A 144,179-nucleotide genomic window follows, 5' to 3' on the forward strand; every position below is an offset into this window, starting at 1 on the left:
GTGATCAAAATGTTGGATTAACATAATGAACATTAATGGTTAATGAGATTCATAAATGGAAATTGTACTAAAGAAAATTAACCAAACTGATGAAATCACAATGCTGTCCGCAATATTCCTTTTCCTGTAGCCTACTGGTGCTATATTACTACTCAAAACTACACCAAAGTCAAAGCACAATGAGGAAGTACTAAGTTAGACCATTTATGAATGTCAATGAGCAGTGTAAATTAGTGTAAATTGTTACCGGTTTGCATCCCAAATGGCACCCTATTCCTTAGATAGTGAACTAATTTTATCCAGCACCCACAGGGCTCTGGTCAAAATTAATGCACTGTATAGGGAATAGGGTGCATTTCAGGAAGCACACATGAATTGGAAATATGAAATGTTCAATAGTGAATATGTAGTCTGTCAGGAAATAATCTCACTTGGACTTTACCCTCCTCTTTCTCCCAGGGGAAGCCATGTGTGTGTGTGGCATCATGCCATCCTGAAGTGTAGACAGTGGGTGAGGTAATTTAGATGTGTGTGAGTGTACACCTGTGCTGTTGTGTGTGTGGGTGTGTTTGTGTGTGTCATCAAGCGTGTGCATGTACCTGTGCGTCATGTAACTTTATGAATGAAACCTCTTCCGGAGTTCCTGGCTTGTAGACAGTGGGTGAGGTCATACATGAAAATGGAGAATCCCCTTCATTGGTTGGAGATTTCATTCATTACAATGATCACCCCCACCACACACACCCACACACACACAAACACCAGACAAAATGGATGAAATGGACAATGGACAATGGACATCACATCAGCTTCCTCTCCAAGAGATCTCTAGGGTTTAAATGATTCCCTTTCATAAATTACATTAAATAATTACTATTTATTGCCTCTGCTATTTCAAAGGTCTCCTTTAACTTTTTACAAGGGAAACAAATAAATTATGTAAATAATAATATATTTTCCCCATTGTACGATGGATTTCACTAGGTAGAATACAGAATAAATGCACTTCATTCAAAGGTGTGAATAGATATGAACAATGGTGTCATGACGTTGCCCTCTTTGGGTATAGCAAGCCCCATCCCCCTCTCCCTGCCTCTCCCTTTCTTCCTTCAACTAGACTGCTGTGGTCAGAGAGACGTCGTAAATTCCTGAGGATCTCCACATGGACACACAGTAAAGAGAGAGTAAATTTTCATAGAGAACAAAGGAATTTCTCCCACCTCACAGAACTTGAGGTACGAACAAATTTCATGTTCGTACCTCAAAAAGTAAAAAAGTATAAAAGATCGGTGAAGAATCCAGCTACGAACTGGTCCGTTTGTTACAACTTGGGGAAGCTCATGGGAGACGGTGTGGCCACATTACCATAACGCTGTTTATATAATAGCCTCAGATATATGAGGTTTACATTTAATTGTTGTATAAGATGAATGAGTGAGTATGATACTATTTAATATATATATTATTTGTAAATATATGTATTGATTGCATTTGTTCCCGAATGAGTGAGTGTTCATCTGCAAAGGATTAGCATTTCAATTGTTATAATAACAACTTTGTAGTGTCTCATCTCAGTTGACCCCCACTTCCCCTTTTGTCTAACAAGCCGCGATGTCGGTTTAGCCCACTAGGGCACATTCCCCTATCATTTCTTGTAACCACATTTACATTTTCTGTGAATGACTTAGTTAGTAATAAATAAAGTATTTAAGACAATTGATGTATGGAGGACTCATAGTGAAGACTGGGTTCGTGCAGATAACCAACAATTTAAGACTTTTGGAATGAGACTAACGTGAGGTAAAGTAAATAATTAATTAATTCTAAGACTAATTGATCAGATAAAATATGTGAAAAGTTATTTTAGGAAATGATCACTTTGTAATCTGAATATTTTTCCTTGGTGCCCTGACTTCCTAGTTAATTACAGTTACATGACTAATCAGTCTAATCGCGTAATACTAATTACAGAGAATCTTTAATAAAAACTATACGTCTTCAATTTAATGATAGTAAAGGCACGACAATGGCATTAAGATCTCTTCTCTTCATTATCCAAGAGACATTTTCAATGTTCAACTCTCCAGGGGGGCTGTGGTACAGCCAGCCAGAATGACTCCCTACCCTACACCCCTACCCCAATCACCCATCCCTCACACTACCCCAAAATTATATTTATAATTTGGGGCCCTTTCACACCAACTCCGCCTTCCTCCCTCCTCCCCTTCCCTAAGCATACGACGGCATGCCACTACCATCCACCATCCCTGAAATCACAAACATACTGTAATTCCCTTGTACTAAATGTAATGTGAGGCATGTTGGTGTAACTGTTGGGATTTGAACCAAGGACCTCTCACACACCAAAGCCACTGTCTTACTGGTTTACAAGTCTCAGACAGGGCTACCTCATCACAAAAGTGTGATTTCAAATCAACTCCGCTACATTGGCAAACAATACAAGTTATTTAGTGTACATCAGCCATTTGTTGGATGTCCTGCAGAAAAACGGGGACATAATCTACTGTACTGGAATCTCCTAGCAGTTAGAGAGGAGAAGAGCAGAGTCAGTTATGTAGAGAAGTAAGTGAATTTACGGACACCAGAAGCACTGCAGAGGCTGTGGATTGGGATTTCCTTGTACCCTGTCTACCCTAGCTGGAACCAAGCAAGGCGCAATAAATAAATGATGCTGAAAGTCAGAGCCGTCTGGAAATAGACCAGGTGAGGACTATGGCCTTTAAAAACACTGTGTGAGAGTGAGAGAGAGAATCTTATCTGAGGAGGGGGTGATTGAAAGCAGTTCAAATTCATTACCACAATATTATTTACTACTACGCCTTTAGTCTTGTTGAACCTGTTATGGCTGCAATCCCCCTATCGGGATAAGTGTCATCAACAACCGCTGAATAGCATAGCGCTACATACAATACATATTACTATAAATATTTATAGTCATGAAATCACAAGTGCAATATAGGGAAACACAGTTTAGAAATTATGCTTTACAGCGAAAGCAATCCAAGCGTTTGTGTAAGTTTATTGATCGCACAATAAAACATTAGCATCAGGTAGCTTGGTCACGAAAATTAGAAAAGCAATCAAATTAATCGTTTAACTTTGATGATCTTCGGATGTTTTCACTCACGAGACTCCCAGTTACACAACAAATGTTCCGTTTGTTCCATAAAGATAATTTTTATAGCCAAAATAACGACAACGCAGAAGAAAATTCCAAATAGTTTCCATGACACCTTGAAGAAGCGATAGGAAAAGGAATCTGGCTCATATCCCTTTAAATAGAGCAAAGGGAGGCTATGGAACATGGAGTTTTCAAAATAGAAGCCACTTCCTGCTTTGATTTTCCTCAGGGTTTCACCTGCAATATCAGTTCTGTTATACTCAGACAATATTTTGACAGTTTTGGAAACTTTAGTGTTTTCTATCCAATACTAATAATAATATGCATATATTAGCAACTGAGACCGAGGAGCTGGCTGTTTACAATGGGCACCTTTTCATCCAAGCTACTCTATACTGCCCCTGCAGAAGTTAACTGTTTATCAGTCAGGTTCTCATCCGAATCAAATGTGCATTGAATACTGTTCTGAGACCTGGCTGTTCCTGTTTGAAATCTAGCTGGTTCTGAGAAATGATTACGCTCTTCTCTTTAATTAAGCATCTTGACTCCTTGCTGGCATGATGACTCCTTGCTGTCCCCAGTCCACCTGGCCATGCTGCTGCTCCAGTTTCAACTGTTCTGCCTGCGGCTATGGAACCCTGACCTGTTCACCGGATGTGCTACTTGTCTCAGACCTGCTGTTTTCAACTCTCTAGAGACAGCAGGAGCGGTAGAGATACTCTTAATGAAAAGCCAATTGACATTTACTCGTGAGGTGCTGACTGAGGTGCTGCACCTGAGGTGCTGCACCCTCGACAACTGTGATTAGTCTTATTTGACCGGATTTATGAGAGAATTGAATTAACGTAGATCTCATGACTGATATGCAGGTAGCAGGCCTTTGAGCTACATGGTAGGCCTATATCATTCTTTTTGTTGTGGAAGTCCACGAGGCATGGGATTTAAGCCAATGGTCTGTACAAAATAAAAATGTTGGTGTAAAATTTGATGTTTTCTGATTTGAAGTGTCAGGTAAATTAGTCATTGTACCCGCTACACTCTGTTCTTGACCAAGGAAAAATACCATACCACTGCTATTCACTTCTCCATTACCATAGAAGTGGGTCACAAAAACAGAAACACCCCCCTCAGATACACTACTGTTCAAAAGTTTGGGGTCACCTAGAAATGTCCACATTTTATGTCCATTAAAATAACAACAAATTGATCAGAAATACAGTGTAGACACTGTTAATGTTGTAAATGACTATTGGAGCTGGAAACGGCTGTTTTTTAAATAAAATATCTACATTGGAGTACATAGGCCCATTATCAGCAACCACCACTCCTGTGTTCAAATGGCACGTTGTGTTAGCTAATCCAAGTTTATAATTTTAAAAGGCTAATTGATCATTAGAAAACCCTTTTGCATTATGTTAGCACAGCTGAAAACTGTTGTTCTGATTAAAGAAGCAATAAAACTGGCCTTCCTTAGACTAGTTGAGTATCTGGAGCATCAGCATTTGTGGGTTCGATTATAGGCTCAAAATGGCCAGAAACAAAGACCTTGCTTCTGAAACTCGTCAGTCTATTCTTGTTCTGAGACATTAAGGCTATCCCATGCGAGAAATTGCCAAGAAACTGAAGATCTCGTACAACGCTGTGTATTACTCCCTTCACAGAACAGAGCAAATGGCTCTAACCAGAATAGAAAGAGGAGTGGGAAGCCCTGGTGCACAACTGAGCAAGAGGACAAGTACATTCGAGTGTCTAGTTTGAGAAAGACGCCTCACAAGTCCTCAACTGGCAGCTTCATTAAATAGTACCTGCAAACCACCAGTCTCAACTCAACAGTTCACTACTCTGGGAAACTCCGGGATGCTGGCCTTCTAGGCAGAGTTCCTCTGTCCAGTGTCTGTGTTCTTTTGCCCTTCTTAATCTTTTATTTTTCTTGGCCAGTCAGATGTCTTTTTCTTTGCAACTCTGCCTAGAAGTTCAGCAGTTCAGTCGCCTCTTTGTTGAGACTGGTGTTTTGGTACTATTTAATGAAGCTGCCAGTCGAGGACTTGTGAGGCATCCGTTTTTACTTTTACTTCACTACATTCTGAAAGAAAATAATGTACCTTTTACTCTATACACTAGTGCTCATTACATTTTGGATGTAACGTTTTATATATATATCACAACTAAAGTGGCCAAATAACTTCTTAAAATTAAGCACATTCATCTGCTTTACAAGGGGTGTGGAGCCTAACTGGCATACATAAGCAGCGCGTGACTTTCAAGTTTGGGAAAGATAATTTTCACCATACAAATGCACCTTTATAATAAAAGCATTACATGCATAAATGCATTTGAGGTCACTTTTGATAATGGTGTTTTCCACTAATGGAACATTTGCGCTTATAGCCTACTACCATGTGCGCATTGCTGCGCTTATAATGTGAAGAAATAGCCTAATAGCTTATCAACATTTGAAGCTAAACATTCTGTTGCATAAAAACGTTTTTGGGATGCTAGTGGTTGTATTCATTTGGGATCTATCGCATCCCACCACTGTCCCAGACTATTTGTAATATTTATGTATCACACAGAATTGAACTTTTGTACTATGGGGGATAGTAGACTGACATAGGATAGTGCTTGTGTTCTTCGTCAGATTACTCATCTTGTTGGCTGATGAAAAGTAAATGCGGACAGTTCATCCAATATCTTCAATATGCACCTTCGAATTGGATAATGACGCTATGTGTCTGTCTTAACTTGTAGCCTGTGAGAAAGACTCGATCATGTGGGAGAGCCTGTGAGTGAGAGATGCTTCTGATTGCACAGAACACTCAGGGAGAAGGGCACAATGCAGCACTCCGAAGAAAAACACAAAAGGCATGGAGTTTTTTCAAGTGCTTTACGGACACAAAAGGGATGCCGCTGTGAAATTCGAGGCATTATGAAGTACTTGTCAAATTGTGACTACTGGAGTGTTTTTGGCAGAAATGCCTTCTCAGACATGTGAACTTTCATATGCCTTAATAACAAACGTGTATGCCATCTGTGAATACGAATGAAATTGTTAAATTAAAAGCCTTGTTGGTTAAGCCACAGTAAAAGACAGCAACCTTCCCACTAGCCATAATTGGCTGAGACAATGAGTGGGCTGGACATGTCGAGAGATGAGTTCGGATTGATTTGCCATATAGAAGGCATCTGTCTATTTGAGCTCGTCAGTTTGTGTTGGTAATCCTGCCGAACGCAGGATTTTTCAAATGTAATTGTGTAGTGGGGCTGCGTAAGTGTTGCTCTCCACTTTCTGGATGATCAAGTTTTGAAATCAGTGGAATTAGAGTATGATAGCTAAAGAGATGTAGAAAACCCCTGTCGCTGGATTATATATTCAAACTAAGGGCAACCGTGGATAATAATGTATAATAATGTATACAGGTAAGATAGCTATGCTAGACTAACTACATTTTCAGATATTACACATTTCTAATTTTGACAGAAAGTGGTTTCATTTCAAGCTAACGTGTACTGTTAGCTAGCTAACTAGTGGTATTCATGCAGGGTATAAACAACATGATTTGACACTGTGTTGATTGTGGTTTAACTAGCTAACGTTAGCTGGCTGGCTCTTTAGCTAATGTTACTAATGTGTGTGATCTTAAATGTTGTTTACCTAGCTAGGTTCATTGTTTACCTAGATATCTAGCTAGCTAGCTATATGTCTCAAGCTAAAGTGTACTGTTGGCTAGCTAGCTAATGTTAGCTGGCTGGCTCCCTAGCTGACGTTATTATTTGTATTCTGGAGCCATTTGCTTTTCCACTTAGAGTCTAATGTTAGCTAGCTAACATTGAACCTGGTTGGTTAGCTCCCAGCACTGTGTCATTCTTAGCATTAATGGTCAATTACAGTGAGACCAACGGTTATTTGCTTGACAATCACCGGCTGACGAAATTTTGTGACTGCCACAGCCCTAGACTATAATAAAGTATATAAATATGAAATCAGTAAAACAGTATGTAAACATGATTAAAGTTACCAGTGTTCCATTATTGAAGTGACCAGTGTTCCATGTCTATATGGACACAGGGCAGCAGTCGCTAAAGTGCATTGTATAGTAACTGCGTGGTAGTTAGCTGGTGACAGTGACAAAGTTCAGGGCAGGGTACTGGGTGGAGGCCGGCTAGTGATGGCTATTTAACAATATGATGACCTTGAGAAACAAGCTATTTTTTCAGTCTCTCGGTCCCCAGCTTTGATGCACCTGTAGTGACCTCGCCTTCTGGATGACACTGAACGCATTATTAAGAATGCTATCTTACCTTTGAAGTTGCTACAGTTTTTATTGAATGTATGAACAATACACCATCACCTATTTTGCCTTCCTCTTGTGATGATTTAGTTGATAACTTTAATGGAAAATGAAGGACAAGCATTGATGCCATAGGTCCAGTAAGGTCGAAAAAGGCTGCATCCAAATGGAGAGCCTTTTGGATGAGTGAGGAAACAACTCAATTAAAGAGAAATTGCAGAAATGCAGAGCGGAAGTAGAGAAAGTCAAAGTTGCAGGTCTATTATGATATTCTGAGAGTGCAACTTGGCAAATATAACAAGGCAATTAGAAATGCCAGACGGTCACTATATTATCAAAATAATTTGAGAGTGCTCTTAACGACCATTGATGGCCTGATAAATCCTTCACCCTCAAACCTATGTGAACTTTCCTTCACATCTAATTTTTATGAGTTTGGAGCATGTTTCAGAGATAAGATACCCAGCCTAATGTCAGTCAAACAAGACCTGATGAGAAGTTTGATGATATGTGCAAAGGCACTTCGGAGTTATTTTCCCTGGTTGACACAGACATGCTCAGGAAAGGGATATTACAACTTAAGCCTTCTACCTGCCTTCTCAATCCTATCCCCACCACCACCTTCAATACATATTCTAATTGCATACAGTAGCAACAAAAAGTATGTGAACCCTTTGGAAATACCTGGATTTCTGCATAAATTGGTCATAAAATTTGATCTGATCTTCAAAACTTTTTAAGTTATGGTTATTGTTTGATATGTTATATCATGACAAACAGTATGGCTAAGGTTAACGTTAACAAGGAACTGTCATGTGTCAATAAGTCAATAATGCCTTCAGGGTTAACGTTAGGGACTTCAGGTTAGTTGACAGACGCTAACATTAGACTAGCTAACGTTAGCTAAGTTGGCAGACAACTTTAGGTTTGGCCAACTAACGTTACATGGACAATAAAAGTGCCCTAACTGTTGTCCGGTAACACAAACAATTATAGGGAGCCAGAAAGTTAACATTGTCAAGTTACAAACAGTAACCAGCTAAAAGTTTTAAAAATAGTAAAGATAATTGCTTAGTTAGCTAGCTATGCTGGCTAGTCAACGGTCTTTCGGGGTTGTGAGATGTTCTTCAGAACAAACTAGCAAGCGCAGGGGTCACGTGAGTAGCCATTGGAACTGCCTTGTTGTAACGTTAGCTTGGCTAAATTGTAAAGAGCAACCTTAAATCTAGGTTACTTAAAATTATTGCTACAATTAACTTACTAGCCCTGTTCGCTCACCAAATATACCTTAATTTATCTAACTTATCTCTAAGCTAGCTGTAGCTCTCATCCAGCTGCACAGAGGTGTCCTCATCACGTTGATACAATTCTAGCATAGCTCTTCAGTGTCGCTTTAACTTAGAGCTGAGACACGCATATTTAAATACTGAGTTAAAGGTCATGTGGTCAACAAAAATGTGCACCAATCATAATCACCATTTCACCGGTTTACGCACCAATAGAATTAACTGTAAATATGTTTAACGCTGTTCTGCGATTCCACGAAATCAGCTAATTTGTTTACAATTGACAAGTTTACACAACAAAAGTGAATATACTGACTAAAGCAATTATAATGTCATTTTTTTGGGGGGGGTAATACTCAGCCCTCGTTTCTTCAATTATATATTTAGTTATTAATTAGGACTACATCAGTCTAGTATTGGTGCTATATACGTTCAGTGAAGTATTATCTGCATGCACAGAGTAGAAATTGTCCACCATCCTTAGACACACACAAAGAAAGATACCATAGAGATGGGTGTAAACTACATTCATTGACATTTAATTTTCCTGTTGTTGCCCTTAGATAACCAGTGACCAATCTTGCATTGTTTTGTTGTTGACTTAAAGTAATGTTGAACATTCCAGTGTTGATTGTATCATTTGATTTTCTTTGCAGATATCCAGTCTATATACTGAAAGTGTCCAGGTAAAATGTCTAGTTACAGGAGTGAACATAGAAAAATTCAGAGGGGAGTCAGGATCTGTGGAAAGTCAGGATCTGTGGAAAGGGAAGAGAGGCATGGTTGTTATGTCATAAGCAATTTTGTGCAAGTGGCTCTTCCAATGCAGGAGTTAAATAGTAGGGTTGACACAGCTGATGTTTGCACACTAAGTGGTAGTGAGGGTGGGGTTAACGAGAGCTTCACTGAGAGCACAGAGGAGAGCATTGATGAAAGTACAGATGAGGAGGATGATATCAGAAAGTTCCTTTCAGATTAGGTTCTTAGGATACAAATTCCACATTCGTCATTAGCTGAACTACTCAAGATTCTATTCACGAAAATACCCAAATTAGGTCTACCAAAAGATTTACAGACTTTGTTGAAAACAAAACCAGTGGTGGAAACTAAAGATGTCTCTGGGGGAACTTATTTCCTTGCTGGCATTTAACATGGTGCGCTTACAACATCTGTTCATACAAGGTTGTCTGAGTGTACCTCCAAATCAATATTGATGGCCTTCCTCTATACAAGAGCTCAAATGCTCAATTCTGACCTATCTTAGGGCTAGTAGAAAAATACAAAGGTGTGGTCCAGACAAACAAGTCACCATTTGTCATTGGGATGTCCTTTTAGGAGAAGAAACCAACCAGTCTTGATTTTTTTTCATGACTTTGTTGAGGAAATGCAGCGGCTGGAAACTGAAGGTGTTTCTTTTGGAGACAGAAATTTTAAAGTCCAAATCTCTGGCTTTATTTTTAACGCACCAGCAAGGGTTTTTGTCAGAAATGCAAAAGATCACAATGGCTACTATGGCTGTGACAAATTCCTTCCCAAACCTGAATCGTATGACCTTCCCAGAAACAACAGCCCCTCGGAGGTCCAACCACAACACTTTTGATGATTTGACTGATGACTCTTATTACAGTGGGGCAACACATTTAGGTTCATTGTCAATTGCCTCCATTTCCTCTTGACTACATGCACCTGGTATGTTTGGGAGTTACATGGAAACTATGGCAGAAAGGGCCACTGAAAACACGTTTGGGTCCAGCTGTTGTCAGAAATGTATGTTCACAGCTGACTGACCTAAGACCTCACACTCCATCAGAAATGAACAGAAGATCCAGATCATTGAATGAGTCTGACAGTTGGAAGGCAACTGAGTTCTGACTGTGGTCGACTAGTTTTCCAAGACAGCTCACTTCCTTCCTCTCGCCAAACTACCCTCAGCCAAGGAGATGGCTCAGCTCATGGTGCAGCACGTCTTCCGGATCCATGGACCACCCATGGACATGGTCTCTGACCGGGGGTCTCAGCTCTCGTTCCGGTCGAGTACGCCCGCAACACCCTTCCCTGCTCCACCCGGGCCTATCTCCGTTTGAGTATTCCCTGGGGTATCAGCCACACTATTCCCCGAGCAGGGGGAAGAGGTCGGCGTACTTTCTGCCCAGATGTTTATCCGCCGCTGTCGTCGTACCTAGGGGAGAGCCCGGTCGGCCGTCCTCAAGACCACCTCCAAGTATCATCAACAAGCGGATCGCCATCGGACCCCAGCTCCCCGGTATTGTCTCGGGCAGAAGGTATGGCTATCCACCCAGGATCTGCCCCTCCGGGTGGAGTCCCGCAAACTCCCCCCCTCCGGTTTATTGGCCAATTTCCCATCTCCAAGATTATTAACCCCTCGGTTGTTCGTCTTCTGTTGCCCCGTACCCTCCATATCCATCCCAGAGTCAAACCTATGTCTCACAGCCCGTTGTCTCCTGTTTCCAGGCCCACCCCTCTCCTCAGTCTCATCGATGGTCAACCAGCTTACACGGTGAGGTGTCTCCTGAAGGTTCGACCTCGGGGCAGGGGGTTGACTGGGAGGGTTATGGCCTGGAGGAGAGGTGCTGGGTCCCCTGCCTATGTTCTCTGTTTGTCCGTTGCCAGTTTGTCAAGTCAACCAGCGTTTTGTTATAAGCTCCTGCTTTTCCCAGTCTCTTTTTTTCCCCTCCTGGTTTTGACCCTTGCCTGTCCTGACTCTGAGCCCGCCTGCGTGACCACTCAGCCTGCCCCTGAGCCTGCCTGCCGAACTGTACCTTTGCCCCACCTCTGGATTGTTGACCTCTGCCTACCCTGAGCCTGCCTGCCGACCTTTGCCTTTGCCCCAATTCTGGTTTACTGACCCCTGCCTGCCTTGACCTGTCTATTGCCTGCCCCTGTTGGAATATTAAACCATTGTCAATTAGACGTGTCTGCATCTGGGTCTTACCTTGATTCCTGATACTGGTTTTGTTTGTGGACCACTGTAGCTGCCTGTATGGGAAGGAAAACATAACATGCATTGCCTAACCCATCTCAGTCATGAAGCACAAGCATTTGGTGTTCTTGACTATCTCTTGCTTCCCCTTAGAGAATTTTCTTGGCCAGTTAAAAAGGATAAGAAAACCAAACAAGCCTTGAGCAGGATATATACGGAGGCTGTCAGAAGAAAGATGCCATGAGAGCAACAGTCAGATGCAGAGAAAGCAGCATGACAATTGCCTAGTCCCAAATGGTCTAACATTGAAAGAGCAGTATAAAAAATGCAGTTCATTCACTTCTCCGTGCAGATGTCCACTGGGAATAATTGTGTCCAGTTGAGGAACAAGGAGGTTGTCCTATTACAAAACTTGCTGATGGAGGAACATGGAAACACTTTGCGTACAAAACATTTAGGAACAAGAACTTTTCACATATCCCCTGCCATCCCTGCTTGATATTTTCCATCTCTCTGGATTGAAGGATGAACTTCTTTTCACTCGAGCCACAAATGTTCTACGGAAGTTTGTTCTAACCCCCATACAAAGAGACTAACGGCATCCTAGCAAAGCCCTATCTGTAGGATGCAAAGCACCAATATCTTTTCTGTTTTCATTACAGAAAATGAAATTTACTTGAAGGGATTTTCTTAAACTCCTACAATTAGATGTTACTATTGTGAAATGTTTGTGTAAACTAATCTAATTGAGTGCCCTTATTTGCTTTTTTATTCATAGTACCATATTTGTCGTGGTTCATTTCCCAAATGAAGATGACAGTTTAGCTGTCATCCCAGAAACCTGGTGCATCAAGGACAAATGTTATTTTGGCCTCTATACAAGAGAGGTTAAGGAAAGCAGTTATCTTGCACAAACAGCCGAACATTGACACTTGGGAGGTGTATTCAATTCAATTACTGAAGACAAAGTGTGAGTACTTTAACTGAATATAAATTGTACTAAATGTCTTGTTTGCAGACATTTACAGATGAACTGATAAGCTCCTGTTTCCTGATGTTTTCAGATTCATATGAGAATGCCCATGAGTGCCTTGTTTCGGCCAGAAAAAGGCTCAAGCCTGGGAACGGTGCCAGAGTCTCACCAGATTTAGTGTTTGAAATAAAATAAATCTACACTACTACTCTGAAAGCGTCATGCTTGCTGTCATTCCCAGGCAAAATCCTACATTTTATCAGATCGACTCTGAGTCTGATGCTGATCATAACCAGTATCCATCAATGCCAAAGACCCCCAAATTCACCCCAAAAAGGGTTGATTCCACACATAAAAAAAGTATATGCAAGATTTCAGTTCCTAGCAATGAATAGTTCATACAAAGTCTAATTTTCACAACCTGCATTTAATTTGCAACAGTATCTTCTAGACCCTCTTTGTCACTCTCTGCTGGGGGTAAGTGCATCTTATGTACTGAATGTATATCACATAACATTATGCTTAAAAACTAATGTTATGTGTTTTTTGAAGGAATGCTGAAATAGTTTGGCTGTGAACTCAGATGTATAGGACAAATAACAATGCTCAACTTTGATCTGAACAGGTCCTCAGTCCTCTTCATCACAGGGGCCAGCCGCTCACCAGTCTGAAGGTACCTGATATTGCCCATCATTATCTGAGGGAGAAATTATCAAGGGAGAAATTATCTACAATGTTAATATTTTCAAAAAAGCAAACACACATCTTCTATCAGCAAGTTACTATGGGAGTGTTCCACTATAATTATTGCTTTAATGCAACGGATTATCAACACAATCCATTTGCTAGATAAAAAAATAAAAAAAATCAACTCAGCAAAAAAAGAAACGTCCCTTTTTCAGGACCTTGTCTTTCAAAGATAATTGACAAGAATCAAAATAACTTCACAGATCTTCATTGTAAAGGGTTTAAACACTGTTTCCTATGATTGTTCAATGAACCATAAACAATTCATGGGCATGCACCTGTGGAAAGGTCGTTAAGACACTTACAGCTTACAGACGGTAGGCAATTAAGGTCACAGTTATGAAAACTTAGTACACTAAAGAGGCCTTTCTACTGACTCTGAAAAACACCAAAATAAAGATGCCCAGAGTGCCTGCTCATCTGCGTGAACGTGCCTTAGGCATGCTGCAAGGAGGCATGAGGACTGCAGATGTGGCCAAGGCAATAAATTGCAATGCCTAAGACAGCGCTGCCGAGAGACAGGATGGACAGCTGATCGTCCTCACAGTGGCAGACCACATGTAACACCTGCACAGGATCAGTACATCCGAAGATCACACCTGCGGGACAGGTAGAGCTGCCCGAGTTACACCAGGAACGCACAATCCCTTCATCAGTGCTCAGACTGTCCTCAATAGGCTGACAGAGGCTGGACTGAGGGCTTGTAGGCCTTTTGTAGGCAGGTGCTCACCAGACATCACCGGCAACAACGTCGCATATGGGCACAAACCCACCGTCTCTGGACCAGACAAGACTGGCAAAAAGTGCTCTTCACTGACAGTCGCGGTTTTGTCTCAGCAAGGGTGATGGTCGGATTTGCGTTTATCATTGAAGGAATGAGGCTGCAAAAGGGTTTTCTAATGATCAATTAGTCTTTTAAAAGTATAAACTTGGATAAGCTAACACAACGTGCCATTGGAACATAGGAGTGATGGTTGCTGATAATGGACCTCTGTACGCCTAAGTAGATATTCAATAAAAATATCTGGTGATTTGCATAAAGTTGGGAAATGCTGAACTTTTTCACCGCCTCCCACGCCACGTTCGCGCCGCCCAATGGTCCCCTGCCCACTCCGCTTCTCACCGGTTTCCTTCCATTGACAATGAATGGGAAGCGGTGTTTCACTGCGCATGCAACCAGTAATGTACACCGGCCGCTAGTGTAGGTGCACGAGCAGTGACACATGCCCGGCGCCTCTCTCTCTCTCTTGCAGGTGAGAGAGACACTCCCGCAATATAAAACCTACAGGGGCTTTGAAGAGGAGGACATGCAGCTCCTCCAAACATAACATCTCATCACCTTTACAGGCGAGAAGAAAGGGAAATCATGTCTATGACCGCATCACCGGCGGGACCGGGATAGAGATTTTAGCTTCAAGTCTACATGGATCGGGTTGATCGCTTCCATTGCTCGAGAGCCCATTCTAGAATAATCTGTGCAGTAATAGTGGATGCGAGTCGCGCGCGGTGACACTGATTATATAACCAAAACGAGGAAAGCAGAATGATTGCACTGTTTTAGACGACTGAGTCTGACACAAATTAAATAAAAAGCAGCCTATATGAACGATATGAACGAATTAACAACAATGGAGTTTGACTTGAGCTTGCTGCATTTGCTAAAGGTAGGCCTTCTTTATGAGAAACAAATGCATGATGATATTTGTAAATCTGCCAGGCTATGCTCAATTTATGTAGTGTACAGATAGCAAATTACGCACTATTTAAGCACAAGACATGGTATGTCATTTGTGTAAATCACATTTCCATGTAAATAAATCAGTAGTAGCCTAATTTATATAGATAGACATATAGGCTATTCAATGGTGATGCACTTAGCGCATGGGTCCCGTAGATGGTGTGGTGCCGTATAGGCTATGTAGGCTATGCACCGGTGCCATTAAGGAGGTCGATACAATGCACCGCCCAGCCTATAAGGCATGGGGACTTTTTCCGCTTGTCTACTAGCAGTTGCTGTTACGAGGGGAACAGGGTCTCTGAGAGAAAAATCAGTGGCATGAAATGATTTAGTGATTACTCTGAGATTTGACAGTTTACAGACAATGAACAGGTTTCTCCCTCCAATTCAGCAAATCTGAATTTGAAGCATCCAAAAATTGTTCATTTGAATGTCTGGCTGAGACTGTTGTGGTGTGTCTCTTCTGTTGTGTATCTCCTGTTGTAAACAGAACACATAAAAACAGGAACATGGTTAGACCTATACATAATATGCTGGACATGTTTGTGCCTGAACATTTTTATTTTTGTGTTCCTGCCTCTGATCTTTTTGGTTTTGCGTGCAGGGTAGAGGTCCCATGAATTATCAGTTAGTTTTACAAACATGGGATATACCAAGAGAATGGGAAGCACTGCATGTAACTTTAGATAGTCAACTGGTAAATAATGTTTGCAACAACGTGCGCTATCAATGGCCCTGAAGTTAACTTGGACAAATCTGTTTCCAGTTAGATTTTAGGCTGGGTTTCTGTACAGCACTTTGAGACATCAGCTGATGTACGAAGGGCTATATAAATACATCTGATTTGATTTGTATGAAGCAGCTTCCCTTTGAGCGCAGACAGCAATTCAACATCTAGTTTTGCCTTACATTTGGTTGAGTTGTCAACATGAATTCAACGTGAAATCAACAAAACATTTCACAATTTCATTGGATTTAAGTTAACAGTTGGGTGGGGAGGAAAAAATATGTAATTCTCTTACCATGATTACTTTTTAAAATCCAATCAGTTTCAACGCGTTTTTGTCCAGTGAGTTGTGTCCAGGTAATGGGGCGATCCAGGCCTACAGAAATGAGTGAGTGAGTAGGCCTATTATTTGAGACACTGGCCTTCAGATTCCAAGGGTCTCAGAACAGAGGAGGGTAGGTAAAATGCCAGTGAAAAGGAGCTTCATTTACAAGATTCATCCAAATCATAATTCTGTCCTTTAGTCATGTGATTCTCAAATCAAATTTGATTTGTTACATGCTTCGTAAACAAAAGGTGTAGACTGACTAAAATGCGTATTTACTGGCCCTTCCCAACAATGCAGAACCTCCCTCCCTCCCCCAAATAAAAACTAATAAGAAAAGAATTGTAATAAATACACAATGAGCAATGATAGTTTGGTTATCTAATGAGTATTATGGGAGACAGAGTGCTAGTTTCAAGCGCAGGGTGCAGCCGGTGTTCATTAGTAAAGGTCCATAGGAGGCAGGTAGCTGGATCCAGGGGCAGGCAGAAGGTCACACACAGGGACTCCAAAAAGATAACAGTACAGGCAGGGAAAAGGCTAATAACGTAGTCCGGGAGACTATGGTTGATGACAGGATGGCCAAAAACTACGATACACGGCAAGACTAATATGGAAATAAACAGAGCTCTGAATAGAATGTCGTATCAAAACAAACAATACCTTACGATTGGGTGCAAAGAACTGAACTAAATAGTGTGTGTAAATGAATCAGAATTCAGGTGATTGGGATCTGGAGAGTGAGCTGCGTTCAGGGATCTGTGTGTTTGAGAGTGTGAGTTGGAAGCAGATGTTACAAGAACCCCCCTCCACGGGTGGCTTTTGACGGTCTAGGAAGACGTAGAGACGTCCCACGGGGACGTAGAGCTGGGCGGTCAGGAAGGTTACGGTGGAAAGCCAGGATCATGGTTGGGTCGAGGATGTCCTGGGACCGTTCTTTGGGTCCGTACCCCTCCCAATCCACCAGGTAGTGGATGCGACCACCCAGGCGCTTGGAGTCAAGGAGGGCTTGGATGGAATAAGCGGGTACACCGCCAACGTCAAACGGAGGGGGTGCACCAAGGTGTGCAACTGGAGGATGGAGAGTGCTGTACCTCACAGGCTTGAGAAGGGACACATGGCAGAATGAGGAGATCCAGTAATGGCGGGGCAACTGGAGGTAGGTGACAGGATTGATGCAGTGTGTTATTTTGAAGGGACCAATGAACCAGGGACTGAACGTTTTGCAGGGGTCACGATGCAGGATGTCCCGGGTAGAGAGCCACACACAGCTGCCCAGGGTGGAAGAGTGGAGTCGATCGGCTACGCCGGTCAGCGAACTGTTTCTGGGAGTAGGAAGGTCGATGTAGGTGGCGATGTGTGGTTTCCCAAACCTGCTCACTCCGTCGAAACCACTAGTCGACGGCAGGCAAAGTTCCGGGCTCTGTCTTCCATGGGAACACGGGGGGGTTGGTATCCCCACACTGAAATGGAGTGAGAAATGCACCGGGGTGTTCTGTACGTATTCGGCCCAGGCTAGATAACAACTCCACTCGTGTGGTTGGTGGGTGCAGTGTTGGCAAAGGTACTTCCCTATTTCCTGATTCAGGCGTTCCATCTGCCCGTTGGTTTGGGATGGTATCCGGTGGATAGGCCGACCCCCAGTCGGTCACAGAAGGCTTGCCACACCCTGGAGACGAACTGGCGTCTCCAATTAGAAACGATGTCTTCCGGGATCCCATACAGATGGAACACCTGTTGGAACATGCCATTTCCATGGCATTAGGTAGATGCGGAAGGGGGGACTCATCCCCCTTCTGCATCTAAATAGTAGTGAAGCCCGAAGAGTCTGGCAGATCAGTGAAGAAATCCATGGCAATGTGGACCATGGTCTGTGTGGTGTATGTAAATGCTTAAGTTTACCGGTAGGTAGTTGGACAGGGCTCTTTGCCCATGCACAGACGGGACAGGAAAGAACGTAATCTTGTACGTGTGCTGTTAGGGATGACCACCAGAGCTTGCTTCTCAGTAGCTCTGTGGTCCGGGTTATCCCGGGATGGCCAGAACTCAGTGAGGTATGGCACCACTGCATTAGTTGGGGTCTGATGAAGGCCAGAACGTAGGTCTTGTCGGCAGGGGTGTCGGGAGGTGCTGGGTCGGAGCATAGGGCCTCTTGGACGGCTGATTCGATTTTCCACTGTATGGGTCCCATGACACAAGATGGAGGCAGGATGGGCTCAGGAGCTGGGTTAGAGGAAGGGGAATCAAATAGACGGGATAAGGAATCAGCCTTCAAATTTCTCTTGAGCCACTTAGCACAATTACGGTGGTATGTGAGGACCAGGAATGGGTGATGAGCTCTCTTTATCCAGTGACGTCACTCTTCGATAGCCAGCTTAATAACCTCTTGAAGCTAGGGGACACAGTAAACGGCCTATTTCTCAGGAGCAGATGCTAGAATATGCATATAATAGAAAACACTAAAGTTTCCAAAACTGTCAAAATATTGTCTGTGAGTATAACAGAACTGATATTGCAGGCGAAACCCTGAGGAAAATCCAATCAGGAAGTGCCTCTCATTTTGAAACCCTTCTGTTCCTATGCCTGTCTATCCTCCATTGAAAAGGGATACCAACCATATTCCTTTTTCTCTGGTTTCCCTAAGGTGTCAGTCTTTAGACATAGTTTCAGGCTTTTATTTTGAAAAATTAGCGTGAAAGATCACATTGTGTAAGTGGATAGGTGGGGGCTCAGAGTGAGTTTTTGCGCTACAGAGTAAAGCCTCCATTGTTCCTCCCATTGTTATTGAAAAACCTACACACTCGGTTGATATATTATCGAATAGTGGAGCAAAAAAGTATTTAGTCAGCCACCAATTGTGCAAGTTCTCCCACTTAAAAATATGAGAGAGGCCTGTAATTTTCATCATAGGTACACTTCAACTATGACAGACAAAATGAGGGAAAAAAAATCACGTTGTAGGATTTTAATGAATTTATTTGCAAATTATGGTGGAAAATAAGTATTTGGTCACCTACAAACAAGCAAGATTTCTGGCTCTCACAGACCTGTAACTTCTTCTTTGAGAGGCTCCTCTGTCCTCCACTCGTTACTACGATATAACGATACGTAGATTTTTTTCTCATTTTGTCTGTCATAGTTGAAGTGTACCTATGATGAAAATTACAGGCCTCTCTCATATTTTTAAGTGGGAGAACTTGCACAATTGGTGGCTGACTAAATACTTCCCCCCCCACTGTATATATTTTAAAAACTACCTGAGGAATGATTCTAAAAAACGTTTGACATGTTACTGTGGACATTATGGAGACTATTTAGAATTTCCGTCTGCGTTGTCGTGACCGATCTTTCCTGTGGATTTCTGAACAGAACGCGACAAACAAACGGAGGTATTTTGGGTATAAAAATAATCTTTATGGAACAAAAGGAACATTTGTTGTGTAACTGGGCGTCTCGTGAGTGAAAACATCCGAAGATCAAAGGTAAACGGTTCATTTGATTGCTTTTCTGATTTTCGTGACCAAGCTTCCTGATGCTAAGTGTACATAATGCTAACCTAGGCTATCGATAAACTTACAAACGCTTGGATTGCTTTCGCTGTAAAGCATAATTTCAAAATCTGAGACGACAGGTGGATTAACAAAAGGATAAACTGTGTTTTGAAATATTGCACTTGTGATTTCATGAATATGAATCTTTTTTAGTAATATTATTTGACTGTTGCACTATGCTATTCAGCGGTTGCTGGCGAAAATGATCCCGTGACAGGGATGGGTATCGACAGGGATGGGTATCGTCAAGAAGTTAATGGCGAGGAGCTCTCGGCTCCTGACATCATATTTCCTCTCAGCGGGTGACAGTTTCTTGGAAAAGAAGAAGGTGCACGGTTGTAATTTGCGAGGTGTCCCTACCCACTGAGAGAGAACCGCTCCTATGCCGACCTCGGATGCATCAACCTCCAGAACAAAGGAAAGGTAGGATCTGGCTGCCTAAGGATGGGTGCAGAGGTGAAGAGGCGTTTCAAGGTTTCAAAAGCTGTTAGGGCGGTGTCGGTCCATTGGAGGGCACAGGTTTTTTGACTGGTGAGAGCTGAGAGAAGCGGTTGTGATGGTGCAGTTTTGGATGAACCGGTGGTAGTAAACTCAGCAAAAAAAAGAAACGTCCTCTCACTGTCAACTGCGTTTATTTTCAGCAAACGTAACTTGTGTAAATATTTGTATGAACATAAGTTTTAAAAACTGAGACATAAACTGAACAAGTTCCACAAACATGTGACTAACAGAAATGGACTAATGTGTCCCCGAACAAAGGTGGGGGTAAAAATCAAAAGTAACAGTCAGGTGAGGCCACCAGCTGGGTTAAGTACTGCAGTGCATCTCCTCCTCATGGACTGCATCAGATTTGTCAGTTCTTGGTGTGAGATGTTACCCCACGCTTCCACCAAGGCACTTGCAAGTTCCTGGGGGGAATGGCCTTAGCACTCACCCTCCGATCCAACAGGTCCAGACGTGCTCAATGCGATTGAGATCCGGGTTCTTCACTGGCCATGGCAGAACACTGAAATTTATCTTGCAGTAAATCACACACAGAACGAGCAGTAGGCTGGTGTCATGCCTGAGGGTAATGTCAGGATGAGCCTGCAGGAAGGGTACCACATGAGGGAGGAGGATGTCTTCTCAGCATAGCGCTGAGATTGCCTGCAGTGACAACAAGCTCAGTCAGATGATGCTGTGACACACCGCCCCAGACCATGACGGACCCTCCACCTCGATCCCACTCCAGAGTACAGGCCTCGGTGTAAAGCTCATTCCTTCGACGATAAACACAAATCCGACCATCACCCCTGGTGAGACAAAACCTCGACTCATCAGTGAAGAGCACTTTTTGCCAGTCTTGTCTGGTCCAGCGACGGTGGGTTTGTGCCCATAGGCAATGTTGTTGCTGGTGAGGACCTGCCTTACAACAGGATTACAAGCCCTCAGTCCAGCTTTTCTCATCCTATTGTGGACAGTCTGAGCACTGATGGAGGGATTGTGCGTTCCTGGTGGAACTCAGGCAGTTGTTGTTGCTATCCTGTACCTGTAGTAGGTGTGATGTTCGTATGTACAGATCCTGTGCAGGTGTTGCCACACATGGTCTGCCACTGCGAGGAGGATCAGCTGCCGATCCTGTCTTAGGCATCTCACAGTATGGACATTGCAATGTATTGCCCTGGTCACATCTGTGGTCCTCATGCCTCCTTGCAGCATGCCTAAGGCACGTTCAAGCAGATGAGCAGGGACCCTGGGTATCTTTCTTTTGGTGCTTCTCAGAGTCAGTAGACTCTGAAAGTGTCCTAAGTTTTCATAACTGTGACCTGAATGACCGTAAGCTGTTAGTATCTTAATGCAACCGCTGTGTCAGATTTTTTAAAAACTTTACGGAAAGAATATCCGCCATGTTGGAGTCAACAGAAGTCAGAAATACAGAAGTCAGAAATAGCATTATAAATATTCACTTACCTTTGATGATCTTCATCAGAATGCACTCCCAGGAATCCCAGTTCCACAATAAATGTTTGTTTTGTTCGATAATGTCCATCATTTATGTCCAAATTCCTCCAACCTCATGACGCACGAGCAGACGAAAAGTCCAAAAGTTCCGTTACAGTCCGTAGAAACATGTCAAACGAAGTATAGAATCAATCTTTAGGATGTTAAATATGAACATAAATCTTCAATAATGTTCCAACCGGAGAATTCCTTTGTCTGTAGAAAAGCAATGGAACGCAAGCTAACTCTCACGTGACCGCGCATGGTCATCTTGTGGCTCCTGGCAGACCTCTGACTCATTCCGCTCTCATTCGCCCCCACTTCACAGTAGAACCCTCAAACAAGTTTCTAAAGACTGTTGACATCTAGTGGAAGACTTATGAAGGGCAACATGACCAATATCCCACTGTATCCTCAATTAGGGAATGAGTTGAAAAACGACCAACCTCACATTTACCACTTCCTGGTTGGATTTTTTCTCTCAGGTTTATATCTGCCATATGGGTTGTTATACTCACATACATTTCAAACAGTTTTAGAAACATCAGAGTGTTTTCTATCTACTAATTATATGCATATTCTAGTTTTTATGGCTGAGTAGCAAGCAGTTTAATTTGGGCACGCTTTTCATCCAAAATTCCCAATGCTGCCCCCTACCCTAGAGAAGTTAACGACCATTCCACAGATGCATGTTCATTAAATGGTTTATGGTTCATTGAACAAGAATGGGAAACAGTGTTTAAACCTTAAACAATGAAGATCTGTGAAGTTATTTGGATTTTTGCGAATTACCTTTGAAAGACAGGGTCCTGAAAAAGGGACGTTTCTTTTTTTGAGTTTAATTGGAAAATCCTAGGAAACATTATAGTTCCTTTACGGGGTTAGTTAAGCACGGCCGTGACTTTGCCTTCGTCCATGTTGACCCCTCCTGGTGTCAACACGAAATCTAGGAAGGTTACCGTAGTAATGTGAAAGGCGCTCTTCTCAGCCTTGCCATAAAGGAGGAGGTCGATCGCACAGTCCTCGGGGCAATGAGGGGGCAGAATGGATGCCTTTTTCTTGCAGAAGATGCTCTGGAACTGGGCATATACAGGTGGGATGTGGGTTGGAATGGCAGACTACGATTATTCCATAGAGGGGGCTCGACAGGGTAGATTGAAGCAGTTGGGAGGTGGCAGGGTCGATGGCAGGGTCGACAAAGAGATGGCAGGGTCGTGAAGGCTTAGCCAGGGGTGACCGAGAATGAGGGGTTCTTTAGGTGAACACGACACCATTAACTGAATGACCTCAGAGTGAAGGAGGCCAATCTGAAGGGTGATACTTTCGGTCATGTGAGTCACAAGACCAGTTTCCGAGAGGTTGTCCATCCAGCGCATTCATCCTAAAAGGGAGGATTAACAGGGATTAGTTAGGCTTTTACCAGTTGTGCCAATTGTCAGTCAATTAAATTACCTGTGGCACCCGAGTCCACTAGTCCCTCCACAAACTGAGTGACCCCATTAGCAGAAAAAGAGCCAGGATACAAAACTGCTTTTTGGTAATATTTAAAAATGTAGAGATGCCTCCCCAGGCGGAAGTAGAGGGGTTGTGGTCATCCGTTGGTGGGGGGCAAATAGGACAACCTATTGAGTAGGTGGTTATTCTCTCCACAATAGAGGCACAGGTTTTCACATACCCTCCGATTGTCTCTCGGCAGGCGTGAGAGGGACACAGCCAAGTTGCATTGGTTCGGGGCTATTAGACCTTGATGAATAAGAGAAGGGTGTGGAAGACTCACAGGCCATGGGCGACTGTATGAGTCTGTGGTCCACCAGTAGGTTGCCAATGTATATTTAAATCTCCTCTGCAGGCCAGTTCGGTCTGATTGATTGGTCCCGATTTAGACCCCTCCGGTAAACTGTAAGGAGCGCAGGTTCACTCCATCCACTGCCTGCAGCCATGGTGCGGAACTCAACTGCATACTCAGTGGTGGGGCGACAGCCCTGTCACAGCTCACATAACAGGTCCCCGGTTTGACGACCTGAAGCCGAGTTGTCGAACAAATCAAAGTGTATTTGTCATGTGCGCCGAATATTACAACCTCACAGTGAAATGCTTACTTACCGGCTTTAACCAATAGTGCAAAAAAGGTGTTAGGTAAGTAAAGAAATAAAACAGTAAAAAGACAGGCTGTATACAGTAGTGAGGATATAAAGGTAGTTAGGCTACATACAGACACCAGTTAGTCAGGCTGATTGAGGTAGTATGTACATGTAGATATGGTTAAGGTGACTATGCATATATGATGAACAAAGAGTAGCAGTAGCGTAAAAGAGGGGTTGGCGGGTGGCAGGACACAATGCAGATAGCCCGGTTAGCCAATGTGCGGGAGCACTGGTTGGTTGGCCCAATTGAGGTAGTATGTACATGAATGGATAGTTAAAGTGACTATGCATATATGATAAACAGAGAGTAACAGCAGCGTAAAAAGAGGGTTTGGGGGGGGGGGTTGGGGGGGGCACACAATGCAAAAAGTCAGAGTAGCCATTTGATTACCTGTTCAGGAGTCTTATGGCTTGGGGGTAAAAACAGTTGAGAAGCCTTTTTGTCCTAGACTTGGCACTGCGGTACCGCTTGCCATGCGGTAGTAGAGAGAACAGTCTATGACCGGGGTGGCTGGGGTCTTTGACAATTTTTAGGGCCTTCCTCTGACACCCCCTGGTGTAGAGGTCCTGGATGGTAGGCAGCTTAGCCCCAGTGATGTACTGGGCCGTACGCACTACCCTCTGTAGTGAATTACGGTCAGAGGCCGAGCAATTGCCGTACCAGGCACTGATGCAACCAGTGTTGCAGCTGTAGAACCTTTTGAAGATCTCAGGACCCATGCCAAATCTTTTTAGTTTCCTGAGGGGGAATAGGCTTTGTCGTGCCCTCTTCACGACTGTCCAGGGGTGTTTGGACCATGTTAGTTTATTGTTGATGTGGACACCGAGGAACTTGAAGCTCTCAACCGGCTCCACTACACCCCCTTCGATGAGAATGGGGGCGTGCTCGGTCCTCCTTTTCCTGTAGTCCACAATCATCTCCTTAGTCTTGGTTATGTTAAGGGAGAGGTTGTCATTCTGGCACCACACAGCCAGGTCTCTGACCTCCTTCCTATAGGCTGTCTCGTCGTTGTCTGTGATCAGGCCTACAACTGTTGTGTCGTCTGCAAACTATTAAGGTAAAAGATAGACTACAAGTTATCTCGCTAGCTAATGTTGGCCAACTTAGTCTTATTGTTAACACCTGGTTAGCAAACTATCATTAGATGGTGTTGGAGTCATGCCTGGCCATGCAGTCGTGGGTGTACAGGGAGTACAGGGAGTACAGGAGGGGACTGAGCACACACCTCTGTGGAGCTCCAGTGTTGAGGATCAGCGTGGCAGATGTGTTGCTACCTACCCTTACTACTTGGGGGCGGCCCGTCAAGAAGTCCAGGATCCAGTTGCAGAGGGAGGTGTTTGGTCCCAGGATCCTTAGCTTAGTGATGAGCTTTGAGGGTACTATGGTGTTGAACGCTGAGCTGTAGTCAATGAATAGCATTCTCACATAAGTGTTCCTTTTGTCCATGTGGGAAAGGGCAGTGTGGAGTGCTATAGAGATTGCGTCATCTGTGGATCTGTTTGGGCGGTATGCAAATTGGAGTGGGTCTAGGGTTTCTGGGATAATGGTGTTGATGTGAGCCATTACCAACCTTTCGAAAGAACTTCATGGCTACGGGCGTGAGTGCTACAGGTCTGTAGTCATTCAGGCAGGTTGCCTTTGTGTTCTTAGGCAGAGGGACTATGATGGTCTGCTTGAAACATGTTGGTATTACAGACTCAATCAGGGACATGTTGAAAATGTCAGTGAAGACACCTGCCAGTTGGTCAGCACATGCCCGGAGCACACATCCTGGTAATCCGTCTGGCCCCGCAGCCTTGTGTATGTTGACCTGTTTAAAGGTTTTACTCAGCTACAGAGAGCGTGATCACACAGTCGTCCGGAACAGCTGATGCTCTCATGCATGCCTCAGTGTTGCTTGCCTCGAAGCGAGCATAGAACTGATTTAGCTCGTCTGATAGGCTCGTGTCACTGGGCAGCTCACAGCTGTGCTTCCCTTTGTAGTCTAATAGTTTGCAAGCCCTGCCACATAAGGCGAACGTCGGAGCCGGTGTAGTATGATTCAATCTTAGCCTTGTATTGACGCTTTGCCTGTTTGATGGTTCATCGCAGGGCATAGCAGGATTTCTTGTAAGCTTCCGGGTTAGAGTCCCGCACCTTGAAAGTGGCAGCTCTACCCTTTAGCTCAGTACGAATGTTGCCTGTAATCCATGGCTTCTGGTATGTACGTACAGGCACTGTGGGGACGATGTCCTCGATGCACTTATTGATAAAGCCAGTGACTGATGTGGTGTACTCCTCAATGGCATCGGAAGAATCCCGGAACATGTTCCAGTCTGTGATAGCAAAACAGTCCTGTAGTTTAGCATCTGCTTCATCTGACCACTTTTTTATAGACTGAGTCACTGGTGCTTCCTGCTTTAATTTTTGCTTGTAAGCAGGAATCAGGAGGATAGAGTTGTGGTCAGATTTACCAAATGGAGGGTGAGGGAGAGCTTTGTACGCGTCTCTGTGTGTGGAGTACAGGTGATCTAGAATTTTTTTCCCTCTGGTTGCACATTTAACTTCTTGTGTCGAGCAATCCCATATCCGGGAGCGTAATCATAGCCTCAAGCTCATTACAATAACGTAACGTTAACTATTCATGAAAATCGCAAATGAAATGAAATAAATATATTGGCTCACAAGCTTAGCCTTTTGTTAACAACACTGTCATCTCAGATTTTCAAAATATGCTTTTCAACCATAGCTACACAAGCATTTGTGTAAGAGTATTGATAGCTAGCAATAGCATTAAGCCTAGCATTCAGCAGGCAACATTTTCACAAAAACAAGAAAAGCATTCAAATAAAATCATTTACCTTTGAAGAACTTCGGATGTTTTCAATGAGGAGACTCAGTTAGATAGCAAAGATTAATTTGTGTAGGAGAAATCGCTCCGTTTTGTTCATCATGTTTGGCTAAGAAAAGCCCCCGAAAATTCAGTCATTACAACGCCAAACTTTTTTCCAAATTAACTCCATAATTAATCGACAGAAACATGGCAAACGTTGTTTAGAATCAATCCTCAAGGTGTTTTTCACATATCTATTCAATGATAAACATTCGTGGCAGTTGGGTTTCTCCTCGGAAGCAAACGGAAAAATACACGCAGCTGGAGATTACGCAATAATTGCGACGGAGGACACCAAGCGAGCACCTGGTAGATGTAGTGTAAAATGGTCAATCTTCCAATGATGCCTACAAATACGTCACAATGCTGCAGACACCTTGGGGAAATGACAGAAAGTGTAAGCTCATTCCTGGCCCATTCACAGCCATATAAGGAGACATTGGAACACAGCGCATTCAAAATCTGAGGCACTTCCTGTTTGAAATTGCATCTTGGTTTCGCCTGTAGCATCAGTTCTGTGGCACTCACAGACATTATCTTTGCAGTTTCTTTCCAAAGCTGTCAATTATATGCATAGTCGAGCATCTTTTCGTGACAAAATATCTTGTTTAAAACGGGAACGTTTTTTTATCCAAAAATTAAAAGAGCTCCCCCTAAGAAGTTAACATGTTGATAGAAATTTGGTAGAACTGATTTAAGTTTCTCTGCATTAAAGTCTCCGGCCACTAGGAGCGCCGCCTCTGGGGGAGTGGTTTCCTGTTTGCTTATTTCCTTATACAGCTGACTGAGTGCGGTCTTAGTGCCAGCATCTGTCTGTGGTGGTAAATAAACAGCCACGAAAATACCTCATTCCTCCTTGAAGAGGGCGTGGAAACAGGACTCAGAGGACAGATCAGAACTTTGAGCGGCCCACAGGGCCATGCCCCAATCCACAGTTTTGCCTGTGAGTAGGGAGATGACGAAGTCCACCCTGTCTTTGAAGTCAGCGGGGTGATGGTCTATGTACAGGTTACATTGCATGAGAAATCCTTGACATTTCCCTATGGAGCCGTCGTATTTATTAGGCATGGATATAGAGGGAGATGAACAAGGAGGCTGTGGCTGATATCTGATATCGTGAAGCAGGAATGGACTGGCGAAGGAGGTCGCAGAGTTCATCGATTCGTTCCTCCTGTCGGGTTAGACGTAGCTGCAGCTTCGCTGAATCCATCTGTAGTTTTTGTTGAGGTATTCTGTAATGAGTACGATGGGAAACAGAGTGCTGGTTTCAAGCGTAGGGCGCAGCAGGTGTTTACTAGTAAAGGACCATAGGAGGAGGCAGGTAACTTGGTCCAGGCAGAAGGTCATACACAGGGACTCCAAAAAGGTAACAGTACAGGCAGGGAAAAGGCTAATAACATAGTCTGGGAGATCAGGCAAGAGGTCGATGACAGGAAATCTGATAGGCAAAAGCACAGACAGTGAATAGGCAAAAAAAACACCATTAGTGAGGATGGCCAAAAATTACAAAACAAGGGAGGGCTTCAAATAGAATGTGTATCAAAACAAACAATATCCCACAATGATGGGGTGCAAAGAACTGAACTAAATAGTGTGTGTAAATGACATACAGGTGTGTGAACAGGTGATCAGAATTCAGGTGATTGGGATCTGGAGAGTGAGCTGCATTCGGGGGATCTGTGTTTGAGAGTGTGAGCTGGAAAGTGAGCTGCGTTCAGGGGATCTATGTGCTTGAGAGTGTGAGTTGGAAGCAGACGTTACAGGTTATATACAGTACCAGTCAAATGTTTGGACACACCGACTCATTCCAGGGTTTTTCTTTATTTTTTACTATTTTCTACATTGAGAATAATAGTGAAGACATCAACACTTTGAAATAACACATATGGAATCATGAAGTAACCAAGTTTTTTTTAAACAAATCAAAATATATTTTAGATTTGAGATTCTTCAAAGTAGCCACCCTTTGCCTTGATGACAGCTTTGCACACTTGTTAAAAGTTCATTTGTGGAATTTCTTTCCTTCTTAATGCATTTGAGCCAATCAGTTGTGTTATGACAAGTTAGGGGTGGTATACAGAAGATAGCCCTATTTGGCAGAAGACCAAGTCCATATTATGACAAGAACAGCTCAAATAAGCAAAGAGAAATGACAGTATCACTATGTTAAGACATGAAGGTCAGTCAATGCAGAACATTTTAAGAACTCTTAAAGTTTCTTCAAGTGCAGTTTCAAATCCATCAAGTTCTACGATGAAACAGGTTCTCATCAGGAGCGCCACAGGAAAGGAAGACCCAGAGTTACCTATACCTACGATGTTCATTAGAGTTACCAACCACAGAAAGTTAATTAACTGCACCACAGATTGCACCTCACAGACTTCAGACACAGGCAGTAACATTCACATCTCAACATCAACTGTTCAGAGGAGACTGTGTGAATCAGGCCTTCATGGTCAAATTGCTGCAAAGAAACCACTTCTTAAAAATAAAAAAAAATAAAAAACTTTAATTTTTAATTTTTTTGTAACAGTATTTTTATTGGAATTTCACAATTTTCACCCATATTAAAAGATACAACAACAGAGACAAAGCACACAGAACAAAAACAAGAAAAACAGCACCCACTTACACATATCTACGCGCATATATATATACACACACATACATATACCCATGCATATACACACGCATACATACGCGCACGCACACACACACACACACATACATACGTACACCATTTTCCTCTTCCCGCTCGGTGCTTCTCTCACCCCATCACCATCATTGCGTCTCTCAATACATACATTTTAAACAAACTTACAAACAGAAATTAAACAAAAAAGCTCAGTTTAAACCAAGAGGTTAGGTTCCACACATGGAACGTACAGTGTAGTTCTGAAATACATAGATCCCCGCCATTCTAAGAGAATCCTTGCAGCATAATAGCTGATACCTCAGATTCTAGGTAATTTAGATAAGGTTCCCATACTTTGTAGAACTGGTCTGTTTTAGAATATTTAACCTTTATTTAACTAGGCAAGTCCGTTAAGAACAAATTGTTATTTACAATGACGGCCTAGGAACCGTGGGTTAATTGCAGTACTACAGATTTTTACCATGTCAGCTCAGGGATTTGATCTGGAAACCTTTTGGTTTCTGGCCCAACACTCTAACCTCTAGGCTACCTGCCACCCCAGTGGGACTATCAATTGTTTTTCAACAAGGACAATGACCTAACACACACATCCAGACTGTGTAAGGGTTATTTGACCAAGAATGAGTGATGGAGTGGTGCATGAGATGACCTGGCCTCCACAATCCCCCAATCTCAACCCAATTGATGGTTTGGGATGAGTTGGACGGCAGAGTGAAGGAAAAGCAGCCAACAAGTGCTCAGTATATGTGGGAACTCCTTCAAGATTGTTTGAAAAGCATTCCAGGTGACTACCTCAAGAAACTGGTTGAGGGAATGCAAAGCTGTCATCAAGGAAAAGAGTGGCTACTTTGAAGAAACTAAATATAAAATACATTTAGATTTGTTTAACACTTTTTTGGTTACTATATGATTACATATTTGTTATTGCATAGTTTTGATGTCTTCACTATTATTCTACAATGTAGAAAATAGTAAAATAAAAAAACCTTTGAATGAGAAGATTTATACTGGTATTGTGTGTATATATATATATATATATACACACAGTGTATTCGGAAAGTATTCAGACCCTTTGAGTCATCTTATTATGTTAAAGCCCTATTCTAAAATGTATTAAATAAGCTATTTCCGTATCAATCTACACACAAACACCATAATGACAAAGCAAAAACAGGTTTTTAATTTTTTTTTGCAAATGTATAAAAAAAACTGAGATATCACATTTACATTAGTAAATGTACACAGTACTTTGTTGAAGCACCTTTGGCAGCGATTACAGCTTTCTTAGGTTTTCTTAAGTATGACACTACAAGCTTGGCACACCTGTTTTTGGGGAGTTTCTCCCATTCTTCTCTGCAGATCCTCTCAAGATATGTCAGGTTGGATGGGGAGCATCGCTGCACAGCTATTTTCAGGTCTCTCCAGAGATGTTCGATCGGGTTCAAGTCCGGGCTCTGGCTGGGCCACTCAAGGACATTAAGAGACTTGTCCCGAAGCCACTCCTGCGTTGTCTTGGCTGTATGCATAGGGTTATTATCCTGTTGTAAGGTGAACCTTCGCCCCAGAGGTCCTGAGCGCTCTGGAGAAGGTTTTCATCAAGGATCTCTCTGTACTTTGCTCTGTTCATCTTTCCCTTGATTGACTAGTCTCCCAGTCCCTGCCACTGATAAACATCCCTACAGTATGATGCTGCCACCACCATGCTTCACCATAGAGATGGTGCCAGGTTTCCTCCAGACGTGGCTCTTTGCATTCAGGCCAGAGTACAATCTTGGTTTCATTAGACAGGATAATCTTGTTTCTCATGGTCTGAGAGTCTTTAGGTGCCTTTTGGCAAACTCCAAGCGGGCTGTCATGTGCCTTTTACTGAGGAGTGTCTTCCGGCTGGCCACTCTACCATTAAGTCCTGATTAGTGGAGTGCTGGAGGGATGGTTTTCCTTATGGAGGCTTCTCCCATATCCAGAGAGGAACTCTGGAGCTCTGTTAGAGTGACCATCGGGTTCTTGGTCACCTGCCTGACTAAGGCCCTTCTCCCTTGATTGCTCAGTTTGTCCAGGCGGCCAGTTCTAGGAAGAGCGTTAGTGTTCCAAACTTCTTCCATTTAAGAATGATGGAGGCCAGAATGTTCTTGGGGACCTTCAATGCTGTTTAACTTAGTCATTATGGGGTATTGTGTGTAGAGCAATGAGGAAAATGTTTTATTGAATACATTTTAGAACAAGGCTGTTACATAACAAAATGTGGAAAAAGTCAAGAGGTCTGAAAACTTTCCGAATGCACTATGTTTATCTTTTAAAAATATATTTTCCTCTTGCCCTACCACCTCTCCCCTAATTGGAGTAAACTAATGGGCAACACTTAAGTATTTCCTTGTTTGCTTAAGGCTCTATACAGCTCGTTGAGTGCATTCTTAGTGCCAGCTTCGGTTTGTGGTGGTAAATAGACAGCTACGAATTGAATTAATGAAAACTCTTGGTAAATAGTATGGTCTACAGCTTATCGTAAGGTATTCTAACTCAGGTGAACAGAACCTCGAGACTTCCTTAATATTAATATCCTCCTGGAATTATCTGTGCAAATCATTTTGTTGGATTGTTCACCTACTAATAGGGAACGTGAGATGGGTTTAGACCGTCGTGCGACAGGTTAGTTTTACCCTTCCTAGGCCTAGTTATCATAACTTTGCCTTGATATCCAGATTGGCTATCATTATTTTGTTGAACAGCTAATTTACCAAGGGAATGTTGCTATACGAATATGTCATTGCAGTATTGTCCTTATACTCTATCATCATTAGTAATAAAAAATAGCCTAGAAGTCAGAGGAAAATCTATTCATATTCTCCGGGATCTGTTGTGGGGGATGTCTGTCCTTGGGGACCTGACAAGCTTTGTAGAGCAGCCACTCACTCTTTTCTGTCATTACTAACAGCAACACAAGAACTGCTATTATATTAAGATAGCACTGATCTATTAACAAAAGTTGCACTGATCTCCCAGAGATGTAGTAGGAGGATATGAGAGAAAACAGAAGGACTGTGCACAATGCTAAAATTCCCTCCAATTTGATTTGCAGTATGCTAGCCTACACACTCTAACTGTTTGTATTTGAACAATGACTGAATACTCTTCTAAGAATATAAAATATGAAAAGACACACATCATGTTTATTCTTTGGTTAGTGGTGAGGTCGGGTACCGATTTTGGACGATTAGGCCTGGCTCGCAGTCCGCGTTTCAAATCATCCCAAAGGTGTTCGATAGGGTTGAGGTCAGGGCTTTGTGCAGGCCAGTCAAGTTCTTCCACACCGATCTCGACAAACCATTTCTCTATGGACCTCGCTTTGTGCACAGGGGCATTGTCATGCTGATGTAGGAAAGGGCCTTCCCCAAACTGTTGCCACAAAGTTAGAAGCACAGAATCGTCTAGAATGTCATTGTATGCTGTAGCTTTAAGATTTCCCTTCAATACGACTAGCCTCTGTTATTATTATCATCATAGGGTACTCCTCATTGGAGGCTAGTCATATCAGGATAAAAGGTTGACATGGTATCCCCAAAATCCTGATGCAGACTCTGACTTCAGTATCCCCTTACAAGTATACAGTGTAATACATATGTCGTTCCAAGGTTGCTATTGATAGAAGGCAAACTGTAGTTATCTACAATGATGACTATCCTTTCTCCTCCTACAGGCCAACCTTTCTCTCTGGCCCTGACCACCAGTCAGCCAGACACAAGGTTCTTAAGGTTCCCATGACCACAGCTCCCCATGGCCTGTATCACTGAGACCCGCGCCCTGTCCCCCTCCCTCTCAGAGTTCAACACCCCCCTCTCAGAACACACCCCTCCCTTCCGGAACCAGCTGGACGAGTCCCCCGCCTGCACCCCTGAGATGGATCTGACCCCCACCCAGTGTGTCCTGCGGAATGTACTATCCATCGATACCGGGGGTGCTCCGGAGTCTGAGGGCGGGGGAGGTGGAGGAGGCGGCCATAATGAAGAACACACCTGCGAGGGACACAGCCCCACGCCGAGCGAAGAACAGCAGGAGCACTTTGCCAACAGCGTGCTGAAGCTCCGTGAGAATGGGGAAGGAGGGGGGAGGGGAGAGGGCCAGGACGCGGAGGAAGGTGCGGTCCAGAGCAAGGCTGATGATGTGAGACTGCTGTCGGGAGGAAGTGGAGGGTTTCTGGAGGGACTGTTTGGGTGTCTGAAGCCAGTCTGGACCATGATCGGCAAGGCCTACTCCACCGAACACAAACACAACCTGGAAGGTAAGAAGAGAGATAGGGATTGTGTTTAGAGTCGGGAGCTTCTCCTGACAACATGACCTGACCAGGAAACAATGCAAATATTGACCCGTCCTGCACACTATTGTGTGTGATCACAATTTGAACAGATTTAATGATAGCTTTTTGGTATGCCTTTACAGAAAAATAAATATATTTAAGTATGGAGGAAAGTGTTGATACACTACATAACCAAAAGTATGTGGACACTTGCTCGTCAAACATCTAATTTCAAAATCATGGGCATTAATATGGAGTTGGTCCCCCCTTTCTGCTATAACAGCCTTTACACTAGGCTTTCCACTAGATGTTGGAACATTGCTGCAGGGACTTACTTCCATTCAGCCACAAGAGCATTAGTGAGGTCGGGCACCGATTTTAGAATGTCATTGTATGCTGTAGCTTTAAGATTTCCCTTCAATGGAACTAGGGGGCCTAGCCCAAACAATGAAAAACATCCCCAGACCATTATTCCTACTCCACCTAACTTTACAGTTGGCACTTTGCATTGGTGGGGGTAGCATTCTCCTGGCATCCGCCAAACCCAGATTTGTCCGTCAGACTGCCAGATGGTGAAGCATGATTCATCACTTCAGAGAACGCATTTCCACTACTCCAGAGTCCAATGCCGGTGAGCTTTACACCACTCCTGGCAAAGCTTGGCATTGCGCATGGTGATCTAGGCTTGTGTACAGCTCCTCGGCCATGCAAACCCATTTCATGAAGCTCCCAATGAACAGTTCTTGTGCTGATGTTGCTTCAAGAGGCAGCAAGTGTTGTAGTAAGTGCTGCAACCAAGGACAAGAAATGTTTAGGCGGTCCCGTTCTGTGAGCTTGTGTGGCGTACCACTTCGCGGCTAAGCCGTTGTTGCTCATAGACGCTTTCACTTCCCAATAACAGCACTTACATATGACCAGGGCAGCTTAGGAGGTGCAGAAATTTGACGAACTGACTTGTTGGAAAGGAGGCATCCCAGGACGGTGCCACGTTGAAAGTCACTGAGCTCTTCAGTAAGGCCATTCTACTGTCAATGTTTGTCTATGGAGATTGCATGACTGTATGCTGGATTGTATACACCTGTCAACAACTGGTGTGGCTGAAATAGCCGATTCCACTCATTTGAAGGGGTGTCCACATACTTTTGCAAAGACAGTTGAAGTCGGAAGTTGACTCCAACACTTAGGTTGGAGTCATTAAAACGTTTTTCAACCACTCCACACATTTCTTGTTAACAACCTATAGTTTTGGCAAGTCGGTTAGGACATCTACTTTGTGCATGACACAAGTAATTTTTCAAAAAATTGTTACAGTGAATTATAAGTGAAATAATCTATCTGTATCACAATTCCAGTGGGTTAGAAGTTTACATACACTAAGTTGTCTGTGCCTTCAAATAGCTTGGAATAATCCAGAAAATGATGTCACGGCTTTAGAAGCTTCTGATAGGCTAATTGACATAATTTTTGTCAATTGGAGGTGTACCTGTGGATGTATTTCAAGGCCTACCTTCAAACTCAGTGCCTCTTTGCTTGATATCATGGGAAAATCCAAAGAAATCAGCCAAGACCTCAGAAAAAAATTGTAGAGTCTGGTCCACCCTTGGGAGCAATTTCCAAATGCCTGAAGGTACCACGTTCATCTGTACAAACAATAGTACGCAAGTATAAACACCATGGGACCATGCAGCCGTCATAACTCAATTTGATGGGCTCATTCATGTCTTTTAAATTGTCTGTCTGTAATGGTGTGCCCCAAGGCTCTGTACTTGGTCCTCTCTTATTCACTATTTATATAAATAATTTATACAAAAATGTCCAAAATGCGCAACTTCATTTTTATGCTGATGATACTGTTATTTACTGTTGTGCAAAAGCTTACAAAAGCTTTCCAGAACTTGCAGACTGCTTTTTATACTGTTCAACAAACCTTTTGTCAATTGAAGCTTATCCTCAATACTGACTAAACTAATGGTGTTTTCTAAATCAAGAAATAGACCTCTGGACCTTTCACCTATTATTACCTGTCAGGGCAATGAGATTGAGACTGTAACCTCATAAATATCTTGGAATTTTAATTGATGACGGCCTCTCTTTTAAATTGCATATTCAACAACTTACAAAAAAATTGAAGCTGAAATTGGGATTTTATTTTAGGAATGAGGCCTGTTTTTCTTTTGAAGCCAGAAGGAGGCTAGTAGTATCAGCTACATTTATACCTTTACTAGACTATGGGGATATTTTATATATGAATGCTTCCGCTCAGTGTTTGAGATCAATTGACACCCTTTACCATGGCACTTTGAGATTTATTTTAAACTGCAAAACCCTTACACACCACTGTACTTTGTATAGCAGGGTTGGCTGGCCTTCTCAAGTCACTCGTAGGCTCAGTCATCGGTATACTTTTATATACAAAGCCATTTTGGGTTTACTACTTTTTTATTTGGCCATTTTTATTGCTCAGAAATGTGGTGGGTACTCTCTTCGTTCGCTGGACTTTATCCTGCAAACTGTTCAATGTCTTTTGGTAAAAGGGCTTTTATGTACTCTGCGCCATCGTCTTGGAACGTTTTACAAAATACTTTTAAACTGGAAGAACTTGTCCCGATTGGTATTATTAAATCACTGATGAATGATCTTGAGACTGATTCCCCGACCTGTCAATGTTTTTGCTGTTTTATGATTTTGTTATTCATGTTATGTACTTTTTCATGTTGTTTGTCTGTAAATTTGTAATGACTTGGCCAGGACGCGCTTGAAAAAGAGATTTCAAATCTCAATGAGCCCTTCCTGGTTAAATAAAGGTGAAAAAAATGAAAAAATAACTCTCAGGAAGGAGAAGCGTTATGTCTCCTAGAGAGGAATGTACTTTGGTGCAAAAAGTGCAAATCAATCCCAGAACAGCAGCAAAGGACCTTGTTCACAAGGCTGGAGGAAACAGGTACAAAGTATCTATATCCACAGTAAAACGAGAACACCATCCCAACCATGAAGCACGGGGTTGGCAGCATCATGTTGTGGGGGTGCTATGCTGCAGGAGGGACTTCACAAAATAGATGGCGTCGTGAGAAAGGAAAAGTATGTGAATATGTTGAAGCAACATCTCAAGACATCAGTTAAAGGTTAAAGGTTAAAGCTTGGTTGCAAATGGGTCTTTTAATTGGACAATGACCCCAAGCATTCTTCTAAAGTTGTGGCAAAATGGCTTAAGGACAACAAAGTAAAGGTATTGGAGTGTCCATCACAAAGCCCTGACCTCAATCCCATAGAACATTTGTGGGCAGAACTGAAAAAGTGTGTGCGAGCAAGGAGGCCTACAAACCTGACTCAGTTGCACCAGCTCTGTCAGGAGGAATGGCCCAAAATTCTCCCAGCTTATTGTGGGAAGCGTGTGGAAGGCTACCCGAAACATTTGATCCAGGTTAAACAATTTAAAGGCAATGCTACCAAATACTAATTGAATGTATGTAAACAACTGACCCACTGTGAATGTGATGTCAGAAATAAAAGCTGAAAGAAATCATTCTCTCTACTATTATTCTCACATTTCACATTCTTAAAATAAAGTAGTGATCCTAACTGACCTAAGACCTAAGGAATTTTTACTAGGATTAAATGTAAGGAATTGTGAAAAACTGAGTTTAAATGTATTTGGCTAAGGTGTATGTAAACTTCCCAACATCAACTGTGTAGTGTATGTTAATGGGATGATTAGGCCTACATGTGATTATGTATAATTATATCAACCAGTCGGTGGTAAAATTAATCAAAAATTAAAACACACCAGCATATTGTAAGAAAACCCACTCTGACTGGAGAGAGAAGGAGAAAGAGAGAGAGAGAGAGGTGGAATAAAACATATGTGCACCTCTTTGCCAGATTGTGTGTGTGTGTGTGTGTGTGTGTGCACGCCTGTGTTTATGTAAGTGTGTTTGTGTGTGTGTGCATGCCCGTGTGTGTGAGAGATAGTGTTTGCTGAGGCTGTGTGTGTTAATAGAGATGAGAGGTGCAGTGTCAGTGTGTGGTGTTGAATAATGTATGAGTTAGATTTGGTGGAGGGTTCCCAGGGGAAAGGAGGGCTATTGTAGCAGCCAGGCTGCAGACATAAACAGGCCTGCCTCCCTGCCTGTATCTCACTCACACACTCACACACACACACACACACACACACAAACACACACACACACACACACACACACACACACACACACACACACACACACACACACACACACACACACACACACACACACACACACACACACACACACACACACACATGCATACATACACACACAGTCACTGCTACGCAGATAGATACAGCTCGGTGGGGGAGGAACAGCCAGGTAGGGCAGAGGGATGGGGAAATTAAAAGTAAAAATGTCCATAAAAGCTTTTATGGAGTAGTCCTATGCTCTCTCAATCCCTCTCTCTTTTTCTCTCTCCATTTCTGTCTCTCTCCTTCTACATCTCTCTCTCTCCCTCCCCCACTCTTTCTCTCTCTCCCCATCTCTTGCACTCATTTGATTCATTCTTATTATTCTCTAAACATCTTGAGCTTCCACCTCTCTGTACCTTGCCTGTACACTACACAATGTCCCCCTTTTGAATCCATAAAATAACAGGAAAGGAAAAGCAGATTGGACCATCATAAAGACCCTTTGTGTTAAGGTAGCTCAGGCCGGCCTGTTTTGATAAGATGGACCATTGTAGTGTTACCTACAGACTGTAGTAGTAGTATTGGACTGCTTCCATTGGCTATCAATTTCAAAGAACTGTTGGGGATCTGCAATAACAACACAAGGCTGTAGTCTAAATTGTTCCGTTTATCTAGTTCAAAGAATACCTCTTCTAACATAGCCTCATCTCCTTTATTTCAGTTTTTTCTATCAGTAGCACACATGCATTGTACTGGTTTCAGAATCAAGATTCAAATAACATACCACACCCCCCCTCCCAGTTCACCCCTAAGCTAGCTTTACACCTGGAATGTGTGAATACACTTGAACCTCACCTCACCTCACCTCACCCCCAAACACAACACACACACACACTAAAATTCTGGGTAATACACTTTCTACTCTAAATCCTGCTATTGTGGCAAGTCGACTGTAACAAGACTTCTGTGCTCTAGAGGGGACAGAGAGAGGGAATGGGAGAAGGGGGATGAGAGGAGGAGGAGGAGGAGGAGAGGGGAAAAGTAGTGGGAGAGGGAAAGGGAGAAGGAGGAGAGGGGAAAATGAGAGGAAGGTAAGGATTTGGAAGCTATTGTGGAAGGGTAGAAGAGGAGGGGGTAGAGCGAGGGAACATGAGGGGAGTGTTGAGAGGACGGGAAGAGGGGGATTTGAGAGGCTAATATGGAAGGATAGCAGAGGAGGGGTGGGGGGGATTCTCCAGGGATGGGGGTGATGGGGGTTGGGAAGGGGAGTGTGCCTGGTAAGGGGAGACAGACAGACGGTTAACACAGGATGCAGAATTTACTGCTGTTCTGCTGTTCCCTTCCATCACAGGGATAATTTTCTGATACATTTATCAAATTAGCCAGGGCGCTACGAATGATTAAGGATCTACCTTGATGGATTCGTTTTTTCAGAAGTCTATCAATTATTGCCATGAAGTATGATTGTTATATTCTGTTGTTGTAGTTGTCTTTTGTTCATGCATGGTTTGCACTGCAACCCTATTATTTGTTTATTTGGATCCCCATTCGCTTTTGCAGAAGCAGCAGTTACTCATCCTGGTGTCCACAAGATACACAAAACATAACAAGCAACAAAACACTGATACACTGATAGACAAGGACAGTCACCAAAATGTTAGATACAATACAACATCAAAAATTATGTTTGCTCGTGTGTTTGTGTGTGTCCCCTCACAGTCCCCGCTGTTCCATGAGATGTTGTTTAATCAAGTTTTAAAGGCGACTTTGCTGTTTGCTTGAGTAATTGGATATGGAAGGGAGTTCCATGCAATCATGGCTCTGTATAATACTCTGCGTTGCCGTGAATTCGTTTTGGACTTGGGGACTGTGAAGGCCCCTAGTGGCATGTCTTGTGGGGTATGTATGGGTGTCTGAGCTGAATGTTATTTGATATTCCAGACAACCTGGAATTTTTAATCACAGTAATATTTCTCATAAAAATTAGATGAGAATCAAATCAAATCAAATCAAATGTTATTAGTCACATGTGCCGAATACAACAGGTGTAGTAGACCTTACAGTGAAATGCTTACTTACAAGCCCCTAACCAACAAAGCAGTTTAAATAATATACGGATAAGAATAAGAAATAAAAGTAACAAGTAATTAAAGAGCAGCAGTAAAATAACAACAGAGTCAATGTGCGGGGGGGCACCGATTAGTTGAGGTAATAAGTACATGTAGGTAGAGTTATTAAAGTTTCTATGCATAGATGATAACAACAGAGAGTAGCAGAGGTGTAAAGGGGAGGGGGGCAATGCAAATAGTCTGGGTAGCCATTTGATTAGGTGTTCAGGAGTCTTATAGATTGGCGGTAGAAGCTGTTTAGAAGCCTCTTGGACCTAGACTTAGTGCTACCGCTTGCCATGCGGTAGCAGAGAGAACAATCTATGGCTAGGGTGGCTAGAGTCTTTGACAATTTTTAGGGCCTTCTTCTGACACCGCCTGGTATAGAGGTCCTGGATGGCAGGGAGCTTGGCCCCAGTGATGTAACGGGCCGTTCGCAATACCCTCTGTAGTGCCTTGCGGTCGGAGGCTGAGCAGTTGCCATACCAGACAGTGATGCTCTCGATGGTGCAGCTGTAGAACCTTTTGAGGATCTGAGGACCCATGCTAAATATTTTCAGTCTCTTGAGGGGGAATATGTTTTGTCGTGCCCTCTTCATGATTGTCTTGGTGTGCTTGGACCATGTTAGTTTGTTGGTGATGTGGACACCAAGGATCTTGATGCTCTCAACCTGCTCCACTGCAACCCCGTCGATGACAATGGGGGTGTGCTCGGTCCTCCTTTTCCTGTAGTCCACAATCATCTCCTTTGTCTTGATCACGTTGAGGGAGAGGTTGTTGTCCTGGCACCACACGGCCAGGTCTCTGACCTCCTCCCTATAGGCTGAATCGTGGTTGTCGGTGATCAAGCCTACCACCGTTGTGTCATCGGCAAACTTAATGATGGTGTTGGACTCGTGCCTGGCCGTGCAGTCATGAGTTAACAGGGAGTACAGGAGAGTACTACTGCGCCTAAGTACGCTGCGCCTTGGTCCATTCATTCAGACGAGCGTGACATACAGTATGTACATAGTATATCAAGGAATGGTGTCCATCCTAGATGCAGTAATATTGGAAATGTTGGTTTTAATTACTGTCATTCTAAAAGCAGTGACTCACTCACTCATAAACAGGATGTGTCTCACCCTGACCCCTTTTTTCTGACGATACTGTATCACTGACCTCTCTCTTTTCTCTCCGTCTCTCCGTGTTCTCTCCCCCTCCCTCCTATCCCCTCTCCTCTCCCCCTTCAGAGTTGTGGGAGGTACCGTTTGAGGACATCTCAGAGCTGCAGTGGGTGGGCAGCGGGGTCCAGGGGGCTGTCTTCCTGGGGAAACTCCACGGACAGGAAGTAGCTGTGAAGAAGGTTCGAGACATCAAGGAGACAGACATTAGACACCTGAGGAAGCTCAAACACCCCAACATCATCACCTTCAAGTGAGAATAGTAGCAGAAATATCAGGGGGTTTCTTGTTCATCTGCTCATGTCGTCCCCAGTTTCCTCTTTTCCTCGCCATTAGTCCTCAGATATTTGTGTTCTGATCATGTATGCCTGTGTCTGGGTTGTCCATGTTTTTGTATTATACTGGTGACAAACCAAATTTCCCCTTAGAGAATCAATACGTTTTATTTATTAATTCCTTCCGGTAGGTACAGTAGCTTGTAAATAGTGATTATATGTTCAGGGTCTTTCTGGCGCATTTCCTCAAGCCTTCTATAATCCCACTGTTCCCTCTCTTCCCTACAAAGACATATATAAGTTATAAAATATTATATGTTGAGTCATGTCTTTACTCACGCTCTTCTCCCCCTTTCTTCTCTCCTCTCCTCCCTCCAGGGGTATCTGCACCCAGGCTCTGTGCTACTGCATCATCATGGAGTACTGTGTCATGTCTTTACTCACCCACTCTTCTCTTCTTCTCCTTCCTATCCTCTCTCTATTCCTCTCTAGGGGTATCTGCACCCAGGCTCCTTGCTACTGTATCCTAATGGAGTACTGTGCACAGGGCCAGCTGTATGAGGTGCTAAGGGCGGGCAGGAAAGTCACCCCCTCCCTACTCATCGACTGGGCCATGGGCATCGCTGGGGGCATGAACTACCTTCACCTCCGCAAGATCATCCACAGGGACCTCAAGTCACCCAAGTAAGTTCTACCTACATTGATAACTATACTTTAGCTTCATTGCAGTCCTGTTTGTGCTTGAGCCAACACCTCTATTGTGTTCATTGTCATGCAAACATATGGTCATACACAAAGTAAATATAAATTTATATGACTTTACTTCCATTGAGGGTGTTTTAGTGTTAGTGTATCACGGTACCAGACCTCAAAACCATATTCTCGTTAAGGTCATTTGAATAGTTCTAGGCCAGGGAAACCTAGAGTAGCTGTGGCTACAGTACACTTTCCTGACTGTGCCTGTTCCCTCCAGCATGTTGATTACGTACGACGACGCAGTGAAGATCTCAGACTTTGGCACATCTAAGGAAATGAGTGATAAGAGCACCAAGATGTCGTTCGCCGGTACGGTCGCCTGGATGGCCCCGGAGGTCATCAGGAACGAACCCATCTCAGAGAAGGTTGACATCTGGTAAGAGTAATCTCTGTGTCTCTGTGTGTCTCTGTGTGTCTCTGTGTCCCAAGGCACCAGGCACACTGGGTTCTCATGGTCTGAGAATCTTTAGGTGCCTTTTGGCAAACTCCAAGCGGGCTGTCATGAGCCTTTTACTGAGGAGTGTCTTCCATCTGGCTTCGCTACCATAACATCCTAATTGTTTGAGTGCTGCAGAGATGGTTGTCCTTCTGGAAGGTTCTCCCATCCCCATGAGGAGCTCTGGAGCTCTGTCAGGGTGACCATCGTGTTCTTGGTCACCTCCCTGACCAAGGCTCTTCTCCCCCAATTGCTCAGTTTGACCAGGGGGACAGCTCTAGGAAGATTCTTGGTGGTTCCAAACTTCTTCCATTTAAGAATGATGGAGGCCACTGTGTTCTTGGGGACCTTCAATGCTGCAGACATGTTTTGGTACCTTTCCCCAGAACTGTGCCTCAACACAATCCTGTCTCGGAGCTCTACGGACAATTCCTTCGACTTCATGGCTTGGTTTTTTCTCTGACATGCACTGTCAACTGTGGGACTTTTAATAGACAGATGTGTGCCTTTCCAAATCATGTCCAATCACTTGAATTTACCACAGGTGGACTCCAGTCAAGTTGTAGAAACATCTCAAGGATGATCCATGGAAACAGGATGCACCTGAGTTTAATTTTGTAATTCATTGCAAAGGATCTGAATACTTATGTAAATAATGTATTATAATTGTTAAATTATTCGGGCAAAAATGTCTAAAAACCTGTTTCACTTTGTCATTATGGGGTATTGTGTGTAGATTGAGGAAAACATTTAATTAAATACATTTTAGAATAAGGCTGTTAAGTAACAACAAGGCTGGTGACTTGAAAAAGTCACCAGAGAGGGCTTACTTACACAGTGCATGAAAGGGATCACAGCAGTGATTGAATGAGGGAATGTGGCATGAGTTGAGGTGTTCAGAGGCTTAACCAGTAGAGGACCAGATTTGACTGGGAAGACAAAAAACATGCTTAAAGTTAGTGAGGGAGATATAAGCCTCCAGCTTCAGTGATTTTTGTAATTCGTTCCAGTCATTGGCAACAGAGAACTGGAAGGAATGGTGGCCAAAGTAGATGTTGGCTTTGGTTATGACCAGTGAAATATACTGTACTTGCTGGAGCACATGCTACGGGTGGGTGTTGCTATGGTGACCAATGAGCTGAGATAAGGCGGGGCTTTACCTAGCAAAGACTTATAGATGACCTGGAGCCAGTGGGTTTGGCGACGAATATGTAGCGAGGGCCAGCCAACGAGAGCATACAGGTCACATTGGTGGGTAGTATATGGGCTTTGGTGACAAAACAGATGGCACTGTGATAGACTACATCCGATTTGCTGAGTATAGTGTTGGAGGCTCTTTTGTAAATGACATCGCTGAAGTCAAGGATCGGTAGGATAGTCAGTTTTACGAGGGAGCATGAGTGAAGGAGGCTTTGTTGCGAAATAGGAATCCGATTCTAGATTTAATTTAGGATTGGAGATGCTTAATGTGAGTCTGGAAGGAGAGTTTACAGTCTAACCAGACACCTAGGTATTTGTAGTTGTCCACATATTCTAAGTCAGAACCATCCAGAGTAGTGATGCTAGTCGGGCGGGTGTGGGCAGCGATTGGTTGAAGAGCATGTATTTAGTTTTTCTAGCATTTAAGAGCAGTTGGAGGCCACGGAAGAAGTGTTGTATGGCATTGAAGCTCGTTTGGAGGTTTATTAACACAGTGTACAAAGAAGGACCAGATGCATACAGAATGGTGTCGTCTGCGTGGAGGTAGATCAGAGAATCACCAGCAGCAAGAGCGACATCATTGATATATACAGAGAAAAGAGTCGGCCCGAGAATTGAACCCTGTGGCACCCTCATAGAGACTGCCAGAGGTCTGGACAACAGGCCCTCCAATTTAAAACACTGAACTCTATCTAAGAAGTAGTTGGTGAACCAGGCGAGGCAGTCATTTGAGAATCCAAGGCTATTGAGTTGCCAATAAGAATGCGGTGATTGACCGAGTCGAAAGCCTTGGCCAGGTCGATGAACAGTACTGCACAGTACTGTCTTTTATCGATGGCGGTTATGATATCGTTCAGGACTTTGAGTGTGGCTGAGGTGTACCCATGACCAGCTCGGAAACCAGATTGCATAGTGGAGAAGGTGCGGTGGGATTCGAAATGGTCGGTGATCTGTTTGTTAACTTGGCTTTCAAAAGACAGGGCAGGATGGATATAGGTCTGTAAGAGTTTGGGTCTAGATTGTCTCCCCCTTTGAAGAGGGGGATGACCGCGACAGCTTTCCAATATTTAGGGATCTCAAGCGATGCGAAAGAAAGGTTGAACAGGCTAGTAATAGGGGTTGCAACAATTCTGGCGGATAATTTTAGGAAGAGGGTCCAGATTGTCTAGCCCAGCTAATTTGTAGGGGTCCAGATTTTGCAGCTCTTTCAGAACATCAGCTATCTGAATTTGGGTTAAGGAGAAGTGGGGGGGGGGGCAAGTTGCTGCGGGGGGTGCAGAGCTGTTGGCCGGGGTAGGGGTAGCCAGGTGGAAGGCATGGCCAGCCGTAGAAAAATACTTATTGAAATTCTCAATTTTCGTAGATTTATCGGTGGTGACAGTGTGTCCTAGCCTCAGTGCAGTGGGCAGCTGGGAGGATGTGCTCTATTCTCCATGGACTTTACAGTGTCCCAAAACTTTTTGGAATTAGTGCTACAGGATGCAAATTTCTGTTTGAAAAAGCTAGCCTTTGCTTTCCTAATTGACTGTGTATATTGGTTCCTGACTACCCTGAAAAGTTGCATATCGCAACTATTTGATGCTAATGCAGTTAGCTACATAGTTAGACAAAAGAGCTTAGAATGAGTTAGTCCAAGGCAAGGAGTAAAATCACTGATGTGTAATAATGTGATTGTTTTTGTGTTTGTGATTGACTCTACATACAGTAAGGAGAGAAAATTGATAGAGGTACTCGCAGTGCATGGAGGGGAAACCAGTGGATGAGCGGACACATGAGACGTGGCTTCAGTTCATGTCAGGAGAGAGTTGACAGTGGTAGTGACAAATGTAGGGAACAGGAGGGGACTTAGCAGTAAATACAAATAGCAAATACATTCCATTACATCGTTGGTTTGGACAATACGTTTCTCTATGATGTTAAACTTAGACATCTCAAAATTCATAAAGTGAAAAACAGACTGCGCATCTCGCCCACTTGACACATCAAAGTAGCCCAAAAATGTTCCTGAATAAAGCCCTGATTATCCACATACCCGACGATAACTGACATCTGCAAGCAGACTGGTGGCACCATAGATCCCAGAGCAGTGGGGCAATTTTTACCCCCTGGGGCCTGGAGTTTTTCCTTATGTTAACCTAAGTAGAATAACTCTGGACCCTACAAGGTATGAATGACAGTGATTAATCAGTTGTAAAAAAAATGTTTTATATGGGCTATGATGGGACCAGAGGTCGGATTCACAAAACATTACTTCGGAAAAAACTTAAGAAATTGCTTAAGACAAAAAAGAAGAAGTTCATAAGATAGTTTGAATATGCAATTCCTCAAAATGTTCTTCGTGAATTTGTAGTTTTCTTAGGAACTTCGTAAATATATTTCTTAAAAACTTCGTAAATATCTTCATTAGTGATGTGCTTGAAACTAATAAATAAGCCTATGTGATAGGGATGATAGGATTTGGCCCACTATAATAAAATGTTGATATTTACATTTTGTTACATTTATTTTTTTGCTTTATGTCTCGAGAATATTTTTTTTTGTTGGCTCGCGAACCCTTTATACACACAAAAAATAACGTTATCTTCTTACCCCAGTTCCTCCCCTGGGTATAAATTATATTTAGACAAGATTAGGAGGGGGATTTCCTCTACCCAGACACAGACAACAACTGATAGAAATAGAACTCACAGGGCTGGGCTTGCTTTATGCATGTTAGCATCATGCAGGCCAATGCAACTGTAGGGCTTATAAAACATTTACTCACATCAGTCATCACTATTATGTTGACTGATTAATTCCATTTAATAATTTTGGATTAAAAACGTATAGGCAGCCTAGCCAGCCCAATTTTTAGTACGGTCAGGGCGTGAGTTGGGGTGGGCAGTCTATGTTTGTTTTTCTATGTTGGTTTTTGAGTTCGTCCTAGTATGGTTCTCAATCAGAGGCAGCTGTCTATTGTTGTCCCTGATTGAGAATCATACTTAGGTAGCCTGGGTTTCACCTTTGGTTTGTGGGTGTTTGTTTTCCGTGTGTGTTTGTTGCCACACGGTACTGTTTCGGGTTTCGTTCGTTTCACGTTTATTGTTTTGTGGTGTTCAGTTTATGTCTTTAAATAAACGTTATGGACGTTTAGAGGAGGAGGAAGGCCGTTACACTGCAGTTCAAGAAGTTAAGAAAATATGTACCAAATAAACTAAAATAAAAAATTATAAAAAGTAACACTAAGAAAATAACAATAACGAGGCTATATACAGGGGGTACTGGTACCGAGTCAATGTGTGGGGGTACATATAAGTTGAGGTAAATTATACATGTAGGTAGGGGTAAAGTGACTATGCATAGATAATTAACAGTGAGTAGCAGCAGTGTACAAAATAAATGGGGGGATGGTGTCAATGTAAATAATCCGGTGACCATTTCATTAATTGTTCAGCAGTCTTATGGCTTGGGGGTAGAAGCAGTGGCAGAACTAGAGTTTTATACATGGTGGCCAAGGTTACTTCAAGGGGTCCATAGACCATGACATAAAATTAGTGTGTAACCCTGACCTGGTGTCTAAGGATCATGAATGAATCCTACGATTGCTGATTAGAGGTAAAAGTGATAATTCACTTAACCCGGAGTTCTTCAATGTGGCAGAAAGTGTTGTCCAAAAGGGTTGCTTCACTAGAATTCTTTAACATACTATGAATAGTCAGTGTCTCTACCTCGGAACTGCAGCTCAATTTCTTACTCTCTCTCTCACACACACACTGTACTCACATACATGGAGAGACTTGAGTCACTCTGTTTTCATGAATATATAATCTGGGTCTATAAGTGTTTTTCAGAAAATAAAGCTCAAGCACCAAGGAGATAAGATAGCATTTGTGTGTTACATAAATTACATAGACATACATACAATTACTCTGATAATTTATTTAGAAAAAAGTATGTTTACAAAAAAACACTACAATTTAACATACCAGGTATCAAGCAGAAATGGACTTGAAAACCAAAATTATTTTGGTGCCCATCAATATTACAGACTTACAGTATCATATTTATGCTCATATATATTATGTTAACAAATAACAAAGAAAAGTTTTGGAATTGGCCTAATCAAGACCAAATTAAATCTGTGTGACATGATACCCTTTGGATTGATCATTTTAGAATGTCAGTGTACTAGCTAGTACACAGTGCAGGTTTTAATAATGACTATAGGGACCGCCTAAGTGCCAAATTATCCTAGGTAGATTTAAACCAGCATAAGTCTGCGGTTCTGGTGAGAACTGGCAAAATGTTTCACAATGTCATGCATGTTGAGGGAGCTTGCCCTCCTTGACTCACACTGAGAATTCCGAGGTGACTTCAACCATTGTTGTCCTAGATGGGTTTTAATCCGTTTTAAAGCTGAGAAGCTTTTCTTGCAAGAAGCACTGCTGACTGGTGTAACAACAGAAATCTTACAAAGTCGAAATATCTCATGGAAGACTTCTTTTATAAAGTTTCTAGAAACACAACAAAGTCAAGGAGAGTAGACAGTCTGTCCCTTCCACTTTTCTGTCCTATCAAGAAGCCGCTTGGTTTGATGAACCTCATGTTTGAGGTAGAGGTCGACCGATTAATTGGAATGGTTGATTAATTAGGGCCGATTTGAAGTTTTCATAACAATCGGTAATCAGCATTTTTGGACACCGATCATGGCCGATTACATTGCACTCCACGAGGTGACTGCGTGGCAGGCTGACTACCTGTTATGCGAGTGCAGCAAGGAGCCAAGGTAAGGTTTTAGCTAGCATTAAAAGTGTCTTATAAAAACAATCAATCTTAACATAATCACTAGTTAACTACACATGGTTGACGATATTACTCGTTTATTTAGCTTGTCCTGCATTGCATATATATGCGGTGCCTGTTAATTTATCATTGAATCACAGCCTACTTTGCCAAACGGGTGATTTTAACAAGCGCATTCGCAAAAAAATCACTGTCGTTGCACCAATGTGTACATAACCATAAACATCAATGCCTTTCTTAAAATCAATACACAAGTATATATTTTTAAACCTGCATATTTAGTTAATATTGCCTGCTAACATGAATTTCTTTTAATAAGGATATTGTCACTTCTCTTGCGTTCTGTACAACAGAGTCAGGGTATATGCAGCAGTTTGGGCCGCCTGGCTCGTTCCGAACTGTGTGAAGACTATTTGTTCCTAACAAAGACAGCCAACTTCGCCAACCGGAGGATGATATAACAAAAGCACATTTGCGCAAAAAATCACAATCGTTGCACGAATGTACCTAAACATAAACATCAATGCCTTTCTTAAAATCAATACACAGAAGTATATATATTTTAAACCTGCATATTTAAGTTAAAAGAAATCCAGGTTAGCAGGCAATATTAAACTAGGGATATTGTGTCACTTCTCTTGCGTTCATTGCACGCAGAGTCAGGGTATATGCAATAGTGTGGGCCGCGTGGCTCGTTGCGAACTAATTTGCCAGAATTTTACGTAATTATGACACAACATTGAAGGTTGTGCAATGTAACAGGAATATTTAGACTTATGGATACCACCCGTTAGATAAAATACGGAACGGTTCAGTATTTCACTGAAAGAATAAACGTTTTGTTTTCGAAATGATAGTTTCCGGATTCGACCATATTAAAAGGAACCACCAGCTTTCATATGTTCTCATGTTCTGAGCAAGGAACTTTAACGTTAGCTTTTTTACATGGCATATATTGCACTTTTACTTTCTTCTCCAACCCTTTGTTTTTGCATTGTTTAAACCAAATTGAACATGTTTCATTATTTATTTGAGGCTAAATTGATTTTATTGATGTATTAAGTTAAAATAAAAAAGTGTTAATTCAGTATTGTTGTAATTGTCATTATTACAAATAAATATATAAAATAAAATAATCGTCCGATTAATTGGCTTTTTTTGGTCCTCCAATAAATGGTATCGGCGTTGAAAAATCATAATCGGTCGCCCTCTAGTTTGAGGTCCTCTAAATCTGACTCAAAGGTCTGAGCAAAGGCAATCAGAGGGTCCTCATTTCAAGAATGTTGCACTCTTTAGGTTGAGAGACTGCATCCGTTGCATTATCTCACAATTCTTTGAGAATAGCCTCTGCAGCTCAGCTGTGAGACTGTCAAGCACCTGAAAAAAGATAGCTCTCACCATCACTTTGGTCCCTATTTTTCTATCCTACAGTGCTCATCACCAATGAGTTGTGAAATCTTAAGCTTGTTTTAGGCTGTCTTTTATGTGTATAAAAGACAGCCTAAAACAAGTTTAAGATTTCACACTTATTGTACACTTATTTTGCAATGCTCTGCAATCTCCTTCAACCTCTTTCCATAGTTCTCCAAAGTAACCCTCACTTCTGTAGTCCTGTATTGTGTCTGTAATGGCACCTACTAGATCCACAGCCCTTGCTTAGGTCAAGAGAGCTTGATGGAGCATGTCAGAAAGAAATTTGGCATCACCAAGCATTATACAAAAGGTAACCAAAAGCCCTATTAAATGTAAATATATGTGAGAAAGAAGGCCCCTTGTCTCCACTGATCTATCGCCACTATTTTCAAGTGTGAAATCCTGTAGCACTCTCAGAACTGCTGGAAGCATGTCTCTCAGATTACAGCACGCCATGTATCTGCATGTCCACCTTACATCCATCCGTAAGTCTCTGTAGTTCCCTGGGCTGCTGCTGTGGATACAGCTCTTTCTGAACTGCAAGCCACTTTGAGATGAACTTACGAGCCAGATACAAAGTTATACATCTTCTGCAGGAGAGGAAAAAAGTTAACTGCCTCAGGTACTGATTTTACAGCATTGACAAGAACCAAATTCAAACAATGTGCATTACCACTGCACATAAAATGCAAATCTTGCACTGTTTTTAATCCGTGCAGACACACCAGAATGCTTTCCGCTCATGACAGATGCACATAGTCATAGCCTTGCCCCACAAGATTATTTCTGTAGTCCAGACCATGTTTCTCAAGGCAATCAATTATAATTTTTGTGAGACTTGCTGCTTCTAAGCTTTCAGCTGACTGAAAGTCCAAAAAGCTTTTGTGGATGGCCCCGTTGTAATAGTACCTCAATGTAGTACCTCACAACTAAAGACATTTGTTCTTTTTTTCTTTAAATCTTTGATTTCATCTGCAAACAATCTGCAAAAAAATGTCTAGCTTGAATGGTGTGCCACAAGGCTCTGTTCTTGGTCCTCTCTTTATTCACTATTTATATAAATGATTGAGACAAAAATGTCCAAAATGCACAACATTTTTATGCTGATGATACTGTTATTTACTGCTGTGCCTCATCTCTTACAAAAGCTTTCCAGAACATGCAAACTGCTTTTTATACTGTGTCAATTGAAGCGTATCCTCAATACTGAGAGAACTAAACTGATGGTGTTTTCTAATGCAAGAAATAGACCTCTGAACCTTTCACATATTACCTGCCAGGGCAAGGAGATTGAGGTTGTAACCTCATATAAATATCTTGGAATTTTAATTGATAACGGCCTGTCTTTTAAATTGCATATTCAACAACTTACAAAAAAATTGAAGCTGAAATTGGGATTTTATTTGAGGAATAAGGCCTGTTTTTCTTTTGAAGCCAGAAGGAGGCTAGTAGTATCAGCTACGTTTATGCCTTTACTAGACTATGGGGATATTTTATATATGAATGCTTCCGCTCAGTGTGTGAGATCAATTGACACTTTTTACCATGGCACTTTGAGATTTATTTTAAACTGCAAAACCCTTACGCACCACTACACTTTGTATACCAGGGTTGGCTGGCCTTCTCTAGTCACTCGTAGGCTCAGTCACTGGTATACCTTTATTTACAAAGCCATTTTGGGTTCACTACCTTTTTGTTTGTGCATTATTATTGTTCAGAAATGTGGTGGGTACTCTCTTAGTTCGCTGGACTTTATCCTGCTAACTGTTCCAAATGTCCGAACTGAATTTGGTAAAAGGGCTTTCATGTACTCTGCGCCATCGTCCTTACACTTTACAAAATACTTTTACTGACAGAGGATTTTGAGGCTGATTCCCTGACCTGTCAATGTTTTTAATGAGCTGTTTTATACTTTTGTGAATTCAATGGTTTTTACTAGATTACTTGTAGTTTTTCATGTTTTCTGTCTGTAATTTTTTTGTAATGACTTGGTGCTGCCTATCTTGGCCAGGGCGCTCTTGAAAAATAGATTTTAATCTCAATGAACCCTTCCTGGTTAAATATAGGTTACATAAATAAATTACAGAAATGTAACTTTCTTTTACTTCTCTTATTATTTCACTTTGTACCATCTCAGCTAAGCCCTCAAGAACTTTGTTCTGGATTTGGTGGCTTGTGTACTTTGCATTGGCCCCTGCATTCATCCTTTTCTCTATGAGAGGGACATGCTTTGCTATTTCTTACACGATTGTCAAATAATTAACCTTGTTGTGAGAGTCATCAGGCACTCGATGACCTCTGCACTATATTTTGAGTGGCAGTTAATAGGAGCACATATGCAATTGTTTTAATGTAAGTACAGTTTTCCTCCACTTTCTTTTTACGGTCCTCATTTATGACATCTCATTGATGAGTTGCTGTCAATAGCCCTTTTATGTTGATTCCAAGCATACCTAGCATTGATATGATGCTCTGCCTTCAAATGGAGCTTAAACCCAGAATGTTTAAACAGTGCCTTTTTCCAGTTACAAAAACCTGACTGTGATGTGAAGGCAGATTCAGGTGTATTGGGCAGAGAATAATGCCTACAGGCGAAACAATAAGTTGAATCTTCAAGCCATGAATTGTCCTTATACAGGGGCAAAAAAGTATTTAGTCAGCCACCAATTGTGCAAGTTTTCCCACTTAAAAAGATGAGAGAGGCCTGTAATTTTCATCTTAGGTACACTTCAACTATGACAGACAAAATGAGAGAAAGAAAATCCAGAAAATCACATTGTAGGATTTTTTATGAATTTATTTGCAAATTATGGTGGAAAATAAGTATTTGGTCACCTACAAACAAGCAAGATTTCTGGCTCTCACAGACCTGTAACTTCTTCTTTAAGAGGATCCTCTGTCCTCCACTCGTTACCTGTATTAATGGCACCTGTTTGAACTTGCTATCAGTATAAAAGACTCCTGTCCACAACCTCAAACAGTCACACTCCAATCACCACTATGGCCAAGACCAAAGAGCTGTCAGAGGACACCAAAATTGTAGACCTGCACCAGGCTGCAAAGACTGAATCTGCAATAGGTAAGCAGCTTGGTTTGAAGAAATCAACTGTGGGAGCAATTATTAGGAAATGGAAGACATACAAGACCACTGATAATCTCCCTCGATCTGGTGCTCCACGCAAGATCTCACCCCGTGGGGTCAAAATGATCACAAGAACGGTGAGCAAAAATCCCAGAACCACACGGGGGGACCTAGTGAATGACCTGCAGAGAGCTGGGACCAAAGTAATAAAGCCTACCATCAGTAACACACTACGCCGCCAGGGACTCAAATCCTGCAGTGCCAGACGTGTCCCCCTGCTTAAGCCAGTACATGTCCAGGCCCGTCTGAAGTTTGCTAGAGAGCATTTGGATGATCCAGAAGAAGATTGGGAGAATGTCATATGGTCAGATGAAACCAAAATAGAACTTTTTGGTAAAAACTCAACTCGTCGTGTTTGGAGGACAAAGAGTGCTGAGTTGCACCTTACCTACTGTGAAGCATGGGGGTGGAAACATCATGCTTTGGGGCTGTTTTTCTGCAAAGGGACCAGGACGACTGATCCGTGTAAAGGAAAGAATGAATGGAGCCTTGTATCGTGAGATTTTGAGTGAAAACCTCCTTCCATCAGCAAGGGCATTGAAGATGAAACGTGGCTGGGTCTTTCAGCATGACAATAATCACAAACACACCGCCCGGGCAACGAAGGAGTGGCTTTGTAAGAACCATTTCAAGGTCCTCGAGTGGCCTAGCCAGTCTCCAGATCTCAACCCCATAGAAAATCTTTGGAGGGAGTTGAAAGTCCGTGTTGCCCAGCAACAGCCCCAAAACATCACTGCTCTAGAGGAGATCTGCATGGCGGAATGGGCCAAAATACCAGCAACAGTGTGTGAAAACCTTGTGAAGACTTACAGAAAACGTTTGACCTTTGTCATTGCCAACAAAGGGTATATAACAAAGTATTGAGATAAACTTTTGTTATTGACCAAATACTTATTTTCCACCATAATTTGCAAATAAATTTATTAAAAATCCTACAATGTGATTTTCTGGATTTTTTGTATTTATTTTGTCTGTCATAGTTGAAGTGTACCTATGATACATGTTCAATTTGGTTTAAATAATGCACAAAACAAAGTGTTGGAGAAGAATGTAAAAGTGCAATATGTGCCATGTAAAAAAGCTAACGTTAAAGTTCCTTGCTCAGAACATGAGAACATATGAAAGCTGGTGGTTCCTTTTAACAGGATTCTTCAATATTCCCAGGTAAGAAGTTTTAGGTTGTAGTTACTATAGTATAGGACAATTTCTCTCTATACGATTTTTTATTTCATATACCTTTGACTATTGGATGTTCTTATAGGCACTTTAGTATTGGCAGTGTAACAGTATAGCTTCCGTCCCTCTCCTTGCCCCAGCTGGGTTCGAACCAGGAACACATCGACAACAGCCATCCTCGAAGCATCGTTACCCATGCAGAGCAAGGGGAATAATTGCTCCAGGTCTCAGAGCAAGTGATGTTTGAAACGCTATTAACGCGCACCCCACTAGCTAGCCATTTCACATCGTTTACACCAGCCTAATCTCGGGAGTTGATAGGCTTGAAGTCATAAACAGCTCAATGCTTGAAGCACAGCGAACAGCTGCTGGGGTGGCAGGGTAGCCTAGTGGTTAGAGCATTGGACTAGTAACCGGAAGGTTCAAACCCCCGAGCTGACAGGTACAAATCTGTCGTTCTGCTCCTGAATTGTTCCTAGGCCGTCATTGAAAATAAGAATTTGTTCTTAACTGACTTGCCTCGTTAAATAAAGGTATAAAAAATCAAACGCACAAGTGCTGTTTGAATGAATGCTTACGAGCCTGCTGGTGCCTACCATCGCTCATTCAGACTGCTCTATCAAATCATAGACTTAATTATAACATAATAACACACAGAAATACGAGCCGTAGGTCATTAATATGGTAGAATCCGGAAACTATCATTTCGAAAACAAAACGTTTATTCTTTCAGTGAAATACGGATAACTAACGAATAAGTCTAAATATTCCTGTTACATTGCACAACCTTCAATGTTATGTCATAATTACGTAAAATTCTGGCAAATTAGTTCGCAATGAGCCAGGCGGCCCAAACTGTTGCATATACCCTGACTCTGCGTGCAATGAATGCAAGAGAAGTGACACAATTTCCCTAGTTTAATATTGCCTGCTAACCTGGATTTCTTTTAAATAAATACATACTTCTGTGTATTGATTTTAAGAAAGGCATTGATGTTTATGTTTAGGTACATTCGTGCAACGATTGTGATTTTTTTTCACGCAAATTGCGCTTTTGTTATATCATCCTCCGTTTGGCGAAGTTGGCTGTCTTTGTGTTACAGGAATTAAATTCCTCTATGTTTTAATACCCAATTAAAATGAATCACTCTGTCAATTCATAAGAGTTTGCAAGACCCTTATTTGTATAAAATGGGCAGAGACCAGTCTTTGAAATCAACCAGCTGCGTTTATTCTCGTGAGTACTGCCCATGATACATTTTATCACCTGTTATAAACTGAAAATGACGTCAGCGTTTTCGAAACTGTTCCGTCTCTTCTTGACACTGGTACAAAGGCTGTATAGTTATCAAGCCTTCCCACACCGTCTAGAGCCAAGGTCAACCTGTGTAGATAAGCATTCTAGCCAGTCTGGTGATATAGTTAATTCATTTCTACCAAGGAACAGACAGTCATTGTTCTAATTCTTGATTATATTTACACACATTATATTCAGTACTAGGATTAAAAAGAAAATTCATACATATACAGTAACATAATAATATTATGATTAGTCAGTCCTGATTGAAATGTATACATAATTAGTCATTATTGATAATAAATCCCTTAACACTTTGTTAGGAACAAATAGTCTTCACACAGTTCGCAACGAGCCAGGCGGCCCAAACTGCTGCATTATACCCTGACTCTGTTGTACAGAACGCAAGAGAAGTGACACAATTTCCCTAGTTAAAATAAATTCATGTTAGCAGGCAATATTAACTAAATATGCAGGTTAAAAAAAATATATACTTCTGTGTATTGATTTTAAGAAAGGCATTGATGTTTATGGTTAGGTACACATTGGAGCAAGACGGTCCTTTTTCGAGAATACACACCACATAGATTATATGCAACACAGGACACGATAGATAAACTAGTAATATCATCAACCATGTGTAGTTAACTAGTGATTATGATTGATTGATTATTTTTTATAAGATACGTTTAATGATACCTAGCAACTTAACTTGGCTTCTTACTGCATTCGCGTAACAGGCAGCCTCCTCATGGAGTGCAATGTAATCAGGTGGTTGGAGCGTTGGACTAGTTAACTGTAAGGTTGCAAGATTGAATCCCCGAGCTGACAAGGTAAACATCTCTCATTCTGCCCCTGAACAAGGCAGTTAACCCACCGTTCCTAGGCCGTCATTGAAATTAAGAATGTGTTCTTAACTTACTTGCCTATTTAAATAAAGGTGTAAAAAAATATATATATATATTGGCCAAATCGGTATGTCCAAAAATACAGATTTCCGATTGTTATGAAAACTTGAAATTGGCCCTAATTAATCGGCCATTCTGATTAATCGGGCGACCTCTAATCTCTACTTACACATTCATCTTCTGCACATAATCACTCCAGTGTTTAATTGATAAATTGTAATTATTTCGCCACTATGGCCTATTTATTGCCTTTACCTCCCTAATCTTACCACATTTGCACACACTGTATATAGACTTTTCTATTGTGTTATTGACTGTATGTTTGTTTATTCCATGTGCAACTCTGTTGTTTGTGTCGCACTTCTTTTGCTCTATCTTGGCCATGTCGCAGTTGTAAATGAGAACTTGTTCTCAACTGACCTACCTGGTTAAATAAAGGTGCAATATATACAGTATATATATTTTTAAATGGAGCCAAAGGTCTAACGTTAACTTACACAGCGTTGTTCAGGAAACCTAAACGCTTTTGCTAATCACAAAAAGAGCTTGTGGAGCTGTGGAAATATTCCCTCTTCTCCTTCTGAATGTTCTTCTTATTCTTATGTATCTCGCAATCAAAGTTAATATTCTCTCTTCCTCGTCCTCGATTTGAAATATCTGCCGCCAAACATCAAAATAAATGCTTCTTTCAACAAGAGTTGAAATGAGATGTCAATCAGCATCAAACTGCCAGTAGCGAATTACATTTTGGGGTGGCACCCGAAATTTTGGGGTGGCACTCTGGTTCAGCCCCTGGGTAGAAGCTGTTAAGGAGCCTTTTAGTCCTAGACTTGGCGCTCCGGTACCACTTGCCGCGCGGTAGCAGAGAAAACAGTCTCTGACTCCGCCTTTCCTCTGACACCGCCTATTATATACGCCCTGGATGGTAGGAAGCTTGGCCCCAGTGATGTACTTGGCCATACTCACTACCCTCTGTAGCGCCTTACAGTCAGATGCTGAGCAGTTGCCATACCAGGCGGTGATGCAACCGGTCAGGATGCTCTTGAGGATCTGGGGACCCATGCCAAATCTTTTCATTTTCCTGAGGGGGAAAAGGTGTTGTCGTGCCCTCTTCATGACTGTCTTTGTGTGCTTGGACCATGATAGTTCGTTGGTGAGGTGGACACCAAGGAACTTGAAGCTCTCAACCTGCTCCACTACAGCCCCGTCGGTGTTAATGGGGGCCTGTTCGGCCCACCTTTTCCTGTAGTCTATGATCAGCTCCTTTGTCTTGCTCACATTGAGGGAAAGGTCATTGTCCTGGCACCACACTGCTGTCTCATCATTTTCGGTGATCAGGCCTACCACTGTTGTGTCATCAGAAAACTTAATGATTGTGTTGGAGTTGTGTTTGGCCACACAGTCACGGGTGAACAGGGAGTACAAGAGGGGACTATGTACACACCCCCAAAGGGTCCCAGTGTTGAGGATCAGCGTGGCAGACGTGTTGGTGCCTACCCTTACCAGCTGGGGGCGCCCCATCAGGAAGTCCAGGATCCAGATGCAGAGGGAGGTGTTTAGTCCCAGGTCCTTAGCTTAGTGATGAGCTTTGTGGGCACTATGGTATTGAACCTTGAGCTGTAGTTAATGAACAGCATTCTTACTTACATAGGTGTTCCCTTTGTCCAGGTGGGAAAGGGCAGTGTGGAGTGCAACTGAGATTGCATCATCTGTGGATCTGTTGGGGTGGTATGTGAATTGGAGTAGGTCCAGGGTATCCGGGAGGATGCTGTTGATATGAGCCATGACCAGCCTTTCCAAGCACTTCATGGCTACCAATGTGAGTGCTACGGGGCGGTAATCATTTAGGCAGGTTACCTTCGCTTCCTTGGGCACAGGGACTATGGTGGTCTGCTTGAAACATGTAGGTATTTCAGGGAGAGGTTGAAAATGTCAGTGAAGACACTTGGCAGTTGGTCCGCGCATGCTTTGAGTTCACGTCCTGGTAATCAGTCTGGCCCTGTGGCTTTGTGAATGTTAACCTGTTTAAAGTTCGTGCTCACATTGGCTACCGAGAGCGTTATCACACAGTCGTCCAAAACAGCTGGTGCTCTCATGCATGCTCCAGTGTTGCTTATCTCGAAGCGAGCATAAAAGGCATTTAGCTCGTCTGGTAGGCTCACGTCACAAGGCAGCTTGCGTCTGGGTTTCCCTTTGTAGTCCGTAATAGTTTTCAAGCTTGGCCACATCTGCCGAGCATCAGAGCCGGTGTAGTAGGATTCAATCTTAATCCTGAATTGACGCTGTGTTTGTTTGATGGTTCGTATGAGGGCATAGCGGGATTAGTGTCCCGCTCCTTGAAATTGGCAGCTCTAGTCTTTAGCTCAATGCGGATGTTGCCTGTAATCCATGGCTTCTGGTTGGGATATGTACGTAAAATCACTGAGGACGGTGTCATCGATGCACTTATTGATGAAGCCGATGGCTGAGGTGGTATACTCCTCAATGCCATTGGATGAATCCAGGAAAATATTCCAGTCTGTGCTAGGAAAACAGTCCTTAGCATCCGTGTCATCTGACCACTTCGGTATTGAGCGAGTCACTTGAGTTTCCTGCTTTAGTTTTTGCTTGTAAGCAGGAATCAGGAGCAAATGGGGGGCGGGGAGAGCTTTGTATGCATCTCTGTGTGTGGAGAAAAGGTGGTCTAGAGTTTTTTTCCCCTCTGGTTGCACATGTGACATGCTAGTAGGAATGAGGTAAAACGGATTTAAGTTTGCCTGCATTAAAGTCCCCGGCCACTAGGAGAACCGCTTATGGATGAGCATTCTATTGTTTAATTATGGCCTTATAGAGTTGATCTTAATCTCTGTCCAACAATGTCACCAAGTTTCTCAACCCACAGAACCCCCATAAATGCTCTGTGGCACAATCCCAATACAACACCCTAGGTTCATTCTCTGATCCTAATTCTATGTTTGGATGGACAACATGTCAGTTCTTACTGCAAAATAATTGTTTGGTTGAAGTGGTCACAATTATCATGTATATCTATGGAAGGGGCTGAGGCCTACGAGCCTCCTAGGTTTTGTATTGAAGTCAATGTAGCCAGAGGAGGACGGAAGCTAACCTTGACTAGAATACAATATATACAAACAAAGTGGGTAAAATAGTTAGTAAACATTATCAAAGTGACCAGTGTTCAATGACTATGTACATAGGGCTGCAGTCTCCAAGGTACAGGGTAGAGTACCGGGTGGTAGCTGGCTAGTAACAGTGGCTAAGTTCAAGGCAGGGTACTGGGTGGAGGCCAGCTAGTGGTGACAATTTAAAAGTCTGATGGCCTGGAGATCGAAGCTGTTTTTCAGTCTCTCTGTCCCAGCTTTGATGCACCTCTACTGTCTCCGCCTTCTAGATGGTAGCGGGGGGAACAGGCCATGGCTCATGTCGCTGAGGTCCTTGATGATCTTATATAAGGCCAAACTTGCCTTGAGGCCACAGGTACTGTATGTGATGTCGTAGTCAGATGCGCTTCCAAAGCAACCACAGAACAGGGGATCCAAAGCCCAAATAGTGTAAAAACAAACATTTATTTTCCATTTCATAGGCTATCAATGAACAAAGTCAAAGCGATCAGATTTAAACTGTAAACGAAAGATAGACTCGTAGGAGATGTCTTAGTTGCAAGTTGTAGTGTAGAGGTCAATAAAATGGGAAGGTACCGCCATACCTGAGGCCTAGTAGACCCATACTGCAAAAAAACTCAATAGGTAAAAGGAAGGGGAACATGGGGAAAAAGGGGTGTGTCCAGGAAAGGCTTGTGATACCCGTGATAATCATAATAGAAACACATGAGTTCTACAACCATTCTCCATAATTCATAATTAAATATTTATACTTATACTTATTCAATAATATATTTTTTATAAATTGAGCAAAACAATAACTATAGCACAAATAAAGAAAATGAGAATTTGGCTCCAACAATCTTCTTGGCCTACCTTTGACACCGGGTGCTGTAGCTGCTGTAGGAGGACCATCGGTGTGCCCCCGGTGATGCATTGGGCTGACTGCACCGCCTGCAACCGCAGGGCTCTCCAGAGGCCGTCCCAGGTGGTGATACAGTCCGACAGGATGCTCTCAATGGTGCATCTGTAGAAGTTTGTGAGGATCTTAGCGGCCAAGCTGAATTTCTTCAGCCTCCTGAGGTTGAAGAGCCGCTGTAGCGCCTTCTTCACCACATTGTCTTCACACTCTCCACTACGACCGCGTCAATGTGGACATGGGGCATGCTCCCTCTGCTGTCTCCTGAAGTCCACGGTCAGCTTCTTCATTTAGTTGACATTGAGGGAGAGATATTTTCCTGTCACCACTCCGCCAAGGCCCTCACCTCCTCCCTGTAGGCTGTCTCATCGTTGTTGGTAATCAGGTCTACCACTGTTGCGTCATCTGATGATTGAGTTGGAGACGTACGTGGCCACGCAGTCATGGGTGATCAGGGAGTGTAGGAGGAGGCCCTGCATGCACCCTTGTGAGGATCAGCCTACTTTCAACACCTGGGGTCAGCCAGTCAGGAAGTTCAGGACCCAGTTATACAGGGTGGGGTTCAGACCTAGGGCCCAGAGCTTAGTGATGATCTTGGAGGGCAATATGGTGTTGAGGGCTGAGCTGTAGTTGATAAACAGCATTCTTACATGGGTATTCTTCTTGTCCAGATGGGATAGGGCAGTGTGCAGGTGTGATGGCGAATGTGTCATCCATGGATCTGTTGGGATGGTATGCAAATTGTAGTGGGTCTAGGGTGCCGGGTAAGGTGGAGGTGATATGATCCTTAACTAGCCTTTCAAAGAACTTCATGATGACAGAAGTGAGTGCTAGTTTAGTAACAATGTACAGGAACAATGGTGGACATCTTGAAGCAATTGGGGCAGCAGACTGGGATAAGGAGAGATTGAACGGGTCTGCACATGCTCTGAGAACACGGCTTGGGATGTCGTCTGGGCCGGCAGCCTTGCGAGGGTTAGCACGCTTACATTTCCTACTCGCGTCGGCCACGGAGAACGAGAGCTCACAGTCCTCATGAGTGGTGGTGACCTGCATCGGCGGCCAGGGGAGCACAGTACACACATAAACACAGGCTGTCTGACTAACCCCTTTTACTACTCAAACAAACATGTACACAGTGTTGTGTTCATTGTGTGTTAGTTCAGAGATGAAAACAACATTGGAAAAAGTATGGTGGGTACATAAGAGGCTGAAAAACAAACACAAGTGGGGTAGGAATTTGATGTCTTATAAAACTTGTGTACTAGAGTGATTTCAGTCTTTATTGTATAATCATTTATTGCATTTATATAATGCCTTTCCTCCTACAGTAGGTGCTAAAAGTGCTTTACATAGTAAGGTGACAAACTTACCTCTTCCATGACCAATGTGTAACAGCCACTTAGGGGGATGCATGGAAACCATTTTGCTTAAGAACACTCACCACACATCAGCTGTCATGGTGGAGAAATGAGGTGTGATATATGCCAATTGGGAATCAGGGGGATGATTTGGTAGTCATGATTAAAAGGGGCCAGATTGGGAATTTGGCTAGGAATCCAAGGTTTAGAACATTAGTCTTACGACAAGTGCCATGAGATTTTTTTTAAACCACAGGACACCCTTATAACATCTCATCTGAAAGATGGCACCCTAGGCAGGGCAATATCCCCTTCACTATCCTGGGATCTCCTTAGACTAGAGGGAAGCATCATCTGCCAGCAGCATCTGGTCTCCCATCCAGGGACTGACCAGGACCAACCCTGCTTAGCTTTAGAGGCAGGCCAGCTGTAGGATGCAGGGTGGTATGGAAAGGTTAGTCTTAAAGATTAGTTGGAGCTCATAGATGTCTCTCTCTTTCACTCTAGGTCGTTTGGTGTGGTACTTTGGGAGATGCTAACAGGAGAGGTGCCGTATAAAGACGTGGACTCCTCGGCCATCATCTGGGGAGTGGGCAACAACAGCTTGAACCTGCCCGTCCCAGAGAGCTGCCCAGATGGATTCAAAATACTGCTGCGACAGTGCTGGTGAGATAGAGGAATGGGAGAGAGGAAGGGAGGGGGAAAGCGGTGGGAGGTAGAGAAATGGAGAGATGGATGAAGGGAGGGAGTCGTGGAGGAAAGGCCATAAACATGCCTGTAACTGAGGAGGAGATAAACAAGAGCTACAAGAGTAGCTTTCATGAAAAAAAAACTTTTTAAGTCACGAAGTGGTAGGCCACACAAGCTCACAGAACGGGACCGTCGAGTGCTGAAACACGTAGCACGTAGAAATCTGTCCTCGGTTGCAACACTCACTACTGAGTTCCAAACTGCCTGTGGAAGCAACGTCAGCACAATACCTGTTCGTCGGGAGCTTCATGAAATGGGTTTATATGGCAGAGCAGCCGCACACAAGCCTAAGATCACCATGCACAAGGCCAAGAGTTGGCTGGAGTGGTGTAAAACTCATTGGACACTGGAGCAGTGGAAACGTGTTCTCTGGAGTGATGAAACACGCCATCTGGCAGTCCGGCGAATCTAGGTTTGGTGGATTCTAGGAGAACGCTACCTTCGCCAATGCAAAGTGCCAACTGTAAAGTTTGGTGGAGGAGAAATAATGGCCTGGGGCTGTTTTTCATGGTTCGGGCTAGGCCCCTTAGTTCCAGTAATGGAAAATCTTAACACTACAGCATGCAATGACATTCTAGACGGTTCTGAGCTTCCAACATTTTGGCAACAGTTTGGGGAAGGCCCTTTCCTGTTTAAGCATGACAATGCCCCTGTGCACCAAGCGATGTCCATATAGAAATGGTTTGTCGAGATCGGTGTGGAAGAACTTGGCGCCTGCACGGAGCCCTGACCTTGGGATGAATTGGAACGCCAACTGCGAGCCAGGCCTAATCACCCAACATCAGTGCCCGACCTCACTAATGCTCTTGTGGCTGAATGCAAACAAGTCCCTGCAGCAATGTTGCAACATCTAGTGGAAAGCCTTCCCAGAAGGGTGGAGGCTGTTATAGCAGCAAAGGGGGGACCAACTCCATATTAATGCCCATCATTTTGGAATGAGATGTTCGACGAGCAGGTGTTCACATACTTCTTTTGGTCTTTTAGTTGGGAACATGAAAGTATGCATGGTGCACAGCACTGAGGGCATGGTTCATTATACTGAATGAGACAGATTGGTGAGGGTGTGAGCACTTATATATCACAAGGCATTATATTGATAACTATGGACCTCCGAAGCTTTAGGTTAACATTGACAATCTTGCTAGATTGCTAGCTCTTTTTGCCCACAGCGGTTCAACTCTACGATTGAAATCCTGATGTAGAGGCACCTCTATGTCTGTGGTCTCCAACAGGTCAATCGCAAGCTACCTGCACATACATCTAATTCTGAAAGGGAAAGCATACCTGTGAGATGGGTGGTAGTAGTTGTTATACAGTACCCAAGACAAATCTGTGAGTAATTTGACCATTGGAAAAAAAGCTACTGGGTAAATACTGCAATGCGGGTTGGATTGAATTGAGCCCCTAATCTTCATTTTTCACAGTGACGATAGCACTTTTCTTCCCAAAACAATACAGAGTCCACAATAAATAAATAACTGCATGGGGAATTTGAACTGGCAAGTGGCAATTAATGTCAGGAACTTGGCATATTACCACGGTGAGATAACTATCCAGAGCCATATTTGCTTGCGATGCACACCATTTTATTATCAGAGCATGCCAGTGGACTTCTGGTAAGTATGCTAGTGAGAAATTGTTGGGGTCAGGTATAACTACATTTACCCACCCCCAAAATGTGTATTTATGAGCAATTCTCCCCACCCACAACTTCTCACCTGAATGCGTTTTTATTTTTTGAAGGCATTGGACAAAGGCTGAAATTGGGGTTGAGAGTTACCCTTTAAAAGGTAGAAGTAGACATGTTCTAATGTTGTTTTTTTCTGCTCCCAGGAGCTGTAAGCCCAGGAACAGACCTTCTTTCCGTCAGATCCTCCTACATCTGGATATCGCTTCAGCTGACCTGTTGTCTACCCCACAGGAGACATACTTCAAATCTCAGGTAAAGTAGAGCCCAGCAGAGTACAGCTCTCTAACCCCACAAGAGACGTACTTACAATATCAGGTACATAAATAAATGAAACACTAGAATGGACATTGACATGCCGGCAACATTACTACAGGACGGCCATTTAGAAATTAAACTTTCATGGTACAGTTCAGTAATTTTGAATTTTGTCCACAAATGTACCCACATTTCTATTATATGTAAATAGTTTATGATTAGTGAATTCCATAATATAATTATTTTGTTAGACACTTCTCCCTATTAGCTGAAATTGTATTTTTTCAAAGCCATTTGAGCTGTCGTGATAGCTGTTAGAGGCAAGTGCTGCTAGGCAACCCCCTGGACTTGCCTATTGACTTGTTCCACATTTTGTTACCACCTTACTCTAAAATGGATAAACATTTTGAAATCCCCAGCAATCTACACACAATACCCCATAATGACAAAGTGAAAACAGGTTTTTAGATATTTTTGCAAATGTAAAAATAAAAAAGGCACACACCTGTCTATATATGGTCCCACAGTTGACAGTGCATCTCACGGAAAAAACCAAGCCATGAAGTCGAAGGAATTGTCCGTAGAGCTACAAGACAGGATTGTGTCGAGGCACAGATGTGTCTGCAGCATTGAAGGTCCCCAAGAACACAGTGGCCTCCATCATTCTTAAATGGATTTGGAACCACTAAGACTCTTCCTAGAGCTGGCCGCCCAGCCAAACGGAGCAATCGGGGGAGAAGGGCCTTGGTCAGGGAGGTGACCAAGAACCCAATGGTCACTCTGACAGAGCTCCAGAGTTTCTCTGTCGAGATGGGAGAGCCTTCTAGAAGTATGGCCATCTCTGTAGCTCTCCACCAATCAGGCCTTTATGGTGGAGTGGGAAGATTGAAGCCACTCCTCAGGAAAAGGCACATGACAGCCTGCTTGGAGTTTGCCAAAAGGTCCTAAAGGACTCTCAGAAACACAATTCTCTGGTTTGATAAACCAAGATTGAACTTTTTGGGCTGAATGCCAAATGTCTCGTCTGGAGGAAACCTGGCACCATCCCTATGGTGAAGCATGGTGGTGGCAGCATCATGCTGTGGGGATGTTTTTCAGCGTCAGGGCCTGGGAGACTAGTCAGGATCGGGGCAAAGATGAACGGAGTAAATTGAGATCCTAAATGAAAATCTGCTCCAGAGCGCTTAGAACCTCAGACTAGGGGGAAGTTTCACCTTCCAACAGGACAACGACCCGAAGCACACAGCCAAACCAACGCAGGAGTGGCTTCGGGACAAGTCTCTGAATGTCCTTGAGTGGCTCAGCCAGAGCCTGGACTTGAACTCGATCAAACATCTCTGGAGAGACCTGAAAATAGCTGTGCAGCAACACTCCCCGTCCAACCCGACAGAGCTTGAGAGGATCTGAATACTTATGTAAATGTGATTTAAAAAAATATTTGTATAAATTAGCAAACATTTCTAAAATACTGTTTTTGCTTTGTCGTTATGGGTTATTGTGTGTAAATTGATGAAAACAAATTATTTAATCGATTTTAGATTAAGGCTGCAACCTAACAAAATGTGGAACAAGTCAATGGGTCTGAATATTTTCCGAAGGCACTTAACTAAATAAATACTGCACTCTGACCCACAAAACTTACAGTGAAGCAAAAAAGTATTTAGTCAGCCACCAATTGTGCAAGTTCTCCCACTTAAAAAGATGAGAGAGGCCTGTAATTTTCATCATAGGTACACTTCAACGATGACAAAAAAAAAAAAACATCCAGAAAATCACATTATAGGATTTTAAATGAATTTATTTGCAAATTATGGTGGAAAATAAGTATTTGGTCAATAACAAAAGTTTATCTCAATACTTTGTTGTATACCCTTTGTTGGCAATTGTATACCCTTTGGTCAAACATTTTCTGTAAGTCTTCACAAGGTTTTCACACACTGTTGCTGGTATTTTGCTAAACCTCAACTTCTCTGCAAAATTGTAATTATTCGCCTACCTCCTCATGCCTTTTGCACACAATGTATATAGACTCCCTTTTTTTTCTACTGTGTTATTGACTTGTTAATTGTTTACTCCATGTGTAACTCTGTGTTGTCTGTTCACACTGCTATGCTTTATCTTGGCCAGGTCGCAGTTGCAAATGAGAACTTGTTCTCAACTAGCCTACCTGGTTAAATAAAGGTGAAATATATATATATTTTTTAAATGCCCTTGCTGATGGAAGGAGGTTTTCACTCAAAATCTCACAATACATGGCCCCATTCATTCTTTCCTTTACACAAATCAGTCGTCCTGGTCCCTTTGCAGAAAAACAGCCCCAAAGCATGATGTTTCCACCCCCATGCTTCACAGTAGGTATGGTGTTCTTTGGATGCAACTCAGCACTCTTTGTCCTCCAAACACAACGAGTTGAGTTTTTACCAAAAAGTTCTATTTTGGTTTCATCTGACCATATGACATTCTCCCAATCTTCTTCTGGATCATCCAAATGCTCTCTAGCAAACTTCAGATGGGCCTGGACATGTACTGGCTTAAGCAGGGGGACACGTCTAGCATTGCAGTATTTGAGTCCCTGGCGGCGTAGTGTGTTACTGATGGTAGGCTTTGTTACTTTGGTCCCAGCTCTCTGCAGGTCATTCACTATGTCCCCCCGTGTGGTTCTGGGTTTTTTGCTCACCGTTCTTGTGATCATTTTGATCCCACGGGGTGAGCTCTTGCGTGGAGCCTCAGATCGAGGGAGATTATCAGTGGTCTTGTATGTCTTCCATTTCCTAATAATTGCTCCCACAGTTGATTTCTTCAAACCAAGCTGCTTACCTATTGCAGATTCAGTCTTCCCAGCCTGGTGCAGGTCTACAATTTTGTTTCTGGTGTCCTTTGACAGCTCTTTGGTCTTGGCCATAGTGGAGTTTGGAGTGTGACTGTTTGAAGTTGTGAAGTTGTGGTCTTTTATACTGATAACAAGTTCAAACAGGTGCCATTAATACAGGTAACAAGTGGAGGACAGAGGAGCCTCTTAAAGAAGAAGTTACAGGTCCGTGAGAGCCAGAAGTCTTGCTTGCTTGTAGGTGACCAAACACTTATTTTCCACCATAATTTGCAAATAAATTCATAAAAAATCCTACAATGTGATTTTTCTGGATTTTTCTTTCTCATTTTGTCTGTCATAGTTGAAGTGTACCTATGATGAAAATTATAGGCCTCTATCATATTTTTAAGTGGGAGAACTTGCACAATTGGTGGCTGACTAAATACTTTTTTGCCCCACTGTATTTTCTAGATTCATGTAGTTGTATTGGCAAGTAATTCAAGTTCTGAAATAACTTTTTAATTCTTTAAAAACGCCCATGCGAGTAGAAATCCTATTTTTAGAGTTGAAAGACAATGGCCAGAGCTTACCCATGATGTTGCACGATTTAAATCAATAAGTCACCCTTTTAGTATGATATTTAGTATGATATATTTGGACAAATCCGAACTGCCCATTTATTGCAAATCCAAGTCAATGTTGTGTTTTCCTATGAGACGAAGTACAAATCATTTTTTGCCTACGTTTTGCTTCAGGGCTGGGTTTTATTTAAATGTTACCACCCACAAGCATGGCCTGAATTTTTAAAACATTAATTAGAAACACATTCAAAGTTATTCCTCTTCACGACTGAGCCAAACATCCTTTCGACGTCCACTTGCTATTGCTGCTGTTTTAAACAGCTATTTTGCACTCTGTATCTACATATCAATCTGTCTATTTGTCTAAATCCATTTGTCTGTTTGTAGTTTTGTCCAAGTTTATCTGTCTCACTTCTGTATCTCTTTGTCTTTTTGTAGCTTTATACGTTTGTCTGTCTGTCCAATTGTGCAATGCCCCGCGGCTACGGTGTTGAAACATCAAAGACTGGAGTTTGTATGAGTTGCCCTCTCCATCCTCATGTTTACTGCCAGTGGATGACTTTCCTCAGCTTTGAAGAGTCGTAAGAAACTGTACACGTGTCAGTCTGCAATGTGTATATCACCCGGGAGTCCTTTTTTTAAATTACTTGCCGGTGGAGCTGGGCTTTCAAATGAGGATTTGACTCAATGAAGATGCTTTTCCAACCATTTACCCGGACGGCAAGACTGTAAGTAAAAGAGAACTTCTCAGCTAGCTAGTTATCTGATCAAATGTAAATTATAACTGTGCCCCTTCTACAATTAGTTAGCTACATCATTACATGAAATGCTTATGCAATAAACTAGCTAGCTAACGACGTTAGCTTAGCTGTGATAAATGTATGATATCAAAACATCCGAATGAAGTGAGTTCAGTTCAGCTAGCAAGCTACCAAACTATTTGGTTTAGGACATAACGTATCCAAAACTTTCTAGGTTACAATATACATATATTTACAGGTTTTTAGCAGAAGAGAGATTGCTCCCAGGCAGACCCGCCACAGGCTTGTAATTTCTCTGCGCAAGCATCCCCACAAAGGAGGAGCAAGGTCGAGTTTATGACGCTCAAGTAGAAACAACACGAATAATTAGCTAGTTGGCTTGGCTATTCCCTTTGCCTCTCCCCACCTATTCAGATGTAATGTTACCTCATGTTACTGTTGTTACTGACATAGTTGACATTCAGATTACTTCAAATACAGACATACTGTGTAAATCCGCAGCTCCAAAAAAAAAAGCTCTGAAAAACATCTCTAAGAAACAATATCAATACAAATTGCTATCTGAGGTAGGGTTCAGTGGAGCTGTGGAGAGTGTGAGAGGGACAGGCTGCACTCAAGTGGGAAAGGGGTTTGGGGGCAGACAGTTTGACTGGACTTGCCAATGGGAATGAGATAATGATTTATGTAGCCACTAGATTATCAAACGTGTAATTTTGCCTGTTTATCACCACAAAGAGTTGCATGTGGATGGTAAGCCATGATAGGAGTATCACAGAGACACCAAAACATCAGTTGTCTTTCTGTATAATTTACAGCCACCCAGTTCCAGCCAAAACACAAGAGCGTGTCTTCAAATACAGCAACACTGGTGTGCATGCCTGAAACCTCAGCTCCTTGCAGTCCTCAGCTCCTTGGACTTTTCCAACGATGACTCCAGTTGCCACCCTGATGATGACACAAACACCATCTGCGATGCCAAACTGTAAGATGACACTGTAGTGAGCTTGTAATGTGATTTTATGACTAAGTGTGTTGTAGACTAATGTAGACAGTGAAAAAAGTGTACCTCATACTGGCAATTACAGAGTCCTTAACACACCTGTTCACATGTTGAGGAATTACATTGTGTACGAAGACTGTCTGCTGCAGCTTTTCCACTCCTGTCTGGTTTGCACCAGAACATAAATCTTCAGAAAGCGGTTCAAAGGCATACTGATCTCCATTGTACAGATATGCCCTCACTGCAACCACATCAAGACGTGGAAGAGTCAGCCATACAGTGTATTCGGAAAGTATTCAGACCCTTTCCCCTTTTCCACATTTTGTTACATTACAGCCTTATTCTAAAATATATATATTTTTAAATCCTCATCAATCAATCTCATCAATCACAATACCCAATAATGTCAAAGTGACATCAGGTTTTTAGAACATTTTTCACATTTATTAATTATTAAAAACAGAAATACCTTATTTAGACCCTTTATGAGACTCGAAATTGAGCTCAGGTGCATCCTGTTTCCATTGGTCATATCCTTGAGATGTTTCTACGATTTGATTGGTATCCACCTGTGTTAAATGCAATTGATTGGACATGATTTGGAAAGGCACACTCCTGTCTATATAAGGTCCCACAGTGACAGTGCATGTCAGAGCAAAAACCAAGCTATGAGGTTGAAGGAATTGTCCATAGAACTCCGAGACAGGATTGTGTTGAGGCACAGACAACAAACCTGCCAAGAGAGTGCCGCCCACCAAAGATACCAAAAAATATCTGCAGCATAGTGAACATAGTGGCCTCCATCGTTCTTAAATGGAAGAAGTTTGGAACCACCAAGACTTTTCCTAGAGCTAGCCGCCCGACCAAACTAAGCAATATGGGGAGAAGGGCGTGACCAAGAACCCGGTGGTCACTCTGACAGAGCTCCAGAGTTCCTCTGTGGAGATGGGAGAGCCTTCCAGAAGGACAACCATCTCTGCAGCACTCCACCAATCAGGCCTTTATGGTAGAGTGGCCAGATGGAAGCCACTCCTCAGTAAAAGGCATATGGCAGCCTGCTTGGAGTTTACCAAAAGGCACCTAAAGGACTCTTAGACCATGAAAAACAAGATTCTCTGGTCTGATGAAACCAAGATTGAACTCTTTGGCCTGAATGCCAAGTATCACATCTGGAGGAAAACTGGCACCATCCCTACAGTGAAACATGCTGGTGGCAGCATCATGCTGTGGGGATGTTTTTCAGTGGCAGGGACTGGGAGACTAGTCAATCAAGGGAAAGATGAACAGAGCAAAGTACAGAGAGATCCTTGATGAAAACCTTCCTCAGAGTGCTCAGGACCTCTGGGGAGAAGGTTCACCTTCCAACAGGACAACGACCCTAAGCACACAGCCAAGACAACGCAGGAGTGGCTTCGGGACAAGTCTCTGAATGTCCTTGAGTGGCCCAGCCAGAGCCCGGACTTGAACTCGATCGAACATCTCTGGAGAGACCTGAAAATAGCTGTGCAGCGACACTCCCCGTCCAATCTGACAGACCTTGAGAGGATCTGTAGAGAAGAATGGGAGAATGCTCTTTGGAAGGAGAGAAACTGTGATGTGGTGAGGTGCTGGGGGAGGTCCATAATCAACCACCTGTACTGGTTAGGAAATTGTGACAAAGTGGACATCGGTAGCTAACCATGTCCAGGAGAGCCTGGTGGCTCAGTTGGCAGAGCATGGTACTTGCAACAACAGTGTTGTGGGTTCGATGGTCCCACAGAGGACAAGTTCAAATACTTACTGTAAGTCGCTCTGAATAAGAGCGCCTGCTAAATGACTGAAATGTACAGTGGCTTGCGAAAGTATTCAACCCCCTTGGCTTTTTTCCTATTTCGTAGCCTTGCAACTTGGAATTAAAATAGATTTTGGTGGGGTTTGTATCATTTGATTTACACAACATGCCTACCACTTTGAAGATACAAAATATTTTTAATTGTGAAACAAACACGACAAGTTGAGCGTGCATAACTATTCACCCCCTCAAAGTCAATACTTTGTAGAGCCACCTTTTGCAGCAATTACAGCTGCAAGTCTCTTGGGGTATGTCTCTATAAGCTTGGCACATCTAGCCACTGGGGTTTTTACCCATTCTTCAAGGAAAAACTGCTTCAGCTTCTTCAAGTTGGATGGGTTCCGCTGGTGTACAGCAATCTTTGTCATACAACAGATTCTCAATTGGATTGAGGTCTGGGCTTTGACTAGGCCATTCCAAGACATTTAAATGTTTCCCCTTAAACCACTCGAGTGTTGCTTTAGCAGTATCCTGAAGGTCATTGTCCTGCTGGAAGGTGCCATGTCAAATCTCTAGAAGAATAAAGTAGGTTTCCCTCAAGAATTTCCCTGTATTTAGCGCATCCACCAGTTTTCCAGTCCCTGCTGATGAAAAATGATGATGTTCTCGGGGTGATGGGAGGTGTTGGATTTGCGCCAGACATTTCCATGATGGCCAAAAATCTCAATTTTAGTCTCATCTGACCAGAGTACTTTCTTCCATATATTTGGGGAGTCTCCCACTGAAGGTACCACATTCATCTGTACAAACAATAGTACGCAAGTATGAACACCATGGGACCACGCAGCCGTCATACCGCTCAGAACGGAGACACGTTCTGTCTCCTAGAGATTAATGTACTTTGGTGTGAAAAGTGCAAATCAATACCAGAACAACTGCAAAGGACCCTGTGAAGATTCTGGAGGAAACAGGTACAAAAGTATCTATATCCACAGTAAAACGAGTCCTATGTCGACATAACCTGAAAGGCCGCTTGGCAAGGAAGAAGCCACTGCTCCAAAACCGCCATAAAAAAGCCACACTACGGTTTGCAACTGCACATGGGGACAAAGATTGTACTTTTTGAAGAAAATGTATCACAGGCCTCAATATGGCAATTCATCACATGGAATTGCCTTCATTTCTAAGAACAAGAATAGACTGACGAGTTTCAGAAGAAAGGCTGTTTCTGGCCATTTTCAGCCTGTAATCGAACCTGCAAATGCTGATGCACCAGATACTCAACTAGTCTAAAGAAGGACAGTTTTATTGCTTCTTTTAATCAGAACAACAGTTTTCAGCTGCGATAACATAATTGCAAAAGGGTTTTCTAATGATCAATTAGCCTTTTAAAATGATCAACTTAGCTAACACAACGTGCCATTGGAACACAAGACTGATGGTTGCTGATAATGGGCCTCTGTACGCCTATGTAGATATTCCATTAAAAATCAGGCTTTTCCAGCTACAATAGTCATTTACAACATTAACAATGTCTACACTGTATTTCTGATCAATTTGATGTTATTTTAATGGACAAAAAAAACAAAAACAAGGACATTTTTAGGTGACCCCAAACTTTTGAACAGTAGTGTGTCTTCAAATTCTATCACTAGGTAATGTTGATGTTTGATTTGGAGCTATGATGGAGACTGATCACTATTCAACTTTAATATACCTCTGTATTTCATGTCTGCGCTCAGAGTGCTGTCTACACACTCATGCAAGTATAGTGAAGGTAAGTCATGGAATCCTACCACTAAGATTTGTTGATGTTGGATTTGGAGCCATAACATAATGGGCTGAGTCATATCAACACATCATTTCTGCCATAAATCTTCTACTGACATCACATCATGATTTGCACAAAAGTGAAATTACATAGATCTCAAATTTAGGATTCCACCTACAATAACTTTAATGAACTAACTCTACATTTGTGCCATTTGTTTTACAGGACTGCTGTGCTGCATGAGACCAGATGGACAGAGGCTGAGGCAGTGGTTGTAATTGCAATAAATACAGTTTTTAAAAGAGTTATATCCTTCAAATAAAGTAAAGATGTTTACACAATTTGACTCACTAAATCAATCTAATGGGGTTAGTTTTAAGCCAGTGTAGGTGGGATCGGGGAGCTGGTCTGCACACGCTGGGATTACCAAGTGGACATTTGTTCTTAGGTACCCACGACACTAATGCACAACAACTTTCTGCCAACAATTTGCCTACCTTTCAGAACCTGTTATCAATTGCAAACTAAGGGCTTGATTCAATCAGATCCGCTTTAGCCAACATCTGCAGAGTTGTTTTGACGGTGTCAGGGTGGAACTGAGCTGTCAAATCCTCAAGTGGCTCCCGGCATTATACCTAAAGTGGACATTGCCATTGCCATTGGCTGCACCGTGTCGCATTAACAGAATCCCATGCAGCCTTGTGTACAAGTTCGAACACTGGAATATAAAATGTGCTCTGCACCTCGATTAGGATAAGAGATCCTAATTTCCTTTAATGATTTTTCAATTTGAGCGTAATTATTTCTATATAGCCTACACTTTCTCATTCTGAACTTCTGACTGGAGTAGGGCGTGTGTGGCTTCGTGAAAATGATCGCAAGAGCAGCTGCTCACCGATTTGACCAATGCAGTTCCACCTCTGACACCAACAAAGCATCCGCCAAAACATATATGAGTGTCTGCTATCACTGGTTAATGCTTGAGCTGATTGAAGACTTTGAAATGGAATAAAAAGTTATTCCAATCTACAGAAAGCCTACAGGTGTGTTCTAGTCCACTATTATTTTGCTCAGGGTTAGATTTCCCGATTGACTGGGGGTTAATTTATATATCAGTTATATCAGTTATTATAGGGATGTCCAGTCTCCCTATAATTAGAAGCCTTCCTATGCTCTAACATAGCATACTTTGCTACCCACTTATTTCAGCATCCATGTCCCCATGTTCTTGCCTGTAAGCATTGCATACAGCCGGGCATATGGGTTGAGGCATATAGGGCAAAACCTGGGTGTATAGCATGCCACCAACACGTTTTTGCACATTGCCATCACCTGTACAGTGCATACATACACCACAGAGATCCTATTAAATTACTCATTCCTAATCCTATGGCATACACTTTTGCTCAAAGATTATTATAAACCCTTTACCCTTTCATCTGTTATGTGATGGTAGCTATATAAATATTGGAAATAGGTTTCTTGTGTGAACAACAAAGGGCTCATAACAACCAGTCATTTTCCCTTGCATGATTGATGACTATGTACTGAGAATGAAATGCAATCTGCAACATATGCTTTCTCCTCTACCTCTCTGCAGCACAGATTTTCACTTGCAGTGGACACAAGAACACCCATTTAGAGAACATTAGATGGCAAAGTTTTCCCTAAATGCTTATGACAAACCATCTCCAGAACCAGCCATAGGCAATGTTATGGCTAACCTAGCCTTAGCCTAAATATGGAATGTGTTTTTGTTTATTGTTGCCTAGGTCATCACTAGAGCATCATGGGTAGGTCACAGTCACTCGGAGGTATCTGGATGTACCAGTACCGCCAAAGAGATTCTAAAGCTAGAGGTGCTTACACACTTGCGAAACAGACCAAGCAGACGAGGCCGGGGTTTTCAGTTTGAGAAGTCAATGAGAGAAGTGAAAAATTCTTCCTTGGTTGTTAATTTTCTTGAAATCTAAAAGTACAACCTAGAGTTGAGCCAATGTCTAAAATAGTTGAAAATGTTATTACTCCAACCTTGTGACAGTGACAAAAGCTACTTTATATTGAAGGGAGTGCCTTTGATTTGATGGTCTGCACATTCGCAGTTCGGTGCGAGATGAATGTTAGATCCGAAGGCATGTTTCTGTGTTGTAGCTTATCTAGCCAACATTGCCTGACAACGCCTACAAGCGTGATCAGGGATTTCTATTGGAGAAGCAGTTTCTGCCTATCTTCATACTGTGCTGTCTTTGGTACCACTGTATCACAGATAGAACAAGGAGCATATTTGGCTGTATGCTAGCTGGTGAATAAACCACCAGACTTTGGAAAGTAAAGTTACGTGTGTTTATCTTTATGCACATCTACAGCCATCAAAAGCTCAAATCTACCAGCTAATACTTCTTGCTTCTGTCACAAGAAAAATATACTGAACAAAAATATAAACGCAACATGTAAAGTGTTGGTCCCATGTTTCATGAGCTGAAATAAAATATCCCCAAAATGTTCCATAAGCACAAAAAGCTTATTCCTCTCAAATTTTGTGTTGGGGACAATTAAGGCCACACTAAAATATGAAGATTTGTCACACAACACAATGCCACAGAAGTGTCACAAGTCTGAGTGAGCGGGCAATTGGCATGCTGACGGCAGGAATGTCCACCAGATATAAGCTGCCTCCAACGTCATTTTAGACATTTTGGCAGGAAGTGCAACCGGACTCACAACCGCAGACCACGTGTAACCACGCCAGCTCAGGACCTCCACATCCGGGTTCTTCACCTGTGGGATTGTCTGAGACCAGCTACCGGACAGCTGATGAAACTATGGGTTTGCACAACTGAAGAGTTTCTGCACAAACTGTTAGAAACAGTCTCAGGGAAGCTCATCTGCGTGCTTGTCGTCCTCACCGGGGACTTGACCTGACTGCAGTTCGGCATTGTTAACCAACTTCAGTGGGCAAAAATGTTCTATTTGGTGTAGGCTGTTTAAGTTTACATTGAAAGCGTTTTTCCATTCCGAAAATGTGTCTGTATACAGTGCATTCGGAAAGTTTTCAGACCCCTCAACTTTTTCCACATTTTGTTACATTAAAGCTTTATTCTTAAAATGTATATTTAAAAAATCCTCATCAATCTACCCACAATACCCCATAATGACAAAGCAAAAACTGTTTTTTTAGAAATTTTGGCACATTTATGAAAAATAAAAAAACTGAAATATCTCTGTACTTTGTTGAAGTACCGTTGGCAGCGATTATGGCATCGAGTCTTCTTGGTTATGCCGCTACAAGCTTGGCAGACCTGTATGTGGGAAGTTTCTCCCATTCTCTGCAGATCCTCTTAAGCTCTGTCAGGTTGGATGGGGAGCTTCGCTGCACACCTATTTTTCAGGTCTCTCCAAAGATGTTAGATCGGGTTCAAGTCCGGGCTCTGGCAAGGCCACTGAAAGACATTCAGAGACTTGTCCCGAAGCCACAGGACAACGACCCTAAGCACACAACCAAGACAACGCTTAGGGTCGTCCTGTTGGAAGGTGAACCTTCTCCTCAGTCTCAGGTCCTAAGCACTCTGTAGCAGGTTTTCATCAAGAATCTCTCTGTACTTTGCTCCTTTCATCTTTCCCTTGATCCTGACTAGTCTCCCAGTCCCTGACACTGAAAAGAATCCCCACAGCATGATGCTGCCATCACCATGCTTCACCGTAGGGATGGTGCCATGTTTTCTCCAGACGTGACGCTTGGCATTCAGGCCAAAGAGTTTAATCTTGGTTTCATCAGATCAAAGAATCTTGTTTCTCATGGTCTGAGAGTCTTTAGGGGCCTTTTGGCAAACTCCAAGCGGGCTGTCATGTGCCTTTACTGAGGAGTTGCTTCTGTCTAGCCACTCTTAATCTGATTGGTGGAGCGCTGCAGAGATGTTTGTCCTTCTGGAAGATTATCCCATCTCCACAGAGGAACTCTAGAGCTCTGTCAGAGTGACCATCGGGTTCTTGGTTACCTCCCTGACCAAGGCCCTTCTCCCCCGATTGCTCAGTTTGGCCTGGCGGCCAGCTCTAGGAAGAATCTTGGTCATTCCAAACTTCTTCCATTTAAGAATGATGGAGGTCACTGTGTTCATGGGGTCCTTCAATGCTGCAGTCATTTTTCACTACCCTTCCCCATATCTCTGTCTCGACACAATCCTGTCTCGGAGCTCTACGGACAATTCCTCATGTCTTGGTTTTTGCTCTGACATTCACTGTTAACTGTTAGAACTTATATAGACAGGTGTGTGCCTTTCCAAATCTTGTCCAATCAATTGGATTTACCACTGTTGGACTCCAATCAAGCTGCAGAAACATCGAGGATGGTCAATGGAAACAGGATGCACCCGATCTCAATTATTCTCATAGCAAAGGTTCTGAATACTTATGTAAATAAGGTATTTATGCGTTTTATTTGTAATACATTTGCTAACATTTCTAAAAACCCAAGGAGTAGGGTGGATCCGAGCGTTCTGACCTAAAAACAGCAGTCAAGCTGTTGGCTAACGTTGGCTAGTTTGCTAGGCCATAATCGCTGCCAAAGGTGCTTCAACAAAGTACTGAGAAAAGGGTCTCAATACTTATGTAAATGTGATATTTCAGTTTTGTATTTGTAATCCATTTGCAAAAATGTATAAAAACCTGTTTTTTGCTTTGTCATTATGAAGTATTGTGTGTAGATTGATGAGGGGGGAAACATCTATTTAATCCATTTTAGAATAAGGCTGTAACGTAACAATATATGGAAAAAGTCAAGGGCTCTGAATACTTTCCTGAATGCACTGTGTATTCAAATAATAAAAATATACCAACCCACATTTTGGGAACCACTGCTCTACTGTACCCACTATTACACTAGAGTGGCTTATGTCATAAACCTTAAACCAGAGGCTAATGTCGCCCCTATTTCGATATAAATCCTGTCTAACAGCAGAAATGCTTAGTTTAGTTCTACCACCAAATAATGATAGATACCTGAATTGGGGGTGTGCACATATTGTTGTGGATTTCACTTGGAGTGGAGAGAAACAACAACAAATAGGGAGGGCACTGACAGCTAGCTGATAGGCAGTGCACCATAGAATTAGGACATTGAATACTATGTAGAATGGGCATGAACCTTCTTATGATGCAGCCATTTTGGTTAGGGAGTTGGTCAACCACGGTTAACCAGTGCTGTGATAAGATATTGTGTAAAATAATGAATTTGAAGAACATATCTGCACTGTATGTTTGTTAGCTAGCTAGCCAAACAGGAATTATTAAATTGATTGTTCTAATTAACTGCCAATATGCCAACATTCCATTCAAACAATGCAGTCAATTCCCAGCCATACAATGGCTGACACAAGTTGTTAATGCAACAAGTATTGACATTGTATAATATAATAGCACTCACAGCTTTCCAATAAAACACATTTTTGACATTTATCGTCCTACATTTTAGAGGCTATTTATACAGAAAATGTGTATAAAACCCATAGAAACTGTGTTTATAATTATATGACTATATTTTAGCTTGACAATAATTATATTACACAATTTCTGATATCACATGCCTTACTTCCATTTTCCTGCATAAGTAAAATCAGGATTATGCCTCTACTGCCATTAATTCCAATTAGACTGGTTTGAATTTTCCCTGACCAATATGGCTACCATTTTCACCCCACTCTGTTACTTTGAGTGTTTATGACATAGCCCTTCAGACATGAAATACAGAGGTATATTACAGTTGAATAGTGATCAGTCTCCATCATAGCTCGTGTAGTTCTGGGCACTGACAGTTAGCTAGCTTTCTAGCTAGTCATGTTATCTCTTATTTTTGTCAAAGACGAGGAGCTCAATGCGTCTGAATCCTTATGCCATAGCTAATTCCAGATTGTTTTAATGGGGACGAGAGGCAGGGAGGTGGGTAGGAGAGGTGGAGAGGAGGGGCAGGGGAGAAGAGGCAGGGAGGAGGAGAGAGGAGGAAAGGCAGTGAGAAGAGGGGGAGGGGGGAGGGAGAAGAGGCAGGGAGGAGAGGATGGGTGGAAAAGCAAGGAGTAGGGGAGGAGAGGAGAGGAGGAGAGTCTGGGAGGGAGGGGACAGGAGCAGAGAGGATGGGAGGAGAGGCAGGCAAGAGGGGAGGAAATGCATTGAGGAGAGGCAGAGAGAAGGGAGGGACATAGAGGAATGAGGGATGGCTGCATTAGCTTAATAACAAGAGCCACACACACACAGAGGGACCGTGATAGACTGACATGCACGCGAGCACACACACACACACACAATCTCTCTCTCTCTTTAAAATCTTTCTGTCCTTGTAAAAGACAAACAGACAGCAGCTAGAGGGACAGGTCAGAATGATACACAGTCAGGAAAATGTCCACAGTGTCCTTTCAGAATGTTTTCACTGCTTACTGAGCACGATTGAGATGCTCTGTGACATGGATTTGTTTTGACCGTTGTTTTGATTGAAACATGGTACGTCTATGCTGCTGTCTGTCTGACTGTTATGACTGAGACACTATGGTCTGTGTTGCTGAGTTTTAACTAACACATTATCTGTTGCTGTGTCTGTGGTGCAGGTGGAGTGGCGATTGGAGGTGAAGCAGCACTTTGAAAAGATCAAGTCTGAGGGGACCTGTATACACAGATTGGATGAGGAGATGATCATACGACGCAAAGAGGAGCTCAGGTACAGGGAGAGTATTATGGACGGATGAATGCATATTTGAGTGAGTGAGTGAGTGAGTGAGTGAGTGAGTGAGTGAGTGAGTGAGTGAGTGAGTGAGTGAGTGAGTGAGTGAGTGAGTGAGTGAGTGAGTGAGAAAGCGAGGGAATGAACATACAGGAATAATGCTACAAAAGTTACATACAGTGGGGAGAACAAGTATTTGATACACTGCCGATTTTGCAGGTTTCCCCACTTACAAAGCATGTAATTTTTATTATGAGGGTACACTTTAAACTGTGAGAGACGGAATCTAAAACACAAATCCAGAAAATCACATTGTATGATTTTTAAGTAATTAATTTGCATTTTATTGCATGACAAGACAAACTGTACCAAATATTAAGTTCTGCTTTTCTGATGTATCAAATACTTATGTATTATACATCACGGTGCAGTCGTCCTGTCCCCTTGTATCAAATACATATGTATTTGATACATCAGAAAAGCAGAACTTAATATTTGGTACAGAAACCTTTGTTTGCAATAACAAAGATCATACGTTTCCTGTAGTTCTTGACCAGGTTTGCACACACTGCAGCAGGGATTTTGGCCCACTCCTCCATACAGACCTTCTCCAGATCCTTCAGATTTCGGGGCTGTCGCTGGGCAATACGGACTTTCAGCTCCCTCCAAAGATTTTCTATTGGGTTCAGGTCTGGAGACTGGCTAGGCCACTCCAGGACCTTGAGATGCTTCTTACGGAGCCACTCCTTAGTTGCCCTGGCTGTGTGTTTCGGGTCGTTGTCATGCTGGAAGACCCAGAAACGACTCATCTTCAATGCTCTTACTGAGGGAAGGAAGTTGTTGGCCAAGACCTCGCAATACATGGCCCCATCCATCCTCCCCTCAATACGGTGCAGTCGTTCTGTCCCCTTTGCAGAAAAGCATCCCCAAAGAATGATGTTTCCACCTCCATGCTTCACAGTTGGGATGGTGTGCTTGGGGTTGTACTCATCCTTCTTCTTCCTCCAAACACAGCGAGTGGAGTTTAGACCAAAAAGCTCTATTTTTGTCTCATCAGACCCCATGACCTTCTCCCATTCCTCCTCTGGATCATCCAGATGGTCATTGGCAAACTTCAGACGGGCCTGGACATGTGCTGGCTTGAGCAGGGAGATCTCGCAAGGGCGTGCGCTGCAGGATTTTAATCCATGACGGCATAGTGTGTTACTAATGGTTTTCTTTGAGACTGTGGTCCCAGCTCTCTTCAGGTCATTGACCAGGTCCTGCCGTGTAGTTCTGGGCTGATCCCTCACCTTTCTCATCATCATTGATGCCCCACGAGGTGAGATCTTACATGGAGGCCCAGACCGAGGGTGATTGACCGTCATCTTGAACTTCTTTCATTTTCTAATAATTGCGCCAACAGTTGTTGCCTTCTCACCAACCTGCTTGCCTATTGTCCTGTAGCCCATCCCAGCCTTGTGCAGGTCTACAATTTCACCCCTGATGTTCTTACACAGCTCTCTGGTCTTCACCATTGTGGAGAGGTTGGAGTCTGTTTGATTGAGTGTGTGGACAGGTGTCTTTTATACAGGTAACTAGTTCAAACAGGTGCAGTTAATACAGGTAATGAGTGGAGAACAGGAGGGATTCTTAAAGAAAAACTAACAGGTCTGTGAGAGCCGTAATTCTTACTGGTTGGTAGGTGATCAAATACTTATGTCATGCAATAAAATGCAAATTAATTTCTTAAAAATCATACAATGTGATTTTCTTGATTTTGTTTTAAATTCCGTCTCTCACAGTTCAATTTATTTTACTAGGCAAGTCAGTTAAGAACAAATTATTTTCAATGACAGCCTAGGAACAGTGGGTTAACTGCCTGTTCAGGGGCAGAACGACAGATTTGTACCTTGTCAGCTCGGGGGTTTAAACTTGCAACCTTCCGGTTACTAGTCCAATGCTCTAACCACTAGGCTACCCTGCCACCCCAAAGTATACCTATGATAAAAATGACAGACCTCTACATGCTTTGTAAGTAGGAAAATCGGCAGTGTATCAAATACTTGTTCTCTCCACTGTACATAGCTACATGCATGCATACAGTGGCAAGAAAAGTATGTGGACCTCCCGGGTGGTGCAGTGGACTAAGTCACTGCATCGCAGTGCTAGCTGTGCCACCAGAGATTCTGGGTTCGAGCCCAGGCTCTGTCGCAGCCGGCCACGACCGGGAGGTCCATGGGGCGACGTACAGTTGGCCCAGCATTGTCCGGATTAGGAAGGGTTTGGTCGGCAGGGATATCCTTGTCTGGCAGGCTGTGCGCAGTGCACGCTGACCAGGTCGCCAGGTGTACGGTGTTTCCTCAGACACATTGGTGTGGCTGGCTTCCGGGTTGGATGTGCGTTGTGTCAATAAGCAGTGCGGCTAGGTTGGGTTGTGTTTCAGAGGATGTATGGCTCTTGACCTTCGCTTCTCCTGAGTCCGTACGGGAGTTGCAGCGATGAGACAAGACTGTATAAACTACCAATTGGATACCACAAAATTGGGGAGAAAAAAGGGGTAAGAAAATAAAAAAAGTATGTGAACCCTTTGGTATTACCTGGATTTCTGCATAGATTGGTCATGAAATTTGATTTGATCTTCATCTAAGTCACAACAATAGACAAACACAGTGTGCTTAAACAAATACACACAAATTATTGTATTTTTCTTGTCTATATTGAACACATAATTTAAACATTCACAGTGTAGGTTGGAAAAAGTATGTGAACCCCTAGGCTAATGACTTCTCCAAAAGCTAACCTGGAGTCCAATCAATGAGATGAGATTGGAGATGTTGGTTAGAGCTTCCCTGCCCTATCAAAAACACTCACAAAATTTGAGTTTGCTATTCACAGGAAGCATTGCTCGATTTGAACCATGCCTCAAAGATCTCAGAAGACCTAAGATTAAGAATTGTTGACTTCCATGAAGCTGGAAAGGGTTACAAAATAATTTCTAAAAGCCTTGATGTTCATCAGTCCACTGTAAAACAAATTGTCTATAAATGGAGAAAGTTCAGGACTGTTGCTACTCTCTCTAGGAGTGGCCATCCTGCAAAGATGACTGCAAGAGCACAATGCTGAATGCTCAATGAGGTTAAGAAGAATCCTAGAGTGTTAGCTTAAGACTTACAGAAATATCTGGAACATGCTAACACCTCTATTGACAAGTCTACTATATGTAAAACACTAAACAAGAATAATGTTCATCGTAGGACACCATAGAAGAAGCCACTGCTGTCCAAAAAAAAACATTGCTGCATGTCTGAAGTTCGCAAAAGAGCACCTGGATGTCCCACAGCACTACTTGCAAAATAGTCTGTGGACAGATGAAACTAAAGTTGAAGGAACACACAACACTATGTGTGGAGAAAAAAAAGACACAACACACCAACATCAAAACCATCATCTCAACTGTAAAATATGGTGGAGGGAGCATCATGGTTTGGGGCTGCTTTGCTGCCTCAGGGCCTGGACAGATTTCCCAAGTTTATCAAGACATTTTGCAGGAGAATGTAAGGCTATCTGTCCACCAATTGAAGCTCAATAGGACAGGACAATGACCCAAAACTAAATCAACAACAGAATGGCTTTAACAGAAGAAAATACGCCTTCTGGCGTGGCCCAGTCCTGATCTCAACCCGATTGAGATGCTGTTGCATGACCTCAAGAGAGCAGTTCACACCAGACATCCAAAGAATATTGCTGAAATTAAACAGTTTGCAAAGAGGAATGGTCCAAAATTCCTCCTGACAGTTGTGCAGGTCGGATCTGCAACTACAGAAAACAAATGGATGAGGTTATTGCTGCCAAAGGAGAGTCAACCAGTTATTAAATCCAAGGGTTCACTTACTTTTTCCACCCTGCAGTGTGAATGTTTACATGACATGTTCAATAAAGACATACAAACAAAACATGTAATTGTTTGTGTGTCATTAGTTTAAACAGACAGTGTTTGTCTATCGTTATGACTTAGATGAAGATCAGATCAAATTGTATGACCAATCCAGGTAATTCAAAAGGGTTCACATACTTTTTCTTGCCACTATACATGCATACATGCAGTGCCTTCGGAAAGTTTTCAGACCCCGTGACTTTTTCCACATTTTGTTAAATAAAAATAAATCCTCAGCAATCTGCACACCATTCCCCACTAAATGCAAAGTGAAAACAGGTTTTTCGAAATGTTTCTAAATGTATTAAAAATAAAAAACTGAAATACCTTATTTACGAGACTCAAAATTAAGCTCAGGTGCATCCTGTTTCCATTGATCGTCTTCGAGATATTTTTACAACTTGATTGGAGTCAACCTGTGGTAAATTCAATTGATTGGACATGATTTGGAAAGGCACACACCTGTCTATATAAGGTCTCACAGTTGACAGTGCATGTCAGAGCAAATAACAAACCATGAGGTCGAAGGAATTGTCTGTAGAGCTCCGAGACAGGATTGTGTCGATGCACCGATCTGGGGAAGGGTACCTAAAAATGTCTGCAGCATTGAAGGACCCCATGACAGTGGAACACTGGCCTCCAACATTCTTAAATGGAAGAAGTTTGGAAACACCAAGATTCTTCCTAGAGCTGGCTGCCCGGCCAAACTGAGCAATTCGGGAGAAGGGCCTTGGTCAGGGAGGTGACCAAGAACCCAACGGTCACTCTGACAGAGCTTCAGAGTTCCTCTGTAGAGATGTGAGAACCTTCCAATCGGGCCTTTAGGTAGTAAAAGGCACATGACTGCCCACTTGGAGTTTGCCAAAAGGCACCCAGACCATGAGAACCAAGATTGAACTATTTGGCCTGAATGCCAAGAGTCATGTATGGTGGAAACCTGCCACCATTCCTATGGTGAATTATGGTGTTGGCAGTATCATCCTGTGGGGATGTTTTTCAGTGGCAGGGACTGGGAGACTAATCAGGATCTAGGGAGAGATGAACGGAGCAAAGTACAGATAGATCCTTGATGTAAACCTGCTCCAAAGTGCTCAGAGCTCTGGGGCAAAGGTTCACCTTCCAACAGGACAACGACCCTAAGCACACAGCCAAGACAACACAGGAGTGGCTTCAGGACAAGTCTCTGAATGTCTTTAAGTGGCCCAGCCAGACCCCAGACTTGAACCCAAGTGAACATCTCTGAAGAAACCAGAAAATAGCTTTGCATCGACGCCCCCCTCCCATCCATCCTTACAGAGCTTGAGAGGATCTGCAGAAAAGAATGGGAGAAACTCCCCAAATACAGGTGTGCCAAGCTTGTAGCGTCACAACCAAGAAGACTTGAGGCTGTAATCGATGCCAAAGGTACTTCAACAAAGTACTGTGTAAAGGATCTGAATACTTATGTAAATGTTATATTTCAGTTTTGTTTTTATAAATTAGCAAACATTTCCAAAAACCTGTTTTTGCTTTTTCATAATGGGGTATGTGTGTAGATTGAGCAGAAAAAATATAATGTAATCCATTTTAGAATAAGGCTGTACCCTAACAGAATGTGGATAAGTCAAGGGTTCTGAATACTTTCCGAATACACTGTACATATATAGCTACATACAGTGCCTTGCGAAAGTATTCGGCCCCCTTGAACTTTGCGACCTTTTTCCACATTTCAGGCTTCAAACATAAAGATATAAAACTGTATTTTTTTGTGAAGAATCAACAACAAGTGGGACACAATCATGAAGTGGAACGACATTTATTGGATATTTCAAACTTTTTTAACAAATCAAAAACTGAAAAATTGGGCGTGCAAAATTATTCAGCCCCTTTACTTTCAGTGCAGCAAACTCTCTCCAGAAGTTCAGTGAGGATCTCTTAATGATCCAATGTTGACCTAAATGACTAATGATGATAAATACAATCCACCTGTGTGTAATCAAGTCTCCGTATAAATGCACCTGCACTGTGATAGTCTCAGAGGTCCGTTAAAAGCGCAGAGAGCATCATGAAGAACAAGGAACACACCAGGCAGGTCCGAGATACTGTTGTGAAGAAGTTTAAAGCCGGATTTGGATACAAAAAGATTTCCCAAACTTTAAACATCCCAAGGAGCACTGTGCAAGCGATAATATTGAAATGGAAGGAGTATCAGACCACTGCAAATCTACCAAGACCTGGCCGTCCCTCTAAACTTTCAGCTCATACAAGGAGAAGACTGATCAGAGATACAGCCAAGAGGCCCATGATCACTCTGGATGAACTGCAGAGATCTACAGCTGAGGTGGGAGACTCTGTCCATAGGACAACAATCAGTCGTATATTGCACAAATCTGGCCTTTATGGAAGAGTGGCAAGAAGAAAGCCATTTCTTAAAGATATCCATAAAAAGTGTTGTTTAAAGTTTGCCACAAGCCACCTGGGAGACACAGCAAACATGTGGAAGAAGGTGCGCTGGTCAGATGAAACCAAAATTGAACTTTTTGGCAACAATGCAAAACGTTATGTTTGGCGTAAAAGCAACACAGCGCATCACCCTCATCCCCACTGTCAAACATGGTGGTGGCAGCATCATGGTTTGGGCCTGCTTTTCTTCAGCAGGGACAGGGAAGATGGTTAAAATTGATGGGAAGATGGATGGAGCCAAATACAGGACCATTCTGGAAGAAAACCTGATGGAGTCTGCAAAAGACCTGAGACTGGGACGGAGATTTGTCTTCCAACAAGACAATGATCCAAAACATAAAGCTAAATCTACAATGGAATGGTTCAAAAATAAACATATCCAGGTGTTAGAATGGCCAAGTCAAAGTCCAGACCTGAATCCAATCGAGAATCTGTGGAAAGAATTGAAAACTGCTGTTCACAAATGCTCAACATCCAACCTCACTGAGCTCGAGCTGTTTTGCAAGGAGGAATGGGAAAAAATGTCAGTCTCTCGATGTGCAAAACTGATAGAGACATACCCCAAGCGACTTACAGCTGTAATCGCAGCAAAAGGTGGCGCTACAAAGTATTAACTTAAGGGGGCTGAATAATTTTGCACGCCCAATTTTTGCGTTTTTGATTTGTTAAAAAAGTTTGAAATATCCAATAAATGTCGTTCCACTTCATGATTGTGTCCCACTTGTTGTTGATTCTTCACAAAAAAATACAGTTTTATATCTTTATGTTTGAAGCCTGAAATGTGGCAAAAGGTCGCAAAGTTCAAGGGGGCCGAATACTTTCGCAAGGCACTGTACATACATGTATACATACAGTTGAAGTAGGATGTTTACATACAGGTTGGAGTCATTAAAACTTGTTTTTCAACCACTCCACAAATGTATTGTTTTGACAAACTATAGATTTGGCAAGTCGGTTAGGACATCTACTTTGTGCAAAACACAAGTCATTTTTCCAACAATGGTTTACAGACAGATTATTTCACTTATAATTCACTGTATCACAATTCCAGTGGGTCAGAAGTTTACATACGCTAAGTTGACTGTGCCTTTAAACAGCTTGGAAAATTCCCGAAAATTATGTAATGGCTTTAGAAGCTTCTGATGGGCTAATTGACATAATTTGAGTCAATTGGAGGTGTACCTGTGGATGTATTTCAAGGCCTACCTTCAAACTCAGTGCCTCTTTGCTTGACATCATGGGAAAATCCAAAGAAATCAGCCAAGACCTCTGAAACAAAATTCTAGACCTCCACAAGTCTGGTTCATTCTTGGGAGCAATTTCCAAACACCTGAAGGTACCACACTCATCTGTACAAACAATAGTACTGCTCAGGAAGGAGGAAACATCTCTACCTCCTAGAGATGAACATACTTTGGTGCAAAAAGTGGAAATCAATCCCAGAACAACAGCAAAGGACCTTGTGAAGATGCTGGAGGAAACGGGTACAAAAGTATCGATATCCACAGTAAAACGAGTCCTATATCGACATAACCTGAAAGGCCACTCCGCAAAGAAAAAGCCACTGCTCCAAAACCTCCATAAAAAAGCCAGTCTATGGTTTGCAAATGCACATGGGGACAAAGATTGTACTTTTTGGAGAAATGTCCTCTGGTCTGATGAAACAAAACTGTTTGGTCAATTTGACCATTGTTATGTTTGGAGGAAAAAGGGGGAGGCTTGCAAGCCGAACACCATCGCAACCGTGAAGCACGGGGGTGGCAGCATCATGTTGTGGGGGTGCTTTGCTGCAGGAGGTACTGGTGCACTTCACAAAATAGATTGCATCATGAGGATGGAAAATTGTGTGAATATATTGAAGCAACATCTCAATAGATCAGTTAAGTTAAAGCTTGATTACAAATGGATCTTCCAAATGGACAATGACCCCAAGCATACTTCCAAAGTTGTGGAAAAATAGCTTAAGGACAACAATGTCAAGGTATTGGAGTGGCCATCACAAAGCCCCGACCTCAACCCTATAGATAATTTGTGGGCAGAAATGAAAAAGCGTGTGCGTGCAAGGAGGCCTATAAAACCTGACTCAGTTACACCAGATCTGTCAGGAGGAATGTGTCAAAATTCACCCAATTTATTGTGGGTCAGGGAATTTCAGGGAATTTTTACATGGATTAAATGTCAGGAATTGTGAAACTGAGTTTAAATGTATTTGGCTAAGGTGTATGTGAACTTCCGACTTACTGTACGTATCAACATACAGCAAAAGCTGTACTGTGTGTGTTGTTTATGGCTGTCCAATGATGTTGATGTTGCTCCCAATTTTGTTCATTGCGCCTTTGCATACATCAAATTAATGGCTAGCTGTACCCCATGTTTTAACCCCGTCCGTCCCGTTCCATTCTCTCTCTCTCCATCTCAGGCATGCCCTGGACATCCGTGAGCACTACGAGAGGAAACTGGACAGAGCCAACAACCTCTACATGGAGCTCAATGCCGTCATGCTACAGCTGGAACTCAAGGAGAAAGAGCTACTCAAGTAATAATAATATTTATTGTTGCACACCTTACAATCAATATCTACCTGTGTGTACAATATTCATGCTCATCTGCCAAATACACATACAGGGAGAGGGAATAGCAGACATAATGTAATACATAATACAGACGTTTGTGATATGTTTATTGTGGCCAAGTAATGAATTAATGAATGATGATGTGTGTGTGTCTCCCAGGAGGGAGCATTCCCTGGATAAGAAGTACCCAGTATGCGTCAAAAACCACAGCTCCAGACAAGAACGCTCATCCAACTCCATGGAGAAACTCATCAAGAAACGCAACATACCTCAGAAACTGGCCTCTCACGCCAGGAGGTGAGACTGAGGGGGAAACCATTGAACCATTCACACTCACTAATCCCACACATTCAATCCCTGTCTGTATACATGTGTTTTAAATTAAATAGCATGTAACACTTACTGGGCATACAGTTATTATGTATTATTACTGGTCGTAAGCATGTACAGTTTGAGCCCTCACTGTATATTGTTTATTTGGATACAAGGAGAAAGGCTGCAGGTGCATCTATTTCTCTTGACTTGACTTTGACTTTATTTATTCAGTGTACTGAGTGTACTGTAGACTTTACACACTGTGTGTTCCAGTAGGCCAGACCTGCTGAAGTCAGAGGTGATCCTCCCCAAACTGGACTCCTCCATGACCCAGGTGACCATCCCCTCTTGCCCCCAGAAGGGCTCCACGTCCCCGGGAAGGTCGCGTCGGGCCAAGCCCCGCTACAGGAAGGCTGGGAAGGGCAGCAGTGGAGACCTGGCTGGGCTGAAGGCAGCCCTGTCCTCTAACCTGGGCTTGGCTAATACTATGTCACTGACCACCACCACCTCCACACCCAGGTATCTACACTGAGTGCACAAAACATTAAGAACACCTTCCTAATATTGAGTTGCACCCCATCCCCCCCAACCCCCATTTTCCCTCAGAACAGCCACAATTTGTTGTAGCATGGACTCTACAAGGTGTCGAAAGAGTTCCACAGGGATGTTGGCCGATGTTGATTCCAATGCTTCCCACAGTTGTGTCTAGTTGGCTGGATGTCATTTGAGTGGTGGACCATTCTTGAAACACACAGGAAACTGTTGAGTGTGAAAAACCCAGTAGCGTTGCAGTTCTTAACACAAACTGGTGGTGCTTCACCCTCTGAATGGCACACATACACAATGCATGTCTCAATTGTCTCAAGACTTAAAAATCCTTATTTAACTGGTCTCCTTCCCTTCATCTACACTGATTTGAAGTGGATTTAACAAATGACATCAATAAGGGATCTTAGCTTTCTCCTGGATTCACCTGGACAGTCTGTCATGGAAAGTTAATATTTTGTACACTCAGTGTACATTGAAAACTATCCTCAAATCGGCCTTCAGTGCTCACAATAAAGATGTATCCCCTCCCAGCAGCAAGCAGCACCTGGACCCCAGCGCAGCCCTGAGAGGTCTACAACATGACCTGCTGCTGAAGAAGATGTCCTCGTCCAGCCCAGACCTTATCTCCACCGATCTGGAGGCAGAGGGCCGCCGCAAGGGACAGGAGAAGCCCGGCCTGGAGAGAGGGGGCAGCCAGAGCGCCTCTGCTGGCCTGGGAGGAAGAGGTGATGAATAGTTATAATAATGTCCCATAGGGAAATTTGCTGGTAATATACAGGGATACATGGCGTACGTATAGTCTGTATCCCAAATTGCAACCTATTGCCTACGTAGTGCACTACTTTTGACTAGAGACGTATGGTGGTGCACGATAAGGGAATAGGATGCTATTTGGGATGCATCCATAATATATCACCTACATCACTTCAGTCACAGGACATACAGTGCCTTGCGAAAGTATTCGGCCCCCTTGAACCTTGAACCTTGCCACCTTGCGACCTTTTGCCACATTTCAGGCTTCATAAAGAATTTGTGAAGAATCAACAACAAGTGGGACACAATCATGAAGTGGAACGACATTTATTGGATATTTCAAACTTTTTTAACAAATCAAAAATGGAGAAATTGGGCGTGCAAAATTATTCAGCCCCCTTAAGTTAATACTTTGTAGTGCCACCTTTTGCTGCGATTACAGCTGTAAGTCGCTTGGGGTATGTCTCTATCAGTTTTGCACATCGAGAGACTGACATTTTTTTCCATTCCTCCTTGCAAAACAGCTCGAGCTCAGTGAGGTTGGATGGAGAGCATTTTTGAACAGCAGTTTTCAGTTCTTTCCACAGATTCTCGATTGGATTCAGGTCTGGACTTTGACTTGGCCATTCTAACACCTGGATATGTTTATTTTTGAACCATTCCATTGTAGATTTTGCTTCATGTTTTGGATCATTGTCTTGTTGGAAGACAAATCTCCGTCCCAGTCTCAGGTCTTTTGAAGACTCCATCAGGTTTTCTTCCAGAATGGTCCTGTATTTGGCTCCATCCATCTTCCCATCAATTTTAACCATCTTCCCTGTCCCTGCTGAAGAAAAGCAGGCCCAAACCATGATGCTGCCACCACCATGTTTGACAGTGGGGATAGGGTGTTCAGGGTGATGAGCTGTGTTGCTTTTACGCCAAACATAACGTTTTGCATTGTTGCCAAAAAGTTCAATTTTGGTTTCATCTGACCAGAGCACCTTCTTCCACATGTTTGGTGTGTCTCCCAGGTGGCTTGTGGCAAACTTTAAACAACACTTTTTATGGATATCTTTAAGAAATGTCTTTCGTCTTGCCACTCTTCCATAAAGGCCAGATTTGTGCAATATACAACTGATTGTTGTCCTATGGACAGAGTCTCCCACCTCAGCTGTAGATCTCTGCAGTTCATCCAGAGTGATCATGGGCCTCTTGGCTGCATCTCTGATCAGTCTTCTCCTTGTATGAGCTGAAAGTTTAGAGGGACGGCCAGGTCTTGGTAGATTTGCAGTGGTCTGATACTCCTTCCATTTCAATATTATCGCTTGCACAGTGCTCCTTGGGATGTTTAAAGCTTGGGAAATCTTTTTGTATCCAAATCCGGCTTTAAACTTCTTCACAACAGTATCTCGGACCTGCCTGGTGTGTTCTTCATGATGCTCTCTGCGCTTTTAACGGACCTCTGAGACTATCACAGTGCAGGTGCATTTATACGGAGACTTGATTACACACAGGTGGATTGTATTTATCATCATTAGTCATTTAGGTCAACATTGGATCATTCAGAGATCCTCACTGAACTTCTGGAGAGAGTTTGCTGCACTGAAAGTAAAGGGGCTGAATAATTTTGCACGCCCAATTTTTCAGTTTTTGATTTGTTAAAAAAGTTTGAAATATGCAATAAATGTCATTCCACTTCATGATTGTGTCCCACTTGTTGTTAATTCTTCACAAAAAAATACAGTTTTATATCTTTATGTTTGAAGCCTGAAATGTGGCAAAAGGTCGCAAAGTTCAAGGGGGCCGAATACTTTCGCAAGGCACTGTAAATCACAAGACATGGTCAGACAGACATTTGTTAAAAAATACACCATAACACAACATCTACAGTGTATAGTCCTTCTGTGTTTAGGAAATAAGGAAACTGATGCTGGTTGGTATGAATGACTTGCAGGTGGAGGAGGGACAGACGATCAGACCCCAATGCGTAGTGACACCCCCAGCGAGGACGCGGCCTCCATCCCGTTCTCCAGTAGCCCAGATTCGCCCTGTGGGAGGGGGGCGACAGCAGGGAGGGGGTCGATGCTGGGAGGCCCAGGGAGAATGCCCCAGGATGAGGAGGAGGAGACGGGAATCATAAGGTCACCCAGGTGCTATCTCACACCTGCAGCACTGCTCTACCGGAAACAAGTCACACGCAAACAGGTAGATCTGCCACAGTTGTAAAAAATAAAGATGCTGGGCCAGAAAAAAATATGTTTGTCTGTGGTGCATTTTCTGTAATGCATCCGCATGCATTACAGAAAATGCACCACAGACAAACATATTTTTTGCATATTTTTTGCTGGTTCTTTTCCTAAAAACATTCCGACCATGTGCCAAATCAATTGAGAAAAATAGTTGTAAGATGAAGCTGATCCCTTTCTAAGTCTCATCATATCTCTTCCATGTCTCCTCCAGAGATGTGGTGTGTCGTCAGAGGAAGAGGAAGGGGAGGTAAACAGGGAGGTGGAGTTACCACGGAGACGGTGCGAATATACATCTTATACATTATAGTGTATTTAGTCAAGATTCTATAGTACATAGTCCAGCAGGAAGAACTTCTTGGTGTGATAAAAAGAGCTTGTGTCTGAGTTATTGAGAGCCCCATTATTTAATCTATTTCCTCTCTTCCCCATGCAGTCGGCCAGTGAGCATCAACAAGTGCCAGTCCCTGTCCACCTTCAGCTCTGAGAACCTGTCACCAGTGTCCGTGTCGGACGGAGAGGAGGGCAACACCAGCGACCACTCCCACAGTGGCACGCCCGACGTGGTCAGCACCAACACAGATGAGCGGCTGGACGACAAGAGTGACGACCTTCTGTCCCAGGGGTCGGAGATCTCTGTCGACCCTACCCTTGACCCAGCCGAAGGCCTATCAGAGGAGGCCACCATCCGCCAGGTCAAGACCGAGCTCAACTCAGAGCAGAACTATGAGGTAGGTAGGGACAGGGTTACTCTGGGAACTGTAGAACTATGAGGTGGGATACTGTAACAACTAGAACTATGACAAAGTGTTACCGTGACAACTAGAACTATGGTAAGGTTACCATGAGAACTGTTATGTTTAGTAATAATCGATGAGAAATGATGAGCCGAAATCCTGATCATAATGCATGCTCTGATCATTAAGGCTGCCATCCCTATAACAGAATATAGGTCTACATTTGGATTTGGCTCTTGTGTAGGGACCAGTGGCGGCCGCTGATTGGCTGGGTGTATGGGCGTGGGGGGTGGTCGTGGTTGAAGTTGTCAACAAAGTAGCATGACAGAAGTATGCCAAGTTTTCAAACTACCGGTAGTTTCTTTGAAAAGATATTCAAAGTGATCTGTGCATTTGAACAACAGCATAAATATGCTTATTTCACTTTTGCATGTCACATGATGCCACTGTTTTGAACAGATTCGATTATACTATTTAGAATGAGCAGCCAGCTCACGAACAAACAAGTGCACCAGGGAGAACGCAACAAGCATGCAGATGCAATAAATAAGTGAAAACACATGATCTAACTGGGGATAGCTAATGTCACAAACCTTGATGTGCTAGCCAGTTAACTTTCATTATGAAATATCTTCATATTTACTAGTAAGTCAGATATTAGAAATTGGCATGGGAGATAACTAGCTAGCTAGCAACCAGCTAGCTATAGCTAGCTACTTATCAAAGGTAGATAACTGGTTAATTTGACCAAAATATTTACCAAACTATTTCTCAATGTTTCTCAAAATTACTGTTAGCTGTCTAATTAATTTGATCATGCTTTATGATAGACCCGGTTTTATGCTGTTTTAGTCCAAACAACATGCTGCCTTGTCACCTACAGTAGAACCTGACGAACACCATGGAGGAAACAATAAAATTGTCCAGCCACAGTCATGTTTTTTTGTCCTACTATATATATTGGGGCGGCAGTGTAGCCTAGTGGTTAGAGCGTTGGACTAGTAACCGGAAGGTTGCAAGTTCAAAACCCCCGAGCTGACAAGGTACAAAATCTGTCGTTCTGCCCCTGAACAGGCAGGTAACCCACTGTTCCTAGGCCGTCATTGAAAATAAGAATTTGTTCTTAACTGACTTGCCTAGTAAAATAAAGGTTAAAAAAATTATAAATAAAATGATAAATTAACAGGCACCTCATCGATTATATGCAACGCAGGACAAGCTAGGTAAACTATCGTCAACCATGTGTAGGTAACGAGTGATTATGTTAAGATTGATTGTTTTTTATAAGATACGTTTAATGCTAGCTAGCACCTTACCTTGGCTCCTTGCTGCACTCACATAACAGGTAGTCAGCCTGCCACGCAGTCTCCACGGAGTGCAATGTAATCGGCCATGATTGCGTCCAAAAATGCTGATTACCGATTGTTATGAAAACTTGAAATCGGCCATTCCAATTAATCGGTCGACCTCTACTCTCCAGAGATGTTCAATCAGGTTCAAGTCTGGGCTCTAGCTGTGATACTCAAGGACGTTCAGAGACTTGTTCCAAAGCTACTCTTGTGTTGTCTTGGCTGTGTGCTTAGCGTCGTTTTGCATTTGGAAGGTGAACCTTCGTCCCAGTCTAAGGTCTCTAAGAAGAGTCTTGGTGGTTCCAAACTTCTTCCATTTGGAGGCCACTGTGTTCTTGGGGATCTTCAATGCTGCAGAAATGTCTTGGTACCCTTCCCCAAATCTGTGACTCGACACAATCCTGTCTCTGAGGTCTACGGACAATTCCTTCGACCTCATGGCTTGGTTTTTGCTCTGACATGCACTGTCAACTGTGGGACCTTTTATATAGACAGGTGTGTGCCTTTCCAAATCATGTCCAAGGAATTGAATTTACCACAGGTTGACTCCAATCAAGTTGTAGAAACATCTCAAGGATGATCAATGGAAACAGGATGCACCTGAGCTCAATTTTGAGTCTCATAGCAAAGGGTCTGAATACTTATGTAAATAAGTATAATTTGCTAAGATTTCAAAAAGCCTGTAATCGCTTTGTCAATATGGGGTATTGTGTGTAGATTGAGGGAAATATGTATTTAATCAATGGCTAGCAAAACTGTATTAATAACAATGCAGTAATGCCATCCTCTAACTCTGCCTCTCCACCTCACCCCAGGGCCTGTATGATGACTCTGAGTGTGACAGTGCTGAGCTGCACAGAGCCCCAGCCCCATAGACCCCCAAGCACCAACTGGTGAGGTGGCCAGCCCCCCCCCCCCCCCCAGTCTCCCGGACAGGCCTATGTACAGCCAACCAAACCCCCTCACCTCAACCTCCCTTCTCTCACTTCCCAGTCCCAGCCTTGCAAAAACACTTCAACAAGCCAACTCACCTCACCTACAGGTGCAACACCATACTACAGATGTAACTTCTACATGTTATAGTGATTCTTTCACTATCCGTTGTTTCTTACTTCTATATTTTGTCCAAATATTGTCATACTTTATTATCTATTCTATGTATTCTAAGTCTCCCATTCAGATTATATGTCAACATTGTCAGAGGCATCTGCACTTTGTTTACTTGATTGGTACTGATTATTTCATGTCCAAAATCTTTTGTTTCCTCACAAGGATTGTGCACTGAGTGTCATTTAATTTATTTATTGGGTATTAGAGAATCAATGTTTACATTCTTCTTTACATTTTCACATGTATTTATAAATGTTTTTCATCAGGGATTTTGTTGTCCAACTTTTTTTTATACAATCTGTATTTTATTTAATGTAACATCAACTGTATGTAAATATTTGGACCTCTTGAGACACTATTCAATTAACAAACATTTGTAAGAGTTGAAATGTGAGACTGGATCATCTAATGGTGCTGACTAATGTTTTACACTAGAGTGCGCTATTGAATTGTACCAGACAACTGCATTCAGCAGGGCACAACATTGTGGATATTTCAGATAGAAATAGATTATGTAGATCATACATACCTCTCTGACATGTAGAACAAATTAATCATGTCAGCTCTATTCATGACATTTCTATCTGAACCATTCAATGTTTGCCTACTGAACATGGCCCTGAACAGATATTATATTGGTCTGATACCGGATGCTGTTCATGATGATGATGATTACAGGGCATTAATAAGCATAGAAATCTAATAATTATATTTCTCTGGCATTAGACAGATTGAAGAGAACAGAACAATAATAGATAATGAACAACACCAAGCAATATGTACACTAACTCTGAATCATTCCCCTGACTGCACCGTGGAGTAAACTAAAACTACAGCCCCTTTCTTTCAGGGTCTGACCGCACTTGTTTTTGTTGATTAACTATTGTGTATATTTGGTATTGCAGTCTTTATACTGTATTAAAATGCAATACTACGTACTAGGATACCATTGAGAACAAAAACTCAGGTCAAATCTCAAATGGCACCCTAATCCCCACAGCTCTGGGTCAAAAGTAGTGCACTTCATAGGAAATAGTGTGCCATTCGAGACGAAGCCTCAGTCACCGACCATTTGCATTACCATCTACAAGTGTCAAGATCCTAGATCAGATCACTAAAGCATGGTTGTAATATAGTATGTATGGGTTGTACTTGTATTTTTGTCCAAATGCAGATGTTAGTCAGAGCATGAGGCTCAGATCAAAGGGACTTAATCACCCATAGAAACAGAATCTATAGAAAAAAGGAAATCTACCACTCACGAGTAGCAGACTAGTTAGTTTAAGAACAAACTAGTTGTCTGGCAACTAGTTACTTTCCTGTCAGCTAAGGTTGTGTCCCAATTCTAAATCATTATCAACTAAATGCGCACTTGTTCACTTCCCTTCTTGGATTGAAAAGGAAAGGACTGCTGTAAGAAATATGGTGGAATCACCCTCTCCCAATCCAAATACACTGCTCAAAAAAATAAAGGGAACACTAAAATAACACATGGAGGTCTGGATTTGGAGTCACACTCAAAATTAAAGTGGAAAACCACACTACAGGCTGATCCAACTTTGATGTAATGTCCTTAAAACAAGTAAAAATGAGGCTCAGTAGTGTGTTGCCTCCACGTGCCTGTATGACCTCCCTACTCCCTACAACGCCTGGGCATGGTCTCCTGAGGGATCTCCTCCCAGACCTAGACTAAAGCATCCGCCAACTCCTGGACAGTCTGTGGTGCAACGTGGCAAGAGGAAGGCATTGATGCTATGGACTGGCCCGGTGGATGGAGCGAGACATGATGTCCCAGATGTGCTCAATTGGATTCAGGACTGGGGAACGGGCGGGCCAGTCCATAGCATCAATGCCTTCCTCTTGCAGGAACTGCTGACACACTCCAGCCACAATGCATTGTCTTGCATTAGGAGGAACCCAGGGCCAACCGCACCAGCATATGGTCTCACAAGGGGTCTGAGGATCTCATCTCGGTGCCTAATGGCAGTCAGGCTACCTCTGGTGAGCACATGGAGGGCTGTGTGACCCCCCCAAAGAAATGCCACCCCACACCATGACTGACCCACCGCCAAACTGGTCATGCTGGAGGATGTTGCAGTCAGCAGAATGTTCTCCACGGCGACTCTGTCACGTCTGTCACATGTGCTCAGTGTGAACCTGCTTTCATCTGTGAAGAGCACAGGGCGCCAGTGGCGAATTTGCCAATCTTGGTGTTCTCTGGCAAATGCCAAACGTCCTGCACGGTGTTGGGCTGTAAGCACAACCCCCACCTGTGGATGTCGGGCCCTCATGGAGTCTGTTTCTGACCGTTTGAGCAGACACATGCACATTTTTGGCCTGCTGGAGGTCATTTTGCAGGGCTCTGGCAGTGCTCCTCCTTGCACAAAGGCGGAGGTAGCGGTCCTGCCGCTGGGTTGTTGCCCTCCTACCGCCTCCTCCACGTCTCCTGATGTACTGGCCTGTCTCCAGGTAGCGCCTCCATGCTCTGGACACTACGCTGACAGACACAGCAAACCTTCTTGCCACAGCTCTCATTGATGTGCCATCCTGAATGAGCTGCACTACCTGAGCCACTTGTGTGGGTTGTAGACTCCGTCTCATGCTACCACTAGACTGAAAGCACCGCCAGCATTCAAAAGTGACCAAAACATCAGCCAGGAAGCATAGGAATTGAGAAGTGGTCTGTGGTCCCCACCTGCAGAACCACTCCTTTATTGGGGGTGTCTTGCTAATTGCCTATAATTTCCACCTGTTGTCTATTCCATTTGCACAACAGCATGTGCAATTTATTGTCAATCAGTGTTGCTTCCTAAGTGGACAGTTTGATTTCACAGAAGTGTGATTGACTTGGAGTTACATTGTGTTTGTGTTCCCTTTATTTTTTTGAGCACTGTATATGTTTTAATATCCATGGGTAGGAGTGAGCAAGTGTAAACTTGGGCAGCATTGGGATGCAATAGAGGCCTATGTTTCGACAGCCTCCGTTCCATCCTATCAAATGACTCAGCAGGTTCCATTTGATAAGCTATAAAATGGCAGCTCCTGTGTTCTGTAAGGTTTTATAGATCCACTAGTATTTATTTTCTGGAAAAGCATAGATTTTTAAACGTTAAAATATTTTAAAAATCATCTTTCAAGTAATAATATTGGACCTGACCTTAGATGTGGATTTGTTTTGTTGCCAATACAGCAAAAGACCACTGCCCTATGGTGACTGGAGAAAGAGGCTCTTGTATGTTTCCGATTAGCCTGATATGTTGATTTGTCTTAATAAGTCCCTATGGTAAATGTCACGTTAATGTTTTTTCAGAACACTTAACAGATTTGGCTCCAAGCTAGTTTCCAATATGCTGAATCAAACAGACTCCTCTTTCCTTTGAAAGTACATGTTTGTTTTTATAATTGCATCTGTGTACAATAAATATTTAAGACAAATAAAAATCACTGTTCAAAAACTGGAAATGTGGGTGTCAGACTTTAATGCTGGGTAAGTATAGGTTTTCATAAAATCATAGCAGTGACTTCCATCAACTTTAATTTCCAATGAACATTATTACACACACGCAACACGAACGAGAATTTGTAGTTTGAGCATTTCACATCTTTATTTCTGTAGTTTTTTGACAATGTTGTGGCACCCAACATCTACATTTCTTTCCAAAACGTGCACAAAAGTTACTTTATTTCCTGCAAATAATAAAAAATTAAATATGACTTGAGCAAAGAAAGCAAAGAGCAGGAAATTCATTTGTTTTTAATCGCCCTGTCTTAGTTTCAGCGATTCATAATATCTTAGTTTCTCTCCTCACACTCAGACACACCAGTCAGTTCAGGAGTTTCTCTCCTTTGGTAGTTAAAACAAATATTTCCTCCATTGAAGAAACATGATCACACGGGTGGGTGGGGCAAAGGTGGAAAAATAGGAATGACACAGAAACAAAAAAGTTAAGGTGACATGAATACATACAGTTTGAAATTGTTTTCAACAAATGCAATATCCATGTCTTCTAGTAGTGTTAGAGCGGTTTGTCATACCCAAAATACCAGCAGTGACCGATTTCCCCTTTAATTTTGTGAGCATAGTGACATAACCAAATGACGGTGAGTTTTGAATTTCTGCAATGGATAAAATGACTAGGGGATCCAGGATCGTGGGGGGGGGGGGGGGGCTAAAAATGCAGAAGGAAAAAAAGTATATTTTGTTTGGACATTTATTTGTTCAAGACAAAAAAAATACAAAAACTTTTAGCGAACTAAACCTATTCAGATTTTTCTACCTATACTCTTGTGATGGTGTCAAGAAAGATATGGAAAACTTTCTCCCTTCAACAAAAAATAACCTAAGACCAAATCATTAAAAACATCCAACTGGGACACAAAGTGCCTTATTAAAAAAAAAAAAGTAAAAACAAATGAATGTAGATCAAAGTAAAATCAGGTGGGTGGGCGTGATTTTCATAAAATAATACAAATAAACTAAGTTGGATAGTTGCATTGACCACTTTAAAAGGAGAGAGCTGACTGATGGATCGATTGGTGGTAGAAGGTAAAATGTGGGGGGGATTAGTGCAGATCACATCTATGCAGAGTCTGTTCTATCAGTTGGCCGCCAGTCCTGTAGCTTCAGATGAGAGCCTGGAGAGAGACACATTGAGAGATCGAAGGGGGAGAGAATAAGCCATGCTGTGCGTTTCAAATTACAACGATAAAACAGGACAAACTCACCTTTTCACAATTTAACCTTCTTACAAACCTCCACACCGCTTTTTTTCAGTTCATAAAATGTCTACCCAATAGATAAACCTCTAGAGGTGTATTAACTATCAGTGGATAAGAGGATGTTGTTTCCTTGACATCAACCTCTTTGAAGAGTGTATTCCATGTCCTTCCATTTCACCTTACAGTCACTGACCTCTGATCAGTGCTAATAAATTGTAGTGCATCAGTGATTGCCAGCGAAAGGATAAAAGAAGCAGTTATGGCTCGATTCAAGAGTCCTAATCTAGGCATTACGAGGACATCAATTTCCTGAAATTGTAAAGGTCCAACAGCCCATGATTAGCAGGGCTATATGATACCTGAGGGCAAATTATTATAGTGATTAAGCCCAACTTTACCCCATGTGGCAGATAGATACAAAAACAAAACAAGATTTTAGCACTATAATGAACACTTTACAAATATAACTAGCTACCCCACATACAGTTGAAGTCTGAAATGTACATACACTTAGGGTCATTAAAAGAGTGAAATTAAAACTTGTCATTAAATGAAGATTGACTTTCAATATATATAAAAAATATTTAAATAAATAAAAAGAGTTCTTAACAGGGCATGTTTTTTTTTACCCTCGCAGGTGTCATCTGACTGTGTGATATTAGATTTCTTCTTGTGTAAATATTTTCTGTCTGGATTTTAATGATTTGTATGTATCCGACGAGCTTCTCCTTCACGTCTCTATGGATTAAAATGAAATTTTCATTAAAACTTGTTTTTTAACCTCTCCACAAATTTCTTGTTTTGACAAACTATAGCTTTGGCAAGTTGGTTAGAACATCTACTCTGTGCATGACAAGTCATTTTTCCAACAATTGTTTACAGAATGATTATTTCACTTATAATTCACTGTATCACAATTCCAGTGGGTCAGAAGTTTACATACACTAAGTTGCCTGGAAAATTTCAGAAAATTATGTAATGGCTTTAAAAGCTTCTGATAGGCTAATTGACATCATTTGAGTCAATTGGAGGTGTACCTGTGGATAGGCCTACCTTCAAACTCAGTGCCTCTTTGCTTGACATCATGGGAAAATCGAAAGAAAATCAGCCAATACCTCAGAAACAAATTGTAGACCTCCAAGGGTCTGGTTCATCCTTGGAAGCAAGTTCCAAATGCCTGAACGTGGTACTTTCATCTGTACAAACAATAGTACGCAAGTATAAACACCATGGGACCACGCAGCAGTCATACTGCAGGAAGAAGACTCCTAGAGATGAATGGTGCAAAAAGTGCAAATCAACCCAGAACAGCAGCAAAAAACCTTGTGAAGATGCTGGAGGAAACAGGTACAAAAGTATCTATATCCACAGTAAAACGAGTCCTATACCGACATAACCTGAAAGGCCGCTCAGCAAGGAAGAAGCCACTGCTCCAAAACCACCATAAAAAAGCCAGACTACGGTTTGCAACTGCACATGGGGACAAAGATTATACCTTTTGGAGAAATGTCCTCTGGTCTGATGAAACAAAAATAGAACTGTTTGGCCATAATGACTATTGTTATTTTTGGAGGAAAAAGGGGGAGGGCTTGCAAGCCGAAGAACACCATACCAACCATGAAGCATGGAGGACGCAGCATCATGTTGTGGGGGTGCTTTTCTGCAGGAGGGACTGGTGCACTTCACAAAATAGATGGCTTCATGAGGATAGAAAATGATTTGGATATATTGAAGCAACATCTCAAGACATCAGTCAGGAAGTTAAAGCTTGGTCGCAAATGGGTCTTCCAAATGGACAATGACCCCAAGCATTCTTCTAAAGTTGTGGGAAAATGGCTTAAGGACAACAAAGTCAAGGTATTGGAGTGGCCATCACAAAGCCCTGACCTCAATCCCATAGAACATTTGTGGGCAGAACTGAAAAAGCGTGTGCGAGCAAGGAGGCTGACAAACCTGACTCAGTTACACCAGCTCTGTCAAGAGGAATGGGTCAAAATTCACCCAACTTATTGTTGGAAGCTTGTGGAAGGCTGCCCGAAACATTTGCCCCAAGTTAAACAATTTAAAGGCAATGCTACCAAATACTAATTGAGTGTATGTAAACTTCTGACCCACTGAGAATGTGATGTAAGAAATAAAAGCTGAAATAAATAATTCTCTCTACTATTATTCTGACATTTCACATTCTTAAAATAAAGTGGTGATCCTAACTGACCTGAGACAGGGAATTTTTACTCGGATTAAATGTCAGGAATTGTGAAAAACTGAGTTGAAATGTAGTTGGCTAAGGTGTTTGTAAACTTCCGACTTCAACTGTATTATCCAGGACAAAGTTAATATTCAAATAAATGAAATACAGCATGAGATCTTAACATAAAGATGGCATGAGAGGTGCTACCTGAGCTTACAGCAAGAGAGAAAATCCAACAAAAAGCTTTTAATTAGTAACGTTGAAGTTGGTCTGACACAAGCGTGCCCATGCGGATGCAGTCTTTAGATAGAACGATCAGAGAACGATCAGGGACCTTCAAGAGGGTGAGCGAGACATAAACCAAAGGACATGGAGGAGAGAAGCCAGATCTGGAAGTGTATTTTGTGGCATTTTTTGATTAATTGTATAGTTAAGAAGCATGTGGCATAGGGCACAGCCAGGTTTAAAGCAGTGACAACCAAGTACAGACAACGCTAAGCAACATCCCAAATGGCACCTTATTCCCTATAAAGTGTATCACTTTTGACCAGAGCCCACTTTTGACGAGGGACCTGGTGAAAAGTCGTGCACTATATAAGGAAGGGCCATTTGGGACACACTTCACGTCTGTACTGTAGTTTCTATTATGGCTGTAGCTTTAGTACGGAGAAAGCCTTCGCCTCTTAGACTTGGAGCCCAGCTCTGAGGAAAGCTTTGGCTCGGGATTGGCTGAGTGGACAGGGTTACCGGAGGAGGTGGGGCCAGTGGAAACAACATGGAGGGCCAGGGGCTTAAGACTGAGCAGACTGGAGACAGAGGGGACAGCAGGGGAGTTGGGTGGGAGTGGTGAGTCAGAGGGAGAAGGTCCTTGAGGAGCCAACAAGGACAGAGAGATGGAGGCGGAGGGGGGCGCCAAACAGGAGGAAGAAGAGAAGGAGGAAGCAGTAGAGGTAGCGGCAGGAGAGGTGGTAGTAGTGGAGAGAGGAGGGCAGAGGAGGCTGGTGCTGTGGGTCTGTTCAGGGTTTGAGGAGGAGAATTTAGAGGACTCTACGCTGTAGAAACAAGAGAGACAAGAAGGAAAAAGAGGGACACACAGTCGGGATGGGTTCCAGGATAGGCTGGTGAGTATGGAAGGAGTGAGGGGTAGACTTCAGGGTTGGGAGGGTGCATGAGGGGGAATCATAAGCACAGACTGACAGTCAGGGAGGGGTGTGAGAGTGACAGGCATAGAAAAACTGACAATAGTGGCCATCAATGAGTAAACATCATTAGAAGACCAACCCATGTTTCAATAGACAATGTGCGTGTTTGAGATCGACTACGTTCCAGCCGGACTGCACAGGATCACTGATCTACAAATCACCTTCCATCCCCAAATAACTACTCATTATGTGATAAAGATCAGTGATTCTCTTGTTCAAACTGATCCCCTCAAACATGCCATCGATAGGGGTGGGGGTTAAACAGTTATCTAACACAAACACATTGCACTGTAGGCAGACTAACTGGGAGGCACCCAAAAAGGTCAAAAGGAAGTACCATGGTGTGGGAGTAGATGAGATTGGGTGGATTCTCAGTTCTACAAAAGAAAAAAAAAGGGTGGGGGGGGGCTTGGTTGAATACTGGGCGGAAGATGGTCCTTCTGGAGAGCCACAGGCTTTTGTTCCAACCCAGCTGTTTTAGTATGCGTTGGGCAGGATCAAAAGCCTACTACACCAAGCAAAATTCCAGAAAGTTCCCAGAACCCAAAGTCCTCAGGTTTTTCAGAAAACATGTTGGAGGATTTCCAGAATCAGGAGGGAATGTGCAGGGAGGTAATCCAACTGGAATTTAGGGGAAGTTTCTTGAATTTTGCAACCCAAAGTCAATTTATCCCCGACTCTAAAAGGACAAAAGATGGTAGTTGGTTAAAAAGCTTGTCACTAATGTGTCTGACCTGGCGTTGATGAGGTACTCTGCCAGGCTGATGGAGGCGGGGGAACCAGTGATGGTGACCTGTCTGTCTGCGGAGCCCTCGACAGGGTTAGCTATCTTTATCTGGGCACCCGACATCTGGCGGATCTCATTGATCTTAGCACCCTGGCGACCAATGATGCAGCCAATCAACTAGGAGGAAGAAAAACAGAAAGTCAGTTAAGCCAATCAAATAGAGGAGAGAAACAGGAAGTCAGTTAAGCCAATCAACAAGAGGGGAGACAGAACCAGGAATTCAGTTACGTCAATCAATTAGAGAGGAGTCGATTGATAGTGTGAAATGTCTAACCACTGGAGGGAAATGGAAGGGGAGGGTCAGTCATCACTGTGGAAATACTTACATCATTTGGAATGGTCATCTCATGGGAACTAGTTTGGGCAGACGCATCCATCCCTCCTAAATCAACAAGCCAAAAATACATAAAACAAGGATCTGGAACAATTTGGCACTCTTCATGATATGTAAATGCCATTGTGGTGGCAGGTTCAATGTAACAAAATCTTAACTGACATTTCAGTAGGTAAAGCCTTTGTCGAGGAGTTGTTTTCTCTATCCATGTGACAAACCAACGATAGCCTGACAGCCAGAACATTTGCATTTTGCCTCAACGAATAAAAAAATGTATTTAAAAAAACATAAAATGTAGTTCGCACTCCTGCTGATGTTCTACTTTGGTCAACACACCAGTTCTGAGCGCAGTAGTTTCAATAACCTTATCTTTTTATACAAACTATTGTATTGTTATGTCCTTAGTACCTTGGAATCCTTGGTTGCTTGGGGCCATTGGGAAGGGGCTCTGCTGCATGGCCAGCTGGTGTAACTTGGTGAGCTGTGGAGAGATAGAGGAAGACTGTGAGGGCAAGAGATGGGGCAGGGAGGGAGGAGAGAAATGGAAAGGAAAGAGAAGGGACAAGAAGCACAGTCAGTAAAGTACCAAAACCATTTCATTCACCATGACATTCATTCATTCATAATAGTAGTTGGAGTTGTGTTCATTACATACCAAACTAACGAACAGTTAGGGACTACCTGGACCTTTTCTGTTAAACTCAGTTTGCATGCACTGATAAACACACAACCCAGCTATCTTATTTTCTTTCTCTAAAATGGACAAGTGTTGGATGGGTTGTGGAATCATTCTTAATAAATTTGTACCCCATGGTCTTTCCACTGTAGCTCTGGAGAACTCGGAATGTTTGCTTATAGTCTTCTGGCAGATGGCTATGACACTACATGTTCTCAGTATGTAGGAATAGATATTTCCTGGCCTGTACCAAACAAAACCAACCAGGCCCACACAACTACAGGCCATGGTATAATCAACACAGTAATAGTTAGGACAATAATATAAGATCAATAGTGAACATAAACATAATTTCTTAAACCATAACCCAGTGCTATGTTAAATAAAAATGTTGAGAATGACGTTACTGGTTAACACACTACCAAATACACCAACTCCTCTAAATGATTTGTCTATTAATATCATCTCTTCACCGTAAGGCAAATTTCTGATCAAACTCTTCCTCTTAAGGCATTTTACAACCAGGCTGGGTTTGGAGCCTCGGCCCTACAGTCTACCTAACACCTTTTCCTAGTGCACTGGTTGGAAGGAGGGTAGGTTAGGAATGGTAGATAAAAGAAATGGGAGGGCAGGGAGGTACAGAGGATAGGGAACTGGGGGGGTATAAATTGAGAGGTGAAGGGTAGGGATGATAGCATAAGGTAGGAAAGGTACGGAAAGGTAGGGCAGGGACAGGTAAGGATTTTGGGGGAAGGACAGAGGGTATAGAGGATACGGACACCAGGAGGAAGAAATTGCGACAACAGTACTTACATCTGGCTGTGGTATCGCATGTTGTCCTTGAACGGCGTACGCCTGAAAAAATAACGTGTTCTTAGGCATCCTGTTCACATATCACGATTCGCAGCCACAAGAGTATACAGGACAAACGGATGTTAGAATGTTAAAAGTATAAAATCCCCATCCAAGAAATGTAAATGAAAATTTGCTCCTGAACGTATTTAGATGTGCCACAGAAAGGGGTGTGAAGACCTTTGCAATCAAGAGGTCTGTTTTATTACATTTCCCGAACATTTCTATAATTTCTCTTTCACTTTGTAAATGTGGACTGTATTGTGTAGATAAGTGAGGGAAAATCTCAATTTGATCCTTTTTTAAAAATAGAAATTTAAGGCAACAAAATGTAAAAACGTTGCAAGGGTGTGTCGACTTTCACTAGGCATCCATTTAAAAATGGTTTGAAACTATTTAACTCTGCGCTCAGGACTAGAGCTTCCATAGTGTCTGTGCAGTGCCTGAATGTTTCATGTCCCCAAACAACAGTATCTTTTTCTTCAACACACACAGATCCTATAGGTCTATATCTCTAAATGCTCTCAATACATTTTAAAGTAGCCAAATCTTGAACAAAGTATCCATATTATAGAGAAAGATAACATTTCTAAAGGAATGTTAAAGCGATTGAAAACACAGCAAAAACAAAGCACGTTTCCATTCTGCCTAGCGGAGCATGAACTGGGCTTGGATTTTCAGGGATTTTATTAATTAATTCTCCCAGTAACAGTAACAATGGTGGGTGGAGGGAGGTCTACTTCAGTTTAGGGATGGGGCTTGAAATAAGTTCACTATTCGAATAATAGCATGCATTTGTGTGGGATTTCTGGATATTTTTTACTTAGGTTTTAAACCTTAGCACTAAGGCACAAGGGAGAGAGGCTGGCGCGATATTGCTGTAGCTGCAGAGGGGCCAGTGAAATGGGAGCAAGCAGACTCTCCTATGACGTATGGGAGGTCATAGCTACACTGAAAATGTTTTTATTGAATTAATCATTTGAAATGTCATGGTATATCCTTGTATGTAACATGGATATTTTAACTTGAAAAAAAGCCCTTTTCTCTGTTTAATAGGCCCCTACACTCTTGCCCACAAAAATGAATTATTTACCTTTATTTAACTAGGCAAGTCAGTTAAGAACAAATTCTTATTTTCAATGACGGCCTAGGAACAGTTCAGGGGCAGAACGACAGATTTGTACCTTGTCAGATCGGGGATTTGAACTTGCAACCTTTTGGTTACAAGTTCACCACTCTAACCACTAGGCTACCCTTCCGCCCCAAAAAAATACTCCCACAAGTATTTGAGTACTAATGTCCGTTCAGATGTTCAAATAACTGTGCACATCACTATTTCTGTTGGTAACCACCAGAGATGTCATAACAGTAACACAAAACCAAAGGCTGGGCAAAAGTATCACAGAGTTTATTATTGGTAAATTCCCTATAAAAATGCAGCAGAACACAACAGATCAACTACAGGTTAGTTCTCAGAGGAACCCCCCATTCCCCTTCCCAGCCAGCAGTAAGTTGATTAAATGATCTAAATAAAATAATTAGCAAATAAATTCATTAAAAATCCTACAATGTGATTTTCTGGATATTTTTCTCTCATTTTGTCTGTCATAGTTGAAGTGTACCTATGATGAAAATTACAGGCCTCTCATCTTTTTAAGTGGGAGAACTTGCACAATTGGTGGCTGACTAAATACTTTTTTGCCCCACTGTATATAAATGTGTAAAAATATATCAAACATACCTGTCCTCCAGCAAAGATGACAGGGGATCCTGAAGGTTTTGGTCGGTATGGGATGGTGACCCCCTTAGGGGGAGACTGGAGGAAAGAGGGAAGGGAAAGAGAAAAGGAGAGACAGGAGAGAAGAAGGGATGGGAGAGAAGGAGGGACAGGAAAATGGGTTTAATTCAGACGTGTTTTCAAAACACAAGCAAGAGATGCCAAAATGGGTACCAAAGAGGTTGTACGGGTAATTTGACAAATTAATAAAATTATAAACATTTAAGCTGAATAAAAATAGATCAACGATTTGAGGATATTACTTACACTTACCTCGAGCATAACCACGCAGATTTGCTTGACACACTCAATTATGGACTGGGGGGTCCCTGCGATGGTGATGGCCCGTTCTGTAGAGTTAGGAAGCATGTCCCCTGCCACCTGTACCTGAGCACCTGTCGACTAGAGAGAGAGGAGAGATTGACTGGTCTGGACTTACATATTACATTAACATTTTTGTAATTTAGCAGACGCTCATATCCAGACAAAACTTACAATCAGTGCTATGAACTAAGGTAGGTAAAACGACCACCAGCAGTAACTTAGTCACTGCAAGTAAAACCTTTCAAAATAGCCACTTTCTGCTAAATCTGTGCAAGTCGGGTATGCAAACTGGTGAGGGCCCAAGAAGGTGACACTTTCTTTGCACTGAAACATCCATAAAATCCCTGCTAGGGGGAAATGCAAGTTAATTAAACAAAGAATCTACATGATCAGTCTCTGTGTGTAAGATAAAGTGGTTAACGTGAACCTAACTCACAGCTAAAAAAAGTAAGAAAGCAATGCAATGTTATTTGTTGCCTAGATTTTACTGCAAACACTCAAGTCTTGAGAAAAAAAAACTATACACTAAAATGGCAGTTAGCCATGACAGCCTTTATAATAGAAAGCTTGTGACCACACACAATCTATATATTGCACTTCAGAAAAAAAACGTTTAAAGTAGAAATAGAATGAAACAGGGATTCTATTTTTTTCTATTATAGTGGCACTATAGTAGACATCAATCAAGTGCACAAGGCTACATGTATGCAAAAATAACATTCAGAGTAAAAATGTAATAATCCCCCTCACTCACACAAGTGTTATAAGAAAGTTCAACAAAACCAATATCTTTGGGCTACACTGCACATTATTACATTGTAGAACAGATGTTCACAGGCAGAAAGTGTACAATGTGCCAGCTGAGCATGATACCCGTTGGCAGAATTGAAAAAGTGTATTGAAAAAGTGAGATTGGGGGGGGGGGGTTCCTTTCACCTCTATTAGAGGTCGACCGATTAATCGGAATGGCCGATTAATTAGGGCCGATTTCAATTTTTAATAACAATCGGAAAAATCAGTATTTTTGGGCACCGAAAAAAAAAAACATTTACACCTTTATTTAATCTTTATTTAACTAGGCAAGTCAGTTAAGAACACATTCTTACTTTCAATGACGGCCTAGGAACGGTGGGTTTAACTGCCTCGTTCAGGGGCAGAAAGACAGATTTTCACCTTGTCCGCTCGAGGGATCCAATCTTGCAACCTTGCAGTTAACTAGTCCAACACAATAACGACCTGCCTCTCTCTCGTTGCACTCCATAAGGAGACTGCCTGTTACGCAAATGCAGTAAGCCAAGGTAAGTTGCTAGCTAGCATTAAACTTATCTTATAAAAAACAATCAATCATAAAATCACTAGTTAACTACACATGGTTGATGATATTACTAGATATTATCTAGCGTGTCCTGTGTTGCATATGATCTGACTGAGCATACAAGCATACAAGTATCTAAGTATCTGACTGAGCGGTGGGAGGCAGAAGCAGGCGCGTAAACATTCATTCAAACAGCACTTTCGTGCGTTTTGCCAGCAGCTCTTCGTTGTGCGTCAATGATCCCAAACACACCGTTCGGGCGAAGGAGTGGCTTTCAAGGTCATTTCAAGGTCTTGGAGTGGCCTAGCCAGTCTCCAGATCTCAACCCCATAGAAAATCTTTGGAGGGAGTTGAAAGTCCGTGTTGCCCAGCAACAGCCCCAAAACATCACTGCTCTAGAGGAGATCTGCATGGAGGAATGGGCCAAAATACCAGCAACAGTGTGTGAAAACCTTGTGAAGACTTACAGAAAACATTTGACCTCTGTCATTGCCAACAAAGGGTATATAACAAAGTATTGAGATAAACTTTTGTTATTGACCAAATACGTATTTTCCACCATAATTTGCAAATAAATTCATAAAAAAATCCTACAATGTGATTTTCTGGATTTTTTTTCTCTCATTTTGTCTGTCATAGTTGAAGTGTACCTATGATGACAATTACAGGCCTCATCTTTTTAAGTGGGAGAACTTGCACTGACTAAATACTTTTTTGACCCACTGTAAAACTTCTTACCTGGGAATATTGAAGACTCATGTTAAAAGGAACCACCAACTTTCATATGTTCTCATGTTCTGAGCAAGGAACTGAAACGTTAGCTTTCTTACATAGCACATATTGCACTTTCACGTTCTTCTCCAACACTTTGTTTTTGCATTATTTAAAACAAATTGAACATGTTTCATTATCTACTTGAGGCTAAATAGATTTTATTGATGTATTATATTAAGTTAAAATAAGTGTTAATTCAGTATTGTTGTAATTGTCATTATTACAAATACATTTATTTGTATTTATTTATTATTATTTATAAATCGGCATTGGTATCGGCGTTGAAAAATCATAAATCGGTCGACCTCTAACCTCTACAGTGGCATCCAGCTTAAGCCAGGTCCAGCTCCACTTGATCCCTGAATCCACTTGTTTAACAAGCAACGCCTCATTTTCACCTAATTCTCTCATTCTGAAAATTAACCACATTCTGTAAAGTTAGCTCATCTGATGTTGTAACGTTAGCTAGCTAGCTGTCTGACTTTATTAAATCAGCAAATTTTCACACCATAAACCTCTAATTGATCAGTTAAGTTGGCTAATGTTGCCCAACATTTCTCTGGCTAGCTAACGGAGAATTCGATCGAGCTAGCAAGATACTTAACAATGCTAACAATACTTGTTCAACCACGCTTTCTCCCTCACATAAGGGCTGGGTGATATGGCCAAAATATCATATGGTATTTTTCACATTTGACAGTATTTTATGTTTTTTGATTAATAAAAGTTCTACATTTGCTTTATGAGTAGTGGGTGACCCTAGGGTGGCAACATATATCCTAAATTATTTCAATGGGTCTTTCTCCATTCAGATTGTTTTATGCTGTTCAATTCAACCCAAAATAATTTTCTGCATTTCCATCCATTTCCACACTGCCACGATATTGACAAAAATACTAAATGTATTTTTAACCAAATGTTGCAATTGTTATTAAGATCAAAACACTTGGGTGAACTTTTGGAATCACAGAAATAGAATGTTTATTATAATTCTATAGTTGGAATATAACTAATAGTGGGCACTTTGAAAAGTGTTGTTTGACATGACAACGAATGAAAATGTCATGGATGAGTTATTGTGACAGGGTAGGAACCAAAGTGATGTTCAGTGTTTCTTAGGGGACCTTACAGTCTTTGGCTACATTAAATATTTTATGGGGCGGCAGCGTAGCTTAGTGGTTAGAGCGTAACCCACTATTCCTAGGCCGTCATTGAAAATAAGAATTTGTTCTTAACTGACTTGCCTAGTTAAATAAAGGTAAAATAAAAATTTATTAATGTAGCCAACATTCATGCGACACCTATTCCTCTTTAATTTAGAATATACTGTTGCACAAACATGCTGATTTAGGCCTCCACCAGCACTGGTATCAGGCTGTATTAGCTAGCTACATTTGCTCTGACTCAGTACTTTTATTAGCTAGCTAGCGATTAGCATTAGTGGCTAACACTATTTATCTGAACTTACTAAGAAAATACAAACTAGCTGTTTGCACATGTAAGAAACAAACTAATATTGTAATTATAGAACGCTTGTGGATTTATATTAAGATCAAAGTGGAAACAACATTGTTGTCATCAACATTGTTGCATGTGCTGCATTGACCATGCAGACTGAATGAAACAGTCCCGTGGTCAAGCAACAACAAATGCGCTCCTCGAGTGACAGGGGTGGGACTAGGTCTGTGTGGAAAGCGGCATGGAAAGAGAGAGCGTAGAGGATTGACTCAAGTAGCGGAGTAAACTATGAAAACGGACATTACACACTGCGCATCACATTTAACAAACCAAATATTAAAATACCATTATAGAAGGTAAAGTAAAAACCCCAAACAGGTCTGTGCATCAATACCGGTATATAGTAAAATACGGTATAGCGCCCAGCCCTACCTTACCTCAAACTTTCCAAATGCCAGTTGTTTTTCGGTTACAGCTCATGAAATACGGGTCATCACTTTCTCACCCCCATCTCCGTGGTCAGGTTTCTCACCTACCTCTGTTATCGTTCAGGGGACGTGCTGCTGCAACTGGCAAACTGCCTTTCCACTCTCATCCCAGAGCACGTGCTGATGCTGTAACAAGCAAATTGGTTGTCTCTTCTAACTTCAGTCGCGTGTTGCGTTCTGTTAATGTGAACGATTGGTTGAGCCTTGGATACAGCCAGTATTGCTCCAAACGCGCTTCACTTGTTCGCTTACAGCCAGTAGTGATCCAAAGCCAACTCCCCCTTCCTCCCCCGCCCAAACTTTTCTCATCTACACGAATCACGTAGTAGGTCACCTATTTTGGATTCAAAAATTCTTAATTTCACCTGAAATGTGACTAGTTTGCATTGCTGGCTAGTAAGAAAAAGCAAGTGCAAATGTGAGTACATATGTTCTCCCACCCACCTCTCGGATTTCTTTGATCTTGCAGCCACCCTTGCCAATGAGGGACCCACACTGGCTGGCTGGCACCACGATGCGGAGGGTGACAGGGGGCTTGCTGGTGGCCGTACTGTTCGTCATGGAGCTGCTGATGTCCTGGGAGAGAAGAATGAATGATCAATGAACTTACTCCACAATGTCCACTTGACAACATCATTGATTGATATGTGAGAGGTGTTCAGACACTCTTGGAGGACAACTGTAAACAGATGTATTGTTAATAAATAACCTTTTTTCAAATCAACTTCCAATAGTCCTCTAGGATTAGTTGAACACCTCACACATCCAGTCAGTCCCTCTATTCATGCACCTGAGAGGTAGTGTTAATCGGTTCCGTAAAAATAGCCACATCACATTCCCTGTAGATGCCAAAGTGACAAATAAACAGTTGGGCCTGGACAAGACAGGGTAATTAAGTTACCTCTTCCAGCTTTTCGATGATCATGGAGAACGCTTTAAAGATGGCGGTGGTGGGGCCTGCCAAAGTGATGATCCTCTCGGGACAGTTGCCCTCTGAGATGTTGATGCGAGCTCCGCTCTGGACGCAAGGGGTTGGGAAATTCACCATTAGAGAGTTATATAAAAGAGGTGCAACGAACAGAACACAAACAGCTTTAGTGTCATTTAGAAACAGAAGGCATCTGTCACCTCTTCTCTCATCTTCTTCACAGATTCACCTTTCTTGCCAATGATGCTTCCAACTTCCTAAAAGAAAAACAAATACATTTAGAAACGTAATTCCTAAACTTTAGTCACCTGCTGTGGGAGGTCACTCCTTGCATCAGCAATCTAATGGTCAGCATGACATTACCTAGCCTTTAGCACCGTGGGCTAACAGTCATCTGCTGTGGGATCTTGCTCACCTTGCCATGCATGAGCAATCTAATGGTTAGGGTGACATTGAGTCCTCCTTCAATAACACCGGAGTCCATAACTACAACTGGATGGGAGAGTAGCTGCTGCAGATGGGTCAAAACTGGGGTATGGTCACAAAGATTGGATCTGGAGGTAAGACAAGAAAACAGTGAGAAAAGTAGGAAAAGTTAGAATAGAGCATTGGAAGTATTATGGGGCCGAGGGAAGAGCAGGAGAACAATTGAATATAGAATGTGAGAACAGAACAAGACTGGTGGTTTTGTTTTTTAATTCAGCCTATGACTTTGTACAATAATACTAAATAGCTAGCGAACTATTGAACTCATAAAACTTGATAGGAAGGTATCAAGTAAACGATCCAAGCTGCTGAAACAACAGTAGCTGATTTTAGTTCAATGGAGGAGATTATCTGTAGGCACTGATGTTCTTACAAACTAATCAAATATATGCATAACACCTGATCTAAACTGATTGCCATTATTATAAGAGTGAAACATCAATTTGCAGCTCGTCACCTTGCTGCATAAACTCAACTCTGTACCTTTACAGAGTAGAGTAGCTATAAGTGTTGGCTGAGAGTACCACCAACTACATCGAGTCGCTATCAGGGATGTAAAACTGTACATTATTTTATTCCACCTTGTACCCATGTTTGTCCTGTGTAACTGTGGGCTTTTTGGGGGGTGCTGAATTGAGTAGTTTTTGATTAAGAAGTCATTTTGAGTGAGGTCTGTCATATTGCACCCTTTAATCCACAGCTTTTCAATGGAGTGCGAAGTTCAGACTTCAAAACGTGCTCTACTACTCGATACTTTAATACATATCAATTTTTTAACGCTTACTGGTACCCGTGCTTGTCAGTTGCAAGCCATAGTTTGATAAATCTATGATGCATTCTGTGTCCCTTGCCAAAACTACTGTAAGAATCTGCCGTGAAATGACGGTCTGCTCCTTCTCAACAGCGGCTAACTATGAACATTTTTTACTTTTATTTTTTGAAACTACTGATATCAGCACCCAAAGAAAAGCTAGTACAAGGTAAGCAATGAACAATATATTTTTACGAGTATGGACTGATAGTGGTACACTCCGCCAACACTCAACTCCGTAGAGCTGTAGCTAACGTTATATGGAAAGAGTTGAGTTCTCAGCTAGCTAACTTCTGAACCCAAAAAAATAATGGGGCCTTCTAGTATGAGGTTGCGTCCATGATTATCATTAGAACTGTATCATAATTCATGCAAAGTAACCTGCCATTAGACTAAAAGGAACATATTTAGTTGGCGGGTCATCATAGCAATGGTTCACGTGTGCATATTTCAGCTTATTAGTAGCACACTCCTGGCATGTTAGACCAACAAACAGGTTAATGATCCCAAGACTGAATCCGGAACGAAAGTGACTTACGGCTCAGTTCGTAAATGAATGGACAATGTGTCCGATTACTTGGCTCCAACGAATTTAACTGCGCTCATAGGTAAGGCACGCAGTTTAGCCTCACCGGCCGGCTCTAGTTTAGCTTTCAGCTAGATTTACGACCTAGCATAGCGCGCTAACTAGCAAGTTAACTGAGTGGCTAGCATCCATATGTGGAGCATGTGTACATTGTATGAATGGCTGTGCTGTAGTCATTCACGCTAGCACTGTTTCAATAATATATCGGCTACAAACACCAACACTCGTCATTTACAAATGGACAAGCGTAAATAGCAGCTATTTGGCTGGCTTTGTGAGCTGCGTGCAAGTCGTGTGGCCTGGCAAATTCACGCGGTGGGTTTATTTGTGATTGTATTTGCACACACATATAAAATGTTCTTACCTGATCCGTGTTTTGGGATGCGTTGTCGGGGAGGGGGTGGGGTTGTGAGGGTAGAAAGGGAGAGGTTCGGGAGGGTAGAAACCCGGGGGAGAGTTTTAAAAGGATTCGGGGAAGAGGGAAGTGTGAGATGATGATCGGGCTCCACTCGCTGAGCTGCTTCTTCTTCCATGATAAAATGGCGGTCCGTAAACAAACGGTAAAGGTGCATGCCGCCACCTACTGTTTAGGAGTGTGGTCAATCACGGTTTACAACATAAGCTCCACATTTCTAAATCCTCCTACCTAGTACTGCTGAGAAAAAAGAAAAGCTTTTTTTTTTAAAGAGCTCTACTGACTTATAATAGAACCTCCCGCATGCCCCAAATCCCTTCCAACCCCGACTTCAATCTTTCTGTCTCTTCAACATACATACTACCGTTTAACCGACCATACACTCCAGATGTAACAGTATAGCTTCCGTCCCTCTCCTCGCCCCAACCTGGGCTCGAACCAGGGACCCTCTGCACACATCAACCACAGTCACTCACGAAGCATCGTTACCCATTGCGCCACAAAAGTTACATCCAAAAGTTACATTCCATAGTCTATTTTTTGCATTATTTGCAAATAAACTGTTAGTCAAGGAGGAATTAGATTTCCAAAATGCATCAGAGAAAGAGCTTGCGTATGAAGCAAGTTGACAAATGCCACAGAAATACGTTTTTGTACTGGAAAGAACTGGACTGTATTGAATACATGCATAGTTCATTCTATAGACAGAATTCTCGAAATAGAGTTAACAAACTAAATCTACATTCATATAAAAGTTTATAACAATATAATTTTAATATTGATTCTCATACACAATCACTCACAACAGAAAAGCAATTTCTTGCGAAAAGTTCAGTTGATCCTTCCTATGGTAATTTACATAGCTTTACAATTAAAACAAATAATTATATATATGTACATATAAAGTTATCAAAGTGTTTTGCTATGATAGTAAACGTATCAAAGCATGATGACTTGAATGTATACCTATAATTAATCATAAATGGCAACAACAACAAAAAATGTCAAATTAGGATTTTAGATCGGTGTCCAAAATGGCACCCTATTCCCTACATAGTGCACGACTTCTGGTCAAAAGTAGGGAATAGGCTACCAGAGAGTTCTTCCATCCTCTGATGATTAGTGCTCCTAGGTCTGCAGCATATTCAGCAAGTTGAAACGCTCCAGACTTTGCAAATAAAAACTTTAAACTGGCCTCCAATGAGAAGGAACTAATGGTCAAACTGGGTGGGGTCAGAGCAGGCGTGGCAAGGCCCAACCCACTCACAAGCGCTAGTGCAGTGGAGTATAGAAGGAAGCCCTGGTATACATTGTACTATACCCAGGTAGGGAGAGAGGGTTGGAAAAGAAGAGACCCAAGAGGGAACTGAGAAGGGGGGGCTAGACTCTGAGTAACAATAGTAGTAGTGTGCAGCCATCTGTATGCTGTACAAAAAGACTGGAAGAGATGGATTCATATTGCATTGGAAGCCTACCTCAAACTCACACCAGTTGCAGAGAGGGGAATTTGTGATTATGTTAACGACAATTTATGACAGGGCTCCTGAGTGGTCTAAGCGGTCTAAGGCACTGCATCTCAGTGCAAGAGGCGTCACTTGTCCCTTGTTCGAATCCAGGCTGTATCACATCCAGCCGTGATTGGGAGTCCCAGCCTTGTCTGAGTTTGGCCGTCATTGTATATAAGAATTTGTTCATAACTGACTTGCCTAGATAAATAATTATATAAAACAAAATTAAATCACCACTTTAGTAGTGCCATTCATACCCTTCCATCATCAGATCTAGCTAACCAACATATAGATTCTACTCCACTTAACATTCCATTGGCTTGAAGTCCATGGGGCAACGCCATACATCTAAATAAAGGGACAGGGTCTTTCTGCCTTGCCGCAGCTCTCAAAAATAACTTATTGAACTCTACCCTCCCTTCATATCAGTAGCATTTAGTTGTACTTTTGTTCTGTATATTATCCATACATACATTATCCATTATCCCTTCTTAGCCCTTAGATAAAAGTCCATGTCCACTGTCTACACTACTTTCCTCTTCTGACCTGACTCCCACATCCAATCAGTAATTCATATCCGTTACAGTTGGAGTGCAGATCAGCCACATGCAACACGTTGATGCCGCTGCTGGCCAATCGGGCAATGCCCTCAGGCGATAGTGTTTCCATGGCAATAAGTGCGTGCTGATCGCTGACTACACCCCCTGCCCCACCCTTTGTGATTCCGCCTCCTGACTGAGGGGCAGAGTTATTGGAGGCCGTGGCACCGCAGGTGGTTCCTTTAAGTTGGTGGGTGTTGATGTATTTGGAGAGGTGGTCGCTGCGCATTAAGCGATTTGGACACAATGTACATGAGAACTTCTCACCTGGAAGTAATAACGAAACATAAGGTTAGTGTCCCAGCTGGCATATGTGAGATTGTACATTTTTTATAAATCCTGTGTAAATGTTCCTTATTTTTTATTCACTCTGGCGTCAAGCGGTTTAATTCATAACGATTATTCAGAAATGAAAACATCATACATAAACTGCACAGTCAGTCACATTTGACCATAAAAGTTGCCAAGACTGAAGAGTCTGCTAAATGACAGAAATGTCAATAGCTAGGGCCAGGGGTTATTCCTAAAACCAAGTTATTATAACTCAGAGCCTGTAACCAGGGCCCAGAGCTTTTCTTGGTCTGGCCATACGGTCTGCCAAGGAAATCTAGCCCTCGTAAGGAGTGACAACAGTATCTACAGCTCCTGACTTGGCCATGACTTGTGGTGAGGCTGGGTACTGAGAGCAAAATATCATTTCCATTATCGCTGTAAAATGGAAATAAAGGGAAAGGGGGATACCTAGTCAGTTATTCAATGTAATTCAATTGAAATGTGTCTTCCGCATTTAACCCAACCCCTCTGAATCAGAGGGGGGCTGTCTTAATCGACATTCACGTCTTCGACGCCTGGGGAACAGTGGGTTATCTGCCTTGCTCAGAGGCAGAATGACAGATTTTTACCTTGTCAGCTCGGGAATTCAATCCAGCAACCTTCCGGTTACTGGACCAATGTTCTAACCACTAGGCTAGATAAAGATATATTGTATTGGCACATCTCACCTGTGTGTCTCCTCTTACGGCGCTGCAGTTCATCTGAGCGTGTGAATCTCTTCCCACAGAAAGACCAGCTGCAGACAAATGGTCATTCTCCAGTGTGACAGCGGAGGTCGGTTAGAAGGTGAGACGTCTTACCATACACCTTCCCACAACCTGCGATGTGACAGATATGCTGCTTCTTCTTACTGGGATCTCTGCAGGCAAAATACATGTACCTTGCCTCTTCATTTGCTGTTGGGCTTTTTGATGTGTCCCACCAACCTTTAGAGCATTTTCAGAAACAATACTTCACTCTTGAGGTACATCGCATTCGGAAAGTATTCAGGCCCCTTGACTTTTTCAACATTGTTACTTTACAGACTTATTCTAAAATGGATTAAATAGTTTCCCCCCCCTCAATCTACACACAATACAGAAATATCACAATTACATAAGTATTCTGACCCTTTACTCAGTACATTCTTGAAGCACCTTTGGCAATGATTATAGCCTTCTTGGGTATGACACCTGTATTTAGGAATTTTCTCCCATTCTTCTCTGCAGATCTTCTCAAGCTTTGTCAGGTTGGATGGGGAGTGTCGCTGCACAGCTATTTTTAGACCTCTCCAGAAATGTTTGATCTGGTTCAAGTCTCGGCTCTGGCTGGGCCACTCAAGGATATTGAGACGAGAGGTCGACCGATTATGATTTTTTTCAATGCCGATACCGATTAATCGTCCATTTAATTTATTTGTAATAATGACAATTACAACAATACTGAATGAACACTTATTTCAACCTAATATAATACATCAATAAAATCAATTTAGCCTCAAATAAATAATGAAACAATTTTTTTTAAATCTGTTATTTTACCAGGTAAGTTGACTGAGAACACATTCTCATTTGCAGCAATGACCTGGGGAATAGTTACAGGGGAGAGGAGGGGGATGAATGAGCCAATTGTAAACTGGAGATTATTAGGTGACTGTGATGGTTTGAGGTCCAGATTGGGAATTTAGCCAGGACACTCTTACAATAAGTGCCATGGGATCTTTAAGTCAGGACACCCGTTTAACTTTCCATCAGAAAGACAGCACCCTACACAAGGCAGTGTCCCCAATCACTGCCCTGGAGCATTGGGATATTTTTTTAGACCAGAGGAAAGAGTGCCTCCTACTGGCCCTCCAACAACACTTCCAGCAGCATCTGGTCAGTTCCATCCAGGAACTGACCAGGACCAACCCTGCTTAGCTTCAGAAGCAAGCCAGCAGTGGTATGCAGGGTGGTATTCTGCTGGCAAATTTGGTTTAAATAAAGCAAAAACAAAGTGTTGGAGAAAGTGTTGGAAAGCTAACGTTTAAGTTCCTTGCTCAGAACATGAGAACATATGAAAGCTGGTGGTTCCTTTTAAAACATGAGTCTTCAATATTCCCAGGTAAGAAGTTTTAGGTTGTAGTTATTATAGGAATTATAGGACTATTTCTCTCTATACCATTTGTATTTCATATACCTTTGACTATTGGATGTTCTTATAGGCACTTTAGTATTGCCAGTGTAACAGTATAGCTTCCATCCCTCTCCTCGCCGCTACCTGGGCTCGAACCAGGAACACATTGACAACAGCCACCCTCGATGCAGCGTTACCCATGCAGAGCAAGGGGAACAACTACTCCAAGTCTCAGAGCGAGTGACGTTTGAAACGCTATTAGCGCGCACCCCGCTAACTAGCTAGCCATTTCACATCAGTTACACCAGCCTAATCTCGGGAGTTGATAGGCTTGAAGTCATAAACAGCGCAATGCTTGAAGCATTGCGAAGAGCTGCTGGCAAAACGCACAAAAGTGTTGTTTGAATGAATGCTTACGAACCTGATGGTGCCTACCATCGTTCAGTCACACTGCTCAATCAAATCATAAGACTTAATTATAACATAATAACACAGAAATACGAGCCTTAGGTCATTAATATGGTCCGGAATCTATAATTTGGAAACCAAAGGTTTATTCTTTCAGTGAAATACGGAACGGTTCCGTCTGAATATTGCTGTTACATTGCACAACCTTCAATGTTATGTCATAATTAAGTAAAATTCTGGCAAATTAGTTTGCGGCCCAAACGGTTGAATATACCCTGACTCTGCGTGCAATGAACGCAAGAGAAGTGACACAATTTCACCTGGTTAATATTGCCTGCTAACCTTTCTTTTAGCTAAATATGCAGGTTTAAAAATATATACTTCTGTGTATTGATTTTAAGAAAGGCATTGATGTTTTATGGTTAGGTACACGTTGGAGCAATGACAGTCCTTTTTCTCGAATGCGCACCGCATCGACACGCTAGATAATATCATCAACCATGTGTAGTTAACTAGTGATTATGATAAATGTATTGTTTTTTACAAGATAGGTTTAATGCTAGCTAGCAACTTACCTTGCCTTCTTACTGCATTCGCATAATAGGCAGGCTTCTCGTGAGGCAGGGTGGTTAGAGCGTTGGACTAGTTAACCGTAAGGTTGCAAGATTGAATCCCTGAGCTGACAAGGTAAAAATCTGTCGTTCTGCCCCTGAACAAGGCAGTTAACCCACCGTTCCTAGGCCTCCATTGAAAATAAGAATGTGTTCTTAGCTGACTTGCCTCGTTAAATAAAGTTGTAAAAAAAATACCTGCAAAATCTGCGTCCAAAAATACTGATTTCCGATTGTTATGAAAACTTGAAATCGGCCCTAATTAATCGGCCCTCCCGATTAATCGGTCAACCTCTGATTGAGAGTTGTCCCAAAGCCACTCCTGCATTGTCTTGGCTGTGTGCTTAGGGTTGTTGTCCTGTTGGAAGGTGAACCCTCGCCCCAGTCTGAGGTCCTGAGCACTTTGAGCAGGTTTTCATCAAGAATCTCTGTATTTTGCTCCATTCATCTTTCTCTCGATCCTGACTAGTCTTCCAGTTCCTGCCGCTGATAAACATCTCCACAGCGTGCCCCCCTCATGCTTCAATGTTGGGATGGTTGCAGGTTTCCTCCACGTGATGCTTGGCATTCAGATCAGAGAATCTTGTTTCTCATTTTCAGAGTCCTTTAGGTGTCATTTGGCAAACTGCAAGCAGGCTGTCATGTGCTTTTTACTGAGGAGTGGCTTCCATCTGGCTACTACCATAAAGGCCTGATTGGTGGAGTGCTGCAGAGATGGTTGTCCTTCTGGAAGGTTCTCGCACAGCTCTCCACAGAGGAACTATAGAGCTCTGCCGATTGCTCAGTCTTTTAAGAATGATGGAGGCCACTGTGTTATTGGGGACCTTCAACACTGCAGACATTTTTTGGTACCCTTCCCTAGATCTGTGCCTCAACACAATCCTGTCTCTGCACTCTTCAGACAATTCCTTTGACCTCAAGTTTTGTTTTTTTCTCTGACATGCACGGACAACTGTGGGAACTTATATAGACAGGTGTGTGTCTTTCCAAATCATGTCCAATCAATTGAATTTACCACAAGTGGACTCCAATCAAGTTGGAATTTTGAGTCTGATAGCAAAGGGTCTGACTACTTATGTAAATAAGACAAACCTGTTTTCGCTTTGTCATTATGGGGTATTGTGTGTAGATTGAGGAAGAAAATGTTTTATTTAATACATTTTAGAAAAAGGCTGTAACGTAACAAAATGTGGAAAAAGTCAAGGGGTCTGAATACTTTCCGAAGGCACTGTAAATAAATGAAATACATTCAGGTATTTGGATAGTGACACAATTTGCATAATTTTGACTCTGTACGGCACCACTATGGATTTGAAAGGAATCGATCAAGATGTGCTTTAATTGTAGACGTTCATCTTTAATTTAAGGGTTTTGTCAATTTTTTTGTATGAACCGTGTAGGAATTACAACCACTTTTATACATAGGCCCCAATTTTAGGGGCTCAAAAGTAATTGGACAAATTAACAATCATAAATTAAATTGTGAGTTTTAATAATTCGGATGCTGGGTTTATTCCCTGGTGATGCTCTGCCAGGCCTTTACGGCAGCTGTCTTCAGTTCCTGTGTCACGTTCTGACCTTTATTTCCTTTGTTTTGTCATTATTTAGTATGGTCAGGGCGTGAGTTGGGGTGGGCAGTCTTGTTTGTTTTTCTATGATTTGGGGATTTCTATGTTTCGGCCTAGTATGGTTCTCAATCAGAGGCAGGTGTCATTAGTTGTCTCTGATTGAGAATCATACTTAGGTAGCGTGGGTTGCACTGTTTGTTTGTGGGTGATTGTCTATGTTGATTGCTTGTTTCAGCGCAGTTCGCATTAGCTTCACGGTTATTTCGTTTATTGTTTTTGTATAGGGTTTCAGTGTTCAGTGTTTTCTTTATAAAAATTTATGATGAACACATACCACGCCACATTTTGGTCCTCCGATCCATCTCGCCTCTCCTCTTCAGATGAAGAGGAGGACGACCGTGACATCCTGCTTATTCTTGGGGCATTTTGTCTTCAGCAAGTGTAATGCATGCTCAATGCATGCTCAATTGGATTCAGGTCAGGTGATTGACTTTGCCATTGCAGAACATTCCACTTCTTTTCCTTCAAAAGTTATTGGGTTGCTTTCGCAGTATGCTTCGGGTCATTGTCTATCTGCACTGTGAAGCGCCGTCCAATGAGTTTTGAAGCATTTGGCTGAATCTGAGCAGATAATATGGTCATGAACACTTCAGAATTCATCCTGCTGCTTTTTTCAGCAGTCACATCATCAATAAATACAAGGGAACCAGTTCCATTGGCAGCCATGTCATAACACTACCCCCACCATGCTTCACAGATGAGGTGGTATGCTTCGGATCATGACCAGTTCCTTCCCATTTCCATACTCTTCTCTTCCCATCATTCTGGTACAAGTTGATCTTTGTCTCATCTGTCCATTGGCTTTTTTAGATGTTTTTTTGGCAATTCTAATCTGGTCTAGCTGTTTTTGAGGCTTACTAATGGTTTACATATTGTGGTAAACCCTCTGTATTTACTCTGGTGAAGTCTTCTCTTGATTGTTGACGTTGACACAGATACGCCTACCTCCTTGAGGGTGTTTTTGATCTGGCCAACTGTTGTGAAGGGGCTTTTCTTCACCAGGGAAAGAATTTGTCTGTCATTCACCACAGTTGTTTTCCATGGTCTTCTGGGCCTTTTGGTGTTCCTGAGCTCACCAGTGCGTTCAGTCTTTTTAAGAATGTACCAAATAGTTGATTTGGCCACACATAATGTTTTTGCTATCTCTCTGATGGATTTGTTTTGAATAATCAGCATGATGGCTTGCTTCACTGGCATTGACAACTCTTTGGACTTCTTATTGAGGGCTAACAGTGTCGTGACATGACTATCATTTTTTTATTTCAGCTTTATTTAACCAGGTAGGCCAGTTGAGAACATGTTCTCATTTACAACTGCAACCTGGCCAAGATAAAGCAAAGCAGTGCGACACAAACAACAACACAGAGTTACACATGAAATAAACAAACGTACAGTCAATAACACAACAGGAAAAAAAGTCTATATACAGTGTGTGCAAATGGCGTGAGGAGGTAAGGCAATAAATAGGCCATAGTAGCAAAGTAATTACAATTTAGCAGATTAACACTGGAGTGATAGATGTGCAGATGATGTAGAAAGTAGAAATACTGGTGTGCAAAAGAGCAAAAAGTAAATAAAAACAAAATGGGGATGAGGTAGGTAGATTGGATGGGCTATTTACAGATGGGCTGTGTACAGATGCAGCGATCGGTTAGCTGCTAAGATAGCTGATGTTTAAAGTTAGTGAGGGAGATATAAGTCTCCAACATTAGGGATTTTTGCAATTCGTTCCAGTCATTGGCAGCAGAGAACTGGAAGGAAAGGCGGCCAAAGGAGGTTTTGTCTTTGGGGATGACCAGTGAGATATACCTGCTGGAGCGTGTGCTACGGATGGTGTTGTTACAACGTCTGCACTGCTACGCCATCTTGGAATCTAGATCTAATTAATGTGATTACTGCTATTTATCGAATAATAATTAATCATGTAACAATTAACTCATTAGGATTTTTGGGCACCACGGGAGTTACTGTCTTAATGAGTGTCCGTCTCCCGAATTAACTCAAGAATATATAGATATCATACCAGTCATCAATTAATCATTTCCTCATATCAGTCTCATTCTGAATGTCGTTGACTTCGTAGATCTGCACAAACCCGAGTCTTACCAATTATTCTGAATCACACAAATTGATTTGATTATTTATTTACTAACAAGCTAAATGATAACATAACATACACACACACGGTACAGGTTATTGATTAGAAACGTAATATGATGACAAGTCCCTAACGGACTAATAAAATATGAGACTTGTTACACAAGATTTAGATTTAAAGAGAGAGAGAGAGCGAAGGAGCGAGAAAGAGAAGCAACACTTGGATACACACTTAGTTTAGCCCTAATACCTTGCCCCGAAGTGCCGTTCCTTTGGGTAAGAGGTAATATAATGATGCATTTACGTGTTGAAGGTCTTCCTCGTAAAGCTCTGTTGGGCTCTCTTTGGATGACCTTGTCTTTTGTTCTCAGGTGTAAGTTTCTGATTGTCCACAAGAGTTCACAATGTCCTTAGTTTTCTGTTTACATCCACTTATTCTGGAAGAGTGGTCTCCTGAGGATGGCTAAGCAGCCATGTCGATGATCCAAGAGTGGCAATGAAAGCAGTGTAGGACACAAAGATTTGAAGAGAATAACTGGATGATCCTACTTAAATTGTCCTTCTTAGATACAGTACTTAGAACAGCTACTCAACCGTAGCATAGATGAGGTTCCTTTGTCTGTTTTTGGGGTTGCGACTATCTTAGCCCATGCTGCAGCTGTGGTCCGTTTTAGTCTGATATTTAAATTCTTAACTCAAATGCTTTATACCCTCGGGTAAAAAGGGGACGTAAAAAGGCTGACACACTCTTTGGCTTCCCTTGTTACAAGGCAAGGTTTCACAATTTACTATGGTCTCGTTAGAGAACTAAAATCACAGTCTTATCATCACAAAACATTATCTTTATCCTGGATACTTTCCACACAATGTAAAGTATGTAAACATGATATACACAGTATGAAAACTCTTCAAGTTACAATGTTTTTATTATAACGTCTTCATGCAACTTTTAATGACATCACAAAATAAACATTCATTTTCCATATTCCATCTCTCATCATTCCCAATATCCGGATGTTGAAATATATTGTCCCAGTGTCCATGGTTTGATTGTTGTAGTTTTGGGCTGCAAACTCTTCATAAGACACAAAGACATTCGATCACCCAAACTAAGCCCCAAAAGGAATCGTCTGCTGCCTATTTTTTTTAACGAACGACGTGAGGTGTCATAAAACCACCACATCCATCCCTCTCCCCCTCTGTGGGAGAGAGAGAGCTCTGTAGAGCTGATCCACTGTAGCCTGATCTGTTGTATCCTCACAGGAGAGTCATGACAACAGCAACAGATTCCATATGCAAATGCGACATTTGAAAATCAACTCCAGACCTTTTTTTCTGCTTACTTGTAAATTAACTATTGAGATAATAACACACACACCAGGCCATGGAACAGCTGAGCAGCTAATTGTCCATTAAAAAGGGGGGGGCACATATAAAAAGTGCTGTAATTCCTACACCGTTCACCTGATTTGGATGTAAATACCTGAACTTTCAGTTCATTATTATTTCATTGAATCTCCAATATGCTGTGGTATACAGCTAAAACAATAATGTCCAATGTCCAATGTCCAATGTCCAACTATTTATGGACCTGACTGTATGCTGCTTGCAACAATATAGCTAATGTATTTATCTAAATGTTGTGTCCCATGTTAGAGCCTGCAATTGGTTTTGTCTGTAATATTGCTGTCACCAAAAAAATGCAAATTTGTTGATTGTCGATTAAGTGTGAGTAAAGTGTAATAGGCTACACATGGGTTATTGTAGGGGATTTCTACACTGGCAATTGTATAGGCTTAATCTGTGTCCAGGAAACCAGCCATTGATGAGCAAGTACCCGAGACACCAGTTGTGGAGTCACCATTCTGTATACTCCCGGCCCTTCTTTGGACACTGTGTTAACAACCCTCCAGGCAAGCTTCAATGCCATACAACTCTCCTTCCGTGGCCTCCAATTGCTCTTAAATACAAGTAAAACTAAATGCATGCTCTTCAACCGATCGCTACCTGCACCTACCCGCCTGTCCAACATCACTACTCTGGACGGCTCTGACTTAGAATACAACTACAAATACTTAGGTGTCTGGTTAGACTGTAAACTCTCCTTCCAGACCCATATCAAACATCTCCAATCCAAAGTTAAATCTAGAATTGGCTTCCTATTTCGCAACAAAGCATCCTTCCCTCATGCTGCCAAACATACCCTTGTAAAACTGACCATCCTACCAATCCTCGACTTTGGCGATGTCATTTACAAAATAGCCTCCAATACCCTACTCAACAAATTGGATGCAGTCTATCACAGTGCAATCCGTTTAATCACCAAAGCCTCATATACTACCCACCATTGCGACCTGTATGCTCTCGTTGGCTGGCCCTCGCTTCATACTCGTCGCCAAACCCACTGGCTCCATGTCATCTACAAGACCCTGCTAGGTAAAGTCCCCCCTTATCTCAGCTCGCTGGTCACCATCTCCCACCTGTAGCACATGCTCCAGCAGGTATATCTCTCTAGTCACCCCCAAAACCAATTCTTTCTTTGGCCGCCTCTCCTTCCAGTTCTCTGCTGCCAATGACTGGAACGAACTACAAAAATCTCTGAAACTGGAAACACTTATCTCCCTCACTAGCTTTAAGCACCAACTGTCAGAGCAGCTCACAGATTACTGCACCTGTACATAGCCCACCTATAATTTAGCCCAAACAACTACCTCTTTCCCAACTGTATTGAATTTTTATTTTTTTATTTATTTTGCTCCTTTGCACCCCATTATTTTTATTTCTACTTTGCACATTCTTCCATTGCAAAACTACCATTCCAGTGTTTTACTTGCTATATTGTATTTATTGCCTTTACCTCCCTTCTCACCTCATTTGCTCACATTGTATATAGACTTGTTTATACTGTATTATTGACTGTATGTTTGTTTTACTCCATGTGTAACTCTGTGTCGTTGTATCTGTCGAACTGCTTTGCTTTATCTTGGCCAGGTCGCAATTGTAAATGAGAACTTGTTCTCAACTTGCCTACCTGGTTAAATAAAGGTAAAATAAATAAAATAAAAATAGCAAGTGTATTTGATTGCTTGGCATATTATTTACCCAGTAAGTTATGTGAACTGATGTACATACTACAGTCTAAGCCTTTTCATATTATATTTTTTATTTTAGGTACTTTTTACCCCTTTTTCTCCCCAATTTCGTGATATCCAATTGGTAGTCACAGTCTTGACCCATCGCTACAACTCCCGTACGGACTCAGGAGAGTCGAAGGTCAAGAGCCATGCTTCAGCCAAAACACAACCCTGCCAAGCAGCACTGCTTCTTAACACACTGCTCACTTAACCAGGAAGCTAGCCACACCAATGTGTCAGAGAAAACACCGCATAACCGAAGTCGACGTGCATGCACCCAGCCCACCTCAAGGAGTCACTAGAGCGTGATGGGACAAGGACATCCCGGCCGGCCAAACCCTCCCTGCCTTAGACCGCTGCACCACCCGGGAGGTTCCTTTTCATATTGTTTACCCAATATGTGAACTGATGTACATGTATAGTCTAATCCTTTTCTGTTCAGTGAGTGTTTTGTGATTTAATCAAATTCTCTTCTTTACGTGTTTTCTGACAAAAGCAACAAAAAGGTTGAGAATTAAATAAATACACTCCATGCTTTAGTGATACTTACATGCAATCAATTACCATACGTATCTTTGTGGACTCCATTTAATCACATCTGTTACAATTCCATGTTGCACAATCACAAATAATAATGAAGAATGTACAAGGGCACGGAGAAATGGCATACTAATGGCATACTACAGAGCATATCAGAGCATAATAAGAATTTGTTCTTAACTGACTTGCCTAGTTAAATAAAGGTTAAAAAAATAAAAATATCCAATATTCTGCAAAAAACTATATGTTCTCATTCTAGTAGTCTATGCACTCACTACCTGGTTATATTTTAAGAAAACCATCACAAAAATGCCAAATAAGTATTGTGGATGTTAGATATTGATATTCATTCCTCGGACCATGTTGATCACATTCAGCTTCGTGTCAGAGAAGTGGTTTCAATAGCATACATTTCACAAAGGTGAATTCCATGTCTGCCATTGTCATGTTTCCTAGAAACAGCAGAAGTTTTCCAACTTTCTGTCAGTGCAGGGTTGCCAGGTCAAGCTAAAATATCTAGGCCAATGACCACTCAAAACCCATCTAAAATCAAAAACTTCCAAAAAATCATTTTCCATCAGTGGATGTAGATTTAACTTGGACTGCTATGATTAAGCAATAAGGTTCAAGGGGGTATGGTATATGGCCAATATACCACGGATAAAGGCTGTTCTTGTGGCGTGCCTGGATACAGCTGGTAGCTGTGGTATATTGGCTGTATACCACAAACTCCTGTGATGCCTTTTTGCTATTATATACCGGTTACCAACGTAATTAGAACAGTAAAAAGTCATGGTTTGTCATACCGGTGGTATATGGTCTGATATACCATGGCTTTCAGGACTAGAACCAGGTTTATAATTGTAAATAAATTTTGCAGAACTATAGATATATTCAGAGATCCTCACTGAACTTCTGGAGAGAGTTTGCTGCACTGAAAGTAAAGGGGCTGAATAATTTTGCACGCCCAATTTTTCAGTTTTTGATTTGTTAAAAAAGTTTGAAATATCCAATAAATGTCGTTCCACTTCATGATTGTGTCCCACTTGTTGTTGATTCTTCACAAAAAAATACAGTTTTATATCTTTATGTTTGAAGCCTAAAATGTGGCAAAAGGTCGCAAAGTTCAAGGGGGCCGAATACTTTCGCAAGGCACTGTACATCCGAAAGGAGAGTATGAGTGATAAATGTTCGAGAGAGGATTTTGAAATCTCTGAGCGTCTTGCTTAGGCTTTTTTCTGGCAATTGTGCTGTTGTTATGTGCCAGATGTTAAGATAGGCATAGGTTACAGACTAAAAACTGGGTTTATGATGAATTAGAATGTTCCATAGTTTGCTTGGATACACAGTACACAGATCATCTGTACAGAATGGCGCCGGAGAGGATGGTTGCCGTTTTATAGGCTCTTAACCAACTGTGCTATTTTGTTTGATTTTTTGCATTGTTTGTAACTTACTTTGTTCATAATGTTGCTGCTACCATCTCTTTAATTATTTGTTACTTTAATTTCTTACTTTTTAAAGGTATTATTTTAAAGGTGTTGGTTAAGAGCTTGTAAGTAAGCATTTCACTGTAAGGTATTCGGCACATGTGACAAATACAATTGATTGGATTTTAACTTTTAACTTTCTTTCCTGTGGCGGTCCTCATGAGAGCCAGTTTCATCATAGCACTTGATTGTTTTTGTGACTGCACTTGAAGAAACTTGAAATGTTCCATATTGACTGACCTTTGTCTTAAAGTAATAAGGTCACGACTGTCATTTCTCTTTGCTTATTTGAGCTGTTCTTGCCATAATATGGACTTGGTATTTTACCAAATAGGGCAATCTTCTGTATACCGCCCCTACCTTGTCACAACACAACTGATTGGCTCAAACGCATTAAGATGGAAAGAAATTTCACAAATTAACATTTAACAAGTGTGCAAAGCTGTCATCAAGGCAAACGGTGGCTACTTTGAAGAATCTCAAATGTAAAATAGATTTTTATATATTTAACACTTTTTTGGTTACTAAATTATTTCCTGTGTTATTTAATAGTTTTGATGTCTTCACTATTATTCTACAATGTACAAAATAGTACAAATAAAGAAAAACCCTAGAATGAGTAGGTGTGTCTACACTTATGACTAGTACTGCATGTCTAACCCTACTGCAGGCAATGATTTTAATGTTAAAAAAAGAAATAAATACAACTTTCATAAGATTATGGCTCGAGTAGCGTCGGCCTAACTCAGATTTCAGTCTTGTTTCAGGATCATCAAAATATTGCTGTTATTAAAGGGATTTATTATAATAAAAATCCATTTTACTTAGTTGTGAGGAACGTAAAGGAATTGAAGGGATAAATAATAGATAACCTGTTTGCACTGACTGCTCGGCCTTAGCATACACTAGCAGGAGAGCCTGTGGTCTGGTGTCTGTCTGTCCAGCCTGGTTTCATAGACTAGACGTAACATAGTAAACGTAAATCATTAAAATGTGTGTGCTATGTTACATTTGGTATACTTAGACAAGACAGATGGTTACTTGTTTTGGGTGGATGGGTGGGCCTATAACTTTAAGTTTAGCAACCCGAATGTTCCAGAGTTCAAATCTCATCACGGACACTTTTAGCATTTTAGCAAAGTAGTAACTTTTCAACTACTTACTACTTTGTAGCTACTTTGCAACTACTTAGCATGCTAGCTAACACTTCCCCTGACCCTAACCATTTTAGCTAACCCTTCCCCTAACCTTAACCCCTAGCCTAGCTAACACTAGCCAGCTGGCCACCTAGCTAGAATTCGTAATATTTCAAACATTTGGCTAATATGTACCATATTATACACTTTCTAAATTCGTAACATATAATTACGAATACTAATTTGTAACGTATACGAAATGGGTGATGGATATCCAGAAATTAATGGATATCAAACTAAACATAACATATCATAATAAGCAGAGTGTCTCGGATTTACATCCACAATAATACAAAATGCACGGAGACCAGGTTGGGCCAACTATCTGCGTGTCTCTCCAACTTCGAGGGTCATGTCTAGATGGGATACAGCTTTTGTCAAATTGACCTCAAAAGTAAACCATTTTTCTCCCATTTCCCTAACGTAATTATCCTAACCTGCAGCGTAGATTCTCCTGAACCTGCTACGAAAATATCAGGGCGCATGTTATCACCAGCAGGTATAAAGAGGGCTTTACCGTCAGCTCTTCGTCTTTAGACTAGCTATTCTACACTGTGTATGTGTCGGCTTCTTTTACTGCCGGGAGGATGTGTCGCAATGTTAATTTATTTCACTTGAAGCCACACTTCCTTTTTTACCTTCTCTGTATTTGCGCCTAAAGAGACAGTTGAACGAGACAGCCGCGAACATGTAGCCTAGGCGATGTGTTGATAGTCTCAACATTTGTACTTGATAAACAGTTTAAGTAGATTGTCATCAGAAAAACTGAAGAAAACCTGGATGATGTAACGTTAAGCAGTGCTATTCTGATAATAAGATACACGAGTCGAGACTGGTGAGCGCAGTGGGAGAAACCAGAATTGAAACCTGCGGTGAAGGTGAAGGTAGGCTTGAAATGAAGATTTGCTTGTCTCTACATTAGTTATTGAAATATATTACTGTAGGCCTACTTTGGTATCAGCATCTGCATGCGTTTGGATTTTCAGCCATGTTTTCTAAATATGTCCTTGTTTTTGCTTGAGCAGTGAAATAAAGTTGTATCAAATTTGACATGAGTAATTATGTGCACTGAACGCTTTCTACAAATATTGGCAGTTGTTAAGCTATATAATATAATAACTTTATTTTTCTAAGAGGGAACTTCTAATGTGATTGTCATGTAGGCTATTATTTTTCAGCACAACATTAACATAATTGCAATTATTTTGTGAGTTTGTGATTTATGATGATTATCTACTTATGGATTGATTTGAGTGAGTGTGTGGTGTCAAATCTTTTAAAATTGCAGCTGTTCATTTCAATAATGTAATAATTTACTATTCCAACCAGCTGTACTAGATTATAAATCAGGGGGTTAAATGTTCCTGCATGAAATGCCCTGTAGGCTACTGTAGTTTCACTGAAACTATCATTTGGATGGTCCCTGGTTTGGAAGTATTGTGTCAATATAAACCTACTGATACAGTACTTACTTCACGATTTGGGTTCTCCCAGTTGATAATTATTGAAGTAGCCTATTCAATGAATAGGTGAGCTGTTGAGGGAATAGGTGAGCGGTCTGATGGAGAGCCCGTCTTCTACGACCAGGCGGCAGGCCTGGGTCCAGACCAGTCGACAGTGGCTAACCCTGGAAGAACTAGATCCACAGGTACCAGGACCATACATCCACCCCTCTGCCCACCCATCTACCCTACAACGACCAGGATATACCCATCCTTCTGCCCCACATGGACCACCATACACCCATCCCTCTGATCAACACCAGTCTGCATCAGAGGATGATGTCTTCTCAGATGGTCAGTTCTCATTTTGGTAGCTTGATTAAGAATTTACATTTGAGTGACATTGATTTATTACTGTAAGATATCTGTGTGATAAAGAAAATAACATGCAGGGGGTTAAAACTCTGCTTAGTCTGGTATATTTATAACTCATATGTGGGCGGTTGGCCACTTCATGATGCATCACACATCTTTGCGACAAAGCACAGAAAAAAAGTGTGTAAGAAGTTTTAATTTTCTGAATGCTGAATGCTCACGCAGACTGTTCTATGTCCACTGTTTCCACAGGATGCTCTGCAGGAAAGATTGAGAGCTGGCTTCTGGGCTGTGGGTGAGTGAGTGAGCATGCCGTGCAAGGTTTGACTTTGAAATGACATTTACAAGAAAGACTCTTAATAGGATGATGTGTGTCAGCCAGTGGCAACTGGTAAGTTAAACAATACAAATAAATTGTCTAGGTAAACCACCCACCGTTTGGGGAAATGTTACAGATGTGAATTCTGTTTAGAATATGGAAACAGGTCAATGGCATTGCCCAAAGTGGATTCTTGTTCCAAAACACCTTGGTTCTAGAACTAGTTTGGCTCTGTTTATACTAGAGGACATTCTATTTGAATGCTTTTGGTGTTTATAGTCCCAAGTTTGCATCATAGGAAATGGTACAAAAGTACTGTTTGTTCTGTTGATTCTTCCAGTTATGTGTTGACCAGAAAATTGTAGTCATGTAAGCACAGAAAAGCAATTGTTCCATCACTGGATGCAAACTTCACTATTGTGCAATTACACATGTGTTACTAATGATCATGGCTAACTTGGCTGATCAAGTTGAGTCTGAAAATGTGGCTAAACTGGTGTGTGAACTTGGATGTTCAGGCTATTTTGTGGGTTTTATAGAATCTGATTTAAAATAATGTCAGATAAGAAATGTTGGGGCGTTCTTAAAACATCTGTGGTTAACGTGACTTGACAATCTGACTGCTTATCACTCAGCCTGAGAGCATCTCCTATGTAGGAAGTGAACCAACTTTTAAAAGCTGTAGCTTTACTGAACAGACTGGGAGGATAGCTAGCTAGAGATCATGCCTATAGGTTTGATCCAGAGCTGTATAGTATACTGTGGTCTGCGAAATTGACACCCTTGATAAAGATGAGCAAAAATGACTGTATAAAATAGATATCTAGGATGGCAGGTAGCCTAGCGGTGAGAGCATCGGGCCAGTAACGGAAAGGTCACGAGCCGACAAAGTGAACTTCTGTTTTAATAATCTGTAAAAGAAATGGGGCACTTAACCCTAATTGCTTCAGGGTCACCGTTGATTATGGCAGACCCTGGCTGTGACCCCACTCTCCAAGAGTATCTCAGGAAGAGTTGGGATATGTGTATATTAATATTTAACCCTCATGTCCTTGTCTGTGATTGTTTATTGTAAGTGTATGTGTACGTCTGTACTGGTGTGCGTCGGGGTTATGTTACCCATTGATTTGAATTATTATGTTTTCTTTCCTGTTGTTTTTTTTGTCAATAAACTGCGTCGTTGGAAACACAGTTATTTCTCTCCTGCGTCTGACTTCTCTGCCGCCAGTTCACACCCTTACACATTCCTCCATACAGAATCCTAAAATGTTGTTTTGGTGTACGTTATATATTTTTACTAGGCTGGAGACAGGCTCAGAGAACTCTAGCAATAATCTGACTGTTGGTAAGTCTGACAATAAAGCCGCCGTGACTGCAATCTACCGACTGGTCGGCATAAAACACTGACTATAGTCTCTCCGCTTCTATTTTATAATTTATTCTCCTCTTCCAGAGTCTCTGCTGAAAGCGAACAGTTTTGAAGATGACCTGAGTCTGGGTGCCGAGGGTGAGGATAAAAGAGAACATAAACCCAATGACACGCATACCATATTAAATCATCAAAGCAGGAAATAGCTTTGTAGGAAAAGTAGGAGAGCATCATGAATGTTTTGGAAAAAGGTTATTTTCATCTTTGTTCCTGCCTCTGTGTGACCGCCTTCCTCTTTGTTTTTGCTATTCCTATTCAAACTAATTTTCCATTACTGAATATGTTTAAAGAACATAGGCCTTTTATCCAATATTATACCTGTTTAAATAGTGGACACTTTCAATTTTTAAATGTTCAGAGTAGAAGTCTGTACATGTTGGTGACATACCCCGTCCTCATGTCTAAGGACTGCTTCTCCACTGATAGTACACCAGGAACATGTACTCATTGTAGCATCAAACCTTAAGCCTTCACCTCTTCCATGAGTGACTGACATCCTGGTGCATGTGATTTAGCTGCTGACTGACGGAAACGCTATAAGATTGGCCCAATATACAAAGCAATAATAATAGCATGTTTGCAAAGAGAGGAGCCAACACTCACTGGAGCCTCACAACACAAAGGGCCAAATGTCACAGAGATCTGGGAGGAAGATGCGCACACACAAGCATGAATGCAAATGCGCACGCTCGCACACATACACAAGCACACACAGTGTTCTGTTTTCACTCAATCTTTTATGTTTTACAGCTACAGCATTAAATGTCAAAGGAGTCTCAGAACTGAGGTAAGATAAATGGAATATGAAGAATGTGTGATTTCATTACAGAAATGATGCACCAAATTCCTTCCTATTCAGAGGGAGGTTTAGATTTGTTGACATGACTTGAGCTTGACCTGCTTTTATCTTCCCACTATGGTGCCTGCTGACTGGTGCCTGTGTAGGGTGTTGCTTCCGCCACCCAAACATCTTCACAGAGGTGGAGTCACCACCAGGTCAGTTAGAGCAACCCACAAACTATGACATATGGCAAGCTATATTTATATTCTAGAGTTTATTTTGACTCGTACATTAAATACGATTACATTAACATTACATTAACATATGATATCTGTTGAATACAGGCATGCTTCAACCATTATTACATTGTTACTATAATAATTCTGGTTTGTTTTTTAAGTTGTTTCATTGCTTATTTTTCACCTGTCGCATGTTGATCTCATCTCTTTGTTCCTGCAGTACTCCCCGTCAGAGGCTGGCTCTGCCCTTACTCCACCTCGGTTACAGTATTGCCTCCAGTGGCTTCTCCAATAGCACCAGTAAGGCATCAAGGTGTGTTAGGACCAACCACTATCAACCTTATGTTACAGTCTTAACAGTCATATAGTATATACAATCTGTCAGGACATCTCTATCTCCCTCTATCTCTCCATCCCCACCACTCACATACACACACACCCCAGTGTGTCTGAGGTGCTGCAACTGTGTGCAGAGGATGCAGAGGAGACTCTGTACGATTTGGGGTTCGGATGTGACGAGCCTGATGTTACAGACCGCATCCCCACCCGTTTCCTCAACTTCCCTTCCCAGCTTCACGGTATCAACTTCCGCCTCTTCCTCCAGTCCCAACTGTACCGCCTCCGACAGGAGGACCCAGGACTCTCTCTGGCCAGTAAGACACAAACGCATGCATGCAGACACACACACAAACTCACGCACGCACGCACCCACACACACCACCATTGTGTCGGAATCCCACACATTACTGTGGTAATGATCATCATTGTCATAAACACCCACCCACAACACAACCAGGTATAGAGAGTCTGTACATGAGTCAACTTTCATTTGCATAATAACTTTAGTTATGCAGCACTTTTTATGCAGTTCAAATGGTTTAAAGAGCTTCATCTCTAAATAGACAGTGTCCATATGATTCGGTCTACATTTACATAGCACTGTCAGTATAGTATGTTTCTCCACCAATCATCCTAACATACAATAAATACATTATACTCAGTTTTTGCTATGAACAAAAAACGTTAATGGATCGCTCATTGTCCTGTGTGTTAGGCAGCCAGAACATTCAAAACAAATGGTTGTTTTCTCTTTCAATTGTCCTGATGAACGCACCTCTCCCCTGCAGGTCGTTTCAGGCAGGTAGAGGTGTTAACAGCCATGGCCAATGCCTTCTACTCCCTCTACTCCCATGTGTCCCGCATGCCCCTTCAGAAGCTCTCCCCTCCCGAGTTCAGCATCTCCCCCACCGCCGACAAGCAGACTGGACGGCGCTTCATGGGAAGCCTTCGCAGCGAACCGAGGTCTCCAGTGGAGCGATTTAAGGACACGGTTTCTAAGATGTGCTTGTATACTAGTTCTGGTGGTTCCACCCAGCTAGGCTCGGACTCTGCCTGCCACGGTCCGGGATTTTCTTCCGGACCTGGGTCTGGGTTGTCCCCCAAGAAGAGAAGCAGCCTGCCTGACTTGGTGGGACTGGTCTTGGAGAATGCCAAGGCAGAGGCTGTATCCAGAGACATGGAGGAGGATAATCAGGATACAGGGGACAGTAATAGGATGAGTGCTGCTATGGACACGAGTACTATGGTGAAGGATAGAGAGACAGAGACACAAGGACACATAGACACAGTCAGTGACAAGGAGATGGAGCAGGGTTTGTTATCAGATGTACAGAATATGGACACAGGGCATAGTAGTTTGATTAGTTCTGTGGAGCCACATCTGGTCAAGGACAGAGCGACGGAGACACAGGGACATAGAGAGACAGTCAGAGGCAAGGGGTTGGACCAGGGATCGTCATCAGATGGGGACGGGGCTGATTTAGAGAGAGAGAGAGACACCGATGGAACTCCAAATCTTCGAGCACTTTCAGAATCAGGTCAGCGAGAACCCAGTAGTAGAATGAAGCTGGACTTTTGCCTTACTACTCCAAGTTCTACTTGTGAGGTTGGAGAAACTCACAACACAATTCATCCCACAGACTGGGCAGCGGTGGTGGCACCGGTTGCCAAGGTTACCCATGACGTCATATGTTCTCAGGTCGTTGAGAGTGTGCACCAGGCACTCTACAGAAGTCAACTACAACAGTGGAATAATAACACACAGATGGCGACCATTTTGTCGTCTGTTGTGTCCTGTGAGAATGTCAGATCTGACCGTTCCTTCACCACATCAGACGCACTACACAAATCCAGGGAGGAGAAGGATTTAACTACCAATAACTCAGCCAAGAGTTTAGAGGTCGCCATAACTCCCATTCCAAAGGCTGAGTCTGAGGGTGACTCTCGTTTGGGAGAAACTGGGACACTGGTGGAGTCCACGTTCGTGCCCATAAAGCTCCCTAGTGGAAAGAGGTCCCCTTGTCTAATCACTGTAACTGATGTGGCTTGTAGTTTTAGTTCTGCATACACACCGGAGATGGTTCTCATTCCCAGTGGTGGTATCACTGAGGTGCCTTCAGCAGCCCAGTATTATCCAGGTGTATGGGAGAACAAGTGGTGCCTGAGTCCTCTGAAACCGCCACCAATCCGGGTCCAAGGGGAGGCATCCCACAGTCTTCAACAGGCCAACTCCTTTGAGCTAGAGGAGGTAAATTTTGGGGATTTAACCTATACGGCACAATCTACTCCAGTCTGACTTCCTAGGGCTTATTGACACATCTAGGTGGCGTAGTCGACTACCTATCCACCCATGGCTGCCTGACATATACTTGGAGCCAGGAGTTTTCCTGACCACCTGTTTTCCAATTTTGTTTAACAACAGGTACATAGTGCAGGGGAGGAAGACTTTGGACAGCAAGAAACCATAAGGTCAACATCTTTGTCACTGTCTACTGTCAATCAAAACACAGGTGAGTTCATAGTCTTGATTGATACATCATGGTAATATTCAGCTGAACCGAGTGATATTAACAGTGTACATCTGCTTACTACCAGAAGGGGACTGACTACCGCGATTCGGAGCAAACAATGTGCTGAATGTGACGTCAGTTTAATTTCACAGGAACACACAACCGTTTCAATTTACAGTTTGAAAGTGAATGTGGTTGATACTGTTCCTCAAATGGGCAGTGCTGTTGTCACGTTAGCTGTGAATGAGTTGCTGTGTGCATTTGTGCATGCATGTATGTGTGTGTGTGAAGAAAGGGGTGCGTTCACCACTTGTTCTCACATTCTTGTTCTTTAAGATTGTCAGCTAACTGGAAATGTTGAGTAAAGTGTGGGTGAATTTCTGGCCAACCCTGCATGTTTTATTCTGGGAAGTATTGTAATGCAGGCCTGACGTGTTAAATCCATGAATAGAACATAACTGTGTATCCATCTGTGTGTGTATGTTGTAGGCCTGGTGGTGGTTCAAGGGTTAAGTGACATGAGTATGACTGTGTAACTAAATCTGCGTTCGACCTGACTGTGTGTTTATCTGCCTGTACAGTATGCAGGCCTGGGAGTTCGAGGGTTACGCGCCATGTAAGTGTGGTTGTGTTTCTCTCTGTGTACACCTGACAGTGTCAGTGTATTTGTCTTTGTCTCTGTGAAGGTCTGGTGGTTCGAGGGGACAGCATGCAGTCAGACAGTAGTGGCTATGCTGATGAAGACGTCATCTCTTCAGTCTACTCCACTGACAGAGACAAGAGCTGACAGACTGATAAGGGTTGAGTTCCTGCCTGACTCGATGCGCAGGCATTGCATTGCATCAACCAATGGTCGCGTGCCATGTCATCGACTGTGCAGTTGGGCATCAGATTGCTATATCATACGATGTGTTTAGGTGATATGTTAAATACCTATCAAGGCATCGTAGTCAGGCAGGAACTTGACCAAGACCCTCTGGGAACTAGACTCAGGGAACTCTGTGAGTATTATTTGTATGAGTCACACAGAAACATGTTCATCCAACAGATACTGATTGTTTGATTATGAGGTATGAGGTCTGTTCATGTTAGTGTTAATGACATTATGAATCGGGTGTCATCAGTCGGTGCATTCTGAATGCTGCCACTCCTATGCAACACCAGTCCTTTGACTGAGTGCAGACAGAGTAATCTGATGGAAAGGATTGCCCTGGAGGTATAGTCCACACATACTGTTTAATTGTGAAGAGATTGTCCTATCTCCATGTATAGTGTTACTGTTGATGACAATCATTAAATCGATGTTGTCACACCCTGATCTGTTTCACCTGTCTTTGTGCTTGTCTTAACCACCCTCCAGGTGTCGCCCGTCTTCCTCATTCTCCCCAGTGTATTTATACCTGTGTTTTGTCTGTATCCAGTTTGTTTTGTTTTGTCAAGCCTACCAGTGTGGTTTCCCATCTGTCTCTAGTTCCTGTTTTCTAGCTTTCCCGGTATTTGACCATTCTGCCTGCCTCGACCCAGCCTGTCGTTCTGTACCTTGTCACACCACCCTGGATTACTGACCTCTGCCTGCCCTGAGCCTGCCTGCCGTTCTGTACCTTTTGGACTTTGCTCTGGACTACTGACCTCTGCCTGCCCCTTGACCTGTCATTTGCCTGCCTCTCTGTTATTGTAATAAACGTTTGTTACTTCAAAACTTCGTCTAGGTCTTCTCCTGAGCCTTGACAGATGTACTGTAGATAAGATACTACTGCTGTGCCTTTGTGAAAGTTGGTATTTATTTATTGGATGTTAATAAAGATAATTTAAACACATTTAAGATTATCATTATATGAATGTTAAGTGACATCAACCTGCACTGAAATAGCACAAATATTTAATTAAAACAGGAGCAAATCAAACAGTTTATAGCTGCCATGGGGACATGATAATAGGCAACATTTCGGTTCCAATTATACTTTGTATTTGGGCAACACATTCCACAACATCACACACATTGGGCTATGTCAATTTCAGCTAAACTTCTCTCTGCTAATCATATCATAATCATCATCAGGAGATGTAGCCTTACTCTGTAGCAGCGATCCCTTATAGGTAGATAGCCTACTATGGCCAGTTTACTTTAGATACACTTACTACCAAAATTATCCTTATCCACCTATACAAAACATGGTTTGACAACAGTGGTAGGCTTGATTACCAACAACGACGAGACTGCCTACAGGGAGGAGGTGAGGGCCCTTGGAGTGTGGTGTCAGGAAAATAACCTCACACTCAACGTCAACAAAACTAAGGAGATGATTGTGGACTTCAGGAAACAACAGAGGGAACACCCCCCTATCCACGTCGATGGAACAGTAGTGGAGAGGGTAGTAAGTTTTAAGTTCCTCAGCGTACACATCACAGACAAACTGATTTGGTCCACCCACACAGACAGCATCGTGAAGAAGGCGCAGCAGCGCCTCTTCAACCTCAGGAGGCTGAAGAAATTTGGCTTGTCACCAAAAGCACTCACAAACTTCTACAGATGCACAATCGAGAGCATCCTGTCGGGCTATATCACCGCCTGGTACGGCAACTGCTCCGCCCACAACCCAAGGCTCTCCAGAGGGTAGTAAGGTCTACACAATGCATCACCGGAGGCAAACTACCTGCCCTCCAGGACACCTACACCACCCGATGTCACAGGAAGGCCATAAAGATCATCAAGGACAACAACCAGCCGAGCCACTGCCTGTTCACCCCGCTATCATCCAGAAGGCGAGGCCAGTACAGGTGCATCAAAGCTGGGACCGATAGACTGAAAAACAGCTTCTATGTCAAGGCCATCAGACTGTTAAACAGCCACCACTAACATTGAGTGATTGACATTGACTGCTGCCAACACACTGACTCAACTCCAGCCACTTTAATAATGGGAATTGATGGGAATTGATGTAAAATATATCACTAGCCACTTTAAACAATGCTACATAATATAATTTTCACATACCCTACATTATTTATCTCATATGTATACATATATACTGTACTCTATATCATCTACTGCATCTTTATGTAATACATGTATCACTAGCCACTTTAAACTATGCCACTTTGTTTACATACTCATCTCATATGTATATACTGTACTCGATACCATCTATTGCATCTTGCCTATGCCGCTCTGTACCATCACTCATTCATATATCTTTATGTACATATTCTTTATCCCTTTACACTTGTGTGTATAAGGTAGTAGTTTTGGAATTGTTAGTTAGATTACTCGTTGGTTATTACTGCATTGTCGGAACTAGAAGCACAAGCATTTCGCTACACTCGCATTAACATCTGCTAACCATGTGTATGTGACAAATAACATTTGATTTGATTTGATTTGATTTGTATCTGAACTCTTGGGAGTAAACATGGGAGAATATTGAGTTCAGGTTAGCATGTAACGGAAGATGAAGAAAAGATTACTCAGCAACAGGGTTGGGGTCAATTCAATTTAAATGGCAGTCAATTCAGGAAGTAATAATGTAGTTCCATCTCAATTTGATGCTCTAATTCAGACATTATGAACACACCCACAGTTGAGGTATGTAATGTTATCAATTCAAAATCATAGTAGTTGTGTTACCGAAGTGAATTAAGGACCATGGACATGGTTTTTTGAGAGTAGCCAGCTACTCAAACACATAAGACAACATTGCTTCAACAGCTATTAAAACTTGCGACGCCCTAAAATTACAGTAGCAATCTTGCCACACAATTTAAAACTGGGTTTTGTGAGGTCTGAAAATGAATAAATTCAATACCCAATGTTTAAAATGTATTTCCAATAATCATAAAATAACATTTTGCACTTAAACAATTCAAATGTAAAATGCAGACCTTAATAGTTATCAGAGTACTTTTCTAAAGGCCTTAATACATAGTTCCGTATAATCCAACTAATGACAAGGCATGTAAGACAGACCGGGTGAGTCTTGTAGATAAAAATACATAGGTCTCCAATTTACGAATTCCTATTTAAAATGTCCACTTTATAAGTGCACCAAATTATACTTTACTTGCACCAAGCACTCTTCTTCCAACAGTTATCCAGGGGAAGTGATAATGGGGGAGAAATGTTTTTTTGTCAACGACAAAGTACTTAGTAATGAAAAGGCAACCAAGGACATTTTTCAATCAATGAGAACATTTTAGGTGTGAAAAGGGGTTATTGAGGCTACAGTAAAATGTTTTTTTTTTCTTTTAAATTGTCTTCTGCCCTTTCCCTGCAGAGTCTGTCTCTAAGCATGTTACAGCTGAGCAGGTGGGTGACTGACCATCCAAATGAATGGTCAGGGTAGGCAATCGAGGGCATTTAAGGCTATGGGGGATATTTTCAGAGGTATAGGAGAGCATCAAGGGCTAGCCCATATCTTCAATGGTATAGGGACGCATCCTCTAAGGAAATCCCATTTCTTCAGGTCATGTAGAAATGGAATAAAAAACACAGAGAGAAGGACTTTGGGGATGTGTGGGGGGAGAAATCTCAATTCCCTCATCATGGATAATTCTGGATAAACTTGTGGAATAGGTCAATCAATGGTCATGTCCCTTGACCACCATTGATTGCAGGATGCTCCATCCTCAGAGGTGGATGTCATGTGACCAGTGTCAAGGTTGGCCATGGAGAGCGAGTTGGGTCTGGAAGACGGAGTCACTTCTTGCTCACTTCCCCCTGGCTATGATTTTAAGGTACTGCAGTGCATTGTGGGCTGCGCTGGCACGGGCAGCGTCCGGATTGGGTGTGAAGCCGTGGCACACTGATTGGCTGAGTGGATAGCTCTAACAGACACTGGCATAGATTGCTCAGACTACGCCCCTCTTGAACAACAAGTTAAAATTAACAAACCTATGTTAGGTTCAATACAATAAAGACCATCTCTAGCCTGGTTGCCAGATCTGTTTATTAGTTACCAAATCCTCTATTGTTTGTTGCCAGCGTCAAGCCATACATGTAGGATACTAAATACTGAGGAGAAATGTTCCCTCTCAACAGTAACGTGAGACTGCCCAGGGACTGCTG

General features: G+C 42.2%; 3 protein-coding genes across 10 annotated transcripts; 2 read left to right on the plus strand and 1 right to left on the minus strand.

Annotated features, from left to right (window-relative positions):
- The first annotated feature begins 14,596 nt into the window (after positions 1–14,596).
- On the plus strand, positions 14,597–95,730 carry LOC109890133 (mitogen-activated protein kinase kinase kinase 12). 3 transcript variants are annotated; one of them, XM_020482089.2, is made up of 16 exons: positions 14,597–15,042; positions 33,067–33,648; positions 41,163–41,346; positions 41,861–42,052; positions 42,342–42,500; positions 62,367–62,525; positions 64,443–64,551; positions 79,838–79,947; positions 88,728–88,844; positions 89,041–89,178; positions 89,470–89,715; positions 90,277–90,470; positions 92,435–92,685; positions 92,941–93,008; positions 93,163–93,457; positions 95,628–95,730. In XM_020482089.2, the coding sequence occupies exons 2-16, from the start codon at positions 33,144–33,146 to the stop codon at positions 95,685–95,687; spliced, it is 2,787 nt and encodes a 928-aa protein (XP_020337678.1). In that variant the 5' UTR covers positions 14,597–15,042; positions 33,067–33,143; the 3' UTR covers positions 95,688–95,730. The 3 variants fall into 3 exon arrangements, with proteins under 3 accessions (XP_020337678.1, XP_031680558.1, XP_031680559.1); XM_031824698.1 differs by having other exon boundaries at positions 90,280–90,470; XM_031824699.1 differs by having other exon boundaries at positions 89,473–89,715.
- A 3,710-nt stretch (positions 95,731–99,440) lies between these two features.
- LOC109890788 (poly(rC)-binding protein 2) lies at positions 99,441–116,176 on the minus strand. 4 transcript variants are annotated; one of them, XM_020482821.2, is made up of 12 exons: positions 115,995–116,176; positions 114,163–114,301; positions 113,948–114,004; positions 113,721–113,837; positions 113,264–113,395; positions 108,734–108,862; positions 108,425–108,499; positions 106,645–106,686; positions 105,564–105,636; positions 105,148–105,203; positions 104,769–104,938; positions 99,441–100,557 (listed from the first exon to the last, which is right to left on the minus strand). In XM_020482821.2, the coding sequence occupies exons 2-12, from the start codon at positions 114,229–114,231 to the stop codon at positions 100,521–100,523; spliced, it is 957 nt and encodes a 318-aa protein (XP_020338410.1). In that variant the 5' UTR covers positions 114,232–114,301; positions 115,995–116,176; the 3' UTR covers positions 99,441–100,520. The 4 variants fall into 4 exon arrangements, with proteins under 4 accessions (XP_020338410.1, XP_020338408.1, XP_020338409.1 ...); XM_020482819.2 differs by having other exon boundaries at positions 105,564–105,657; positions 115,995–116,174; XM_020482820.2 differs by having other exon boundaries at positions 108,728–108,862; positions 115,995–116,174.
- Positions 116,177–132,141: 15,965 nt separating this feature from the next.
- On the plus strand, positions 132,142–140,435 carry LOC109890790 (uncharacterized). Of its 3 annotated transcripts, none has more exons than XM_020482823.2 (12): positions 132,219–132,567; positions 133,213–133,479; positions 133,753–133,795; positions 135,121–135,164; positions 135,273–135,326; positions 135,999–136,035; positions 136,194–136,244; positions 136,489–136,581; positions 136,713–136,921; positions 137,396–138,855; positions 139,030–139,117; positions 139,804–140,435. In XM_020482823.2, exons 2-12 carry the CDS (start codon positions 133,245–133,247, stop codon positions 139,902–139,904), a joined length of 2,415 nt encoding a protein of 804 aa, XP_020338412.1. In that variant the 5' UTR covers positions 132,219–132,567; positions 133,213–133,244; the 3' UTR covers positions 139,905–140,435. The 3 variants fall into 3 exon arrangements, with proteins under 3 accessions (XP_020338411.1, XP_020338412.1, XP_020338413.1); XM_020482824.2 differs by having other exon boundaries at positions 132,346–132,561; XM_020482822.2 differs by having other exon boundaries at positions 132,142–133,479.
- Positions 140,436–144,179: the final 3,744 nt, after the last annotated feature.

The sequence above is a fragment of the Oncorhynchus kisutch genome, linkage group LG5 (genome assembly GCF_002021735.2).
Source record: "Oncorhynchus kisutch isolate 150728-3 linkage group LG5, Okis_V2, whole genome shotgun sequence".
Lineage (NCBI taxonomy): Eukaryota > Metazoa > Chordata > Actinopteri > Salmoniformes > Salmonidae > Oncorhynchus > Oncorhynchus kisutch.

What these genes read in the sequence shown, in the direction of transcription:
- LOC109890133 (XM_020482089.2), top strand. Translation starts at nt 33,144, where the DNA reads ATGGCCTGTATCACTGAGACCCGCGCCCTGTCCCCCTCCCTCTCAGAG. An exon ending in CTGGCCTCTCACGCCAGGAG is followed by an intron (nt 89,179 to 89,469) that starts GTGAGACTGAGG and finishes TGTGTGTTCCAG; the next exon opens with TAGGCCAGACCTGCTGAAGT. An exon ending in AACAAGTCACACGCAAACAG is followed by an intron (nt 92,686 to 92,940) that starts GTAGATCTGCCA and finishes TGTCTCCTCCAG; the next exon opens with AGATGTGGTGTGTCGTCAGA.
- LOC109890788 (XM_020482818.2), bottom strand. Translation starts at nt 114,231, where the DNA reads ATGGACTCCGGTGTTATTGAAGGAGGACTCAATGTCACCCTAACCATT. An exon ending in GATTGCTCATGCATGGCAAG is followed by an intron (nt 114,005 to 114,162) that starts GTGAGCAAGATC and finishes TTTTTCTTTTAG; the next exon opens with GAAGTTGGAAGCATCATTGG. An exon ending in AGATGACCATTCCAAATGAT is followed by an intron (nt 104,939 to 105,147) that starts GTAAGTATTTCC and finishes TCTTCCTCCTAG; the next exon opens with TTGATTGGCTGCATCATTGG.
- LOC109890790 (XM_020482822.2), top strand. Translation starts at nt 133,245, where the DNA reads ATGGAGAGCCCGTCTTCTACGACCAGGCGGCAGGCCTGGGTCCAGACC. An exon ending in AGCTGGCTTCTGGGCTGTGG is followed by an intron (nt 133,796 to 135,120) that starts GTGAGTGAGTGA and finishes TATTTTTACTAG; the next exon opens with GCTGGAGACAGGCTCAGAGA. An exon ending in AGCACCAGTAAGGCATCAAG is followed by an intron (nt 136,582 to 136,712) that starts GTGTGTTAGGAC and finishes CACACACCCCAG; the next exon opens with TGTGTCTGAGGTGCTGCAAC.